At 51.2% G+C, this 133194-nt stretch overlaps 9 protein-coding genes across 13 annotated transcripts; 2 read left to right on the plus strand and 7 right to left on the minus strand.

The window, feature by feature from the left end:
* Positions 1 to 2081: 2081 nt before the first annotated feature.
* FFAR3 (free fatty acid receptor 3) lies at positions 2082 to 4931 on the minus strand. The gene is given in 5 exon segments (XM_089902368.1): positions 2082 to 3620; positions 3623 to 3772; positions 3849 to 4185; positions 4187 to 4377; positions 4644 to 4931. Coding segments are annotated over 5 exon segments (1233 nt in total). The 5' UTR covers positions 4756 to 4931; the 3' UTR covers positions 2082 to 3177.
* Positions 4932 to 8273: 3342 nt separating this feature from the next.
* FFAR1 (free fatty acid receptor 1) lies at positions 8274 to 9176 on the minus strand. The gene has a single exon (XM_022586411.2). It carries the CDS (start codon positions 9174 to 9176, stop codon positions 8274 to 8276), a length of 903 nt encoding a protein of 300 aa, XP_022442119.2.
* A 5145-nt stretch (positions 9177 to 14321) lies between these two features.
* On the minus strand, positions 14322 to 26416 carry CD22 (CD22 molecule). 2 transcript variants are annotated; one of them, XM_022586246.3, is made up of 14 exons: positions 25959 to 26416; positions 23807 to 23862; positions 23172 to 23546; positions 22001 to 22294; positions 20610 to 20876; positions 20212 to 20475; positions 18907 to 19164; positions 18442 to 18702; positions 18096 to 18359; positions 16581 to 16677; positions 16351 to 16426; positions 16035 to 16159; positions 15553 to 15637; positions 14322 to 15243 (listed from the first exon to the last, which is right to left on the minus strand). In XM_022586246.3, the coding sequence occupies exons 2-14, from the start codon at positions 23838 to 23840 to the stop codon at positions 15112 to 15114; spliced, it is 2532 nt and encodes an 843-aa protein (XP_022441954.1). In that variant the 5' UTR covers positions 23841 to 23862; positions 25959 to 26416; the 3' UTR covers positions 14322 to 15111. The 2 variants fall into 2 exon arrangements, with proteins under 2 accessions (XP_022441954.1, XP_030617213.1); XM_030761353.2 differs by lacking the exon at positions 25959 to 26416 and having other exon boundaries at positions 23807 to 25915.
* A 12416-nt stretch (positions 26417 to 38832) lies between these two features.
* Positions 38833 to 50861, minus strand: MAG (myelin associated glycoprotein). Its single transcript, XM_022586244.3, has 8 exons — positions 50504 to 50861; positions 48794 to 49090; positions 48450 to 48707; positions 47129 to 47389; positions 42287 to 42574; positions 41838 to 41934; positions 40726 to 40825; positions 38833 to 39720 (listed from the first exon to the last, which is right to left on the minus strand). Exons 1-8 carry the CDS (start codon positions 50841 to 50843, stop codon positions 39556 to 39558), a joined length of 1806 nt encoding a protein of 601 aa, XP_022441952.2. The 5' UTR covers positions 50844 to 50861; the 3' UTR covers positions 38833 to 39555.
* Positions 50862 to 54767: 3906 nt separating this feature from the next.
* HAMP (hepcidin antimicrobial peptide) lies at positions 54768 to 62168 on the minus strand. Its single transcript, XM_022586470.3, has 3 exons — positions 59253 to 62168; positions 58213 to 58272; positions 54768 to 58131 (listed from the first exon to the last, which is right to left on the minus strand). The coding sequence occupies exons 1-3, from the start codon at positions 59334 to 59336 to the stop codon at positions 58030 to 58032; spliced, it is 246 nt and encodes an 81-aa protein (XP_022442178.2). The 5' UTR covers positions 59337 to 62168; the 3' UTR covers positions 54768 to 58029.
* Positions 62169 to 62178: 10 nt separating this feature from the next.
* On the minus strand, positions 62179 to 71390 carry USF2 (upstream transcription factor 2, c-fos interacting). 2 transcript variants are annotated; one of them, XM_089902331.1, is made up of 10 exons: positions 71307 to 71390; positions 70998 to 71044; positions 70769 to 70887; positions 70513 to 70632; positions 69859 to 70009; positions 69647 to 69734; positions 69268 to 69326; positions 62780 to 62874; positions 62495 to 62623; positions 62179 to 62398 (listed from the first exon to the last, which is right to left on the minus strand). In XM_089902331.1, the coding sequence occupies exons 1-10, from the start codon at positions 71369 to 71371 to the stop codon at positions 62309 to 62311; spliced, it is 963 nt and encodes a 320-aa protein (XP_089758457.1). In that variant the 5' UTR covers positions 71372 to 71390; the 3' UTR covers positions 62179 to 62308. The 2 variants fall into 2 exon arrangements, with proteins under 2 accessions (XP_089758457.1, XP_022442102.1); XM_022586394.3 differs by having other exon boundaries at positions 70432 to 70632; positions 71307 to 71387.
* A 1141-nt stretch (positions 71391 to 72531) lies between these two features.
* Positions 72532 to 87078, minus strand: LSR (lipolysis stimulated lipoprotein receptor). 3 transcript variants are annotated; one of them, XM_022586299.3, is made up of 10 exons: positions 86668 to 87078; positions 85143 to 85487; positions 79968 to 80087; positions 78016 to 78072; positions 77315 to 77461; positions 74072 to 74224; positions 73876 to 73935; positions 73644 to 73775; positions 72759 to 73387; positions 72532 to 72664 (listed from the first exon to the last, which is right to left on the minus strand). In XM_022586299.3, the coding sequence occupies exons 1-10, from the start codon at positions 86777 to 86779 to the stop codon at positions 72629 to 72631; spliced, it is 1791 nt and encodes a 596-aa protein (XP_022442007.1). In that variant the 5' UTR covers positions 86780 to 87078; the 3' UTR covers positions 72532 to 72628. The 3 variants fall into 3 exon arrangements, with proteins under 3 accessions (XP_022442007.1, XP_022442009.1, XP_022442010.1); XM_022586301.3 differs by lacking the exon at positions 78016 to 78072 and having other exon boundaries at positions 86668 to 86884; XM_022586302.3 differs by lacking the exons at positions 77315 to 77461; positions 78016 to 78072 and having other exon boundaries at positions 86668 to 86884.
* Positions 85356 to 110510, plus strand: LOC111181184 (protein FAM187B-like). Its single transcript, XM_022586393.2, is given in 5 exon segments — positions 85356 to 87066; positions 103075 to 104133; positions 104136 to 104865; positions 108053 to 108144; positions 108147 to 110510. Coding segments are annotated over 4 exon segments (1143 nt in total). The 5' UTR covers positions 85356 to 87066; positions 103075 to 104096; the 3' UTR covers positions 108431 to 110510.
* Positions 88357 to 103068, plus strand: LOC111180552 (protein FAM187B). Its single transcript, XM_089902360.1, has one exon. The coding sequence runs from the start codon at positions 96684 to 96686 to the stop codon at positions 97302 to 97304; it is 621 nt and encodes a 206-aa protein (XP_089758486.1). The 5' UTR covers positions 88357 to 96683; the 3' UTR covers positions 97305 to 103068.
* Positions 110511 to 133194: the final 22684 nt, after the last annotated feature.

The raw sequence follows: 133194 nt of genomic DNA on the forward strand, positions 1-133194 counted from the left end.
GGACTGCGCACTTTCACTGCCGGGACCTGGGTTCGGTCCCTGGTCAGGGAACTAAGATCCCACAAGCCGTGTGGCGTGGCCAAAATAATAATAATAATAATAAATTTAAAATAAATAAATAAAATAAAATCACAGACTGTCAGCAACGTGGCTATTTGAAATCCCATCAGCGAGCATGGAGCATTCCTCTGCTGCTTGCAGGCTCTGGGCAGGAACCTGTGACACAGAGAAGCAGCCTTGCTTTTCAGCCCCCCAGAGCTTCAGATAAGGAGTTTTCAGGCACGAAATTCTACCTTTATCTTTATTTTGTATTTTCCAAAGAATCGGACCCCGGGTCTGCTTCTCAGCCCAGGCCTGAGATTGACCTCTTTCCACCCAGGCCTGCTGTGCTTTGAGCCTATCAAATACAACTTCATCAAAGCATCACCTCAACGTCACCCTTACCCCAAACCTCTAATAACCCCGTCTCTTCTTTCGTGAGATGCCCCACGCTTCCTCTGGAGTGTGGTCTCCTTTGCTCCAGCAAGAAAATGAACACAGCTTTGTTGGGCTGCAGTTGTGTGAGACAGGCTTCATCACTCTGTAAGTAAGGAGACCTGTTATCTAGCTCATGCGTTCTCAGAACAGGCAGTATTGCTCCCAAAGATGTGAAAATTAGTTCTGGGGTAGCCAAAAAGTCTTACGGTGGTTTGTGGCCTTCCAAAAGGCACACACATAAACAGATACATGGTATGTCTGTTGTATCAAAATTTCATGGGCAGGGAGGGGAAGGTACTGAGTAGGAGGAAAAGATCCTAAAAGGCTCCTTGAGGGAACAATGATACAAAAGTTTGAGCAACAGTGCTTTAGCTGATACTGAATAGCTTTTGGTGTCTGCTGTGAGTCAGGTACCGGGATGCTGGCTCTCTTTGGCAGCTAGAATTGAGTTCTTCTGACCTCGGTCTTGGGAGGCCCAACCTGATTTGACCTCTCCCAGCACCCCAGAACTCCCCCACTCAGCCCTGTTCCTGCGATGCCCTCATCCATGGGAGCCTCATACCTGCTTGCTCTGCCAGATGGGGAGAGTGCCTGGTGCCCCGTCATTCACACATACGCGCCCACACCACCTCTCTGCCCGTCTCCCTCCTCTGCTTAGATGGGCACGGGGCAGCTGCCCCAGAACACGTGCTCTACTCCTTGAGCACCCCTTTCCCTTGACTTCCGAGAGATATGGAGAACACTACAACTCTGCCCTCACCACCACCCAGCCTCTGATGACTTTTCATTCTCCCCACCCGTCAGCCTTCAGTTTACACAGACTGGGGTAAGGGTGGGGTCCTGGGTGACAGCTGGGGGCAGCAAAGCCAGCTGAGCTGCCTCTTCTTCCTCGGTGTAAACTCTGGGGAGGAGTCAGACTCCTGTTCTCCATGGATCTCTCTGGAAGGCGGGGTTTCCAACTCTTCTTTGTCCTCACTCGTGGGTCCTTGCTACCACTCCTGGAGCTGCAAGACTCCACGTCACCACTGTGCCCTTTCTGAACCACGCAGACCCATGTTCACATCAAGGTCTGAGTGCCTTAGGACAGACAGATGAGCCATGGGACAGAGGGACAGCTCATGCCTTCATCTCTGTACAGAGACGATGTCTCTCTCCCTCCACCTGAGACCCAGTCCCCATCCACAGCCAGTCCTCATTCCCCAGCGACCTTAACCTCAGGGAGAAAACAGATGCTAAAGACGTTAGTATTGAAATCCCGAAAGTTCTGAGCGCAGCCATCTGCACACAGTAAGTGCACCATAAATGTTTTCGAACTAAAGCTGACCGGGACTTCCCTGGCGGTCCAGTGGTTAAAACTCCGAGCTTCCACTGCGGGGGGGCGCGGGTTTGATCCCTGGTCAGGGAACTAAGATCCCACATGCTGTGCCGTGCGGCCAAAATAAAAAAATAAAGTAAGAGACTTCTTGGTTTGTCATTAAAAGAAAAAAAAAAAAAAGCAAACTAAAAGAAGAAATAATAAAGCTGACAGTGCGAGCAGGTGCCAGCATTTCTCTGGTTGCTTTCCCAGGGGAGGAGGCCCAGACCGACGCTTTCTAATGCACCACCCCGCAGTGGAAAATGAAAAATTACTAAGTGATCACAGTTTGATAAAAATAGCTCTTAAGAACACACATTTGTCTTTGTAGTAACCCGAAGTCAACTGGGCTAACTAATTCTCTTCATTTATTTTTTTTCCGAGAGGGTTTCTTTACTGGGAGGAGGATGTATCTACACAAATAGTCGATCTGCTTTGCATCTAGTTATGCTTTTCATTGTGGCCTGTTTACATTTGTCCTGGTCAGACTGCCTCAGCCGACTCTGGAAGTTTGACTGGGCCCAGTCACGGCAGATGACACACAGCTGGTGGCAGAGTGGCTCAGGGACCTGAGATTCAGAGTCAACTAATTTCAGCTTCCAGTCCTGCTTCCACCACTTATTGGCTATGGGATCTCAGGTGAGAGACTTCACCTCGCCGGGCCCATTCCCTCACCTGTAGAATGGGAATAGTCATAGTACCTGCCTCACGGCTACTGAGAAGATTAAAGGCGATGTCAGGCTAAGCCCTTAAGATAGGTTAGCTATTACTTTTATTCTTCCGATCCAAATCCTCTCCCAGCAACTAGGCATCTTATAGTTTAACACTTCTCCTTCAGAGTCTTCGTGTTTTATCCTTCCATCCATCAACACCACCTAAGGTACGCTCACATACACCGCCCACACACACCATAAAAACAAAAAAAGATTAAGAAAAAACCATTCTCTTTTGCTTGCTACCAAGTTTATTTAGGTAATTTTTCTTCTGTCATTTTTCATGAATGTCCCTGAAAGTCTGAATTTATTGAACAGTGGAAACCTGCTGGAAGAGCGCATGTCACAGCAGGGTGCTCCCTCATTCCTGGAGTCCTGTGTCCCCATTCCTGCCCAGCTGAGTCGGTAGTTCTGAAGGACAGATTCTTCCTCTCTCCTGTCCCAAGTCACTGGGCAGCTGCCTCAGACCCTGGACGCTGCTGTCAGCTCCTCCTTCACCTTCAGCAAAGCACAGGAGCTCGCCTGCTGCCCCGGGGAGCTCCTTATTCTCCAGAGTTCTCTCTCACCGTGACCGCTCCCTGAGCGTGTTGGGGCACGAGAAGGGAGGGCAGTGTGGCAAGATCAAGAGCTGGGCTAAGGCTGGATACCTGCTCTGACCCAAACAGTGCCCGTCCCCAGCCTGCCTCTCCGAGGTGCTGCCTGACTTGAGCTTGGAACTGCCCCAGGGATGATCTGCTTTGCAGGCCAGTCCACCTGGCCACCCGCTCCAGAGCCCCCCTGTATGTTAGACAGCTCCTGTGGCGGCCCCTCTCCTTCACTCTTCAGTGTCACGCTGCCTTCCTGCCACCAAGGGCCACAGGCTCCAGTCAGCCTCCCCAGCAGCCCCTGGAAGTCAGCTTGGAACCCAGATGATGAGAAATAGTAAAGGGTGTCGACACAGGAGTTCAGGGTGTTGAGGGGCAGCACGGAACTTCTCCACTTCGGGCTTTCACCCTGGATGTAGCCCACAGCATGGGACACGTTGTAGGGCCCAAAGCAGACGAGAAAGTTGAGCAGCATGGCTGCTGCGAGCCCACCACCAACTTCCGCTGGCGCTGGCTGGCTCCCTTACCGAGTATGCACACCGGGTGGCTATAGCAGTAGCTGGTGATGAGCAGGGGCACCCCAAAAAGGACCGCAGCCATCTCCAGCTGGACAGGCAGAAGAAAGGCCAGCTGATCCTTCCGGATTTCCAGGTAGCGTGTCCCACCAGCTGATCCTTCCAGAGTTCCAGGTAGCAGGTCCCGCCAGCTGATCCTTCCAGAATTCCAGGTAGCAGGTCCCGTTGATACCCTGGGTGGGGGAGGAGCGCCCCGAGAATTCAGTGACATAGACCACACTGCAGTGAGCGGTGGCCAGGAGCCAGCAGGCCCCGCTGACCAGGCCAGCCTGTCCCGGCCTTGGCCGGGTCTGGTACCAAACTGGGTAGGCCACGCTCAGGAAGCGCTCATCGCTCACAGCTGCCAGGAAGAGGGACGGGAGATAGATGGTGGTGAAGAAGAGGAATCTGGAGAAGGGGCAGAAGATGAAGGGCAGGGGCCAGCGCGTGCCGCTCGCTGCCTTCAGCACGTGGAATGGCAGGAAGAGCACCGGGGTGCGGGGCCGATAGGGTCAGGTTCAGCAAGAGCACGCGCACGGCCGCCGGACAGCGCTGCAGCTTGTCCACGAGGATCACCAGGGCCTCCAGCTTCAGGGGAAGCCCCGTGAGGAAGGTGAAGAGGTACATGGAGCAGTGGAGCCCGTGATTGCCGAGGAAGAAGGACCGGTCTGAGCTGGTGTTCGTGGTCATGGCCACTAGCAAGAGAGGGACAGAGATGACAGTCTGGGTGGGCATCTTGCACCATCCGCTTCTCAGCTATCAGAAGGGAACGTCATCGCCAGCCTCACTCCCTCATGCCCCCAGTGCTTTCCCCAGTGGGGTCAGCCTGCCTGTCTTCCTGGTCATAGCCTGGCTCCTATCCCTTTCCTGTCCCTCTCTTCCTGGTCACACCCTGTCTGCTGTTTCCTTTCTCTAAGCACCAAGGTGCCGTCCACAGAGCCCCTCAGGGTCCCGTGCTTACCTGCTGCTTTGAGAACCCAAGTTCTCTGCCACTCAGCAACTCGCTGGCTCCTCCAGAACAAGTCCGGTGAGCTATTATCTGGCAGAACTGATAAAAACCTGGCAGTGCCCATGACGTCACTCACTGCCGAGCAATGGCACAAAAGATGCCGTTAGCTCTGTGAGCAGTGCCGGCCCAGTACACAAAATGAGGGGCAAATTCCACGACTGCCTGCGCGCCTCGCTCCCCAGCAGCCTCAGATGGGATGAGCAGACTTCGTCTTCTTCTCTCTGATCCTCTACTTGAATTTTATCTGCTCCTCTAGAATGGCACTCATCCAGTTTGCCTTGTTGTAAGGGTAGGAAGTGTGATACAGTGATGTAGAGCTTGGGCTCTGGAGCCGGGGCTTGGGTTCAATGCTGGTCCTATCACTTACTAACTCTGTGATTTGGGGCAAGTGACTTAAGCCCTCTGTATCTCTGCTTTCTCATCTATAAAACAGGGATAATCATAACCAATCTCATAGGCTTGTGTACATTAAAGCGTTAATATGTGTCAAAGGCTAAGTTAAGTGGTAAGCATGGCGAGCCCTTGACAGATGCCGTCTGCCAGCCACTCGAGTGGGCTTGTCTTTGGGCCAATAGTAATAATATTAACATTGGTGGCAATGATGACGACAGCTACCTTTCAGTGGGCACATAATCCATAGCAGACCCACTGCTTCTCAGGGCACCACCTTATGTCTTGAAATCCTCACAGTGGGGAAGTGATTCACTCCAGGTAATACAGCTTGTTAAGTATCACCACCAGGATTCAAACTTCTGTCCAGCTTCAGAGAGTATTTACTTATTCATTCAAATATCTATGGAGTGCAATGAGATACCATTTCATATACCCACTAGAATGGCTATAAGCAAAAAAAAAAAAAAAAAAATCGGATAATACCAAGTGTTGGTGAGGATGTGGAGAAATGGGAATCCTCATACATTGCTGGTGAGCATGTAAAATGATGGAGTCACTTTGAAAGGCATCATAAATCTACCACGTAACCCGATTCTGCTATAGGTATCTACTTAAGAGAAATGAAAACATATGTCCACGCAGAGACTGGCTCATAAATGTTCATAATAGCATTCGTCATAATAACCAAAAAGTGGAAACATCACCTGGTGGTCTATCAGCCAATGAATGGATAAACCATGTGGCATAGCCATACAATGGAATACTATTTGGCAATGAAAAGGAATGAAATACCCATGTATACCATAACACAGATAAACCTAAAAACATTGTGCTAGGTGAAACAAGCCAGACATAGAAGACCATGTATGTTTCCATTTTTATGAAATGTCTGGAATAGGCAAATGTGTAGAGACAGAAGATAGATTACTGGTGGCCTGGGGACTGAGAGTGGAAATGGGATGAACTATAAGTGAATATGAGGGATCTTCCTGGGGTGATAAAAATGTCCTAAATTGGATTATAGTGATATAATATAATCCACACCTTGGTAAATTTACTAAAGATCACGGAATTGTACATTTAAAGTGGATGAATTTTATGATATGTAAATTTTATCTCAAATAAGTTGTTAGAAGTACAGCAGTGAACAAAACAAGAAGTACAGCAGTCTCGGGGGGGGGGTCTGAGTGGTGGGAGGATAATAAAGACATCAATAACACAGAGGCTGAGAGCCCCTGGAGCAAACAGCACAAGCAGAGGGAACGGGGGCGGGGGGGGTGCGGTGCACAGGCTTGACCTGCTAGGGGCACTGGTAGAAGGTTCAGGGCCCAAGGAGCGAGGGTCACCAGAGGATGCTGGGGGTGGGTCGTGCGGGGCCCCTGCCCCAGGGAGGAACTGAAATCTCCCCTAAGTGGAGGAGGCACAAGTCACTGGAAGACGTGGCCCGGCACCAGCAGGTGCTCCGGTGCTGTGGAAGGGAGAGTGGTTCTCGTGTTACAGGAGGAGCTGCCTGGGCTGGAGTTCGGCCTTCGGCTGAAATCCTCTGATGTCACCACTGCGCAGAGAACAGACTTGTTTCTGGCTTCGGCAGAGCCTCAGGCAAGTGACTGAACTTCTCTGGCCCATTTCCATATTTTAACAACAGGGATAATAAGACTTCTTTTGGAGGGCTGTTATGAGCATTCACTCATTCAGCAAATATTAACTGCAAGCCTACCGTGTGCTCAGCTCTCTGCTAGTTGCTGGGGATATATCAGCAAATGAAACAAAAATCCTTGCCCTTGTAGACAGTTTTTTTTTTTTTTCTTTTTGGCCATACCACGCGGCACGCGGGATCTTAGTTCCCCGACCAGGGATCGAACCAGTGTCCCCTATAGTGGAAGTGCAGGGTCTTAACCGCTGGCCCTCCAGGGGAGTCCCCCCTTGTAGACATTTAGTCACGAAAAGAGATAACTTGTGTAAACCAGTTCCGGCTCGTCAGGCACGTAGCTGCCACTTTTTTGCTTCTGTGTGTTCATGTCTTTATCGTCATTAGAGGAACGTCTGTTTCCTACTCCTCGCCTCAGAGCAGACGCCCAGACTTTTGGCTCTCGCGGCCACTGTCCTCTGCCCACTCTCTCTCGGGTTCAGGGTGCTACCATTCACCTTCGCAAAAGGGACCACAAGGACAGGCGTTAACCCTGATACCCCAAGTTTTCCAAATGTCCCCTGATCCTCCTGGAAGGATCACATCCTATGTCCCCCCGCTTCTTTGCTGTAGGGCGTCGGGTAAATTTCTAAACCCCGCAAAATGAAGATGACCACAGCCAACTCATGCAGCACCTTAGTGCAAATTAGGAAAAGGTACACCCTGCAGGTGAGCACAGCCCAGCACCAGGGTGCACTGCTTGAGGAGTGCCTTTGTTCAAATCAGAATAAGTTGCTGCTTCCCCTGGCTGGAAGCAGCCCCATGCTAGGCCCACGGCTTGGTGAGCAAAGCACAGGGTAGAATTTAGTCGGTGTTTGCCCCTCTGCCTGACACCCTCTTGCAGTGAGCGGTCTGCTCATCTGTACAGCAGCCGCATGGCTAAATCAAAGGAACGTGGAAGGATGAAATGAGACAACACTTGTAACGCACTTGGCATGGTGACTGTCACGTATATTTCTGGTGTTGCTGGTGTTTTCCCTTCCCCCGGCATCTTTTCCTACCAGCGTCCTGTTCACAGTTCTAATGCTGCCCCCTTGTGGGTGTCACATGGTATAACAATGTCATTACCTTGCCTCCGGCCTCTTATTCAGAAATTCAAAATGGTCTTTCCTAGGAGATGATTTTGGAGTAACATCTCCCAAAGTATACCATCAGAGTGGCGGCGGTTCCTCTGGCTTAGGAGCAGACCTCCCTCCCCCCTTCCCCACAGGGCACACTGGCAGTCAGGCCAGTCAGGACGCAGAAGAGAAACGGACAGAGGTGGGAAATCGCGCAGATGTGTGCCGAGGCAGCTTACCTTCCTCCTGTGACCCAGCTCCAGGCCTCCATTCTTTCTCCACCTGGGATGCCATCTTCTGCCAGGCTCAGTTCTTCCCATAAGTGGCTCCGGGGATGCCCCCCAGGCAAAACCGCCCTGCAGTTCCTTTGGAGCAGCCCTCGCCAGGCGCCTGGAGAAGCAGTCTGGCTCTCCTGCTCCCTGCCCCTCCCCCCTGCAGTGATGACTACTTCTGGGACGGCCCCCCTTTTGTTTTTGCCCCACGTGTTGTCCCCCGGCCAGTGCCCCCTCCCAAGTAGCCGGTCACCAGTGGGTTGAGCACCACGCTCCACGCACCTGTAATGAGCCCCAGCTTCCGCCAGCAGCCTCCGATGCTGGGGTGCAGGAAGCCAGCCACGTTGGAGGCATTGTAGGGTCCCAAGCAGAGCAGCAGTGTGAGCAGAGCCCCACCGGCCACCCAGGCCGCCTTTAGCTTCCGTCTGTGGCTCAGGCCTGAGCGGGCCAGTGCCCGGAGGCAGCCCACGTAGCAGAAGGCCGTGATGACCAGGGGCAGAAAGAAGAGCAGCAGAGAGAGGCTGAGGCGTGCAGGGCCCGCCGAGGCCGGGTCCCAGGCCTCCAGGCAGACTGGAGAGCCGTTCACTGGCGTGCTGATACCCAGGGAGCTGGTGGTATTGTCCAGCCAGCCTCCTGGAGCCTCCAACCCAAAGACCAGCCCCAGGTGACAGAGGACAAGGGCCCATATGGCCACACACACGCCCCAGGAATAGCGCGGCCTCCGGCCAGCTTGGTAGCCCAAGGGGAAGGCTGCTCCCAGGTAGCGGCCGACGCTCAGGGCGGCCAGGAAGCCCGCGCCCGCGTAGAGCGGAGCGAAGTGGACCAGGGCGAAGGCAGGACAGAGTGAGGCCGGCAGGGGCCAGGCTCCCCCAGCCAGGGCCTCCGCCGCCTTCAGGGGCAGAGACGTCGCCAGCAGGAGGTCGGAGCAGCCCAGGTGGAGGGCATAGACCAGGCTGGGGGTGAGGCGCAGCCGGGCGTGGGACACGGCGCCTGCGATGGCCAGGGCGTTGAGCGGGAAGCCCAGCGCGAAGGCGGCCATATAGAGGGCGAAGGAGAGCTGCGGGGGCAGGTGCATGGGGCCCCTCGTGCGCACCACTGGCTCCCTGCCCCCAGATCTCAGGGCCCGGAAAGGGGGCTCCCAGAGTCACAGACTGGTTTCAGCACCTGCTCAGGGTGCGAGAAGCCATCTAGTGGGATAGCTGGGGAGACAGACGCTGGTAGGGGGAGGTGGCCTGGATTAGAAGCGAGGACCACTAGCCGTCAGTCCTCTGTTTTCTCTCCACCATGTGCCCCCTTAAAATGAAGCGAGCGATCGTGGTGTAACGGGAGGAGATGGAGCACAGGCGTGCAGGTCCCAGAAGAGGGAAGGCCTCTTGATTTCTGAGACTCTGGGGAGACAAGCGGTGGAGAGAATTCAGGGCAGAGTTGAGGGACTTCCCCGGCAGCCCAGTGGTTAAGACTTCGCCTTCCAATGCAGGGGCTGCGGGTTCGATCCCCGGTTGGGGCAGCTAAGATCCCACATGCCTCGTGGCCAAAAAACCAAAACATAAAACTGAAGCAATATTGTAACAAATTCAATAAAGACTTTAAAAATGGTCCACATCAAAAAAATCTTTAAAGAAAAGAAGAAGAAAAAAATGAACAGAGTTGAGCCCGACAGTATGTATTTTTCTCAGGAAAGGAAGCTAGATTCCTGTGTTTGCACCCCTTCCCCAGTTCCCTGGAAAGAGAAGGAGCTGTTCCCCTACAGCAGGCAGTGCCGGGCTGGTGGCAATGCCTAGCCGAGGGGAAGTCGGGGTGTAGGTTGTAGCAAAGGGCAGGAGAAGGAGGTCCCCCGGGGAGAGTCCAGGGGTAAGCCAGGTCCCACTGGTGTCACAGGGAATGACTTTAGCCAGCTTCAGGGGTTCCCCCTAAGCGGAGGCTTCTGGGGATCTGGGGAAAAATTGTTGTGGGGAGAGAAGCCACAGAAAGAGGGACTCACCTCTTGGTGCTGCCAGGTGTCTCTGAGGCTCAGGAGTCCCCTGAGGGAGGGTGGCCAGGATGCGCAGTGAGCCGGAAGGGAGAGAAGGGCGGGGAGGCAGGGCCATTAGCCTGAGGCACTCACAGCCTGGATGAGCAGCTAATGGGGCATCTCAGAAGGAGGTGAGGGTCCAAGGTGATGCAAACACAGGAAGGGGAGAGGTTAGAAATGTGGGCTTTTCCTGGGGGGAGTGAAGAGTGCGTAGCCAGCACCTTTTTTTTTTTTTAAATTTTTATTGAATATAGTTGCTTTACAATGTTGCGTTAGTTTCTGCTGTACGGCAAAGTGAATCAGCTATACATATACATATATCCCCTCCTTTTTGGATTTCCTTCCCATTTAGGTCACCACAGAGCATTGAGTAGCGTTCCCTGTGCTATACAGTAGGTTCTCATTAGTTACCTATTTTATACATAGCAGTGTATATACGTCAATCCCAATCTCCCAGTTCATCCCGCCACCCCTTTCTCCCCTTGGTGTCCATACATGTGTTCTCTACGTCTGTGTCTCTATTTCTGCTTTGCAAATAGGTTCATCTGTACCATTTTTCTAGATTCCACATATATGTGTTAATATTCGATATTTGTTTTTTTCTGTCTGCCTTACTTCACTCTGTATGACAGTCTCTAGGTCCATCCACGTCTCTGCAAATGGAACAATTTCGTTCCTTCTTATGGCTGAGTAATATTCCATGGTGTATATGTACCCACATCTTCTTTATTCATTCCTCTGTTGATGGACATTTAGGTTGCTTCCATGTCCTGGCTATTGTAAATAGAGCTGCAATGAACATTGGGGTGCGTGTATCTTTTGGAATTATCAGCACCTCTAAAGAGCAGGGTTGGTGGTACAACCAGAACACACCTTTATTCCATCCCCACCCCCGCCAGCCCGTTCAAACCGGCTCTGGGGGCTTAGTCTGCTCTACTCCTGGACGAGCTTGTGGGCAGGCCCAGGCTCACTCCCAGATAATAAGTCCCTCTGGTCACCCATACCATCTCCACTTGGCATTTACTTTGTGGGATAATGAGATCATCATTCCCAGTTAGAGCTTCTACTCTCCCCCCACCTGCACAGGCCTTGGGCTCCTCCATCCTCCCTCTCCTTTCCCCTCTGACCTGATGACAGTGGTTTATGACCCTCCTTGTGTTGGCAGGAGGGAGAGAAGGAGAGACCTGGAACAAGCAAAGTCGAGTTCAGTGGCACTGAAGTACCCGGGCTGTGGTCTCCACCCTGCCTCTCTCTGGGCTGCACGGATGTCAAAAGGGGCTCCTCCCTGGGGCACCTGTAGGGACGTTGGGTGGCGCGTGCCTCCAGCTGGTCGCTTAACATTCCTCTCAGGCCCTGAGAACTTGGTCGTTCACCTCCCTGTTGGGGTCATCCTGCCCTTCTAAGGAGACCTCCTGAGATTTAAAGCGGCCCTAAGCTGTCTCTGTGATTCTCTTTCTGTCTCTGACTGTGCACGTGTCTCTCTATCTGTCTGTCTCTCTCCTGCCTCAGGCTGACAGTATGGTCTCTCTGGACTTCAGCTTTCTTGGGTGTGTGTGTCAGTCACCAGGCCCCTATGTCCTCCCCAAAATCCAAGTCACCCAGAATAAGCTTCTCTGAGTGGTTCCCTGGAAGTGCTTCCCACCAGGCTTCCAGAGCAGGCAGCCTGAGATTCTCAGCATATCCACGGCTCCCTCCAAAGAAATGATCTCATTTCCTTTTCATACCTCAGGAACCAAACTGATTCTTGGTCACCCCCCTTCTAAGTCCTACATGTGTCATCCAGCACCTCCCTGGGAATGTAGAAGAACTTGCAACCTGTTGTTTAGTATTTTGTCTTTGGGAAACACTGAGAAACTGACAGAACTGAGGAAAAGTCAACAGGAGTGCCATTTCACCTCTTGTGACAAGCATTTGGTAGATGAGCAAAGGTGGGTGCAAAGGGAGACAGCAGGGGGCATCCCTGGTGGTGCAGTGGTTAAGACTCTGCCTGCCAGTGCAGGGGACACGGGTTCGAGCCCTGGTCTTGGAAGATCCCACATGCCGCAGAGCAACTAAGCCCGTGTGCCACAACTACTGAAGCCTGCGCGCCTAAAGCCCGTGCTCCACAACTAGAGAAGCCACCGCAATGAGAAGCCTGTGCACCGCAATGAAGAGTGGCCCCAACTAGAGAAAGCCTGCGCGCAGCAACAAAGACCCAACGCAGCCAAAAATAAATAAATAAATTTATAAAGGGAGACAGCGCGTCTTCAAGCTCTTCTCTGTTTGGCCCTCCCACCTGGCAATGCAGGTGTCACCCTCCTCAGAGGGCCTCCCTTGATCCCTGCATCCAAACGGGCCCCTCCCCTGCTCCAGCCCCTCTGCTTTCATCTTGCGTTGTGGTTTCTTCCAAGCACCCAGGACTCTGCAACGTCAGATTTGCTGGCTCCTCCACTAGAATGTTGGTCAGTGAAGGCAACACTTTCTGTGTGCCTTGTCCGCTGCTTGTTGCATACCTAGCAGGGACTCAGTGAGTCAGACGAATGGTCAATTGTCTAGGCTCCAAGAGGACGGTGAGGTGCGGGGCTGGGTCGGGGGCTGCCTGTGTTCTAGCCCCAGCGCTGCCCAGTCACCTGCTGTGCACACCTCAGCAGGGCCTGATGACAGCCACATCTCTCGGGCAATTGGTCATGAAGTAGGTTGATGTCAGCAGTCAGGCTCAGGTCCAGGATGGGAAGTCATCCGCTGGTTGCCAGGGAGCCCGCGCCAGGCCTCATCAGGCTGGTGGCTGCCTTTAGGTCTTTCAGTTCCTAAAACCCTCTGGACACCTAGACTAGAGACCCCCAAGATTAGGACCATGTTGTATCTTTTTTGTACCCCCACAACTGGCTCTGTGGTGGATGCAGTGGGAGGTGTTCAGTAGGTGTTTGCTGGATAAATGGTTGAATGATACTGGTCCCCAGACCCTTGCCCTCTCATTTCAACAGTTCTCGAAGCCTTCCCTTTCTCCACAAAAGTGGAAGGTGCTCACAACAATTCAAACCAGGGAGTTCCCTGGCGGTCCAGTGGTTAGGACTTGGCACTTTCACTGTCGGAGCCCGGGTGGGGGCCCTGGTCAGGGCACTAAGATCCTGCAAGTCACGTGGCGCGGCCAGAAAAAAAAAAAAAAAAAAGACGTCAAACCAGGGACAAAGTAGGTTGATGGGGAAATCAGTGCCCCACTCCTTGGGCATCCCAAGGACAACCTCTCAGAGAGCATCTGGATCGAGCAGACGGGAAAGTAGGGCAGCCAAGGAAGGCGGTGCCTTCAGAGCGCCCACCACAGGCCAGGAATTTGACTGTCTTTTTTTTTTTTTTTTTTTTTTTTTTGCGGTACCCGGGCCTCTCACTGCTGCGGCCTCTCCCGTTGCGGAGCACAGGCTCCGGACGCGCAGGCTCAGTGGTCATGGCTCACGGGCCCAGCCGCTCCGCAGCACGTGGGATCTTCCCGGACCGGGGCACGAATCCGTGTCCCCTGCACCGGCAGGTGGACTCTCAACCACTGCGCCACCAGGGAAGCCCTGACTGTCATCTTGATGAATGATTAACCACAGGTTCCTGCCCTGAAGGAGAATGGGCCTTGGCCCCTTGGGAGAAGCAGGAGACCAGGTGGAGAGAGAACAGACGGAGAAGCCGGAAGGGCCTCCCTGGCAAGTCGGCCAGGGAACATACTAAAGAGCTAGTGGGGGTCACGGGGAGAGGTAGAAAAGCTGAGAGGTTCCCCAAGGTAGCTGGCCTTCGAGAAGGCAGGCAGCTGTGTGTTGTGAAACGACGCAGCAGGGTCACTTTTGAGAATTGCTGTAATGCGTCGGCTTCCCCTTTTTATGGTCTTCAAGAGATGCAAATCAGATGGGAATGTGGTTTTTAGGGACTTTTGGCTATTGCGTTAATCTTCTTATAACATGACATAAGGTTATATACCTCACTTCCTATCTCGAACCGCCTGCGTCTCCATGTTACAGACGAAGAGACTGAGGCTCAGAGAAGCTGGTGAACTTTGCCCCAGATCATTCGGCAGGTTAAGCAGAAGAATCGAGACTCAGACTCTGTCTGTGACGCCAGCGGACTCTTGGCAACAAGACGGTGGACCCTCCGATCTGGTGATTTGCTCGTGAAGTCACCTTTCCCCTCTCCCCAAGCCCCAGGTTGCCTGCCCCATCTCCCTGTCCCTACTCAGACTCTGCAGACTGGAAATCATTCACTGGCTCTTTGACGTGGCATCTGAGCCATGTTTATTGTGTAGCTCTGTGTCTGTTACACGTTTGTCCACATCAGTGTATGTCTCAGACCATGAGACCCTTGAGGAAAGGAGGCGCAGCAGCATAATCCTCCCCGTGGAAGGCCTCTTAGAGAGGAAACCAGCCCAGGGCAGGGCCTCTACCTCATTTTTGTTCCTCTTTCCCTGGGCTTTGCCCTGGAGTCAAAAAGTACGCATAAGATTAGTGAGTGGAGTTATCAGAGCAGGGGTGAGGTGTCAAAGGGATGGGGAGAGAGAACAATAAAAATAATGACCAGCTGATCCCCACAGGGACACAGCCAGCTGGGGAGTGGGGTTTGGGAGTGGATAGGTGGTGGCAGACGGCTGGGAAGGGGCAGGGGGATTTGTACAGCTCAGGATAGGTATTTAGATGAATTTCTGGGTGAGAAGGGGAGTGGGAAAGGACCAGGGACAGACCCTTTGGAGGGTCGGGGTTACCAGTGCTAAGAAGGAAGACTGTCTCTGGACCATGTACAAAGTTCTCTGCACCAACTGGGGTTGCAGTAACTGTGACCGTGTGTGCGTGCTCGTGTGTGTGTGTGCGTGTGTGCGTGCATGCATGTGTGTGCGTGTGTGCATGCTCGTGTGTGCATGCGTGCGTGCGTGTGCATGTGTGTGTGTGTGTGTGTGTGTGATTTCGCAGCTGAACAGCAGAGGCTGAGAAAGTTCCAGGACCACCCTGGCCCCTGCGGCCCCTGGCACCTCCACCTCAGCTGGTTTGGCCCATCATTGCTTGAGGGTCACGTATTCCACTCCTTCCTGGGCCAGCGGCCGCTCCCCAAACCCAAAATGGACCACCTCCGAGTAATGTATCCCCTCGTCTTCTAGGACCTCTGGAGTCACGTTCTCATAGTCGCCCTGCGAAAGCCACATGGTGGTGAGCGTGGCCTCACGCTCACCAGCCTCCCACAGCCCGCTTTCCCTGTCCCTTCTCTCCTCAGCTCCGCCTGGGGGTCCAAGAGCGCGAGCAGGAGTCCTCTTGTCTGGAAACTGGCTGCAGCCGGCCTCAGACTGCGAGGTGCCTGCCCTGGGTCTGACCTCACCAGGGTCTGGGCAGCCCTCCCCACTGCCCAGCCTCTGCCAGCACCGAGCCCACCCAGGCTCTGGGACTCACAGCCGAGGCCAGGTCCCGTCACTTCCCCACCTTCCATAGCCCTGCCCTCTTACCACGTGACGCTTCTGCACCACAGAGTAAGTGACCGTGTCGTCCCTGTTTGGGGAAAGTCCCCGCATCTCTGAGGGCCCTGCATCTCTGAGAGGGAAGGCAGAGAGATGACCACAAATGAAGGCTTTTGCACGAAATCTGCTCCTTCTTCCAACTGCCCTAGACCCTAAGAGCACCCCCAGCCTCTCAGCCCCTTGTATCATGCCTAGTGCACACAGCAGGGGCTGATGTGTCAAATGAGTGAATGTATGTATGTATGTATCTCAAAGTCCCAACCTTGGTGATAGAGACCGACTCTGGCTGTGCATGCTCCTGGTTTGTAGGAACAGATCCAATTCCCGAGACCGTTACCAGGGGGCTTGTTACAGAGCAGGAATGAGGAGAAGAAGCACGGGCCTGGCACAAACAGGGCAGGCGAGACACGAGCTCTGCCCCCCACATCCATCCCAGGGTGCAGGTGTCACCCCCCTGGTGCCCTCAGTACCCAGGTCTCGGTGCATCAGTCTCGCCAAGAGGAAAGCGCAAGGCAGCGTAGCTGACGGCATCTTCCATCACTGGATTGTAGCGCCCCAGGGAGTGGGGGCCTTCAGCTTGGGGGATCCTTCGAGCCTGAGAGGAGGACAAGGTTTCGGCCCTTACCACTCCTCTCTCCACCCTAGCTCCCCTGCCTCTCTACTCTTTATCACTCCTCTCCACTTTGTTTCTTTTTTTTTTTTAAATTTGACACATAGTTGATTTTCCACTTTGTTTCTTTCTTGACTCGAAGCTCTGCCCTGCATTTCATGTTTCTCCCATCCTACCTTTACATTCCTCACAAAGAAGCTCTGTCCACTGGAACTTTCCTGAAGCCCCTGCTGTCTCTGAATCCTCTTCCAGCTGAGAAATAAAGACCTGCTCAGGGAGGATGAAGGGCCTGGGAAGAGGACCCTGTGGACTCGGCATGCCGGGGGCTGCAGGACTGAGTAACCGGGGTCGTTCCCTGGGCTGGGCGGAGGGGGAGCAAAGGTGGTGGGCAGTGGGAGGAACTCACCTCCGCTGAAGCTTGACTCCCCAGATTGCCAGGAGGAAGATGGCCAGGCAGAACCCCAGTCCCAAGGCCACTCGCCTGATGATGGTGGCTGAGCTATCTGATAGAGAAAGGCGGTACGTCAGTTGATGACATTGCCTCAGTCGGCTAGCAGGCCAGCTCTGCCCTGTGATCTTTGCCTGGGAGGCATCCTTGGCTTCCCTCTGCACAGCCACGGTCCTTCTGGCCTGTGCGACATCTCCTCCTTGCCCAGGGGGTGTGGTGCAGAGAAAGAGGGAGAAGCCAGCCCTGCCCTCTGGACGTCTCATTAGGAGGGAAGGGCAGCTCTTTTTCAAGAGGAGCTCCTGCTGTGTGACAGACTCGGGCACACACAGAGCACGTAACCCTCATAAATGGTGCCGCCTCTTCAGAGGGCAGCTTGGCCGTGCTTAAAATCACTTGTCCTTTGAGCCAGCCAGTTGACGTAGGAACCTAGCCTACAATTCTCTTCGCAGGTGTGCCCAGAGCAGGAGACTGCACCCAGCCTTGAGGAGGGCCGTGGGTACACAGTTATTCGACATCCGTACATGGGACCGCAGTGCCCCCTCAGCAAAAGAGTCAGGTCCCCAGGGTGCCTGCAGAGGGGAGACCCAGGGGACTCCCTGGGGACATATACAATGTGTATATTGTATATACAGTATACAATATACATATACAATGTGTATATTGTATATACAATATACACATTGTATATGTTTTTATACAATGTGTAACTTTTCCAAATGACACCCTCAGGCTGGCTCCCTTTAGCACCAGCTTTGCCAGTGACAATCCTCTAAATTTAAAGCCATGGCTCCAATCATTAACCTGAAAAAAGCACAATAAATAAATTAAATATTTTCCCCTGTGTTTTTCCAGACTCTTCAGACACCCTGTATATGCACAGATAGAGAACAATCTCCAAGTGCTGTTATTACATGGAAGAAAGGGAAGTTCAGGGCAACGTGTGAGCTCTCCCACCGTCTGAGTAACAAAGAAGGGTGTATGGACATAAATCTCTATAGGCCTATGGTGCACGTATAGAAAAATCTCCGTGAGGGGCCATATCCAGCTGCCAACAGTGAAAGCCTCCAGGGAGGGAGGGGGTAGAGTTCTTGGGGAGCAAGAAAGGAGACGTATCTGTCCTTCCACTATTTACCCTTTCATGCTGTTTTTACCATGTACTTGTATTGTCTTTTAAAAAAAACCCAAAACCACTACAATCTCAAAAGGTAGAAACAAGCAGCCTATCAAGGGTGAGACAGAGAGAGAGAGGCAGAGAGAGGGAGCCAGGAGGAGCTCAGGATGTCTGGAAGGTAGGGGCAGCCTGAATCCCCCTGGGGTGGCGAGAGACTGATCGGGGAGGAGGGAAGACAGGGGAGCTGTGTGTGGAGAAGGGGCGCCTCTGAGCGCACAGGCTGCCCACTCCCCACCCTCCGTGCAGGAGCGGGGAGGAGGTGCGGGACGCAGGAGTGGCCAGGGCCGGAGAAGGGCCCTTACAGTAGACAGTGAGGGTGGTGGGCGGCGACTGGCCCCGGCCCAGCCTGTTGGTCCCCTGGCACCAATAGGCGCCTGAGTGCTGCAGCGTCACAGGGTCCAATCTCAGCGTCTGATCATAATGGCGGAGGTCTTGGTTATTCCAGTCAAACCATGCGTAGTGGGAGGTGGGAGGGTTGGCATCGCTCTCGCACGTCAGGACTGCTTTCTTCCCCTCCACCACGCTGTCTTTCGGGCTGATGGACACATGAAGGCTCCTGGGTGCATCTGTAAGTAGAAGCAAAGTCAGGATCCGGGGAGCCAGTCACCTGCCCGTCTCTGCTCCCAGCCTCCGGCTCCAGCCACTCACACAGCACTTGGAGAGCCCAGGCCTTAGACGAGGTCTGTCCTATGGAATTGTTGACCAAGCAGTGGTAAATTCCAGCATCTTCTGGAGAGATGGCGTCAAAGCTCAGTTTCTTTCCTTCCTCCAGAAAGATTCCATTTTTCTTCCAGAAGAAGCGGACATCCGTGGGGCGGCTACTTAAGAAGTCACATTGGAGGAGGACCGGGTGCCCAGAGCGAATCTCATTGTGGGGAGTGACCTGGACACTGACATCTTTGGGGGCATCTGGAGAGCAAGGACCTCAGGCTGATCTCTTGGGTCTCTTCCCCTCTTCCTGTTCCCGAGAATTCCTCTCCCCTTGGCCCTGAGGCCTGACTCTCATCCCTCAATTCTCTGTGAGGACTGTGGTTCAGGCTTCGGTCTCCTCACCCTTAGAGCCCCGCACCCCAGCTGGGCCACCCGCCAGCTCCCCCGGCCCAGGGCACTCACACTGGACATCCAGGTTGACAGGGGGAGACCACAAACACCACCGGTTGCAGGCTGCGCATTTGACTGGCCCTGTGTCCCAGGCAACTTTTCGAATCGTCAGCACAGCGGGTGATAGCTGGTCCTGGAAGCCTAGGTGATCCCATTTATATCCGGTAACTCTGGGATTACTGGAATTGTAGGTACAGGACAGGATCACACTGTCTCCTTCTCGAATCGGTGTGGGGTTTTGAATCACTGTGATTACCTCCTTGGGGGGATCTGGAAGAAAACCAGAGAGGTGGGTCAAGAAAAGTCAGATGCCCATAAGACCTGTTCCTTCCTGCTTCCTCTTCCCCCTTCCTGTGCCCTGCATTCACGCAGTTCCTCTATTAGCTGAGGGAGGGCTTGTGCTTCCCTCTTGCCTCTGAGAACAGAAACCCTGCCCTGGCCATTTGGCCTGGTTGTCGTTTGAGACAGGATGGTGCAGTGGTTAAGAGCACAGCTCTGGGCGGAGTACGTGTGGTGCCGTGCAAGGCAGGGGCCACTCTTTGTGGGTCTCTGCACGGGTCTGAGGCACGGAGCCGGGTCACTACAGTAAGGGCGTTAACTTAAAAAAGAAAAAGAAAAGCATAGCTCTGGATCCAGAGTGCCGGATCCTGCCCCTTGGAGGTGTGTGACCATGGGCTGCAGGCCTCAGTTGACTCATCTGTCAAATGGGGTCCTGTGAGTAGCTAACCTCGTGGAATCACTGGAGGATGGAGTGAGAGGATGCTGTTAGAGCCCTGTGGCGTGTGGTAAACACGCAACACATGCTGCTTCTGCTGCTGCTGTTACCACATATCCGGTGTCCAGATTTCAGGATTTGGGCATCCACATCAGAGTATCTGGCCCCGACTATGACATCCCAGTGTCCAAGGATCCAACCTAGGGATTCTCTTTGTCCTGGGCTCCCCTCAGTGCCAAGACTCACTGTGTTAAACAGGGTCTGACAACCAAGAGGTAATGAAGCATTTTGCCCCAGTTCTCCTCGAAAATTTCAAGACCCCTTCAGGGACTCAGCCACTGCCGAGTGACGCCAAGTCTCCGCGTCCCTCGTGGGACCCTGGCATCTTGCCATTCATTCAAGTCAACAAACATCTACTGGGCACCTCCCACGAGCCAGGCCCTGTCTGGTGCTAAGGACACAACTGTGAACACAACACTTGCCCCAAGAAGCTTATCTGCCGGGAGCCCCTGGTTTCTGCTTGCTGTCCCTTCGCGGGCACGTCTACCCTCCTCCTGCCCCCAGAGCCACCTCCTCCCTCCAGTAGCTCTGCGGCTACTCACACTGGACTTCCAAGTCAGCTTCCTGGCCAACTTGTCCAGGACCAAGATCATTTTCCGCCAAGCAGGAGTACTCCCCAGCATGACTGAGGAGGACCTCTGGGATCTGGAAGGTCCTGTCCGTCTTTCCAGGCATTTCTAGCCCATTGTAGTACCAGGTGTAATTCGTTGGAGGAGGATTGGCCAGTGATATACAAGTCAGCTCTACTTTATTTCCTTCCTTCGTTGGCGAGGAGAAGATCTGAACCCTGGAAGGTTCTGGAGCATCTGGAAGAAGAGGCCGAGGCCGGGGGGCTGGGGGTGGTGGTGAGCAGAGGCCTCTGGGGCTCCCCTCCCATGGGCCTGGAAGGCGCCCCTGCTGACCCCCGGCCTGGCCCTTCCCCAACTCCCAGGAGGCTCACAGTGCACTTGGAGGTCCACTGCTTCCGACTTTTCGGAGCCCACATCGTTGTGGGCCTTGCACTGGTACTGCCCGCTCATCTTCCTGGTCACCTCGGGCAGAGTGAGCATGGGCGTCTCCTCCCCCACAAGCAGGGCCCCGTCCCTGAGCCAGGACACATTCTGGTGCCGTGGGTTGCTGCTGACAATCTGGCACGTCATGGTCACAGACTCTCCCTCTGTCACAGTGGCTTCTCTGGGACTGACCTGGATCTTCAACTTCGGCGCGTCTGGAGAAGCGGAGGGAACAGTGAGGGAGGGGATGGGGATTCTCAGAGGGTGTGAAGTGCTGACAAGTTGCAGGCCTTTTATTCTGATAAATCAGCGGCCTAGACAGAGCGGGCAAGGGTGTGTAGCCACTCACTGTCACCCTTGTTAACAAGGGTGGGCTGGTCCAAGCGCCAGGTGACTGACCGTCACAGCCTCCCAACTCGGTTCTCTGCTCCCCACACCCCAGACCCCGAAGGTCTGGTCTCCACCAGCAGCCAGCAGCATTCCCAGGACTGTCCATCAGACCTTACGACTCTCCTGCTTGAAACCGTTCAGTGGATTCCACGCTTAGAGAAAAATCCCAAAACCCTCGCTGCAGCCCACGAGATCTAGTGTCCCGGTCCCTCTCGGCCTTCCTTTCCTACCACTGGGCCCCTTGGACGCAGTGCCAAGCTTGCTGGCTCCTTGCTCTGAGGCAGACACACCAAGTTCCTACCTTAAGGCCTTGGACTTGCTCTTTCCTCTCCCTGGAACGCTCTTCTCACAGAGATATGCCTGCCTCAGGCCCTCCCTTCACCCAAGTCTCAGCTCAAGTTCAGCCTCCATCCCTCACTCCCTCTGTCCTAGCCCTGCTTTATTTTTTTGTGATACACTTAGCACCACCTACACATATGTTCTCTATTTCCCTTTTCACCTATCTACTCTTCGTCTCCCTGACTTCAAGGCTAGTTCCACGTGGGCAAGAACTTTGCTCACTGCTCTATCCCCAGCAGCCATAGTAAAGCCTAGTAGGTTCACAACAAATATTTATTGAATGAATGAATGAATGAGGCACAAAAAAATGATGTGAAAAAATTCTTCATCCCACCCCTCAGGGGAACAAAAAAACCTTAACCAGGTGATCCCCAAATCAGGTCATGGTTTGAGGATAGATTATTTTATTCTGAATCAGGTGTCCCCTGAAACACCAGAGCTGACGATGGGAATGGTGGAGGAGGGGCCGCGGCTCTGCCTGGACCATTCCCAACAGCGGGTGCCCACAGACCCATCACGCTTCCGTCTGTGTGGGCTCCTGTTACCCTCTGCGGGGGTGAAGGGATGACAGTACCCTCGGCCCTCCCACAGACGCAATGGGGAGACTCACGCTTCACATCCAGCCACACCGTTTCCTCAGAGAGTAACTGCTGTTCCGTGGGGTCCCAGAGCTGGCAGGTCAGGTTCTTGCCGTGGTGAGTCCACTGCGGCTGGAACGTGAGAGTGCTCTGGGTGGAGACAGTCTCGGTGGACAGGGAGGTGGAGGTGACCGCAGGCTCCTCCAGGGACCACTGCAGATGAACCTGGTACTCAAAGCAGGCGAAATTCAGCGAGCAGGTGACAGTGACGTCGCGGAGCTCCCGGATGTCTGGAGGGAGCTCAATGTGGGGTGGAGGAGCCGTCTCTGCAAAAGAGCAGGGGCCACGCTGGAGGCCTGGGAGCCTGGACCAGCTTTAGATGCCCTGCCGCAAAGAACCCATCAGGAATCCCCGGCCGGTCCTGTCCACCCCCCTCCGGGCCTGCCTTTCTCTGCTCGGCCCAAACACCCTCTGAAAGGTCTTGTGAAAGCTGATCCTCCTTAGAAACTGTGTTTTATGTTTTATAGTTACTTCGTTCACACCCCCTGGTGTTTGCTTTCTAAATATTTTCCAGACCACTCCCCCGGCACTCCTCAGCTGATTTTACGCGTTTAGTTCAACACGCTTAGCTTGGAGGACAAACCTGGCTCAAAGGCCTCAGTATCGGAGACCTCCCACACAGCACTCCTGGAGGGGATTCCTTTAGCGGAGAGGCCTGTGTGCAGCCAGTCCCTGCTCTCCCCGAGGCTGGGCCGCCCTCAGATTGCAACGTCTGAAGCTGCATCTCTCACCCCAAACACAGGGCTGCTTAGAACCACCCACCGAATAAACAGGCCGTGGAATGGAGCGAGCACACTCCCTCGGGTGGAGGCCCCAGACCTGTGTTTGGTTCACACCCTATCTGTGTGTCATGTAGCCACGAAGGCCTAATTAGAATGAATCCCCCCACATTAATACTTTGGGAGATTTCACTTGAAAATTCAGATTTCCGTCTCTGGAAAAGCCAGGGGAGATGCTCAAGGAGGGATGAGTGCCCATATGCTCCAGTCTGCCACGGGCGCCACTGTCCTGTGGCACCCCGGTCGCTCACTGGCATCCCCGTCTGGCCTCTGCAGGCGACCTGGTTTGTGAGCTGTCCCAGGAGTCAGAAGCTTCCCACCTTCCTCATTGCCGAGACAAAGGAGCCCATCCTCTGGGCCTTACCAGAGATGTTGAGGCCTATGGGCTCCATCCATTTGCTCTCCCTAGACGTCATCCTCAGCCCCAGCTGACCGCTGTCATTGGCTTTCACAGGATTGATGAGGAGCGTGCAGTTGTATCTGCTGTTTCCCAGGAATTGTACCCTCCCCGGACGAGGAGGAACATCCCTGATTTTTAGGTTCTTATAGAGGATGGTCCCTTGGTAGCTCTTGGTGGAGCTGTTGTACTTATAATTGTGGTACACGGTCAGGTTATCTAGCAAGTGCGTGTTTAGGATACGGTAGCGGCAGGGAATCCAGACGCAGGCTCCGTCCCAGGCGTAGAGGATCTTGGGATGTTCAAACGTCCACTGGGCTGAGTCAGAGAAAGCCAAGTATTCTGGAACCCACCAGAGCGAACAGAAAGCATTACTGAAGGACAATGAGAGCATTCTAAAGAATTTCCTCTGAAGAGGCGGGGGGGGGGGGGTGGGGGGAGGCAGATACACAAAGAGAGAAGTATACACACGCACACACATATACACTGACTGTCCCCACCCTGCCCCACATTTACTCTTCTCTGCCCCCATCTTTCCTCCTCCTCCTCCAGCTCCCACAGTCATCCCAGACCTAAGTATCTGCCTAGGCCACCATCCTTACCGAGAAGCAGAAGCAAGGGACCGAGGAGACGCATGGTGCTGTGTCTAGGCGGGAGTCTGGGCCAGGAAGAGTTTGTCTTTAAGCCATCTGGTCACTTACATCTTCCAGACAGCTTTTCTTGCTCACCCACTGAGCTCCAATCCCTTCTCCCTGATTCTGAGAAGACCGTGTCTGGTTGCATGGCAGGATATGGAATTCTGGAAACTCACAGGGTCTTTTTCTGGATATGCTGTGCCTCTCCCATCAGCCTGAGAACCATGTAAGGCTAGCCTCTCTCTTCCCAGCACTCCTTCCTTTCTTCCATCCATCCATCCAAAATTGTATAAACTTGCTGCCCAGCTCTCAGGCTTTGAGTGGCACCAAACTATTGAGCACCTCAAATGCCAGGCCCTAGGTGACCTGGAGCTTACCTTGGGTCAACTAGTGAAGGGTTTCACATAGGGGAGAGACATGGCCAAAACTTGATTTTAAAGACCAGGAAAAAAATAACTCTGAAACCAATCATTAAGTATGATGCCAGGAGAGCATTTAGAAGGGTCTGAAAGGACTTAGGAGAATGTGGTCCAAGGGCCCCACTCAGATGCCCCCATGGGCTGGTTAGGAAACAAATCAACCAGGTGGGGACACGTCTTGAGTAAAGGCTATGACTATCTCAATTCCAGTCAAGTGGGAACATGGGCTCAGCACTGCCTGATCTTCTACTCTTTTAAAAGAAGCAAGAAGCCAGAGTTTCATGTGAAATGATCTTCTTTGAAAAAAACAAACACGGTGCTGGTCAAACAAAACCTGTCTGTGGGCTAGAGGTAGTCCAAGGGCTGCCGATGTGCAACCACTGCCCATCTCTATGCGTGGGTGCACGTGCGGTGAGCTGGGCCGCCACCTCACTGGACTTTTACATAGAGTTACATTTACATAGAGTTAAATTTAAGTCCCAATTTACATGGTCGTGCCCTGAATGTGTGTCCCTGGGGAGTCAGCAGGACGTGCCAACAGAGTGTGTCTCCTGTCTCAGCACAGACCTGCGTCTGTCCCGCCTGCCCAGCCAACAGTTCCCACACATCGGCGTCCCCTCCCCAAGCCCCTCCGGCTGGCTGTTCATCTCCTCTGGCTGCGCGGCTTATGCTAAAGGACCGTTGGGTGTCCAGGACCGGTGTGGGGAAAGCTAGGCCGCTGGCTGAAAGTAGGAAGGGGGTCTGTCCCCAGGCATGGCAGCCGTGCTGGTCTGGCCTGGGCATGGATTAGGGCAGACTCTCCACACAGAGCTCATATAGCCCTGCAGGTGCTAATAGTGTTACAGAGAAAAAAGTCCTCAAGGTCACATCTGTTTGAGAGAAGCTGGATTTTAAAAAGTGAAATAGGAGTCTTTAGTGCAGGCCTTTTCAAACCCTTTAACCAGCTCTATGTGCATCATGCATCTCCCAGCATGGGGGCTAGAGTAGAGCACACGACGCATACTTCTTTAGCCACGGGAACAATTTTACGTTTTCCATGAGAAACTTGGCAGGGCTGCAGGGTCAGTGTTCTGAGGGATGCACTTTGGGCTCCCTCTGGGTCTCCACAAGGGCTATGGCCAGGGCCAGATTCCATTCCCCGTGGCAAAGACTAGCCTCCAGTAGCTGGGCCAGGGTACCCCCTCTGCCAGCAGCCACCAGTCACACCCTCATTGGGGACCAGCTGGAGAATGCCAAGACCAGTGGAAGAGGGGTGCTTCTCAGAGCAGGGCTGCATGCCTACCCCACGGAGCTCCACGTAGTCTCTGGAGCACAAGAAGTGGGCCCCAGGCCTGCGCTTGGAAGGCGGCTGAGGCAGGATGGGGCATGGAACGCTGGGAACAGTCGGCATTGGGCACAAAGGCTCTGGACCCGTGGTCTGCTCAACACGAGCCTGTTTAGAGCCTTGCAGAACCTCAGAGCCGGCCTCCTTGAGTCCATTCTTCCCTCCTGGGCACCCAGTGATGCCTCCTGCTCTCAGAAGAATTGCCAGGCCTGGCAAGGGAGATGCTCAAAGACTGGGGATTACTACCTGTTGTCACACAGGCAAGAGAAAGGGAGGGGAGTCCCACTGTGCTCCCAGCCCCTAGAATTGTGCCTGGCACATGGCAGCGGCTCCCTACTTGCTTGTCGAATGCAAAAGAGAACAAAATAGTTTTTACCTGTTTCCTCATGTGTCTTCTGTCTTCAGGGACCCTGGCAGCATCTAAGAGTGAAAGGGGAAGCACAGCAAAGTCGCCAGTGACTGATTTTCACTCTTCTTGGCCACACCCCCCACCTCTCTTTGGCAGCAAAGCCACTGCTGGGTATTTATCTGAAGGAAATAAAACGCTAACTGGAAAAGATATCTGCACCCCAGTGTTCCCTGCAAACATGCAAGCAACCTAAGTGTTCATTGATGGATGACTGGATAAAGAAAATGTATACAAAAGAATATTACTTAATAACCAAGAGATCACTGAAGAAATCAAAGAGGAAATTAAAAAATACCTAGAAATAAATGACAATGAAAACACGACGACCCAAAACCTATGGGATGCAGAAAAAGCAGTTCTAAGAGGGAAGTTTGTAGCAATACAATCCTACCTTAAGAAACAAGAAACATCTCAAATAAACAACCTAACCTTACACCTAAAGCAATTAGAGAAAGAAGAACACAAAACCCCAAAGTTAGCACAAGGAAAGAAATCATAAAGATCAGGTCAGAAATAAATGAAAAAGAAAAGAAGGAAACAATAGCAAAGATCAATAAAACTAAAAGCTGGTTCTTTGAGAAGATAAACAAAATTGATAAACCATTAGCCAGACGCATCAAGAAAAAAAGGGAGAAGACTCAAATCAACAGAATTACAAATGAAAAAGGAGAAGTGACAAATGACACTGCAGAAATACAAAGGATCATGAGAGATTACTACAAGCAACTATATGCCACTAAAATGGACAACCCTGGAAGAAACAGACAAATTCTTAGAAAAGCACAACCCTCCACGACTGAACCAGGGAGAAATAGAAAATATGAACAGATCAATCACCAGCACTGAAATTGAAACTGTGATTAAAAATCTTCCAACAAACAAAAGCCCAGCACCAGATGGCTTCACAGGCAAATTCCATCAAACATTTAGACAAGAGCTAACACCTATCCTTCTCAAACTCTTCCAAAATGTAGCAGAGGGAGGAACACTCCCAAACTCATTCTACAAAGCCACCATCACCCTTATACCAAAACCAGGCAAGGATGTCACAAAGAAAGAAAACTACAGGCCAATATCACTGATGAACATAGATGCAAAAATCCTCAACAAAATACTAGCAACAGAATCCAACAGCACATTAAAAGGATCATACACCATGATCAAGTGGGGTTTATCCCAGGAATGCAAGGATTCTTCAATATATGCAAATCAATCAATGAGATACACCATATTAACAAATTAAAGAATAAAAACCATATGATCATCTCAATAGATGCAGAAAAAGCTTTTGACAAAATTCAACACCTATTTATGAGAAAAACCCTCCAGAAAGTAGGCATAGAGGGAACTTATCTCAACATAATAAAGGTCATATATGACAAACCCACAGCCAACATTGTCCTCAATGCTGAAAAACTGAAACCATTTCCACTAAGATCAGGAACAAGACAAGGTTGCCCACTCTCACCACTATTATTCAACATTGTTTTGGAAGTTTTAGCCGCAGCAATCAGAGAAGAAAAAGAAATAAAAGGAATCCAAATCAGAAAAGAAGAAGTAAATCTGTCACTGTTTGCAGATGACATGATACTATACATAGAGAATCCTAAAGATGCTACCAGAAAACTATTAGAGCTAATCAATGAATTTGGTAAAGTAGCAGGATACAAAATTAATCCACAGAAATCTCTTGCATTCCTATATACCAATGATGAAAAATCTGAAAGAGAAATTAAGGAATCACTCCCATTTACCATTGCAACAAAAAGAATAAAATACCTAGGAATAAACCTACCTAAGGAAACAAAAGACCTGTATGCAGAAAACTATAAGATACTGATGAAAGAAATTAAAGATGATACAAACAGATGGAGAGATATACCATGTTCTTGGATTGGAAGAATCAACATTGTGAAAATGACTATACTACCCAAAGCAATCTACAGATTCAATGCAATCCCTATCAAACTACCACTGGCATTTTTCACAGAAATAGAACAAAAACTTTCACAATTTGTATGGAAACACAAAAGACCCCGAATAGCCAAAGCAATCTTGAGAAAGAAAAACGGAGCTGGAGCAATCAGGCTCCCTGAGTTCAGACTATACTACAAAGCTACAGTAATCAAGACAGTATGGTAGGCAGGGGCTCCGGTACCGCCGGACCTCGGATGCCGCCGACGCCACCTTGAGGATGAACTGTTTACATTTTTATTTTCATCAAAGTGATATGTGGGGAGAAGGGGAAGATGGCGGAAGAGTAAGACGTGGAGATCACCTTCCTCCACACAGATACATCAAAAATACATTTACACGTGGAACTACTCCTACAGAACACCTACTTAACGCTGGCAGAAGACCTCAGACCTCCCAAAAGGAGAGGGGATTAAGAGTGCTGCTTAAAGGAGCTCCAGAGACGGGTGCGAGCCGCAGCTAACAGCGCGGACCCCAGAGACGGGCATGAGATGCTAAGGCTGCTGCTGCCGCCACCAAGAAGCCTGTGTGCGAGCACAGGTCATTCTCCACAGCTCCCTTCCGGGGAGGCTGTGCAGCCCGCCACTGCCAGGGTCCCAGGATCCAGGGACAACTTCCCCGGGAGAACACACGGCGCGCCTCAGGCTGGTGCAACGTCACGCTGGCCTCTGCCGCCGCAGGCTCGCCCCGCACTCCGTACCCCTCCCTCCCCCCGGCCTGAGTGAGTCGGAGCACCCGAATCAGTGGCTCCTTTAACCCTGCCCTGTCTGAGAGAAGAACAGACGCCCTCCGGCGACCTACACGCAGAGGTGGGGCCAAATCCAAAGCTGAACCCCGGGAGCTGTGAGAACAAAGAAGAGAAAGGGAAATCTCTCCCAGCAGCCTCAGGAGCAGCGGATTAAATCTCCACAATCAACTTGATGTACCCCGCATCTGTGGAATACCTGAATAGACAACGAATCATCCCAAATTGAGGAGGTGGACTTTGAGAGCAAGATTTATTATTTTTTCCCCTTTTCCTCTTTTTTGTGAGTGTGTATGTGTATGCTTCTGTGTGAGATTTTGTCTGTATAGCTTTGCTTTCACCATTTGTCCTAGGGTTCTATCTGTCGGTTTTTTTTTTTTTTACTTAAAAAAATTTTTTTAATAATTATTTTTTTATTTTAATAACTTATTTTATTTTACCTTACTTTATTTTATTTTCTTTTATCCTCTTTCTTTCTTTCTTTCTTTCTTTCTTTCTACTTTTTCTCCCTTTTATTCTGAGCCATGTGGATGAAAGGCTCTTGCTGCTGCAGCCAGGAGTCAGTGCTGTGCCTCTGAGGTGGGAGAGCCAACTTCAGGACACTGGTCCACAAGGGACCTCCCAGCTCCACGTAATATCAAACGGCGAAAATCTCCCAGAGATCTCCATCTCAACACCAACACCCAGCTTCACTCAACCACCGGCAAGCTACAGTGCTGGACATCCTATGCCAAACAACTAGCAAGACAGGAACACAACCCCACCCATTAGCAGAGAGGCTGCCTAAAATCACAATAAGTCCACAGACACCCCAAAACACATCACCAGATGTGGACCTGCCCACCAGAAAGACAAGATCCAGCCTCACCCACCAGAACACAGGCACTAGTCCCCTCCACCAGGAAGCCTACACAACCCACTGAACCAACTTTAGCCACTGGGGAAAGACACCAAAAACAACAGGAACTACGAACCTGCAGCCTGCAAAAAGGAGACCCCAAACACAGTAAGATAAGCAAAATGAGAAGACAGAAAAACACACAGCAGATGAAGGAGCAAGATAAAAACCCACCAGACCTAACAAATGAAGAGGAAATTGGCAGTCTACCTGAAAAAGAATTCAGGATAATGATAGTAAAGATGATCCAAAATCTTGGAAATAGAATAGAGAAAATGCAAGAAACATTTAACAAGGACCTAGAAGAACTAAAGATGAAACAAGCAACGATGAACAACACAATAAATGAAATTAAAAATACTCTAGAGGGCTTCCCTGGTGGCGCAGTGGTTGAGAGTCCGCCTGCCGATGCAGGGGACACGGGTTCGTGCCCCGGTCTGGGAAGATCCCACATGCCACGGAGCGGCTGGGCCCGTGAGCCATGGCCGCTGAGCCTGCGCGTCCGGAGCCTGTGCTCCGCAAAGGGAGAGGCCGCAACAGTGAGAGGCCCGCTTACCGCAAAACAAACAAACAAACAAACAAAAAATATTAGCAGATAGAATTCAGCAACATACAAAAAGAATTATACAACTATAACCAAGTGGGGATTATTCCAGGTGTGCAAGTCTGGTTCAATATTTGAAAATCAATCAATGTAATCTCACATTAATGGGACAAAGAAGAAAAATCACATGACCATATAACTTGTTGCAGAAAAAGCATTTGACAAAATTCACCACCCTTTTATGATAAAAACTCTCTGAAAACTAAGAATAGAAACTTCTGAACTTGATTACCTACAACTGACCTACAAAAAATACAGCTAACATATTTAACACTTAACAGTGTTAATACTTTCTCCTCTAAGCTTGGGAACAAGGCAAGGATGTCCACTCTCAATCACTCCTATTCAATATAATACTGGAAGTTCTAGACAGCATAATAAGACAAAGAAAGGCAATAAAAAGCATATAGATCTGAAAGAAAGAAATAAAACCTATTTACAGATAACATAATGGTCTATGTAGAAAATCCCAAGGAACCTACAAAAAAAATTCTAAAACTAATTAGTGAATTCAGCAAGGTTGCAGAATACAAGATGAACACAAAAATTAGTCACATTTCTTTATATTAATAATGCATACGTGGAAGCTGTAATTTAAAATACAATTCTATTTCCAATGGCTTAAAAAAAGAAACACTTAGGTGTCATAAATCTAACAAAACATATGTAAGACTTGTATCCTGAAACTACAAAACACTGCTGAAAAAAATCAAAGAAGACTTCTTCAATAATACCATGTTCACGAATTAGAAGACTAAACATAGTAAAGATGTCAATTTTCTCCAAACTGATATACAGATTTAATGCAATTACTATCAAAATCCCAGCAAGATTTTTTGTATATATAGACAAGATTATTCTAAAGTTCATTGTGTACTTTTTTTTTTTTTTTGCGGTACGCGGGCCTCTCACTGTTGTGGCCTCTCCCATTGCGGAGCACAGGCTCCGGACGCGCAGGCTCAGCGGCCATGGCTCACGGGCCCAGCCGCTCCGCGGCACGCGGGATCCTCCCGGACCGGGGCACGAACCCGTGTCCCCTGCATCGGCAGGCAGACTCTCAACCACTGCGCCACCAGGGAAGCCCTATTCTAAAGTTTATACAGAAAGAAAAATGAACTAGAATAGAAAACATTTCTGAAAAAGAAGAATAAAGGGAGAGGAATCACTCTACCTGATTTAAGGTTTATTATAAAGGAATATACAATAATCAAAACTGTGTGGTATTGGTGGGGGGATAAACACGTCGATCAGTTGGACAGATTAGAGAACCCAGGAAGAGCCCTACACAAGAACAACCAACGGATATTGGATAAAAGAGCAAAAAATGATTCAATGGAGGAAATATAGTCTTTTCAACAAAGGGTGGTAGAACAATTGGATAGCCATAGGCAAAACATGAACCTCAACCTAAATCTCATAACTTCATACAAAAATTAACTCAAAGTGGATCATAGACTCGCATGTGAAACATTAAACTGTAAAACTTTTAGAAGGTAACACAGGAGAAAATTTGGGGTACATAGGGGATGATGAAGAGTTCTTAGACATGAGACCAAAAGCATGACCCCTAAAACTCAATAAACTGGACTCCAAAATTAATTTTTTTTTTTGGCTCTGGGAAAGAGTTTTCTAAGAGAATGAAAGGACAAACATAAACTGGGAGAAAATATTTGCAAGCCACTTATCTGACAAAGAATTCATATCTAGAATGAATATGTAGGGATTTCTCAGTGGCGCAGTGGCTAAGAATCTGCCTGCCAATGCAGGGGACACGGGAAGATCCCACATGCCGCGGAGCAACTAAACCCGTGGGCCACAACTAGTGAGCCTGTGCTCTAGAGCCTGCGAGCCACAACTACTGAAGCCGGCACACCTACAGCCCGTGCTCCGCGACAAGAGAAGCCATCACAATGAGAAGCCCGCGCACCACAACGGAGAGTAGCCCCTGCTCGCCGCAACTAGAGAAAGCCCGCGCGCAACAACAAAGACCCAGGGCGGCCTAATTAATTGATTAATTTTAAAAAAGAAAAAAATAGGGCTTCCCTGGTGGCGCAGTGGTTGAGAGTCCGCCTGCCGATGCAGGGGACACGGGTTTGTGCCCCGGTCCGGGAGGATCCTACATGCCGCTGAGCGGCTGGGCCCGTGAGCCATGGCCGCTGAGCCTGCGCGTCCGCAGCCTGTGCGCCGCAACGGGAGAGCCCACAGCAGTGAGAGGCCCGCTTACAGCAAAAAAAAAAAAAAAAAAGATGGGCAAAATAAAAAAGAGGTGGGCAAAAAGCATGAAGAGACATTTCACTGGAGACGCTATATGGATAGAAAATAATCACATAGGGACTTCCCTGGTGGTCCAGTGGGTAAGACACTGTGCTCCCAATGCAGGGGGTCCGGGTTTGATCCCTGGTCTGTGAAGTAGATGCCACATGCATGCCGCAAGTAAGAAATCTGCGTGCCTCAACAAAGATCCCGAGTGCCGCAACTAAGACCTGGCACAGCCAAAATAAATAATAAATAAATAAATAAATACAATTTTAAAAGTAATCCAATAAAAAGATGTTCAATGTCATTAACCTTTAGAGAAATGCCAGTTAAGATCACAATGAGCTATCATTCCTACACACCTATTAGACAGCTAAAATAGTGGCAATAGCAAATGCTGGAAAGGATGTGTAGTAATGGAATCTTTTATACATCGCTAGTGGGAATGTAATATTTTCCAGCCACTTTGAAAAACAGGCTCAAGACAGTTTCTCAAAAGGTTAAACATAGAATTCCCATCTACCTCTGTGATTCCACTCCTAGGGTATATACCCAAGAGAAATGAAAACACACCCACCCAGAAATTTGAACACAAATGTTCATAGCACATTATTTATAAAAGCCAAAAATGGGAACAACTGAGATGTCTATCAAGTGATGAACGAATAAAGAAGATATGGCGTATCCATACAATGAAATATTATTTGGCAATAAAAAGAAATGAAGTACTGTAGAGATCCCGCAAATTGATGAACTTGAAAACATTAAGTGAAAGAAGCCAATCACGAAAAGTCACAAATTGTATGATTCCATTTCTATGAAATGTCCAGGAAAAGAAAATCTGTAGAGACAGAAAGTAGATTTAATTGTTGCCTAGGGCTGGGATAGCGGTGTCGAGAGGAAACCAGGAGTGACCGCTAATGGACTCGGGTTTCTCTTTGGGGTGATGAGATGTTCTAAAATTGACTGTGGTGATGGTGATGCAACGCTGTGAATATACTTAAAACCATTAAAGGGTACACTTCAAGTAGGTGGATTGTATGGCCAATTCGAAAATGGGCAAAAGACAAGAAAAGACATTTCACCGAAGAGTATACACAGATGGCGAATAAGCCTGTGAACAGATGTTCAGCACCATTAACCATTAGTGAAAATGCAAATCAAGACCATGCAAATCACTGCATACCAACGAAACAGCTAAAATAAAAAATAATAGCAATATCAAATGCTGGTGAGGATGCAGTGAAACTGGATCATTCACGCATGGCTGGTGGGGATGTAAAATGGTACAGCCCCTCTGGAAAATAGTTTGTCATTTTCTTGAAAGACTAATGAAATATTCCTACCGAATGACTCAGCAATTGCACCTCCAGGCATTGATGCCCAAGAAATGAAAATTTATGTCCACACCAAAGCCTGTACATGGTTGTTCATAGCAGCTTTATTTGTAATAGCCCCAAACTGGAAACAACCTACACTGTGCCTCCGTAGTTAAATGTTTCAACAATTGTGATACATCCATTCCGTGGAGTACTGTGTAGCAATGGAATGAGATATTGAACAGGCAGCAACTTGGAAAATTCTGAAGGGCATTTTACTGAGTTAAAAAAAAACCAGTGCTAAAGGGTCATGTACCATATGATTCCTTTTATGTAATATTCTTGAAATGACAAAATGGTAGAGATGGAGAACAGATTACTGGTTGCCAGGGGTTAGAGACAATAGAGGAAAGGGAAGTGGATGTGACTACAAGGGTGATCTTTGTGGTAATGGAATAATTCTGTATCTTCACTGCAGGGTTACATACATCTAGATGAGAGATAAAAGGACTTAGAACTACACACAGGTTGTACTAAACATAATTATGTAACGAGTAACCATGGGAGGAAGCTCAACACAGCGCACGCCAGACTCCTCTCTTCTATCTTTGTCACTTCCTGTAAGTCTATAGTTATTTCAAAAGAAAAAGTTAAAAAAAACCCCAAACCCCAGTGATCTCAATGGGGGACTCCCAGGCCAAGGGACAAGATCCCAAAAGTCTTCTGGGACCCACTGGGGACCCACAGTCCTGCTCATCACCTAGAAGGAGCGTCTGAGGCCTCTGCTGGCACAGCTCCAGGCATTGCTGATGGTCCTGCTACAGGAGGAAACTGGGCAGGGGGTTCATGGGCGTGCCGTGATTTCTGGAGGCCAAGGGCTGCATGGAGGAGGAAAGGGTGGGGAAACAGGACTCCTGAGAATGTAGCTCTGGTGCCTTCACATCTTTCCCTCCAAAGAGGTAGATGGTTTCTGTTTTGGGTCACTTGGCTTGGCTGTCCCCACCCTGCCCTGGAAGCAGTGGAGCACCACCGTGAGGCCTGGGCTGCCTTCCGCACCTAGCTGTGTGCCCCCTCTGAGCCCACTGTCCAGGCTGAAGATGGGGATGACAGTGCCTTTCTCACAGGGTTAGTGAGGTCACACACGTGCTGCACTCGGCTGCATATGAGTGACAAGCACATGGTAAACACACCTGGGCTCAAATCCCTGTCCTGCCATCTGTCAGCTGTGACCTCCCTCAGTTTCCCGTCTAAGGATGATGCAGACATTGGCGGTTCTGACTCCCTGAGTGTGCCGTGTGCAACCGCGGGCATGTGAAACGCTTTGCAGCGTGGCCGTCGTGAAATGAGCACTCTGTAAAAGTGAGCTGTCGTTATTACCAACAGTCCCTTGCTCTGTTTGACCCGTACTCCATGGTGACATGACGTCACATACTTTTGGCTGCTCGATTCCAGGCTGAGTTTGACAGAGAGGCCCTTTGAGACAAAACAGTGGTTCCCCTCCTGCTCTCCAGCGAAGATGTTCCGGGCAGACCAAGCTCTGGGGATGGGAGGGGTGGGGGGAAGGGTCTTCTCTTCGGCCGCTGCCCTGCCCATGAGCTGAGGTTGTCACCTCCCCTCCAGGGAGCAGACGGGAACTGGGAGTGAGGAAGGTGGGGAAAGGAGGACGCTTGGATCCTCCTGGGCAGAGTTGTGAGTCCCCCCAGACCCCTCCCCAGAGGAGGAGACTTGGAGTAGCCAGCATGGCCTGGAGCCCTTTCATTGATGGTGATAATGGAGCTGCCCACCCCAGGCACTGGTCCTCAGGACAGCGTGGGGGGCGACCAGGGATGGCTCTTCTCAGCCAGGAGCGACCCAGGATGTTGGCGGGAGGCGAGGGACAAAGTGGTCCATGTTGTCATGCCTGGTGCCTGGCCATCCTCCCTCCTGCATCGGGTGGCCCATCCCTCCCGACAGCTGCAACTGTGAGACCTGCTCGCCTCTATTCCAGCGTAGCCAGACCTCTTCTCCTGCACGTGTCCCCATCCCTCTGAGTCACTCTGACTCGTCCTCAGCTTGAAATATCCCCAGGGAGGGGTCCCGTCAGCCTTGCCTGTCCTTGAACGTGCTGAGCAGAGCATGCTGTGTTCCCCACCAAGCTAGTTCCTTTTGGCCTCTCCAGCATCCAAGGAAGTGGCCTTAGATCTAAGCATCTAAGTGTCTCGGACTCCTCTCTTCCTTCCCCTCCATACCAGCCAGTCCCATAAGTTCCCCCTCTAGAGTAGGTCCTGATGCTCTTTCCTCTCACATGTCCACTTCTCCTCTCTCTTGTACAAGAGCCGTGGCCTCCTGAGCCCCTTGCCTGCATCCGCTGATCCCCTGCATTCACTGTCCACACAGCTGCCAGCAGGGTCTCTGAAACCTCCGGCCCCTCCATAACGTTCCTCTGCATATAACTCTCCAGCAGCTCCCCAGGTCACTCAGAGTAAAACCCTGAGTCCTGACTGTGACCTAAAGCCCCTCTGTGATCGGGCTCCCTTGGGCAACCGCTCTGGCTCCTACATCCCACTCCACGCACACTGGTTTCCTTCTCATTCCATGAACATAGCAAGTACGTTCCCACTCTAGGCATTTGCACCTGATCTTGGCTTTCCCTGGACCCACATGCCTCAGAAATCGACAGAGCTCCCTCCCTCTCTTCCTTCTGGTCTCTACTCAGATGACCGCTTTCTAAATCGGCCGCCTTGCAAGCACACTCTGTCCTTCTATCTCTCTTAGCACACTCACCACCTGACCATGTGTTTATCTGGTCTTTGTCTATCTCTTCCACAGGATGTCAGCTCCACCAGGTCAGAGTGTGGTTCTTTTGGTCAGTGCGGCCTCCCTAGAGCCCAGCACTGGCTTGGCATGGAGTAGGTGCTCAGTAACCATGTGTGGACAGAGTGGATGAATTCTGGAGAGTCCAGGCGCTGGGTGGAGTGTGATAGCTGAATTGTGGGTCATCACTGGACGTTAGTCCCTCCTAAGAGATGGTCTTTGTGTCAGATCACATCACTGCTTTCCAAACTTTAAAGGTTTGCCTGTGACCTTCAGGACTTTGATCCTGTCTGTGAACCGCCTGAAACATTTTTATTTCATACATTTCTTTAAATCAATACACTTGATTGGTTTTTTAACTCAGCCTCATCCTGAGCTTTCATCAAAAAACGAAAAATCATGTTTGGCTGCTTTCCTTTTGCTCTGACACAGACTAAATAAAGCGTGACTATTCACGTAAAAGTCGCTCCACAACCCTCCTGGGGACACCCAGCTCACCCGGGCGGCGCTCAGGCTGCACCGCGAGCAGCACAGGGTCACTCTGACTGTACGTCCCTGGTTATTGACACTCCTCTGTCTCTCAGGGTGAAGTCCTTAGGGTCATTCCTCCCAGGCCAGACCTGCTGGAGCCAGGGCCTGTGGTCGGGGGACAGGTGTGTCAGGGCGGGGCCCCTGCACGTGCGCAGGAGCTCTGGCGGAAATGTCTAGTGTGGCTGCTATGAAGCCCCTGCTGTTCTCTACCACCCCCTCTCACCACTCCAGCCTTGTTTCAGCTCCTGGAACTTTGCCAAACACATTCCCACTTGGGGCCTTCACACAGGGCGTCCCCGAGTGAATTTCCTTCCATACGGATGCCTCCCCAACCCCGAGACCCTAAGTCACACTTCCATTCTAGGCTCTACCAACCTTCCCTGTGCTTCTCCTTGGGAGCAGGGGTCCCACTTTGCAGCCAGGCGTTCTGCCTGAGGTCATTTATTTAATGTCCTTCTCCCTGCATGACTGCCAGCTCGGTGAGGAAAGGGCAGGCCTCAGGGTGGGGTTCCGCCCCACTGCCCACAGCCCTGTTACCACGCGCCTCTCTTCCTTTCTCATGCACGTGGACATCCCACTCCAGCCGAAGCGGCCTCGTCACCTTCCTTTCCAACACAGTTTGGTTATTTCTGCCTCTACACCTTGACTTTGGCCTCTGTTGTATCCTCCGCCCTCTTCAAAAACCAGGGCAGGACCACCTTCCTCAGGAACCTCGCTGGCATCGCCCTCAGCCCTGCGGCTCTATTCTTACCACCCCCTCGGCATCTTCAGACCCATGAGCTTCCTCTGCTTCTCACTGAAACGGCAGTGACGTACAGTGGTCAGCGCGTGGGCTCCAGAGCCAGGCCCCGGGGGCTCAAGTCGGGGCTGCAGCTGGGGGACCTCGAGGAAGTGATGCAGCCTCTATGCCTCGCCTCCTCCAGATTCTCAACGTCAGTGCATCAGAGTCACCAGGAGGATTCGACAAAACACAGACTGCTGGGCCCCAGCCCAGAGGTTTTGATTCCTGCAGTCTGGGTGGGGCCTGAGAATCTGCCTTTCTGACAAGTGCCCAGGTGAGACTGCTACCGCTGGTGCAGGGACCCCACTTGGAGAACCACTGTCGTAGTCGTTAGGGAAAGCAAATGGAGATGAATTCATATAAACCGGGTAGAACCACATGGCACGTAGTAAGCGCTCAACAAAAACGTTAGCTGTTGATACCAGTTCATGCCAGTGAGTCTGGCCTTCTTTAAATTCAAGGAGACCTGAGTCCAGGGTCTGGCCACACCGTTTCCTGGCCTTGGGACCCTGGGAAAATCACCTGGCTTCCCTGAGCCCCAGCGTCCTCATCTTCACAGGACTGTCCTGGAGGTCCCTTCCCAGGATAGCCTGAGCTTCCTAAAGGGCTTCAATACACAGCTGATGCCTGATGGATATTTCTTGAACCAAGTGAAGTTTGAAAGATTGGGAATTCCCTGGTGGTCCAGTGGTTAGGACTCCGCGCTTCCACTTGCAGGAGGCACGGGTTCAATCCCTGGTCAGGGAACTAAGATCCCACATGCCGCACAGCATGGTCAAAATTAATTAATTAATTAATTTTTTTTTTTTTAAAAAGGAAAGGAAAAAAGATTGAAGCTGCAGAGTGCAGCATGAATATGAGGCACGGCGGTCAAACCGACACAGGCTCATGACACACTGAGATCTGAGGCCCCCGCCGCGACCCGCAGGGTACAGGGGGGGATGTCAGTGAGTGAAGCCAGCCAGGTGTGGGACAACAGGAAATGGTGAGCAGTGCGGCAAGTCAGGAGCCAGGCCCCTTCAGAAGAAGCAGCCACCATCTCTTTCAGTGAGATGTGGCAGTGTGTAACCGCAAGCCCAGGGCTGTCAGTCGCTCCACCTGTGGCAGGAGCAGGAATGAGGGTTGTGATGTGAAATCACCCAGCAGTCAAACATGACCTACTGTGGACCAGCTGCCAGCTCGGAGTGGAAGCAACTTAAGGGCGGCTGGCCTGGGCTCAGGGCTAGGATCCCTGAGGACCCAGGGAAGGGCAAGGAGGCGGGGGGCAGGGCCCCCAAGGACGGGTCTGAAATCATCAGGATCTAGACGGGTGTTTGGCTTCAGGGCATTTATTCCATGTTCCTCCGTACAGGCCCTGGGGCCAGGTATGGGGACAAGAGACCAGGCAGGGGTAGCAATAAATAACACAGACAGACGGGCTCCCCTCCAGACAGATGAGGTTAAAGGAGGTTACAGGGGAGCCACAATGCGGAGCTGGGGCGCTGGCAGGGCGGGGACAGCTGGGAGGGAGGGGGAGGCCAGGCCCCCAGGACCTCACTGTCACCTGCCCCGTCCCTTTCCTGCCCCAACCCCCGCTACTTTGGGGAGGAAGGAAGCCCACAGCCAGTGGGGGCCAGTGAGGGTCCTGAAGGGGTGGTGGCCATCCGGGCTACCCCCGGCTCCCTCACTTGACGCGGATTTCAGCATACTCGGCTAGCTCCTCCGTCAGGGTGTAGCTGTCCTTGGTGGGTCGTTTTCCCAGGTCCGAGTGAGAATAGCTCAGGTCCAGCTCTGGGGGCTCCCCCCGAAGGCCCAGCAGCCTCCTCTCAGATCCCAGGCGCCTCTCACTCTATGAAGGGAACCAACTCATTAGAAGGTCCTGTTCCACCCTTGACAGATGCAAAGGCTGGAGTCGCTTGCACCTCCCAGAGCTGAGTCCTGTGTGAGCCTCCTTCCTTAAGGACCGCCAGCTCAGCCAGCCCCACGGTCCCCAGTCCCCCTCTGGAGCTCTTGCCTGTGCCGATCCCCGCTACGCAAAACAACCTCCTCGCTGCCAAGCCTGAAAGTCGCCCACAAATTCAACGTTTCCAGGAAGCCTTCTTCAACATAGGAATTTTGGGGGGGGGGCACTCAATTCAGTCCATAACATGCTCTTAGATTAAAGCCACCTGGTCGGGTGCCCACCTTCCCCGATTTTTGTAAATGCCTGACTCAGTATGTTTGGGTCTGGTGTGGTCCCCCTCCTCAACCTGGGAGATCCTGCAGGTGCAACTTTGGCTTCCCTGTCACGCTTTCCATCCCTACCCCCCACCTTTGGACACACACACACACACACACACACACACACACACACACACAGGACAGTGGCCACAGACATACAGAGGGGAGCAGCAATGGGACAGAATAGACAAGGCCAGGAGTGCTGGGCAGAGCCAGACTGAAGTGGGGACCAACCTGGACGCCTGACGGGGACGCACACACATGCACGCCAACCCCAGGGCCCAACAAGGGCCCAGAGGTGGGCACACTGAGGCCCCCGGAACCTACCTCCTGGGGTGCTCATTCCAGGGTAGAGAGCTCTCTGGACTATTGGAGAAGGAAATGCAGTCATAGACGCAGGTGGGGTGGATGAGGGCTTCTCTTGGGCCCTGAGCTCCACAGCCCCCCGCCAGGCCTCAGCCTGAGCACCCCTTCCCAGCCCAGGGCCAAGCCAGCCCTCCGCACGACCCCTCCCTCCCTTCTGCGGGGCCAGCTCCCCCTCTGCCCCTGGGTCTCCCGGGCCCCCTCCAGGCCCTCGGGGTCCCTGGCACACAGGATCTCCAGCTAGCCTGGCCCCACAGGGTTCTGGCCTCACCTCATATTTCTCCGGCACCCCAGAGATGCGGAAGTCACTGCTGAACAGGACGGGGGGGTCGTCCCCCGCTGGGAAGCTGGCGCTCTCTGTCACGTTCTTTCTGCAGGGCAAGACATGTCAGCTCCAGTGGGACCCCCAGGTCCCCCCACTCCTCTCTCTATCTGCAACCCCATCTACCTAAGGAGTATGGCCCAAGGGGCCCCAGAGCTGCTCCCACCCGCCTCTCTAAGATGGGCAGCCAGCCCCTTTGGTGAGCAGCCTCTTCCTGTCCACCACTGCCCACCCCTCCTCTGCTTCACAACTGAGGATGAGCCACCTGGGCCCTGGTCTCTGCCACTTTCAGGACCCCAGCCTGGCTGCTCTGGGTTCTCCTCATTCGCTCTGCGGCTATCCGCACCCCCTTGCCGCCAGGATGCGGAGCGGGAGATTAATTCCTTGTCAGGAGAGCTGATGTGTGCGCACCACAAGGAAGAAAATTAACAGCAGCGCACCTGTGGCAGGTGGATGTGGCTTGGGACTGCGGAGCGTTTTGTTTTGTCTTGTTTTGTTCTGTTTTTTTAAGATTTCTTTGATGTGGACCATTTTTAAAGTCTTTTCATTGAATTTGTTATAATATTGCTTCTGTTCTACGTCTTGGTTTTTTGGCCACGAGGCATGTGGGATCCAGCTCCCCGACCGGGGATCGAACCCGCACCCCCTGCCCTGGAAGGTGAAGTCCCAACCACTGGACCACCAGGGGAGTCCCTGAGGAGCGTTTTTGATACCACAGATATGTGTAATCGCTGGGGCTTCGGGAACCAACTGTGACTGATGTTCTGGTTGCAAGCCAGGGGTACCGGCTCTCCCCATCACACCGGAGTGGCAGGAGGCCACAGTACAGGATGCGGGGCACAGGTATCGACTGGTGAGAAGTGCTCGGCCCAGGCACTGGCATGCGTGACCCGACCACGGCGGCCCATGTTAGCCGGGGCCCTCTCTCCTCCATCCAGCTGAACATCCTCAGAGCAGAATCCTCCCTCCCTTGCCCACCCCCAGCCTCCAACTGCTCTGCCCCTGCCCTGCCCTTGGAGGCCACCCCGCCCCGCCCCAGCCCAGCCCGGAAGGCTACGCACTTTCTGCGCGTCTGGGTGATGTAGCAGACGACGGCAATTAGGATGGCAAAAGCAACCACCGCTCCCACGGGCCCGATCTTGGCCCACATCAGGCGATCTGAGGGAAGAGAAGACCCAGGCGCCCTCAGGGCTGCCGGTGGGAGTGAGGATACCTGGGTTCTTAGGAGACAGGCTGGGGCAGGGGTGAGAGGGAAAATATTTACACCGCTGGCATATCCTTGCACTGACTGGCTAGCCCGAAGGCCTTTGTTGCTGGAGGGGCCAGTAAAGTACAGGCAAGCTCGGGGCAGCCTCTCCTAACTGGCTGGAAAGGGCATCTTTACCACCCGATCAACTGCGCAGCCTGACCCACGCGCAGCGGCTGGTGATCAGCCTTGGGGAGGGGAGCTTGGATCCAAGAGGGGTCCTTGTCTGTCCCTTGACTCCCAGCCCCAGGCCACACCACTCACGGGCTCCCTGGAAGGGCAGCTCCAGGCTCTTGGTGCCATAGAGGTTGTGGGAGGAGCAGATGACCCGGGGCGGGGCCTGGGCCTGGCCCCGCAGCGTGAGGATGCTGGTCAGCAGGAGGCCGCTGCGCTCCGAGTACACGAACTCGCGCTCCGTCTCGTTCACGGTCACGTTACGCGAGGGCAGCTCGAAGGCCACGGACGGCTCTGGGTTGGCTTTTACCACGCACAGGCACTGCACCGTGTCACGGGCCGCCGCACAGTGGGACTCCAGGAGGATCACGGGGGCAACTGCAGGGGCAAGACCAAGACCCCGCGGGCTAGAGACAGGGCCTCGGGGGCTCCTTGGCTGTCGCAGAGATGAGCTGCCTGTTCCCCTCTGCACTCTCTTTTACGTCCTCTCTAACTCTGCTCACCTTGTGAAACATAAATCAGATCACGGTGCTGCCTGCTGAAAGCCCCCCCCCCCGCAAATTGCTCCCCGTGTCACTTAGAATAAAACCCCAATTCTTTGCCTTCGCCTGCAAGGCCCTGCAGGACTTAGCCACGCTCTAATCTCCTGCTGTCACCCTGGCTCATTCCCTTCCAGCCACACCAGCCTCCTTGCTTGTTTCTCATACTTGTGGAGCTTTTTCCAACAGCCGGGGTGGGGGTGGGGGGTCTTGCGTTTCTCCCTCCGCTAGGAACACTTCCCTGACACCTGCCAAACTCACGCCCTCACTCCAGGCAGCTTCTGCGCAGACCATGTCTATTTCTCTGACCACCCCATGTAAGTTGCACCTCGCTTCAATAACCATTCACTCGAGTTTTCTCCCCAGCACTTATCCCTACCCGGGTTATACACTGATGTGGCTGGTCTTGTATTTGCATCGAGACAGGCTCTTACTCAGTCTCCACTCTGTCCCCCACACTTAGAACATGACTTTCTTTTTTTTTTTTTTTTTTTTGCCATACCACACGACATGCAGGATCTTAGTTCCCTGACCAGGGATCAAACCCAAATCCCCTGCAGTGGAAGCGCAGATTCTCAACCACTGGACCTCCAGGGAAGTCCCTAGAACATCCCTTTCACCCGGCAGGAGCTCTGGGAAGACTTACTGGATGAACTAGTGCGTTCAGCCAGCTCCCCTTCCAGGCCATCCTACAGATGCCCCTACTGACTCCCTGGAGCCCCCTGCATCCTGACCCTCCCTCCCTCGCAGGATTCCCCGTGGTACCAGGTACCACCCTCCACCCAATATCATTTTGTTGGGCTTTGCTTTGCTGCCATTTAAATTACAAAAACGATACTGGTATTTTTTTTCCTTTCATTTTCCAAAATATAAAATTAGAATAGAACATTGAATGTTGCTTTTTAAACTATGTTCTCTTTCCCTCATGGAGAGTCTGGCACTCCCCTCTGCTTGCTCTAGACTGACCTCTGGTTCTCAGCCCTGAGCAAAACCCACTTCCACACGGGCAAAAGATCCTTGGCCCACCTACCCCACTTATTTTCAATTTCCAGTAAAAAAAGAATATGCAGGTAACAGCGACGGAGCAGGGAGTCACATGAGCCGTGTACTGGCAATAGGGATCATTCCATTTGGAACCTCAATGTGTACATATCTCTACGTCTAGTAAATTAACAGTTAAATATTCCAAATTCTGTTGAGGCAGACGTGCACTATGCTTGCTGTAGTATTGACAAATTAACGCACCACAGAGTAAATTAGTAATGACAAACCTGAACGGACAGTGATTAATTTTTTAAAAATCCTTTCATTCAATACTGCACCACTGGTACTGTTGTGACAGCGTTGCGGGAACGCTGACACCCTGTTGCATGTGCTCAGCATCTTTGCAGCATTGCCAGCAGCCTCGCGACCTATGAAACCCTGATTGACACTAGATAAGCCCCAGGTCCCACAAAGGATGGGGAGTTTGGGGTGAGACAGCTTTGGCTTGAATCTCAGCTCTGCCATCTACTGGCTGGTGGCCCCAATCAGGCCACTCAGCTTCCTGGGCCTCTGAGTTGGACTTCTCATGTGTGCAAAGAGGGGTAATGGTCCTTGACTTGCCAGGGGCTACGGGACTCTGTTCTGAAGTGGGCACATGAGTTTGTTGAGAAGAAAGCTTAGGGACTTCTCTGGTGGTGCAGTGGTTAAGAATCTGCCTTCCAATGCAGGGGACCTGGGATCGATCCCTGGTCTGGGAAGATCCCACGTGCCACGGAGCAACTAAGCCCGTGCGCCACAACTATTGAGCCTGCACTCTAGAGCCCACGAGCCACAACTACTGAAGTCCGTGTGCCTAGAGCCCTCGCTCTGCAACAAGAGAAGCCACCGCAATGAGAAGCCTGCACACCGCAACAAAGAGTAGCCCTTGCTCACCGCAACTAAAGAAAGCCCACGCAGCAACGAAGACCCCATGCAGCGGGAAAAAAAAAAAAAGAAAGAAAAAAGAAAAGAAAAAGAAAGCTTAATATCCCACGCAGGGATCGAACCACTCCAGCAGAGGAAGCAAGTGAGCAAAGCCTTGGCAGCAGGAAGGCAGGCGGATACCCAGCCAGGAGTTCAAAGGAGAGATGAGTGGGGAGCTAAGAGGATGCCTAAGACTTACGGGGCACATGGGACATGTCGGGCACTATGGGCGCTCACCATAATTTCCTTCTACTGTCATACCCGTTTTTCAGAGAAGAGAATCGGGGCTCAGCAAAGGTGAATTCACTCGTCTGGGATCACACAGCACATCTCCATCACAAGATGGAGATAGAGCTGGGATTCGGACCCAGGTCGATTCAGCTCTGTCGGGTGCTGGGCACCAGTAACATTTCCGTTTCCTCCTATTAAACGGGTGAAGGGCAGTCCCTGCCCCCAATCGCGTTGTTGTGAGAATGAAATAGGTCAATATGCACAAAGGGCTGAAACCAGTCTTCTAGTCATCACAAGGTCTCAGTGAGGTGAGTGCCCTGCAGGTCCCACGCTGTGCTGGGACCCAACCCCCACCTCCACCCCCGCCCCGCTCAGGAGCACCCACCATCGTCAGCGAGCACGGAAGCCCCGCTACTAGGGGACGCAGACTTTGGGGACAGAGAGGGGCCTGAAGCCGGACACCCAGAGGGTAAGCACAGCGACACAGGCCTTGGAGCCCAGTGACCGGCTCAGCAGGGGTGGGGTGGGAGGCACAGCTGCTCCTCCCCTCCGGCAGACTGAAGGCCTTGAGTACCTTGGGTACCAAGGACTGCAGGGGAGATGAAGCAGCCAAAGGTTTAAGAACTGGGTCGACAGGAGTCCAGAAGAATCCTGGCACTGGCCAGCCTTCCAGCTGCATAGCCTTGGGGAATTCTGACCTTCAGTTTCTCCTCAAAGGGGATGACGATAATACGTAGCTGCTTCAAGGGGCGACCAGAAGGGCTCAGCAAAATAACACGTGCAGGGGATGCAATCCTGGCCCATAGTAGGCCCTTAATGATCGTTTGCTGCCACCACTCTTATTATACAGGAGGGTCTGTGACTGAAAACGTTCGTGAGCTGGAGGTGTGTGTATGATCAGAGGTTTCCATCAGATTCTCAGGGGGTTCTCTGACTCTACACCTAAGAACCCCTGGCTTGGGATATAGGTTTAACAGGGAAAAGCGTGAGGCAGAAGGGTGGGCATGTATGGAGAAGGCGGGGTACCCGCACAACCCATATGCATGATCACGTTGGATGCTGCGAGCGAGCAGAGACTGGGAAGGAAGGTGCCCAAAGAGGAAGGGTTAGCAGGGCAGTGGTGGCCATCACCTTGCCCTGGAAGATGGCACTCCAGGAATAATCTGTCTCTACTGACTACAGCCACATGCCATATTGAATATACGGACTGTGCCCAAAACCTTCTGGCAAGCTTGTGTGGTAGGGACCATTGTAGGTGGAATAATTTGGAGACAAGTGCCAGAGGCCAGGCTGGAGCTGGGGAGGAAGCAGGGGGAATGGAACTACGAAGGTGACATTCCAGAGGGAGTTGCTGGAGGAGGGGGAGTGGAAACTGCGACTTGCGAGCTATGACCCGAGTGACGGCCGGGGTGGGGGTGGGGTGTTGGCGGTGATGTCCATAGAAGGTTGGGAAGGGCTCTGGTTGGCAGTGGAACAATGGGCTTCATTCCCAAGACAGTTAGCTTTTTATATGCATCCGTCTCATCTCTCTGGCTGTACTATTATCTGTTAATACGCTTGGTGTCCTCTTGGTCCTACCCCCCACCTCCCACTGAGCCACACAGCCCGTGCATGTAACAACGGCTTGATCAATGTATTCTGATGTCATAACATAGGATGAGGTCAATGGGCAGTACAGAAGAGTGGAACCAGACCACTGTATTTGAATCTCAGTTCTGCCGTTTTCTGGCTGTGTGACTTTGGGCAAGTGACATAACCTCTCAGGACCTCAGTTTCCTTCTCTGGAAACTGGAGACAGTAAGAGAACCTCCCTCATTGGATGTAACAAAAACGAAAGAGTGGGTCCCTGTACAGAGCTTCCAACATTGCTTGGTGCCTAGCGACGCTCCATAAGGGTCAGAGGTCGTGGTTATTCTTTTAGTTAATGCAAAGGGGCTGTGGCCACAGGATTCAGAAATCTCCTTGGTCACAAGCCCACACCAGGATGTGGGGGTACCGTATTCTCAGGTGGGGCTTTTATTTTCTTGCTGTGGGTTCCGCTTTCCTCCCTTCCTCGTCCTTATCTGCTGGAGCGAGGCTGACCCCTGGCTGGGATGCGGGGGTACCTCCCGGTAACCTGGGTGTCCCCCATTGAGCCATCCACCACAGGGGTGGGTGGGCAGGAATCAAGCCCGGCTGCCCTCAGCAGGGGCAGCGGATGCAGGGGAGTACTCACACTCCACGGATAGGTTGAAGGCGGTGGCCCTCTGACCGTACCGGTTCTCGGCCACGCACCAGTACTCTCCATCATCCTCAGGCATGATGGCAGGCAGCTCCAGCTGCAGCTCGCTCTCATAGATGACGGTGGCCAGAATCTGCTTCTCCTTGAAGATGGTAAGAATAGGATCCGGGTTGCTCTGTGTGGAGCACAAGATGGAGACTGTCTCCCCCTCCACGGCCACCACTGTCCCGTTCACCGTCGGCTTCCAGGGTGCATCTGGGGGGCAGGACAGGGGGCCGATGGTCAGAAGCTCCCACCCCCAAATGTGACCCCCGACACCCCAATCAGGGCACACCAGCTCAGGATGGCTCAGGTAACCCCAGGCCTGGGTGTCTCGTTTACAAAGACAGGGGCTCTGCAGCTACAGTGCTTGTGTTTGAATCCCGGCTCTACCCCTTCCCAGCTGTGTGTGGACCCATGTCTAAACCCCTCTGGGCCCCATTTTTCTTATCTGGAAAATGGGCTTTAATAATATTCCCAACCTCATAGGGGTCACTGAGAACCAACTGTGACAAGCACTGTTTTAGCCTGAACAAGGTAGATGAAGATCCCTGCCCATGTGGACAGATGCTATATAAGGAAATCAAACATCTAGTTGGCAAGATGGGGATAAGTGCTTTGCAGAAAAATAAAGGTGGGATGGGAAATCGGGGTAGTTGACAGTCTTAACTAGGATGGCGAGGGAGGGCTGCTGTGAGCCTAGAAGGAGGTGAGTAGGAGCCAGCCGTGGGGAGGCCCCAGCGGAAGAGTATTTCTGGAAGGCACTCAGAAACTGCTGAGTAAATGTTGGCCGGTGCTGTCATTTTTATTATCCCCAGCCCTGGGCACTTTGCCTCAATAAATATTTGTGAATGAATGAATGAATGAATGACCTCTCTTTGGCTCCTAGTTAAGAATCCTGTCTGACGGGCCCCCTCTCCCTGGGGCCCCATAATGTTCGGGGGCTGGGAGAGGCCTGGGTTCTCCTCAGCCCTCCCATCAGAACTGCAATGGGGCTCATTTTAAAATGCAGATTCCCGGAGCCAGGCCCAGCTCTACCCGCAGGAAACTGAATTTAACAGGCTTTCCTGGGTGGCAGGGATTGCCTCTGCCTCTTCCCATCTTGTCCTAGCGAGGAGAGTGGTGCAGAGTAGGTGTTCACCAGATACTCGTGGGGGAAATGAAGGAACTCCTTAACCTGCAACTTCCTCTCCATCTCCACCTCAACCACGGGCATGGTCCCGACCGCGCCCCCACTGGGCCCCCAGCTCCGCCCCGGGCGGGGGCGGCGACTCACACATGACGCTGAGCCCCACGGTGCGGTTGTCCTGGCCATAAGCGTTTTCGGCCAGGCAGGCGTAGACGCCGTCCTCCGCGGGCGTCACCTCGTCCAGCTCCAGGGACAGGCTCTCGGTCACCGCCTCCCGGAGCACCGTGCCGTCCCGCATCCAGGTCAGCAGCGGCGGCGGGTTGCTGTCGGCCCCACAGAGCAGGCTGACGTGGGAGCCCTCGATGGCCTCCACCGAGGAGTTCATCTCCACAATCACCGGGGGGTCTGCGGCGCCGGAGACACAGGACGTCAGCGGGCACGTGCCGCAGACCCCGCCCCCGGCCCGCACCCCGGCCCGCACCCAAGCTCACACTTGACGTCCAGGCTGGCGTAGCCCTCGAACTGCAGGGTGGTGTTGGGGAAGGAGGCCTGGCAGCCCAGCCGGTAGCCGTTGGCCTCCCTGGTGGGCACGAAGTGCAGCAGCGACACCTGCACCCAGGTGCCCTCGTCCTCGCGGAGCCGCCCCAGCACAGCCGGCTCCCCGAGCCCCTCGTGGCCCAGCCAGCTCAGCTCCGGGTGCATCTCGGGGCAGTTGTCAGGCACCATGCAGCTGACCTCCACTTCTGTGCCTGCCACAACCTCTGGGGGGACCATGATGTTGGGGGTGTCTAAGTGAGACGGGGAGATGGAGGGTGAAGGAAGCAGCATCGGACCCCCACATTGCCCGACTCCAGTCCTGGTACCCGGTCCCCTCCCCATCCTTGGATGCAGAATTCCCTACAACCTTCTCTCCTCCTGGGTACCCTTCACCCAGGAGCCCTCCGCAGATCCAACCGCAGATGTAATAATAACGGAAACAGCAATATAGTGGTCTGAGTACTTTACTGTGTGTAACTTGCCCGTCCTTCCAGCCATGCCGAACGTAGAAAGTGGGTAATGTTATTTTGCCCATTTTGCGGATGAGGAAACTGAGGCCACAGCGCGCATGAGGTAAAACTGAGCTTCAATCCCTGTCACTCTGGCTTCATCGTCTGTGCTCTGGACACTACATTATATTCCTCAAGAAACCTCTCTCCTTCCCATGTTTGCTTTGGTTTACCTTCCACGTGCGCGCGCGCGTGCGTGCGTGCGTGCGTGTGTGTGTGTGTGTGTGTGTGGTGTGTCCTGGAGCTGTCTGGCTGTGCCTGGCGGCGGAAGCGGGGTCTCTGTGCATCAGGGCTGTAACCTGGCTCCTCATATAGACTCAGAGCTGATGGCAAACCTGAGTCTAAGGGTTCCATGCCTCTCGGGGCCTCTCAGAAATGAGGCAGCAGACCCTACTCTAATTGCCCAAACTGGCCCAGAGCTGCATTTTATTTGACCTAAATTTAGGGTATTTTTTAAAAAAAGTATCTGAATCAGCAGCTGATGTTGAAAAAACATAGAAAAATACACAGTTCCCCTTGAAAATTCGGGAATTCCCTGTGTTTCAGTGGTTAGGACCCTGCGCTTCCACTGCAGGGGGCAACGGGTTCGGTCCCTAGGATCCCGCATGCCGTGTAGCAGAGCCAAAAACAAAACAAAACAAACAAACAGACAAATGGAAAACTCAGAATGCTTGAGAGCAATGACCCTGCCTTCTCACCCAGCACCACTTAGACGGAGCTGGGCGTCATGTACCAGACGCTGCTTTGCCCACTTGACAACTATTCCCTCGTTGAACTTTGAGTGCTGTTCTTAACCCCATTTTACAGAAGAGGAAAACAAGGCCCAGAGAAGTTAAGTAACTTGCCCTCGGTAGCCCCGCTAACATAGGAATCCAGAGGCCTGGCCCCAACCCCTGGGCCCGCTGCCTTTACCCCAGGTGTTTCTGGAAGAGTAAGACCACTGCTTTCCTCTGAGAGCCCTGCTTTGCCTGTTTCAGTCATCTGCCTGGGCCGTGTGGGCAGGGGGGTTTGCACCCCTCCCCCCAGCCAAACCAACAAGTCCCTGGTCCTGCCAGCTAGACCTTCCTGGAAAGGTGCCAGGAGGACTTCCTACTCCCCCTGCGCCCCCTGCATGGCCCCAGCCCCACGGCATCTGCACAGCCCCTGGGAACTCACTGATGATGTCCAGGACGCTGTGCTCGGAGAAGGTGTACTGGTTGTAGCCCCCCAGGTCCCCGCGGAAGTAGTACTTGCCGCCCAGCTCGGGGCTGAGGTTGCTGAGCAAGAGGGTGCAGTTGCGCAGGCCCAGGGCCCCCAGGAGGCGGCTGCGGCCCTGGAAGCTCTCGTGGACAACTTGGGTGCGTGACTTGAAGACCACTGGCGGGTAGTTTTTCGGGTAGGGGCTATTGAAGTACCAGACACCGTGCACAACGGCCGGCCGTAGCTCGTCGGGGAAGTCGAAGCGGCAGGGGATGGAGACACACGTGCCCTCGAAGGCCGAGATGGATGAGGGCATCCAGGCCCCCCAGTGACCCCCGCGAGAGGCTGTGGGCAAGTAAGACCGCTGAGGCTGAGGGACATGTCCTGCCCGGATGCTCCCAATCCCCACGCTCCCATCACCTTCCACAGCCCTGCGGGGCGGGGGCGGGGTCCAGGGACCCACAGAATCAACCCCAGCCTGCTCAGGGGCCAAGACCCCAGGAGCCCCAGACCCCCAGGCATTACCTGAAATCATGATCCAAAACAGAGGCAGCGCCGTGAGGAATATCATTTTGTACAGCAAGTGAGCAACAGCTGGATAGGGGAGAAGAGAGGAGAGGGTTAAAGGCCAGGGGAAGTGAAAAGGGTGCTTCTAGGAAGGCTTTAGGAAGCAGCCTGTTCAGATGTTAGCCACTGCTGCTATTATTATTTATAATCACAAAGACATCTATGGGCATCAACCATGAACCACCCCCAGTACTTTACTACACAGATTCATTTGATCTCTCTGAGGTAGGTGCAATTATTATCCCCACTTTGTAGCTGAGGTCCAGAGAGGTTGAGTAACTTGCCCGAGGCCACACAGCAGGTAAGTGGCAGAGCTAGGATTCAAGCCCTGTCTGCCTGTCCAGGTGTGCAGATTTCACCACCAAACTGTCCTGACTCTATGTGGTAGTGACGTGCTAACAATCATCTTCATCACCATCCTGCCCTTGGGGGTCTCCAAAGAGTAAGGATAGAGCCAAGTCTGGACCAGCATCAGGAAGCAGGGGAAGCCAGGAGGAAGGGGAATTTGGAACCCTCCCCCTCACCTCCGTCTCCCTGAGTTGGGAATGTCTTCTGGTCCCACTTGAGGCTGTCAGCCGGCCAACCTGGAACAAGAGTCAGACAGGTGCAAGGAGGTGGGGGCCTGAGGGTCCCCTGCCCCTCCCCGTCCCGCTTTCAGGATCTACTGTGAGTAGATCCTGTAGGCTGCCCACATGGTCTCTGTTGCCCATGGTTGCTTGGGACCCTCCCACACAGCCTGAAAGCTACTCTGTGGTCACCTTCCGAGGCAAACTGCGATGGAGGAGGACTCTCGGGAAGAAAAGGGAAGCAGCAGAGCTCTGGGGGTGGGGGGAGGCGGGGGGAGTGAACGCGGTGAGAGAGCACACGTCCCACGGCTGAGGCCTGGGGCTGGGAGGCAGGGACCCAGCCCCATCAATGACTGGGTTTCACATCATCAACATTCCCAACATGCCACGTGAATTCCTGCCGCCCCCTCCCACCCTACAGATGGCCCCTGGCGTCCCCCCCCTCCAGAGGCGCGAGCCCGGCACAAAAGAGCCCTGTTCCCTCAGGGTGAGGGTGCCTCGTCCTGGGGGGCTTCTGGGGTAGATGGGGGTGAGGCAAGAGCTGGGCGAGCCTGGCTGGGCTCTGAGTGGAGCCAGGAAGGACCAGGGATTGGGGTTAGTGACTCCCTGGCACCCAGCTCCTCTGTGGGTCGCCTCAGGGTTGGACCCAGTGTTTCCAAGTGGCTTCTCTTCCTGGCCTTTGACACTCTCTTCCCACGGACAGACGCATGCGGTCAGACACATGCAAATACTGCCATGAAATGTGACAGATCTGGACGCAGCCAGAAGGAGCAGGCTCGCACCGTAACACCAGTCAGGTCTCTGCACACGCCGACAGGCACCGAGACCCCCGTGTGGCAGACACACACACACCTGCGTCCTCCTGCCCACCACACACCGGGACGGGCATAGGCATGGCAATCGGGCATACACACGGACCTGCCTGCGTGCCATGCTCGCAAAGACACTCGGACCGGCTATGGACAGACCCACTCAGACACATGCTGATGGACACGCAGCAGATGCCACCTTTGCACCTGCGACGGGAAGGTACGGGAGGTAGACACAGGTGAGGGCCACAGGGCCTGGGCAGACGTGTGAAACAAGTGTGTAGACCATGCCTTCTGAATGGGGGTGAAAATTGGTTCTTGGGGTGGGGTTCAGAAAAATCTTAGTTATTACAGTGGTTTGTGGCTCTCTAAAGGACCACGGTACATAAACATATACAGTCTATCCATAATATTAAGATCTCATGGGGGGAGCTGGATTAGGAAAAACAGGTCTAAAAGCTTTCCTTAGCGGGGTGTAAATAAAGGTGGAGAAACACTGATGTGGATTAAGACTCACTAAGAGGGGTGCATGAGCACGCGCGCCCCCGTCGTGTGCTCAGGGGCTGGAACTTGCTCGCTCACAGCACCCTCCCAGATGGCAGGATGCAGACGTCTGATCACCTGGGCATCCTTCCACTCTTCACCCGTCCCTGGATGACTTCCACCCCATCTGCCACAAACTTAGGAGCCCCAGGGCAGAACGTCCACCAGAGGGGGGCTGAGGAGGGCTCTTCATTCTTTCTCTCTGTGGTTTCTTCCCAAGGCCCTGTCACTACCCCTGCCACGGTCCCAGCCCATGCCCGCAGCACCCTCCCCCACCCTAAATTAGTGGCAGCTCCCAGCCACCATCCACGGCCCAGACCGCTTCGCATTGCACATGCCCTGGGCGACCCTGCCCCGTGCTCTCAGCCCCGGTCCTCTGTTCTCCTCCCCGTCCCACGGCCCTCTCGGCTGCAGTACTCACCTGATGCTCTTGCTTCTGCACCCTCTGCTCCGCAGGCCCCGCTCGCAGTCCCCTGGCCTCCCAGGGTCTAGGGCCCCACTTACCAGCCCCTCCCCTCCCCCGGGTGCCAGGGGCCGCCTGCCTCCAAGGCCCAGCTCCTCCCTGCCCCCGGGGGAGGGGGGCACAAAGGGCCCTTGTCACCACTGCTTGAACTGGGCAGCCTGATGCCTGGGTTCTACGAGCTCCTTCCTGGAGGGGCTGGGGGCGGCTGCCTCACTCATTCCCCCCTCCATCACTGTGTACCCTGGTTCTGGGTCCCTGGGAGGATGCTCTAAGATCTCTGGAGTCTCAGGCTGAGAAGCAGAAGGCACTGTCCTCAGCGTCTAGGGGACCTTGGTGGCAGTGTTAGGGACAACCCCAGGCCTGAGAGGCCACAGAGGCCGGTGTGGCCAGGAGGAGGAGGCAGGACATCTCACTCTGGGCTCCAGTCACGTCCACGCTCTCTAGAGGGTGTCGCGTTTGGTACCCACATCCTGGTCTATTGTCTTCCAGCCACTTCTTGCCATTGGAAACAACCTTATGTGTTGACTGTCTCCTCCCGTGATAACATGACCTCCTCCAGGAGGACAGGGCTTGGGCTGCTTACGCCCAATCTAGCCTGCTGGGAGGCTGGCTCCTGGCAGAGTTAAGATTCGTAAACGCAGAGTGGGTGCATGGGTGTGATCCTCAAATACCCTGAGCGGAGGCCTTGGCGCCTCTTCCTTCCTCCTAGAAAGCTCCCCTGCCCCGTCCCACTCCCCGCTCCGCTGCTGGCCGTAGCCTGTGCGGCCTGTTGGCTCCCAGCTTGGACGCTGCTTCCTCTGGAAGCCTGCCCGGCCCCTCTCACCAAGCCAAGTTCCTCTGTTTAAATGCTGCTCGGTCCCTCTATGGCCCTCAGCACGCCATTTGCCAACCTGCACCCTCAGTGAGCTGCTTCCCCACTGGCATCTGAGCTCAGGTCTCCGCCTGCCTGTTTGTCTGTCTGCCTGTCTTGTTCACCACTGTATCCCCTAGAACAGTGCCTGGTGCACAGAGGGTGCTCAGCCAGGGCTGTGCTGACTCTCTGAGCTGGGTAGGGACCCTCTGTGTGCAGAGTCCACGGTGGTCCTCCTGCCACCCCAGCCCCTCCCATTGGTCATGACCTTTGCATGGTGATGGCGGTGTGACGAAGTGGAGCAGTGGTTTGACCATGAGCTGTTCAGTCACACTGGGGCATCTTCTGCCCTCCTTCAGGCCAGGGCAGTAGGGAGGGAGGCGGGGAGGGTCCTTTCTCCCAAGGGAGAGCCCAGCCCCGGGGGTGGGGGGGGCGGGGGGAGAGATGCAGAGGGTGATGGGTGGGGAAATCCCTCAGACTGGGGAGTGAGGAGTCAGAGAAGGCTGGATGGAGGGGGATGGGGAGTCCCACCCCCACCTCGGGCTTCATGATGTCAGACTCTGCCCGTGCCTTTCCCAGTCAGGGACAAAGGCCCACTGAGAGTGGGGTGGGGCTTGAACGCCAGGGTTCCAGACAAGAGAGTGGCCTGGTGCTTGGGCTTTGGGAGAGGACACGGAGATCCTAGGGGACTCATGTCACAGCCTTCAGCATCAACACCAGCCACCTTGGGGTCTTGTGCCCGAGCAGTTTAGGGGGGGTGGGTCTATCGTCTCTCCGGGTGTGAACTGAATGATGGCTGTCCCTGGGGGCGGGATGTACACGTGAGTGAGTCCCACAGAGGGCTCTATCGCTGAGATCTGCACTCGGGTCTCCAGCCCAAGGGAGGACTGGGGGACCGGAGAGCATGTGCCAACAGAAAGGAGAGGTGCTACTCAGATCCAGCTACCAGTGCTACCTGATCATCGGATCCTTCCAGGCAAGGCAGGTGTGTTAGTTTGCTAGAACTACTGTGACAAAGTCTTACAAACTGGGTGGCTGAAGAAACAGTTTATTGTCTCACAGCGCTGGAGGATAGAAGTCTCCATGTCCACATGGCGTTTTCCCTATATGCGGGTCTCTGTGTCCAAATTTCCACTTTTTATAAGCATACCAGTCCTATTGTATTAGGACCCAGCATAATGACCTCCTTTTAATGTGATTATCTCTGTAAAGACCCTAGCACCAAATGCCACACAATCGCACTGGGGATTAAGACTTCAACATATAGATCATTCTATTCTATTCTATTCTATTCTATTTTGCCATGCGGCTTGTGGGATCTTAGTTCCCCGACCAGGAATTGAACTCAGGCCACCACAGTGAAAGCATCTAGTCCTAAACACTGGACCACCGGGGAATTCCCAACGTATACATTTTAGAGGGACATAGTTCAGCCCATAACAGCAGGAGTTCAGATTTTTACGTGAAATACCTCTATCTTTAGACATTAGCCCAATTTTTGTCTAAAACATTGTGCAGACCAAGCAAAATTGATCTCAGGGCAGAATCAAGCCTTCCCAGGCCCACTCGTTGCACGTGCTCTTGAGGGGTAGCGGGTGGTTGGTCCAACCCAGAGGTGCTCTCTGCCCTCAGCCAGAGTTGGCAGCTTCAGCAGCAGGAGTCTTCAAACTGTGGCCCCCAGGCCAGCAGCAGCAGTATCAGCTGGGAGCTTGTTAGAAATGCAGATTCTAAGGCCCCACCCCAGACCTGCCAAATCTGCATTTTACCAGGCCCTCCAGGAGAGTCGGGTGCATGCTAATGTTTGGGTGCCTCCGCCTCACATCACTAGGACCACCTGAAGGACCGGCTAAGGTGAGAGAAGAGCACTGATGTCATCAAGTGCAATTAGCAGTTTTGGGTTTCCCGCCTCCCGGGGCTTATTTATCAGGAGGGTCTGAGAGGCCTCCACCTCCTCTGTCAATACGAATCCTTTGCATTGATGAGGTATTTGACAGTTTCCACTCACACTCAACCCTCTCTGAGCATCTCAACAGCCCGATGATCTGAGGACTGTAGAGGCTTCTGTCCTTTTACAGATGAGGAAGTGGGGTTTCAGAGCAAGAGGAGGATGCCTGTGAGATCCCGCAGCTAAAAGGACGCCAAGCTCCCCAAGTCCTCCTCTCCCCATCCTTCGGTCTCTGTTCAGGAAAACCTCTCCCAGAGGACCAACCTCTCGTGGCTTCCGAGGCAGAAGTCGGTAGTGTACGGGACTGATCTGGCTCCCAGCTGGGTTTGGTTTGGCTCCTAGGGTGTTGATTTTTAAAAAATCAGATTCCTTTCATCAGTTGTCAATATTTTAAAGATCGGGAAATTTCACATAAAATAAGGATTGCCACCTTCTCTTTTTTTTTTTTTGCCGGTACGCGGGCCTCTCACTGTTGTGGCCTCTCCCGTTGCGGAGCACAGGCTCCGGACGCGCAGGCTCAGCGGCCATGGCTCACGGGCCCAGCTGCTCCGCGGCGTGTGGGATCCTCCCGGACCGGGGCACGAACCCGCGTTCCCTGCATCGGCAGGCAGACTCTCAACCACTGCGCCACCAGGGAAGCCCGCCACCTTCTCTTGAAAAGGCGCTCTAGCCATGTGTCGCCTGCCTGTGGGCATGGCAGCTATGCCTGGCAGCCCTCTTTAGATGGGGCCCCAGGCCTCCCCACTCCCTATCTTTACGCAACATTGAAGCCAAATGGCCGAGGCCCTTTATCATCACGCTAGCGCTGATGTGTTCTCATGGGCTAAGGTGATAGTGAAATGCATCTTGCATTTCTTCTATCAAAAGTGGGGAAATCAGATAAATTGACAGGGATACAGTTTTCAAGAAGCAAGGGAGGGAATTCAACCCCTTATGGAGATGAACAGTATTGTCCTATGTATCTCCTATGCAAAGTATGTTGTTATTGAGAGAATATAAGTGAAGATGCTCCTGTGAAACAAATCCATCACATCTCACTCATTTACGTCACCTAGTGGTCCCTGAAGGCCAGTGGTTCTCAAGTGTTTTGGTCTCAGGACCCCTTTATACTCTGAAAACTTATTGAGAACTTCAAAAACCTTGTGTTCTAGTGAGTTATATCTATAGGTGCTTAATCTATTAGAAATTGAAACTGAGAAATTTTTAAAGCACAAGATACACAAGCACACAATCTACCAGACGTCAGAAGGATGACGTCCTCACACGTCATGGGGCCTCGCTGTCCACTCACGAGGGAATGAGAGTGAGAAAGACGGGAAACATCTTAGTAGTTTCCACCTTGTGGAGCCCTGGAGTAGTCCCCAGACCTTACTCTGAGAACCCTTGCTAGGCATGTGAATTTACCCCTGTAAATTGCAGAAGATTGCAAGGAGGAAACTTTAACTTTCATTCCCTGCTGTTGCAACATAAATTCGAGGTTTTCTGAAGCAGGGAAAGATGGGAAGAACAGAAACCAAATACCCTTCAACAAGCTTCCTTGCAAGCACACCAACCCCACACACCCCACCGAGCACTGGCCCTCCCAAGACAGGGGCCACAACGAGCCTCTGGCATAGGCCTTTGGCAGGGAGAAAAGACAATGGACTCTGGCTTGGAAAATAAGAGCTAGAACCGGCCATTTTATTCCAAGACCGTTCACTGAGGGTTGGAGGGTAGCAGGAATAAATAAGGGGCCGGGGGCAGGGCGGCAGGGGCTGCTCTAGGTTCTGCAGCATAACCCGCACGTTGCTTTGTAGCAGCAGCCACAGCAGAACGTGCAGATGGGGAAGTGGGTGTCTCGTCTCAGCCTCTGGAGCGCGGGCTGTGGGAAAGAAGGGCAGTGAGCGGGGCGTAGGCATGGGAAGGCGTGGGAGGCTCTGAAGGGAGTGCCAGGGAACCTCACCGTCAAGCCAGCTGCGGCTTCTGCTGTGTCCTGGGTCTGGAGGTCTGCGAGCCGTCTTGTCTGTGAAAGCAAAAGGGGAATTGAGGACGGCAGGGCCCCGGCAGAGCTCTCAGTCTCGCTCCCACCGACCAGCTCCTCCCCAGGGGTTGGCGTCCGCTGGTTCAGCTGGAATCCTAGGAGTGGCCTTACTTTGTGGCCTTTCCGCACCTTCCCACGGGTGGTTCTCCTGCCTACAAACATCCCAGATCCGTCTTCTCTCTCCGCAGCTGCTCACTCTTCCGTAGCACTCTCCGTGGCCTGGAGGCCAGTCCCTGCCTGTATCTTGTCCCTTACAACCCGTTCCCCATGGGTTATCCGTCAGATCTCGGCTTAAAAGCCTGCAGGGCTTCCCCTGTGCTTGGAGGAAGATCAGCGTTTGCACAGTTGCCCACAAGACGTGGCATGGCCAGCCCTCGGTCTCATCTCGAAGCACCATCTCCTTCCCTTACCAAGCCCTCTAGTCCTCAGGTACACCATGCTTGCCCCACCTTGGTCTTGGCTGGCTGCCCCCTTCTCTTCTCCTCCCTGTCATAGGTCAAATAACATTTTCTCACAAAAGAGCCAGCCCTTGATGCCATCTAAAGAAGCCAACCCACATCATCACTCTCCCACCATCTTTTATGTTATTCACGAATAGCATTTACTAAACACAAGTGTTCACTTGTTTTAAGTTCACTGACTAATTTCCCTGACCAGGATGTAAGCTCCACGAGAATACTCTCTCATCTACCTTGTTCACTGCTTGGTCACCACTGTCTAGAAGAGGACTTAACACAGAGTAGGCCCTCAATAAATAGCTGTGGAATTAGATCAGGGCCCCCAGTCCCTGCCACTCAGTACCCCATCTCTGCACTTCGAGCAGCTGCCTGTCCCCCTTTGCTTGCCCTGAGCTCTGGCCCGTGCTGGGGTCTCCTGCTGCCCTCCGCTGTCCCCTCCCAGGGACCTGGCTCTCCGTTGCGATTCTGGCTGCCCTCCTGGGCCCAGACCCTGTGGGCTCTCACCTGGGGTGGGAGAACGAAGCCACTGGTCAGGGTGACCAGGAGAAGCAGGAGGCAGGTGGCCCGGATCTGCATGTTCAGTGCCATTGTGCCGTCCGTCTGGCTGTCCTTCTATTACGTCTAGGACTTGCTCTGGTGTCTGGAAGCCCAGTTACAGTTGCTTTTATGGGGCCTCCTAGGGGAGGGGGGGCGGGGATGCTAAGCCCCCTCCCCTTTGGCCCAACTCATTTCCAAGAAGGTGGTGGCGCCGAAAAGGCGGGAGAGATAAGCGGGAACAGAGTGACAGGGAACAGGGTTGTGTCACCCTCAGCCAGCAGAGGTGTGTCCAGGAGGTGGGACAGACGCGACCACAGACACACGCCTCTTGCCAGCCACCTGGGAAACACTTTCCCCAACATGACATCACCCTGTTGATTTCAGAAAAAATTCCACCTTTTGCCCCAGCAGCTGAACTGGTCGATGAGCAGGAGTGAGGCGCCCTCCTTCCCCACCCTTCCCCGGCCTCCTCATTCACATGCCATATGGCTGTCACTTGCCGGGGAGGGAACACCGTGACGGCCACGTGCAGGAGTCTGTGTCGACAGGAGCTCCCAGAACACGTATGGGGTCTTTTTTTTTTTTTTCTTTGATGTGGACCACTTTTAAAGTCTTTATTGAATTTGTTACAATATTGCTTCTGTTTTGGTTTTTTGGCCATGAGGCCTGTGGGATCTTAGCTCCCCGACCAGAGATGGAACCCACACCCACTGCATTGGAAGGCAAAGTCTTAACCACTGGACCTCCAGGGAAGCCCCACCTGTAGGGTTTTTCAAGTGTCAGAAACTTAAGATGTGGCCCGGGTATCTGGGAAATATTCCTGCGAACTTTTGGCCAAAAAAGACAGTGGTGACGGTAATAGCTAACATCTGACTGCACCTTATGAGCCGGCAGGTGTATTGACTCACTTTTGGGTTAACTCAGCCTGTGCCACCTATCCTCTGAGCAGCTCCTACCTGACCCATCCTGGGCTCTGCTCTGTATTCAGGGTGCTAGCTGCCTTCTCAGCCACTGACCCCAGGGGCCAGGCTTCCTAGATCCTGCTCCTGAGAGAGGAGCCCACCATGCCCACCTGAGACTTAACTTTCTTCACTTTTCAGGAGAGGAGCTGAAGGCAAAGGTGAGGGCGCTGCCCAAGCTCGGCCAGCCAGAGGCAGTCGGGACTTCAGCCCGGGCAGCCTGACTGGGGCCTGTGCCCTCATCACCAGGCTTTCCTGCCTCCCAGAAAACACAGGAGGGCACGGTGGGTCTGCTGGACCTGGCTCATATGGCTCAATGAGCAGCTTGTGCACGTCCCATCCCAACTCCAAAGTTAGGGGCATCGTGTTGGCACCTTGAAACCCACTGATGTGGGAGTCCTTACACCACAGACGTTGGCAAACACTAACAACCCAGGCTTTCCTTCAGAGGGCCGGCTCCCTGCCCACCATGGGAAGGGGAGCTGAGCCGAGGCTGCCTGACTGCAGCAACCTCATTGCTACCCATGACCTGAACCATCTTAGAGCGCACACGGCCCAGGACAACAGCAAACCTTGACTCCAGAGATGGCCCCTTGGCCATTTTCCCTCCCCGGCTCACTCTAGGGCCATCCAGTGTTAACCCTACGAACCTGGGGATGGTGCTGTCAAGGAATGAACTCTTCTTCCTGGCCCCAAACTGTTGCCAGGGCCCACTCAAAGAGCACAAAAGTGGGGGCCCCTGGGAAGTAATGCTGTTCCCTGCCATCTGCCTCCCCACTCACTCTGTCAGGCCCCTCCGGCTGCACACAACCTCACTCTCAGACAGAGGAGGGAAGGAGACGGGGCTCTTGGAAGGAAGAAACCAGCTGGGGGCATCTGGGATGGGCGCAGCGTGGCGAGCTCAGTCAGGTGACCAGGCCTAGATGCTGGGAGTGGCTGGAGTTGCACGGGGAGACACAGCAGCATCCCCCAGCACTGCCAGGCATCACTGCATCTCAACTCAGGCCAGGTTTCATCATCAACCAGGGGCAGGGGTCACAGCACAGGCGCCAGAGTTGCAGTGCAAGGCGACAGGCTGACGGGCCAAGCCTGGCTTCCTGGCCATCTGCCCTCCCTGGGGGTGGGGGTGCTCAAGGCCAGGCCCCACCATTGGCTGACGCAGAGGGGAGGGCGTCAGCTCAGAAGAGCAGGGCCAGGAGCCAGTCCTGTTTCGGAACTGGTGACACAGAAGACCCCAGCCTCTCCTCCAAACACATGGGACATGTCCTTGACCCTGGCTCCCCCTGTCCCCCACACCACATATGCAACACCTTGGGCCTCCGCGAGGCTATTCATTCCTTAATTCCTTCATCCACACAACCAACAGACTGGGTACCAGGCGGTACTGGATGGCAGGGACCAGCACACAGCCACGAACACAAGAGGGAGGCCCTGCCCTCAGGAGCCCTGCACAGACCCCAGACTCCCTCCCCACACCTGAGATGGACAGATACACAGACAGACAAGGCGGGGCCACATGGGGCCAGTTTATTGCAGTTAAATACCTCTCTCTCTCTCTCTATTTTTTTTTGTCCATTTTTTTCCATAAAGAAAATTAGAACACACTCACACACCCAAAGGGGAGCAGGGTTCCAGAAACAAGAGGTGGGGTGGGACATGGCCTCCCTGCTTAGGTCCAGGCCCCAGGGCTGGTCCCCCAAAGGCTCCCCTCCTTCCCATAAGCACCCTGTCTCAGTACCTCTAGAGTCCAAGGAGGCAGTGGGGTATGGCAGGGGCTCTGTCCTCCTTCCTCTTGCCTCCAGGTGAGACCACTAGAAGTGCCAGGGCTGAGTAGGGGCCGGGAGAAGGGAGACAGACAGACGGGCAGGGAGGATATTGTTTCCAAGTTGAGGAGAGCAGTGGGTGCTTATCCACAGAAATTCATTATTTCTCCCCGTTTTTTGTTAAAAATCTACTATAAAAAACGCAGCTGGGGGAGGGGCGTCTGTCCCTCTCTGTGCTAAGGGCTGGGGAAAGGGACGGCAGGGGCCCGGAGGCGGCCCGCGCCGCACGCTGCGGACGGCGTCACTGCCGGGCGCTCTCGCCCACCATCTCCAGGTTGTGCTGCTGCAGCTGGGCGCGGAGCACGGCGTTCTCGTTCTTCAGCTCCTCGATCTGCCAGACACGACGGGGCACAGGCAGCCGGGGCTGGCTCCCCGCGTCCTGGGGTTCCTGGGCGCGCCTCGCCACCCGCCCAGGCCTGCCGCTCACCTGCTGCCTCAGGAGCTCACTGTCCATCTGCAGCCGCTCGGCCTCCTTGAAGGCCTCCTGCATGCGCTGGTTGGTCTGGCGCAGCTCCCGGATGTAGTCGCAGGCCTTCGACAGGATCCCTCCTTTACTCTGGGGGGTGGGCATGAGCATCAGCACTGCCCGCTGGCCGCCGCCCGCCGCCCACCGGCTCGGCCCCGGGCGGCTCCCACCTCTGGCGGCCAGGCAGACTCTCCGCAAGGGGCCGGGGCCGGGCCGCCACAGCACTGAGGGCCGGAGGGCACTCACCGCTCCTGTCTTGCTATTATCTGCATTACAATCCGGAATGATTTTTGAAAGCTGGACGATCCAGTTGTTGATCTTGTCCCTCCGCCTCCGCTCCACTGCAGCAAGAACAGCAGGAACGAGGCTATGTTCACAGCACCCCCTCTGTGCCCGGGCGATTCACCTCCTAAGGCAGGTGCCACGAGAGCCGAGGCCACCCAAGGCCACACCGCCAGCAAGTGCGGGGCTCCGATCTGAACCCAGGCAGCTGGCTCCAGCCCCCTCCACATCGCTCCTCAAGAGGAACCCTCAAGTGCCACACGTACCCCAAGGCAGAATCGACAGCTGGGGGGCTGCAGGGTTCGCTTTACCCGCCCAGCGTGTTTTCAAAAATCTGATTCGACATTTAAAAATTAGGAAACTTCACCTAACAATTGGCCTCTTTTGAAAACTGGAGCTGTGGCCACAGTGGGCACGTGTTCTTGGCAGGCAAGAATGGGCCAGAGCCCTTTACACAGGACCGGGGCACCCTTCTCCAGTCCCCACGGCCCCTGCATTTGATTCTCCACGGTGCTCAGGTCTCCCCACAGCCCTGGGCCCCACGATCCTATTTCTCTTTTCATCTTTAAAATCACGGTCTGACCACGTCTCACCTCCACTGGAAGTCCTTTTCCAGGGTCCCCGCAGCAAGTCTCAGCTTCCCCGGCTGGCACTGCGGCTCTCAGGGGCCTGGCCCATCAGGGCACTGGGTCACCCAGAAAGAAACGCTACGGACCCTCTCTTGAAGGCCAGGTTTGACAAGCTACTGGCATATTTCACTTGAAAAGTCCAGATTTGTGATTTATTTCATAAAACACCACAATCTCACTCTGTCTGCTGAGTTGCGGGGAAGCTGCCCCCTTCAGGCAGGACTCGTATGTGTCTTTGCCCTGTCTTCTCATCTGGCCTGTCATGACCTATGACGGCGGCCTGGGGTCTGCCTGCACGGCAGCCTGAGACCCCTGGTTTGGGGCTCACTGAACAAAGCTATCCCAGCCCTTCGTACTAGGCAATTGCTGGGGACACACAAGAAAGCCCAGCTGCCCCTGTGACTCTCACCCACACACTCTCATCCCCCTGCCAGGGCAGCCCATGGACAAATGCAGGTGGTGTCTATAGAGGAGCGGGGACCGTAGGTGGGACTTGGCAAGGAGGGCCAAGGGGTATTTTCTCAGGGTTGGGAGACTGGGGGAGGGGTCGGGTGAGCATGAGAAAGATGGGGTGGGCCAGAAGCTTGCCCCTGACTCCTCTCCTCCTCTGAGGCCAGCCCCACCCCCCGACCCGACTGCTCCCTCAAGGGATGGGCCTGGCCACTAACAGGCACATCCAACTGTCTTCTCCGGGCACTTGCTTTTGCCCACTCGCTGCTGACCGGTCCTTCCAAGAGCCCCCCACTTCGGCCTCGGTGACGACACCCTCCCACGTGGACTCGCTTCCTCCCTCCCTCTCCTCTCTTTCCGCCGAAACCTCCCCCTACCACGGTAAGATGACGCCCGGTATTGAGCTTCACCTGACCCTGGCCCTGGGGTCAGCGAGTGCACAGACCTGGGCCCCATCACTACCGTGGTGAGTGAACTTTCCCAGCGAGGACGACCCTGTCTTACGGTCTTTGGGGACTCTGTGGTCCAAAACAGCAGCGGAGCTAAGGGTCTGCCCAGGTCTGGCAGCACTGGCCACCACGTCCCTCAGCAGCGCGCTCCACTCTAGGGGTTCAGCTGAGGAGCTCTAGAGCAGATGGCTGCCCAGTTCCTTCCCCTACCCTCCCGCAGCCCGACATTCCCGAGCCTGGGCTCCGCGCGCTGCAGCCGCATCCCACACACACTCCTCACTTCAAACCACCGGGGGCAGGGGTGGGGGCGGGGACAGCAGTTCGCATTTGCTTCTTCGAAACTTACCGCCTGCCCTACTGTGCGCGGGGCACTCCGCGAGGCTGAAGTCCATGGTGGACTCAACCTCTGTCCTGCTGGCACTCACGGCACCAGCGTGACGTGCACGTGAACAGGAGACGCTGACGCCACAGGGCTGCGTGCTAGGCACGCACGGCACCAGCGTGACGTGCACGTGAACAGGAGACGCTGACGCCACAGGGCTGCGTGCTAGGCACTCACGGCACCAGCGTGACGTGCACGTGAACAGGAGACGCTGACGCCACAGGGCTGCGTGCTAGGCACTCACGGCACCAGCGTGACGCGCACGTGAACAGGAGACGCTGACGCCACAGGGCTGTGTGCTATAACTGAAGACTGTACCGAGCGCCTGGGGAACACCAGGGTGGAACGACGCATTCTGCACGGAGTGAGGTGGGGTATATCTTCAGAGAAGGATTTAGAAAGGAAACATTTGGGCTGGTTTCTGAGAGGAAGGACATCAGGCCGACAGGCATCGAGAAACCCAGAAACGGTGATATGGAAACACCTTGGAGGGTGCAGGGGGTGGCGCAGGGTGGCAGGAATAGATTGTAGAAACAGACTGAGAACCCCTGAATGCCCTGCTAGCAGGTCTGGACCTTGTCTTCTCTTCCCCTAGGGGTCTAGGCCCTCGAGTCTAGGGCCTTTCTTGGCAATGTGGTCAGGCCTGTGGCTTGGGAAGACCACTTCGGCACAACCGAAACGGAGGAAGGCCAGTTAAAACCAAGGCCATGTCCGTGTCTCAGAAGGCTTAAGTCACACCCATACAACATTTAAAACACAATTTAGAAGCAAAATCTGCCAGGACTAATGGGAGAAATGGGCAAATCCACAAATGTAAGACATCAACAGTCCTCAGCGATTGACAGGACAAGTAGATAAAAAAAATGAGGATAGAAAACCTGAACACCGTCAGTCAACCTGACCTATACCACCGACGGAGCACGCCACACACAGCAGCAGACACACTGTCTTTTCAAACACACGCAGAAACTTTCACCAAAACAGACCGTATTTGGGGCCGTAAAAGTAAGTCTCAACGGATTTCAAATAACTGAAATTATATACATAGAGTACGTTCTCTGACCACAACAAAACTCACTTAAAAATCAGTAACAAAAAGATAGCCAGAAAATCCATAAACATTTGTAGCTAAACAACACACTTCCAAATAAGCCATGGCTCAAAGAAATCATAAGGAAAACTAGAAATATCTTTAATTGAATGACAAGAGAGCACAACCTATCCCAATGGGATAGAGCTAAAGCAGCATTGGACTGGAATTCGCAACTGTAAAGCCTTAAATTGAGAATAAAGAAAGGCTTAAAAATCATCTTAAGAGGCTGGGGGGGAAACCCCCAGCAAATTAAACCCATATTAAGCAGAAGAAATAAATTAGTAACAGTACGAGTGGAAACCGACGCAACAGAAAAAGCAACTCAAAAATCAGACTTCATAAAAGACCTGGATTTCTGGCTTCTCAGAGGTTCTGGCAGTAGTGGGCCCAAATTCTGACACGGCAGCGATGGCTGGCACCATGCAGTCACCCTTCAGGCAGGACAGACACACAGACCCCAGTTCTCCACAGGGATCACCACTCCCCTTTCTGCCACACTAAGTATCCTGACTCCCTCAGGCCCCTGAAGCATCTGCGACCCAGAGATGGGCCCCTGTGGTACCAAGAAATGTGGGAAAGAGGGAAAAAGGAGACAGAGCTGATTTGAGGTCCACTTCGGCACGGCGTCTCAGGGCTTGTGGATGTGAGGGAAACGGGCAGAGCTGAAGTGGCCTGGCTCTCAAGTCTGGCTGCGGTAATCATGACAGGGGTGCCTTTTGCTGCTCTGGAAAAGGGAGGCTTTGGGAAGGAGGGACAGAAGGTTCTGTCTTGGACAAGTTGAGTGTGAGGTGTTTCAAGGACAACCAGAAATGGAGATTCTGAACGGGCACTTCAAAATATGGGTGCAGAGGAGATCCAGAGAGATGGAGCAGAAAGACAGCTTTGTGCAGTGCGGGGGGCGGGGGAAGCCCTGGGAGAACATCAGGGGGCAGTCTCTCCTTTTTGGAATCACATACTTTTCTGGATAAAGCTCGCAGACGCACTCCCGGGAGAAACGACAAACACCGACAACCGGGGATAGGGTCTCGGGGATACTGACCATCCCTGGGCCTGATGTTTCACTCTCCTGAGACCGCTAGAAGAAGGGGCTGGACCTCAAGAAACGCTAACAGCCAAAGCACTTTCCAAACCTCGCCCATCGTGAAGAGTCACCTGGGGAACTTGTTGAAACACGGACTCCCAAGCTCCCCCTCCGACCTACCCATTCAGCACCCCGTGAGGACAGCCGTGACTGTGAAGCCCTGCCCTCAGGAGCAGGCTGGAAAGGAGAATCAGAGCAGGTAGAGCAGAAAGGAACATTCCCGAAAGGAGGGGAACGGGCAGGGTCAGATGCTTGGAGCGCAGACAGGAAAGGAAGCCAGTGGATTTGGCAATGAGGTCATCACGAGTGACCTTAAATAGAGCCGTTTTGATAGAGAGATGAGCCAGACTGCCAAGGGTACGGGGAGGCCAGGCAGAGGATGGGTCAAACCCTCTGCAGGTTAGGAGAGAGTGGGCAGGCCACAGCTGGAGGGCAAGGGCAAGGTCACAGCGAGACTGATTTTTACAGGATGAGGAGAAGTCAAGACTTTGGAGCTGGATTAATCCAGTGAGAGGCAGAGTGCGAGGAGGGTGGAGGGTGGCTGGCTGGTCTCCCGAGAATCGTTAGCTGTGGTCTTACCAGGCGGCATACCACCCTGCTGGGGGCTCACGACTCAACGTGCTGCACCCTCACGACGAGCCTCTGGGGTAGTCAGTCGTGTTAACGCATTCTTAAGAGGACTAAACAGGCGCGGGGGTTAAGAACCAGCCTAAGGTCATACGACCAGTACGCAGTAGAGCCAGGACTGCCCAAGGTAGACAGCTGGAGACCCCTGAAACCCATCACACCCAAAACCAAGCTCACACTCAACCCTTCCCTTTAAATGAACCTGACCCCGTCATGAAAGCCTGATTCACGAAATCCTGATTCTGCAGCCTTGTGCTCTTCCGCCCCACAGCTCGGGCCCCCGCAAGCCCCGTTCAGGCCCCGCCCTGTCTGAGGCCCCCAGCTACAGTCAACTCTTGTTTCCCTAACCTCTGGTGCCCCATCACCCTCACCATCCAGCCTCCACACGCAATCCCTCTGCTTACTTCCCCTCGAAGCAGAATAAAAATCTAGGAATGGGGACCCCGGGAAGGCCTCTGACAAGGCCCCACGTGATCTGGCCCTGGCCAGGCCACCCACGACCCCACCAACTTCCTCTTATCTTTCCTGAAACCTGCTCTTCTTCAGACACACCAAGTCTGTTCCAGCCCAGGCCTGGGTGTTTGCACTTGCTTGTCCCTCGCTGCCTGGGACTCTTCCCATTCAGGCCCCTGCTCAGCCATCACTTCTAGAGAGGCCTACAGAGCACACTGCCGCCATAACCCTCCATCTCCTTACCCGGGCTTATCTTCCTTCACGTGACACATGACTTATGTTCCCTGACGTCTTATTGTAGCTTTCTGTAGTTTCTGTCTCTCCCACCAGAATGAACACCCTGTGAGAGCCAGGATGTCTGTTCCATTATCTGCTGCTGTATCTGAGGCCTAGAACAGGGGCTGGCACACAGTACGTACGTGCTGAGTGAATGCCTGAACTCACTGAGCAGCTTAGATCACAGCCGCATAAGCCCACCTCCCAATCAAACACCTTTAGGACTCTCAGGTCCTCACCCTGAAGTTCAAGGCCTTCCTTGACCCTCCCAGCTCTCTCCTCCCAAGCACTCCACATAGAACCTCTGCTTTAACCAAACCAGCACCCACGAAGCAACCTCACTCTACCCTGCCTTCCTGTGCTTCCCTCTGCTGGACAGGCACTCCCAAAGGCCACTTCCCTGGGGGAAACGTCACCTGATCCCCCAGTCAGTGTTCAATCAAACAGCCTGAACTACTCTGAGCTTCCTGGACACTCCAACTAGTGGCACGGGGCACGTACTGCCCAGCCTAGTATCCACCTTCAGGAAATATCTGCTGAATGATGGCTATTTGGGTGGAAGTGTCCCCTGGACATGCTCTGGCCTCAGCCAGAGACATGGACTTCTCGCAGTTTCATCTTCAGATGTACTCTCTCTCAGACCAGAGCTACTCCTGGAAGCTAGGCTGGCAGAGGCGTGGGGGGCTTGAGCAAAACAGCTGCTTCGTGGGAAGGCAGGTCCAGGTGAGCCAGACCAACCCAACTTTCCAAGAGGAGCAGGAAATCCATACATGAATGTGAAACTTGCCATTTAAAATATTAGTAATTAATTCAAAGTCACTAGCCGAGATGTTAAACACACTGCAGCTCACACCTCCTGCCTATTTGCTCGCGACAGCGAACCTCCACATTTCTGCTTTTCCAGCATTCGACAAGCACCTCTCACGTACTTGTCGCATGCCTGCTGATCTGTGACTCCAAGCACCGGGCCAGGCTGTGCCCATGAGGCCCAGCAGCTCTACCCTGACCTTACCTTCATTATGTTGAGCTCTCCTTCTCTCATCCCGTGGTGTCCTGGTTCCGTCGATTTTCCTAGAAAAGAAAAAAAAAATAGGTGCATGTTACCTCCAGCCCATTGGTCCAAACGTTTATTAAGGAGTCAGACTTAAAAATGATCTTTGCAACACATATCCATACGCAGAGAGAGAAAGAGAAAGAAAGAGAGAGAGGAAAGAATATGGCATTTTCTTTACTTAAATTAAAGAAACAAAAACCGACCAAAAAATACACCAACTGCCTGCCGTGTACTCAACTGCCTGGCTCCGATTTCAGAAACACATTCCCTTCCTTGGGCCCCCACACCAGGCCCTCCCAGTGTCCCCTACTCCTGGGACCAGGTCTGCTGCACATACGGGGAGTAGGGGTGTGTCCGGGGTGCAATTGTCCTCTGCGTTCCTGTCTGAAGCACATCCTGGGGCGTCATCATGACATAGAACTGGCCTGCAGGGAAAGCAGGGGTTAGTGCTAAAACTGGGGACAGAGTCAGAACTGGCCGGGGGAGCTTCCCTCCCTGCTAGGCCTGTTGCCTCCCCTGCCTTCCGCCCTGGCCCCTTCCTTCCTTTACCTCCAGCCTGCAAGCTCTGGTCTGTGGTCTGTACGGACACAGCCGTGGTATCTCCCACACTGGACGCTGGGAAATAGGCAAATCGTGCCTCCCCACTGACAGCCTCAGCTGCCGGGCTGCCACCATTGCTGAAGGGATTTTGGATTACAGCCTAGGGAGTAGGAGGACAGAGGCCACCCTTAGCCATCTTTGTTCCCCAATCCATCCCCCTAGTTGCCATATTTGATGTTTACTGCATTCTCTAGGGAGAGTGGGGAACCCCTCTGTGTGTGCCACTCTGCCCTGTGTCTCACAGCCCTGGAACTCGACAGATACTCAGCAATCACTTAGTGAACTGACCCACTTTTAACTTTTAAGAGACTGTCCTGTTACTGTGATTCCCCTTTCACAAAAAAAAAAAAAAAAAAAAAAAAGTTCCAAAGATCTTGCCCCAGGTTTCACTGTGCAGAACAGAGATTTCACCTGAGGGCCTGAAGGCAGCATCTTGGTCCCACGTGCCCCACCCCCTGGGGCTCCCCCAAGAACAGAGGCAGTGTCCCTTCTCCATCCCCCCAGGGGTTGCTGGGCACCTACCAGTGGGAAGGGCGCTGCGGGACCTGGGGGCACAGAGGCAGCAGCGGGGCCGGGGCGCTGGGTGGCCCCATCCACACCCACCTGCGTCACAGCCTGCTGCCCCCCCGCGAAGGCAGCCGTAGACACGACGCTGACGGCGCCTGCTGTGTCGCCCTGGCCGTCCAGCTGACCATCAGTCACCTGGACTACGCGGTATGTCACCTGCAGGGGGCGGCAGAGAAGGAAGACCCGCGCTGGGGCCCGGGTAGGGGCCAGGTCCGAGCCCCTCCCAGCCCGCCCACTCTACCCGGGGCTCAACCCTCCACTTGCCCGCCGGTCTCCGGGCCCGCAGGCTCACCTGTCCTCCATTATTCTCTGTGCGGAATTGGTACTGGATGTTGTGGTCGCCGAACGCCGCCTGCTGGACGCTGGCGATGGCCACCGCCGTCTGCTCCTCCGCCCCAGGGCCGTCCCCGCCTGCGGTCGGAGGAGGGTAGGGGGGATGGTCAGAGGTGGCGCGGGCCAGGGCGCTCCCAGTGCCCTCCCGGGCGCAGGTCGCGGCCCCGGTGGGCCCCGCGAGCACTCACCTTCCTGCAGCTCGACGCCCTCCTCTGCCTCGGGTCCCTTGTCGTGACTGCGGGGAGGACGGGAAGAAGAGGGGGTCAAGGTTGCCCGCGCCCCCGCCCCTTCGCCCAGGTGCAGGGCCCCCATCCCGCCCGCCCCAGTCTGGGGCTGCGGCACCGCCAGGTCCGGGGGCCAGGGATATTCGCGCGGGTCCTCCCTCCCTCGCGGCCTCCATTTTGAGCTGGGCCCGGCGGCCGCTCGGGATCATGGCGGCCAGGACGAAGGGCCGGGGCCAGGGCGCGCGGGGGCGCGGATCGGCCGGGCTCCCTTACCTGGCGGCGGCAGCAGCAGCGGTAGCCGAGGCAGCAGGATCCAGACCCGGGTCCAGCATGTCCATGGGGGGGGTGGGGGCGGGGGGGGCGCCGGGCCCGGGGGGGAGGGGAGGGGAGGGGAGGGAGGGAGGGGAGGGGGCGGGCGGCCGGGGGGGCCCCGAGCCCGGCGCTCACGCCGCGCGGCAGGAGGGGACGGAGGAGACACGGGAGCCGCTCGCGCTGATCACGGGGACAAACAGTGGGGTCATGTGAGGAGGAGATGCCGCCGCCGCCGCCGCCGCCGCCGCCGCCGCTGCTCCTGCAGCCGCCTCCGCCCTCTCGCCCGCCGGCCGGCTCCCGGCGGCTCTAGGCTCCGGGACGCAGCGCAGCCGCCCCCCGCCCGCTCTTCGCGGCCCTCGGGCCTCCTTCCCTGAGTTGCCGCCGCCGCCGCGACTTTTTTTAACCCGGCCCGCCCTGGATGGCCGCAGCCTCTCCCCTGGGTCGCCGGCTCGCGCGTCCGCCGCCCGGCCTGGCCCAGCGCGGCGGCGGATCGCTGCTGCAGCCGCCGCCGCCGCTTTCTATTTTTTCCCCCTTTTTTTTCCTCCTTTACTTGAGCTGCGCGCGCGCGGCGGCGGCGGCGCGGGCCCGGGGCCGACGCGCGCGGGGGGAGGGCAGCCCCCGGGGAGCGCGCGCGCTGTCTGTCTCCGATGGAGGGCGGGTGCGCGGGCCCGGGTGTCGGCGGGGCGCGAGGTCGCCGTCGCCGCCGCCGCCAGCGCGGCCGCCGCCCCGGCACCCGCCGGCGGGCCGCCCGAGTGGAACGCGGGCCCGGATGGAACGCCGGGGAACCCGGAGGAGGGGCTCTGGTCGCCGGGAACGAGGCAGGCGGCGGGGTTTGGAGACAGAAAAGTAGGTCGGTGTGGGGGGGAAGAGTAGATGGGGTGGAAGGGGAGAGGAGCGCGCACGCGCGCCCCCGGCGGCCGCGCTGTGGTGCGCGAAGGCGGGGGCCCGAGGCGCATGCGCACGTCTGGGCGGGTCCGGGGGCGCGCACGCAGGGCGGGGCGGAGCCAGCGTGGGGCACGTATTCCTGGCCGCCGAGGGACGGAGAAGGCAGAGCTGGTCCTTTCCTCCTGGGTCGGGACGCAAGTCCCAAGACAGAACTGGACATGCGGCCTTTTGCAGACACACACAGCAGCTGTTCGGGCTCCCCACCTCGCGCAGCAAAACAAACGCTTCCCTCCAGACTTAGGACTTGTGATCATAAGTTTTATTAGTCTTAGGAAGAGATCATCGATAATTCCTCAAATTTAAAAAAAAGTACAAAAGTTACATACAAAACGTTGAGATCAGACGACTAAACTTTCCCGACTCAGGCCCAAGTTCTGCAAGGGAAAAAGAAAGAAGGATGTGAGCTGGGGAGGACTGGAGAAGAGGGTCCAGGAAGGCTCTTAGAGCCAGGTAGGGCCGTTCACTCACCTTCTTAAGCCTCCGCTCCCGTGAGGCCTGGGAGTCAGTCTCAGAGTAAGGGGGAGGCGCTGGAGGGTAGTAGCCTTCCTCTTCTTCCTCCCTGTAAGGTCTCCTTCTCTCCGCTGGCCCCTTTTTCCGCAAGGCCTCTTCTAGTAGCTGCCCATCATATTGGGGGTCCCCAGACCTGGAGCCATCATCTGGAGGGTCCCGGGAGGGGTGGTAGCGGGCCCTAGGGTCAGCATGAGGGCGGCCTCTAGACCTGAAGTCATCATAGTAGGGATCCCGGGAGTGTGGGAAGTGCCTTGAGTCGTCTTGGTCTTGGTCGTAGAGGTCATCACGGCTGCGGCTTCGGGGGGGTGCACAGGCCCGGCCTCTCCTCCCACTACTTGGGGGAGACCTCCCTGATTCAGCGGAGCCTGGCCGGGCGAGGTCATCTAGGGCATCCACAGAACGGGCTCGGGGCCGCCCGGCCCCCCAGCCACTCCCTGGCCGGTCCAGGGGGGGCTCTTGTTCCCACCTCCTCGAACTCCGGGGGGAGTGGTGACCCCACTCCTCATCCCGGATCGGGGTGAGGGCAGGGCCCCGGGAAGGCCGGGATCTCCAGTCGTCCTCATGGAGGGAGGTGACTTCACTCATGGCTGTGGGAAGGAAGGTGTCACTGGTGAGAGGAGGTCAGGACCTAATGTCAGGAGCCCTGTGGTCCAGCAATGTCATCCACTTGGCTCATATACTCTCAAGGGGGCCCTAGGCTTTTCATCTATTTAGTGATGATCGTACACTTCACTGTGGCCATGGTAGGGAATGAGGGATCGTGTCCAGGATTTGGAGCAGGTATCAGGGAGCCATGTTTCCCCCAACCCCCGCAAGAACCCCTCAGACCCCAAGGCTCCTCACCTCGCTCTACACGGCCATTTGGGGGACCAGGTCGAGAAGAGTCAAAGTTGGCCAGCTCCTTCTCCATGTAGTACAGGACCCGCATGGAGTCGTCCTGCTGGTTGGCCTGAATCCTATAGCCACTACGGATTTCTGGGGACAGGAGTTGGAGGTGATCAGTTCCGGGAGGTTGGATGCTGACCCAGCCCCCGCCCCTATAGGCATGTCCAACCTCATAAGGATTGGTTCTCACCAGAGGTCACGTTGCTGTCTGTGTCACGAAGCAGGGGTACCTGGGAGCTGTGGCCACCAACTGGGGGAGACTGGCTGTCAGGAGGAAAACCCTGCATTCCCAGCCCCCAAGCCCCCCTTCCAGCCCCAGACCCCTTAATGGCCAAATACCCAGCCTACCCCCTGCCCCAGCTGCTCCTGGCTCCCCCCGACCTCACCTGAGCTATTCCTGTCGAAGTCTCCAGAGTACCCGTTGTACAGAGGGCCCATGGGAATCATGGCTGGGGTCTTGGCAGGGGAGAGGTGGGCATAGGTGCTGGGAGCGTAGATGCTTGGGACACCTGACGTGGCAGCTTTGCCTGCAGCATACACTGGGGAGGACACACATAGCATGAGAAGGCCCCCAGGGGCCACATGCCTTCTTCCCACCCCACCTCCCCCCGCCACCCCACCTCCCGCCACCCCAGGCAGAGGAGCTTCCCTAGGTGCTTGGTTGGTTTCTGCAGGGTCCCTGAGGTTAGGGGACATCAGCTTCATTGAGTCCACACCTCCTGTGCCATTCCTCACAGAAGTTTCAGGATGGGGGGGTGCATATTGGCAGCCGGCGGCCCCGATCTGGTAGGCCAGTATGTTTTAGACAGTTTGATGGTTTGCCAACATCTGACAAGGTTTTACATCAAACTCTCCTGCCAGCTTATCACAAGATGCGGCCACCCTGGACCTGCATTCCTACAGAGCGACAGGGGCAGAGGTGCCCTATAGATAAAGCCCACAAGCCGGTAAACAAGTATTCCCTTTGGCAGCTGAGCCCTTGCTCTAGAAAACTGGATCATCTTGCAGGGGGAATCCCATGCCTACTCCCCTCTCACACCTGCTCTGTCCTCCCCACAGGGTCTTGCAGACCCAAAGGTGATGGGACTCAGTCTGAGGCAGGATCTTGGGAGCCTCAGCGTTCACTTGCCTCAGCCAAGCAGCAAAGCGTCTCCTCTAGTGTTTCCCACTTGGGGGCCGCACCCACCCCGCCCCCCCCCCCTGGTTCTAGGCTTGACAGCTCAAGGGCAAATCCTCCTCCTCTCCCTGCCACCTTCCTCCCCAGGCAAGAGGTTGGGTCCTGGTGGCTGCTTTGAGGCAAAAGTCATGGGCCTGGGCAAGTCACTTCCTCCCCGGGACTCCAACAGGAAGATGGAGTGGGGAGATGGGCTCAGAAAGCTCCCTTCACCTCTGATTCAATTGGGAGGCAGAAGGCTCAGTGCTCAGCCCCACCCCACCCAGCCCTGAAGAAGCCCTTCGCGGCTCAGCTGATGTGCCCTTTTATAATTAACTGTGGGAGATGCTGCTCCAGGACAGCTCAGCAGGACTGTGGCTGTGACAGAAACGACAGGGCCTCCGGCAGGGAGTTAATGGGACCTCGCTTTGGGGTAACAGGGTCTCAGGATGGAGGAAATGGGGCCCTGGGCCTGGCGTTTGCAGTCCTGGTCCCAGCCTTAGTTAGTGGGGTAACTGCGAACTTGTTTGCAGCCCTTGAGGATTCCACGCGACCTGTGAAATGACCAACACCCACTGCCCGAGCAATAAGCAAGAAGCTCTCACTAAAAATGATGAGAGGGAGAGGGGATGGCCAGCACAGGCCTCCAGAGAGCAGTGGATTTCTTTTTTCAGGGCCGCGATGAAGCAGGTTGCCCACCGCTGAGTTCAGTGACTGTAAAGTTAGCCAGCATGGATTGAGATGCGGCCCCGTGCTGGGCCTGCGTACACAGTGCTCCCTTGATGCTCACGATGCCCCCGTGACGGCAGGACCTTGCAGAGAAGGAAACCAGCTGCTCGTCTGAGGTCACGTGGTGTGAGTGGCAGGGCTCTGATTTACCAACGCTGACAGCAGCAATGTCCAACAGCTAGTGGGCGGGGAACACTCTATGTAGGCCAAGCCCCGCAGTTAATGCGGGACACACCAGTTCACCAGATCCCAACTCACCCTGTACAGCGGGCTCTACCATGGCCCCATTTTACAGAGGAGGAAACTGGGGCTGAGAGGGGAGGTCATTCACTGGGCTTCCCAACAGGTAAGGTGTCAAGCCAGGACTCAAACCTCCACCTGCCCAAGCCTGCAACGACTGCCTATGATTTTACCTGGACCATATTACACTGGAGTTATGGCACGTGGAAACCTTAAATATACGGATGCCAACACACAGCCGTCTGAGCTACATGGCTAATTCTTTCCACCACCTTGGCCTAGAAATCAGCAGGTGCCAGGAGAGGGGCAGGTCCGTCCCCCTTTTGGTCTCCCATAGTCTAGGTGCTCCTAACACGTAAAGTTATTTATTTCTATCTACCAACATCATCTGTTCATCAAGTAAAGATACGGTGAACTTGACAATGATGAAGGAAAAGGTGAGGTGTCCTCACTAAGAGCTAGTAGGGGAGTGTGCTTTCATGGCCCACTTTCAATACAAGGAACAAGAGAGCAGATATGTCTGAATATAAGAAAGTAGCCAGTGTAAACTTCCATGTCAGAGGTGATGAAAATAGTCATGCGAACTTCCCAACAACGGAGTGCAGAGGTGCTGGTTCACCCAGACGCTCTCTGGAAGGCAACCGGCAGTGCTGAGGTCCCTGAGGAAGGGGAACGGGGCACCTGGAGGAGGGAGGCTCTCTCTTCCTTTCCACCCCTGTTTTGTTTGCTGCTTCTCCCTCCATCTCTGGTCCCACGTCTAATCCCAGGCCTGCAGGTGCCCACTCTGAGGCCCTGGATGTGTCCTTAAACGGCACCCGTGGGAAATCCGGAGTGCTTGTGTGGATGTGGGTTGTTAAAAGATGCTTGAATTTGCTGGGGCTGTCAACCTTGTTTGGTTTCTCACCTTTTTCACTTAGATTTTGTTTTTTGTTTTTGTTTTTTTTTTTTTTTTTGGCCACCCCGCGTGTCATGTGGGATGTTAGTTCCCCAACCAGGGATCAAACATGTTCCCCCGGCAGTGGAAGCGCGGAGTCTTAACCACTGGACCGCCAGGGAAGTCCCCAAGATTCTGTTTTTAAAGGTAGTTTTACTTTCCGGTGAATAATGTTTTGTACTATTTGAATTTTTTTTTTTTTTTTACCACGTGCATAAATTATACTTTCAAAAGCAAAGACTCAAAATAAATGAAAGGTGAAAAATAAGTGAAGAGCTGAAGTATGTAAATGATAATCTAAAACAGCAGGTCCTCCTTGGCCCACTTTCTCCCAAATTGCTCCCCTTAAAACCTCCAGACCGGGACTTCCCTGGTGGTCCAGTGGTTAAGACTTTGCCTTCCAATGCACGGAGCGCGGGTTGCGGAGCTGAGGACCCACATGCCTCAGGGCCAAAAACCTCCAGACCGGTGAGTGGCACCGTCCCGGGAGGCAGGCAGACGGCCACCTCCTCTCCTTGGACTCAGGAGGGAGGCCAAGCGGGGGCGGACAGGCGAGGGGCGAGGGACACTTACGGGCCTCTGGGCAGCAGCACTTTTCGGGGCAGCAGGGGCACCTGACGTAACAGCAGCAGGTGTGGGGGCAACACTGACACCAGCAGATGCCCAGCAGGAGGAAGACGAGGAAGGCAGCCAGGCAGACCACGACCACGAACAGCCAGTCTGCGGAGACACAAGAGCTGGCCCTGAGCTGGGAGGCCGGGGAGGGGACAGGGATGCGGGCACCGGGGGCAGTGCGGAGTGAGGGTGGGGCAGGGGCCGTCTGCAGAGCTCTCCGGGAAGCTGCAGCCCTCGCTGGAGTCTCCACGCCAGGGGCTGGGGCGCAGCTGCAGAGGGACGCCCGCTCCTCTACAACATGGGCCGGCCCCAAAGTTAGGGAACTCGCCCCAGGCTCATCTGGACGAGGCAGTGAACACAGGGCGACCCGGCCAGAGCAAGATAGGCTGTAGCCTTGCGAGAGGACAGAGAGCCAGGTGCCCAGATCCCGACCCCCAGAAGGGCACTGCAGGCACCAGTCACAGGAGCCCCCTGCCTACACCCCAGGCCCCTCGTCAGCCAGCCCAGCCCACCCCACGGCCCAGAGCCAGGTCACTAGATGCCCCGGAGTTGGAGTCAGGCGGCGTTATTAGTGGGGTCTGAGCGTGCGGCGTTTAGGGCAGGGGAGAGTACTCGGACAGAAGCGGTAAGTGGTGCATGGGGGACTCCACCCGCCCTACCTTCCATGGGCCCCGCCTGAAAACCGGGTAAGAGCTCAGCCACCCCAGAGGTCCTGCCTGGAGGGACAAAAGAGAGACAGATTATGCTGCCCCTGCCCTGAAGCCCGGCTCCGGGGTCATCAGGGTGGAGGTACGCCCTGCAGAAGAGGTGGGGTCGGTGGACTAGCAGGGTCCGAGCATGTGGTTCCTCCCCCATCCCCCCATCCTATGTGGGTGCTGTTTTCCAGAAGATTTCCATCATGTAATTCACTCACTCTCTCCCGCCACGGGGGATTCTATTGCCCAGAAGGGTTCCAGGATGTATCCCATGGGCTCTGAAGGATCGACCTCAGTTTGGGACTCCATCTCTTCCACACACACAGGTCCTATCGCCCCAAAGGGTTCCATCCCAGGTGAGAGGGGCAGTCCCTGTTCCACCAGGCACAAGAGGTATAGTAATGCTAGGGCCCATGGAAATGTTTTATTTTAAAATCTGAAGAAAAAAATACGACAATACTGAATATATAACAATGACTTGTCTTTATAACAACACAATCATAAAATATAATGTTTTTTTTTAATCCAGAGGAAGAGGCCCTTGAAGGCGAAAGTGCCTACAACCCATAAAAGTCACAGTATGGCCCTGGGTTCTCTGCCCACCGGGGTCCCCTACGCAAGTTTCATGGCATGGCTAGTGTCTCCTTTAGGTGCCGCCCGGCACTCCGTGCCCCGCGAGTGCTGTATCTCAGGGGCATCTACACACCTGGCTGTACACCAACAAAGCTCTATCCAGAACTCAGCACCCCATGCCACATGCCCCCAGGAGAAGGTTCTAGCATATAAACCAGCGGTTCTCAAAGTGTGGTCCTGTCTGGGAGGCCAAGCCGCTCTCCTGATAACACTAAGCCATTGTTTGCCCTTCTCACTCTCCTTCACCAGTAGAGGTGCAGGCGGGGGAGCTTTCCACAGGCTCCATCACATGTGATGATGTCATTTGCTCTGATGGTAATCGACTGTGTGCCTGTGTGCCAGATTCAATTTATAATATGTTAAACAACTATAAATATAACCCACAGAAACTTAAACAAAATTTCTTTGAGATCCTCAATCATCTTTCTTTTACGTGGGTCCTGCGACTAAACTTGAGACATGCTGATGTAGGTTGTGCATTTTACCAAAGAACACACAGATTTCTCTGGGTCACTGGTGCATGCACTCTGTCACCCAGACGTGAACTCTGTTGCATGATCTGAGCACCCTGGGGCGTGCTCCCCCATCATGTGCTCGTGCACACATGCGTTACCTTGCATCATGCGTGTGATGATGGCAACGTGCGACCTGGCAACGTCTCACATATAGCACACACCACGCGAGACTGTATGTGTCGGCTGAGAACAGAGCATCTGGCTAACGGCAGCATCCCTTCCACACGTGGCGGGGGGGTGGGCCTCACAGCCGGGCGGAGGCTGCTGGCGGGTACCCCAGCCTGCCCCTGAGCTTGTAGAGGCAGCCGAGCTTAAGGGGAGCAATAACTACACAAGCCACACAGTGCCATCCCAGCAGGGCAGAGGGCCAGCTTCCAGTGCTCTGGCAAGGGACTCCGGGGTGAGAGGTGGCTCTGGGGGTGGGGCAGAAGCCTCCTCTCAATTATACACGCCATCAACCCTCCTCGCTCACTGCCCATCAACTCTAACCGTTTCTGTATTTTTAAAAACGGAGACTGGGAAGAGGTAGAGTCCCCATTTCTCTCCACTCTTAGTTCTGGCTCTGGTTTATTTGAAATGTTGCAGCGGGCGAGGGGTCCCTACCCTGCCTGGGGTGCAGGGTACAAATAAGCCCAAGTGACTGGTGGTGCTGTGAGGGGAGAACAGAGCAGGCGACAGAGCCCAGAAAGTGAGCTGGAGGGCAGAGAGCAGATACAGCAGTGGCAGAAGCAGCCCCCGACCCCGTCCCTCAGGGCCCAGCCCACTCACCGAGGACGATGAGCTCTGCGTAGGCCTCGTTGTTCCCCTGGAGGTCCTGGGCTGAGACCACAGAGCAGTAGTACACACCGCTGTCCCCCCAAGCCGTCTGGTCAAAGGTCAGGTCAGCATCTGCGTCGGGAGGAGATGCGTGAGGGCACCTCGGGGGAGGGGCGCCCGATGCCCGCAGCCCCTGCCATGAGCACATGGGGAAGGGGCTGCAGACAGACAAGTGAAAACTGAATCACTCATACCAGGGGCACTCTACCTTGTAGGCTCGGTTCTAAACACTTAATGCGGGGAATTTCAAGAAGGCTGTCAGATGGCCCTGCTACCTTCCCTGTCTTGTAGAGAAAAGAAAGGGGTCTGGTGAAATTACTGATGAGCTGTACAATTGTGGCAAAAACTGGGGTGGTGGGGCTGGGACGGTCTGACTCCAGAGCCAGCAGTTCAGACTTACGCCTTTCCTCTGTCCCATGTCCCAAAGCAAAAGTCGACTCCCCAAGACACGACCCACCACAGAGCCTAGTGCAGACCCAGGGGCCTGGGGCCTGGATAAGGAGGCAAAGATAAACAGGCCAGATTCCAGGGATCAGGAGTCACCCAGGCATGAGAAGGCGGGGATGTGAGGGAGAGACTTGGACTAGTTCCCTCGACCTCCGGCCACCATCAGCACCCCGCTTCCAGGTCAGGCCCAGGGCTTGAGCACGCTCTGTGAAGCAGCCCCAGGCAAGGAGCCTGTTAATTACACCAGAAAAGGGCTTCTGCACATCCAGTTTCCTCTCTGCTCCTCAGGCCCTAATTAGTTAAATCGCTCCAGCCATTCACCAGGGCGGGACAGTGTGTGAGATGGGGCTGCGGGGCAACTCCACCTTAGGCCCCCAGAGGACAGGAGGTAGGAACAGGCCAGAGACAGCACCCCCAGAGGCCCACAGCCTTTCTCCCCAGCTGCTCTGGCTCTCTGGCTCCCTCGGACCTGCCTACCACCTTGCCCCACGGACCCCTGCCCTTCCCCAGGACAGTTCCGAGGGCAGCCACTGCGTGCACCCCAGTCCACAGCACCTGGGCATCAGTCAACTGCCAAAGGAATGAAAGACCCGGAGCCTCCTTCATTCTTTGGAAGGAAGACCTCACATCCATAGAAAAACCTCCTCTCAACGTCTATCTACACCATTCCAATCGCCTTACCCTGGCTCACAAGGCCCTTGCAGTGACACACGGCCACTGGTCACCACACCAGCCTCATCCCCCCACTCTCCTTCACTCACTAGACTCCAGACACACTGGCCGCCTCACTGTCCCCCCCACGTGCTGGGCTCCCAACTGCCTCAGCCTGCACTCCTGCTGTTCCCTCTGCCTGGCTCTGTGTTCGCAGACCCTCAGAGGGCTGGTTCCATCCTGCTGGCACAGCTCCCCTGCCAGACTGCCTAATTATATCAGCCAGCTTAGGGGCTGACTGGCCATGATCCCATCTCCAGGAGGAAGCGGGCTCCAGGCAAGCAGAACCTGGTCTGTCTTGGTCACTGCTGAGTCCTCCAGGGCCTGGCCAGGAACTGGGAATGAACCCCTCCCCTCCCCATGCTGACCTTCCTTAGCGTTCTGGGCATGTGGCTATATTCGAGTAGGTGCTTGATACAGTCATTATAAACGAGGCACCTGGTGCACAAAAGAACAACAGTTCTCAAAGTGTGATCTGTGGCACCTAGGGTTCCGCCAGACCTTTGCAGGGGATCCCTGAGGTCAAAGTTATTTTCATAATAATCGTAAGATATTTGCCTTTTCCACTTAATCTCATGAGTGTAGTGCGGAGCTTTCCAGAGGCTGCATGTGTGTGCTATCACAATACCCTGAATGCAGAAGCAGCTTTGAGAAGCCAGCTTCTATTCAGCCAGACTTTAAGGAGATGTGCAAAAACATAAAATCAATGCCATACATTTTCATTAAAGTTTTTCATTTGGGAAATACAGTTATTTTTTCATAAAAGTATGTTATTTACACTAATCTATAATTTATTATCATCATTAAAAATTTTTTTTATCTTCTCAGTATATTTTTTCATAAAAGTATGTTATTTATACTAATCTATAGAGTTTATTATCATCATTAAAAATTTTTTATCTTCTCAGTTTTCTAGCTGTAAAAACAAAGCTCTTTGAGGACCTCAGTAATTAAGGGTGTAAGGAGGCCCTAAGACCCACACGTTTGAGAACCACTGCTATAGAGGACAGGTATGAACCCCTGCCCTTATATGGCTCAGATCCTAACTGGGAAAGAGTGACAAATAAAAAATTTAAACATATCGAGGATCAGATGGTGAGAGCAATGATAGAAGGCAGACAGGAAGTGCCTCTGTTGTAGAGGTGGGGACCGTGAGGAGTTTAAGTGACCCGAAAGGTAGGGTGACCCTGGGCGCTGACACTCCTTCGTGGTCACATATCCAGCCCCCAGTTATTGATCTCTTACTATGTGCTGGGTCCCTCTGCATATGTTCTTTCATGGAACCATCCTAAAACTCTAACGTACCTTCTCCCAAATCCTCCAGATTCTCCATAACACCCTCTTGGCCCATCATTTTTTCCACTTGTATCTTTAAATCAGACTCTAAAAATGCCTCTCCAAAACCAGAACCCAAGAGGAGGGCCCCGCCCAAAGCCAGAGCGGGGTGGGAAGGCAGGCCCTAGGCCAGCAAGAGCTCCTAGGCCAGAAGCTAAACTCTGGGCTCCTGCGGGCCGGATCTGGGTCTCAATGCATTTTGTTTGGCCTGCACAATGTTTTCAAAACCCATGAAAAATACCACTTTCCGGCTTCTTTTGATCAGTTCTAAGGCCTGGGCCCACCTCCTTCCTGCAAGGCGCACCCTGTTCCCAGTCTATGTCTGGTCCTGACATCACCTGGGCTGGGCATTGCTCTAATTATTTTAGGTGCAAGGAGAAAATGCCGGGTCTCCACTAGGGAACAGGAGCTGGGCTTTCCTCCACTTCCCTGGGCCTCTGATTCCTCATTGCACACAGCAGAGGCGGCCCTGGTGATCTCGGGGTGGGGGTGGGGGGGGTCCCATGAGCTCTCAGGTCCAGCGCTACTGAGCTGGGGGCACATGGGCCCCAAGCAGCCTGAAGAGGTAGAAACAGGGCCCCAATCCAGGCGCCCACATCACCCAAAGGACGGAAGAACGGAAGGGGAAGCGGGACCCACCCAAGCTGAGGGACACTGCTCTGGTTTTCCCAGGATGACTTTCACTTTTAAAACCTGGGCCGTTGGTGACCCTAGGAATTCCAAAGGGAACTCTGCTTTTCTCCATCCTCAAAGCTGAAATGGAGGAAGCTCCCATGGCTACTGGGCTTCCTGAAAGGACATACACACAATGGATGTTTACAAATCATGGCCTATATCAAACATGGGCCCAGGTCAAGGCAACTTGAAAGACCTGGGCCTGTGGGGCCTCTGGAGCAGGAAGAATCTGCCCCAGATAGAGCCTGAAGGTCACCTGAGTTCTGGACTCAGCAAACAGGGCACAATTCCAGCCAATCTTCAAGGGCACTCTCAGGACTGGAGCTGTCGTGACAGGGCTGTCCGGTCATAACCTGGTCCAGGCTGGAGAAGTCCCTGGATTATGGGGTAGGGGCCTACACAGGTTGAACCCGCAAGAAGCCGTTTATCCACAAGAACAGCAGGATGCTTTGGGCTCGCTGCCCGTGGAAATTCAGAGCCAGCAGGGCCAGTCCCTCCCCAAAACAAGACTGACATGCTGGGTCCCTGCCCATGGTCTAGACAGAGGGTGGGAAGGACTGTGCTCCAAGGTCTGGTCTCTTGGAGTCGGTAAAGGGATGCCCCCTTCCCTCCTCGGCCCCCATGCCCATGATTGAAACTCTAATCCTTGTTGAAGCAGGTGAGCCTTCGTCCCTCACCCACTGCTGCCCATCACCCTCCTCTCTGCCGGCTAGATTCTTTAGGGCACAGTCCCAGTTCCTCTTCAAATCATATTTGCAGCGGTTTTAAGGGGTGAGCCCCGAGTCATTATCACATATCACCCAGGTCTGTTTTTCTTTGTAGCACTTTGCAGGACTCTCTGAAATTCTCTTACTCTTTCTTTATCTGCTTGTTTGTTGCCTGTCCCATCCCACGAGAACATCACCTCCTTGAGGACAGGGATCTTGGCTGACCTGATCACCCCTGTAGCTCCAGCACTGGTTACCATAGCTTCTGGCACTTAGAAGATGTCCCATAAATACCAAATAAATGGATGAATGAATGAACAGCTTCCCCACTGCCCTTTACCTGGTTCCAACAGGCACCTCCTATCAGCAGCTAGCATTATGGTGAAGGACAAGGGTTCTCAGTGCTGCCTGAATTCAAATCCCAGCTCCAGCCTTTTACTGGCTGTGCACCAAGACAAGCTACTTTATCTCTCTGTGCCTCTCAGCTGTCCTGAGTGTAAAATGTGGGCATAAAGCACCTGGCAAGTTGTAGGCTTTCTCCATTAAAATCCCTCACCCCTTCGGTTCACTCCTGTTACCTCCTCAGTGAGTTCTTTGCTGAACTCCCTGGGCAAGCAAAGGGGTTACTAGCTTGAAGACTAGACCCAAAGTGTCTGACTTAGACTCCCACCAGCTGTGTGACCTTGTGCAAGTCACTTGACCTCTCTGGGTCTCTGTAAAATGACAATAACAGAATCTACCCACTCAATTATTGTGGTCTAAATGAGTTAATCCATGTCAAACTGGATTAGAGCCTGGCACACAGGAGGCTCTTTAAGAGTTGTTACTTATATAAATTCTACTTATTACTGCTGATACTACTAGTATTATTATAGAACCCCGCCTCTCTCTCCATTACCCACTTTTCTTTATCTTCAAGCACTTGATAATATGTGTTGCGTTTATCTTATTTGTCTCCCTCACTGGAATTCAAGCTCCAGGAGGGAAGGGATTTGATGATTTTGTTTACTGCTGTATATCCAAGGCCTCAAATGGCGCCTGGTATATGTTAGGTGCTCAATAAACCTTTGCTGTTAAATAAGGGTACGGACGGATGGGTAGAAGAAAGGATCCCTCCCTCTGTCAATCCTTTCAGACACTGGCGCTGACGAACTTCCAGGTGGGGACTCCAGGTTGGACATGAGGAAGCCAGCACCACCACCCAGTCCAGCCCCAGCCCACCCCCTGCCTCCCCCCTCCCCACCCCACGTACTTCCTGTGATGGTGATCCTCCGGCCCTGGTAGTAGTCTCCCAGGGTCACGGCATTGCCCTGTTTGGTGGCCACAACCCTGACGGTGCGCACGCTGTCCTGGCACTCCACGTAGGGGTTGTAGCCCGGGTTACCAGCCGCCAGCTGGGCGTTAAGCTGGTTGTCAACACTGGCTGGGGAGAAGGCGTCAGCAAGGCGGTCCCGGCAGAAAGACTTGTACTTCCAGATCACGATGGGCGCCATGGGGGTCGTGGTCGACTGGTAGGAGCAGGGCAGGGTCACGGGTTGGAATAGGATCACCACGTGGTAGGGGTCTGTCACAGTCACCTGGATGGCGCTGGCAGGGGCTGAGGGCAAGGAGAGTCAGCAGAGGGACCGCTGTGAGCTCAAGGAGGTGCTTCAGCAGGAAGGAGCAACATTACTTGTCACCAGCTTGACATTTACAAGTGTACGGTTTTACAAAGCGCCTGGCACACATTGTTTCTTAATCCCCAAGACCGGTAAGATAGCTCCGATAATCATGCCCATTTTACAGACCCAGGGGGCTGAAGCGGCCGGTGCAAGGTCACATTGGCCAGATTTCTTGGAACATCCTGTCCACCCCTCTTCCCAGAGTGTGACCTCGGAACCGCCCTTGCCCCCTCTTCCCTTGCCCATTCTGTCATGGAGAGGGCCTCTCTGTGGCCCGTGCAGGCAAGCCCAAATGGCCCCCCACAAAGCCCACAGTGCTCAAGGCCCCCCTTCAAAAACAACCACCAAGTGTTCCAAGTTACTCCGGGTTCTGTGAATTTGGAGGGGGGGGATCTTGGAGTTGTTTGGACTGCTTTGCATACAATGGTTAAAGCCCCCCTGTAACGTCTCCACCAGCCTCCCACCTCAGCCCACCCAAAACCATCTCAAATGAACACGCCCAAAGTGCCTGCTGAAAAGTAAAGTACCTCTGATACTCCCACCCAAACAAACATCAGATCCAGCAGAAGATGGTTTCCAAACAAGTCCTTGAGTCCCTTCCACCAGACTCTTACGCACAGATACTTCGGACATGGTTGGGTTGGGGGGTGGGGGGTTTCCAATACCGCACCCACCAAATGCCTGGGCGCTGTTTCTTGATCTCTCCCCCTAGGAATCTTCTACTCCAACGCTCAAGTGCCTTCTCCCCGTTACCCCAAGACTTAGAAATCTCGGCGGGCTACCGAGTCCTCATCCCGGCCTTTCCCAGTGATCGGTGGTCCTTCACCCCTACCCCACAAAGGGTCCCATTCTCCTTGCCGCTCCCGGATTCGCTGTCCCGGGAGTTTCACTTCCTGCTATCTCTGAACAAGGGCGGGGGAGCGCTCTCAGACACGAATAGAGAATTCCTCTCTGGCACACAAGGGATCTCCGGAGACTTGGGGATCAGGAGGCCTTAGTCTCTGTGCTCCCCCTCCCCCAGTTCTCCTGCCTCCTGGGCAGTGGAGAACTCCATCCATCGTCCTTCTACAGTGCCCTCCCGCCGTTCCGCGGCACCAGGGACCCCGCTCTCCGTACCTGTGCACAAGGTGCTGAGAAAGAGCCACACGAAGACGACAGTGCCCCAGCCCGGGGTGGCCGGGCAGGAACCCAGCCGCCCCCAGAAAAGCCGGCTGGCCAAAGGCGCCATCTCGGCGGTCTGGGCGAGTCGGGCCCGAGCGTCCCCTCCCAGGTACCCGGAGGGTAGGGGGCGCGGCGCGCACCAAGACTGGGAGGGGTGCCTGCTCCTCCCCTTCCTCCTTCCGTTCCTTGTTCCTATTCCAAACCCACCCTGTTCTAGGATTTTAACTAGAGGACATATCGTGGACGAAGAGCACGCTTCCAGCTTTCGGGGAGAAACTTGCTTGACCCACTGTGGATCTCCGAGCCACTCCACCCCCCGTGGCTCTGGGGAATGGATCGGCCCAGGTACACAGGGTGAGAACACAGGGCAGGGCTAGGGGGTGGGCGGCGGGGAGGGGCTCCTCCACCTCCCTCCCCGGAAGTGGGCTGACCCAGGTGCGTTCCGGCCCCGAGGGTCGGAACCAAGTGACCAGCCTGCCGGGAGGGCGCCTGCAGACTAGGGATCCCGTCCGGCCCCCTTCTGCTCAGGCCATGCCGAACGGGGTGTGAATCACCGAGAATCGAGACTCAACTGGGGTGATTCACCTGTTGAGGGAGGCGGGCGCCGCCGCGCACTTGTTCCCTCTCTGCCCACACCCCTCTCCCCACCTGGCGATGGACCCGCCTAGGTACACTCTGCGGGGAGGGGCGAGTCTAAGCGTGCCTTGGGCTGGAAGAGGCGGCTTGCTTTTAGCGCCTGATTTTTCCGCTAGACCTTGGGGTCCTCGCGTTCGGCTGGACTGAGGCGATGCGGTCCTCGCGCGCTTTACACTTAGGCGATATAAAGAACCAAGCGAAATTTTCGGAAAGGAAGTGTGCCTCCTGAGGGATGCCCGAGGGGAGTGGGGCCCAGGAAAAGTTGTAATTCTACTTTGGAAGTTTTCTCCGCCTCCCCGCCCCCCACAATTCCTAACTTTTGGTTTGGCCCCCGGGCGTTCATCGCCCCAGGTCTGGCCTCCGGAAACTATGGCTCTTAAAGGGGCCGAGCGGAGGCGCGGGACTAGGGACGGTTTCCGCCTAAGGATTCGTAGGGACCGGGGCCACCTGCGTCGAGGGCAGGGTGGGGCGAGGCCAGGCACCCGGAACGCGAGGCGCTCTACGCGGCTCTGCTGTCCTCCGATGGCGGCTAGGGGAAGTGCATCCTGGGGAACTCTGGGAGCTTCTGAGGAGTCTCCCCGGAGGTCGCAAACCGGTTACCGGCTGGCGGGTTACGTACCCAGGGATGTTTTGTTCGACCGCATCCTGTTAAAACCCAAGTTGGATCATGCCCCTCTGCTCAAAACCTTCCCGTGTCTCCCCCTCCCAGCAGAAATCAAAATACTGGGAAGTGGCCTGAGCCCTCTCTGACGTCACCACTGTCCCCCTGGCTTACTCAACTGGCCAACTCAGCGTTTGGGAATGTGCCTCTCACCCTCTCACTTCAGGCCTCTTGCCCTCACTACTTCCTCTGCGGGAACACCCGTCCCTCAGATGGCCACCTGATCCTCCCCTTCTTTAGGGCTTTACTTAAAGGTCATCTTTGCAGTGACGCCTTCCCTGACCACTTTTTATAAAATTTCAACCAGGTCACATCCCCCCCCGCCCCTCCCCCCCCCCCCCCCCGCACACACACTTTTTTTGTTGTGGTAAAGTATACATACCATAATAGTAATCATTTTAACCATTTGCAAGTATACGATTCAGCGGCAGTAATTACATTCACATGGTTGTGTACCCATCACCACTATCTACTCTTTTTCATCATTCCCAGTATAGACTCTACTTATTAAACAATAATGCCCCGTTCCCACCCGCCCCCAGCACCTGGTAACCTCTTTTCTACCTTCTTTCTCTATCAAATTGCCTATTCTAGGTACCTCATTTAAGTGGAATCATATGACATTTGTCTTCTGTGCCTGGCTTATTTCACTACACATGTTTTCAAGGTCCATCCACATTGTAGCATATATAGCAATCAAAATTTCTGTCCTTTTTATGGCTGAAATAGGATTTCATTTTATGTATATACCACATTATGTGTATCCATTTATCTGTTAGATCCTTGAGTTGTTTCCACCTTTTAGTTATTGTAAATAACGCTGCTGTGAACATTGGTGTACAGATACTTGTTTTCAATCCTTTTGGATATATACCTAGGAGAGGAATCACTAGGTCATATTGTAGTTCTAGTTTTAAACTTGAGGAATTGCCAAATTGTTTTCCATATCGATGCACCTTTTGTATTCCCACCAGCAATGCACAAGGGTTCACACCTCACCAACACTTGTTTTTTTCTGTTTTCTTGATTATAGCCATCCTAGTTGGTGTGAAGTGGCATCTCATCAGGGTTTTGATTTGCATTTCCCTAATGACTAATGATATTGAGCATCTTTTCATCTACTTCTTGGCCATTTGTGTATCTTCTTTGGAGAAATGTCTATTCAAACGTTTGCCCATTTTTGAATTGCGTTGTTTTGTTCTCTGCTGTTGAATTGTAGTTCTTTTTATATTCTGAATATTAATCCCTCGTCAGATATATAATTTGCAAATATTTTTTCCTGTCCTGTCGATTGTCTTTTCACTTTCTTGATAGTGTCCTTTGATTCACAAAAGTTCTTAATTTGATGAAGCTTAGTTTATCTATTTCTTCTTTTGTTGCCTGTGCTTTTGGTGTCATATCTATGAAAATGTTGCCGTATCCAGGGTCATAAAGATTTTCTCCAGTGCTTTCTTCTAAGACCTTAATAGTTTTAGCTCTTAAGTTAGGTCTTTGATCAATTTTGAGTTATTTTTTGTATATGGTATAAGGTAAGGGTCCAACTTAATTCTTTTGTATGTGGTTATCCAGTTTTTCCATCACCATCTGTTGAAAAGACTGTCCTTTACCCACTAATTGATCTTGACACCCTTGTCAAAAATCAATTGACTGTATATGTAAGGGTTTATTTCTGGGTTTTCTATTCTATTACATTGGTCTATATGTCTACCCCATGCCAGTACCATACTGTTTTAATTACTGTAGCTTTGTAGTAAATTTGAAGTTGGGAAGTGTGAGTCCTTCAACTTTATTCTTCTTTTTCAAGATTGTTTTGGCTGTGCAGGGCCCAGTGCAATTCTATATGAAAGATTTGCTTCCGTTTCTTTGAAAAAGGCTGTTGGAAGTTTGGTAGGCACTGTGTTGAATCTGCAGATTGCTTGGGTGGTATTGACATCATAACAATTTTAAGTCTTTCTATTCATGAACACAGAATGTCTTTCCATTTATTTAGATATTCTTTAATTTTTGTTAGCAATCTTTTGTAGCTTCAGCATACAAGTCTTTCACCTACTTGGTTAGATTTCTTCCTAAGTATTTAATTCTTTTGGATGTGATTGTAAAATGAAATTGTTCTCTTAATTTCCTCTTGGTATTGTTCAATGTTGGTGTATAGCAACACAATGGATTTTTCAGTGTTAATCTTGTACCCTGCAACTTTGCAAAGTTTGCTTATTAGTGGATTCTTTTTGATTTCCTATATGTAGGATCATGTCATCTGAGATTAGGCATAGTTTTACCCCTTCCTTTCCAATTTGGGTGCCTTTTACTTCTTTTTCTTGTTTGATTGCTGTGGGTAGGACTTCCAGTACAAAGTTGAATAGCAGTGGTGAAAGTAGACATCTTTGTCTTTTTCATGGAGGAGGAGAGCATTCAATCTTTAACCATTGAGAATGATGTTAGAAGTGGGGTTTGTTTTGTTTTGTTTTTTTATAATACCCTTTATCATGTTGAGGAATTTCCCCTCTATTCTTAGTTTCCAGGAGTTTTTGTCATGAAAGAGTGTTGGATTTTGTCAAATGCCTTTTCTGTATCAGTTGAGATGATCACATGATTTTCCCCCTTCATTCTATCAACATGATGTATTACATTGGTTGATTTCCTTATGTTGAATCACCATTCATGCATAAATCTCCCTTGGTCATGACTTCTGCCATTTTGCTATTTGTTTTCTATATGCCTTATAGCTTTTTTGCCCCTCATTTTCCCCATTACTCCCTTGTTTTGTTTAGTTAATGTTTTTGTAGTGAAATATTTTGATTCCCTTCTCATTTCCTATTGTGTATATTTTATGGCTATTTCCTTTGTGGTTACCGTGGGGATTACATGAAGCTATAACACTTCAATATGAATTTATACCTGGTTAACATAATTTTAAAAATTATTTATTTATTTTTGGCTGCGTTGGGTCTTCGTTGCTGCTGCAGGCTTTCTGTAGTTGCGGTGAGTGGGGACCACTCTTCGTTGCGGTGCGCAGGCTTCTCATTTCAGTGGCTTCTCTTGTCGCCAAGCACGGGCTCTAGATGCGTGGACTTCAGTAGTTGTGGCACACAGACTCAGTAGTTGTGGCTTGTGGGCTCTAGAATGCAGGCTCAGTAGTTGTGGTGCATCGGCTTAGTTGCTCCATGGCATGTGGGATCTTCCCGGACCAGGGCTCAAACCTGTGTCACCTGCATTGACAGGCGGATTCTTAACCACTGTGCCACCAGGGAAGCCCTATACCTGATTAACTTTAATAGCATGTAAAAACGATGCTCCTATACCTCTCCATCGCCTCCTTTTTATTATTGAGGTCACAAATTACACCTTTATACATTGTTTTCCCAGTAACAAAGGTTAATAATTATTTTTATGTCTTTTCTTTTAAGTCATGTAGAAAATTAAAATTGAATTTTAGTACAATAATACTAGCTTTTATAATTGCCCATGTATTTATCTTTACTGGAGATTTTTATTTCTTCATACAGTTTCAAGTTACTGTGCAGCATCCTTTCATTTCAACCTAAAGGACTCTCTTTTGCATTTCTTGCAGGGTAGTCTAATGGTAACAAACTCCCTAAGATTTTGCTTATTTGGATGTGTTTTCATTTCTCCCTCATTGTTGAAGGGCAATTTTGCCAGTTATGGAATTCCTGGTTGAAAATTTTTTTCTTTTAGCACTTTGAATAATTCAACCCATTGCCTTCTGGATTCCAAGTTTTCTGATGAGAAATCAGCTGATACTCTTAATGAGGATCCCTTTATGTGACAGGTCGCCTCTATCTTGCTGCTTTCAGAATTGTCTTTTTTTCTTCCTTGCGGTACGCGGGCCTCTCACTGTTGTGGCCTCTCCCGTTGCGGAGCACAGGTTCCGGATGCGCAGGCTCAGCAGCCATGGCTCACGGGCCTAGCCGCTCCGTGGTATGTGGGATCTTCCCGGACTGGAGCACGAACCTGCGTCCCCTGCATCGGCAGGCGGACTCTCAACCACTGCGCCACCAGGGAAGCCCCAAGATTGTCTTTTTGTCTTTGGCTTTCAGCAGTTTCATTATAATGTGTCTTGGTGTGGATCTTTTTGTGTTTATCCTATTAAAGTTTGGTAAGCTTCTTGGATTTGTAGATTTGTGTCTTTCATCAAATTTGGGAGGTTTTCAGCCATTATTTCTTCAAATGTAGTTCTTTCTGTGGCTTTCTCTCTCTCATCTCCCTCTGGGACTCTCACAATATGTATGTGGTTCCACTTTATGGTGTTCCACAGGTCCCTTAGGTTCTGCTCACTTTTTCTGAACCTTTTTTTCTTTCTGCTCCTCAGACTCAGTAATTTCAATTGTCCTACGTTCACGTTCATTGATTGTGTTTTCTGCCTGTTCACATCTGCTTTTGAACTCCTGTAGTGAATTTTTTCATTTTAGTAATTGTATTTTTCAGCTCCAGAATATCTTGTTGGTTTCTTTTTATATTTTTTACCTCTTTATTGATATTCTTATTTTGTTCATACATCATTTTGCTGTATTTTTCCATGTCTTTGTTAGCTTTTTGAGCATTTTATGACAGTTTACATCTTTGTCTAGTGTGTCGGCCGCCTGGGCTTCCTCAGGGATGTTTGTTTGTTTTCCTTTGACTGGGTTACTTTCCTGTTTCTTTATGCCTTGTGATTTTCTGTTGAAAATGGACATTTAAATCTTAGAAGTGGTAACTCTAGAAATCATATTTTCCCCCTTCTCAGGGTGTGTTGGGGGTTGTTATTGTTGTAGACTATGTCTGTGCTGGGGATCAGCTTGAGGTGAAAGCTTAAGGTCATCTCAGATCTTTTCTGAGCTCACATCCTTCTCTGGGTTTGTGCAATGACTTTCTAAATCCCCTCATATTGTGTGTGTATCAGTTGTTTTTGAAAGTCCTAATCCCTAAATGTCTGGCTCCCAATACGGGGGAAAGGGGAGAAAACCCAACTGTCCCTTTAAATCTCTGGGAAGCCACTTTAGCCAGTGGGGGTTGAAAAAATGATGACCTGCCTCTGTGTCTGTACATCTGTGATCAGAAGCCGTAATCTGCAATCAGAACACAGAGCCCTGATATTTGGAGGACAAGGTCCTTATTGCCCATCCCTCAATAATAACACCACCTGAGCACTTTATATACAGCATCTCAACAAATCCTCATAAGAGCGCTGTGCAGCCAGTACCATTGAAATCCCTATTTTGAAAATGAGGAAACTGAGGTTCACAGAGAGAAAGCTGTTAGACCAGACCTTCAATTCAGGAAGAGGCTTCATTGCAGTTCCATAAAATATGTGAGAAAGAAAAACAACCCTTGGTATCTGGGAGCCGACCTGACACAAATAACGGGGTATTGGTATTTCTAGGAGCCAGCCTAGAGTTCACAGCTAGGTCACTGAACATAAACAATTTCATAGAACGCCAACATCACACAAAGTCTCTCTGTGACTGTGATGAACCAAGACAAAAACAAGACCTCTCCATAATCACGTCTGAACACAGACAAACAGAAACACTGTCCAAGCCACAAAAGACTAAACATCTCCCTCTCCCATTCTTCTCACCTACCAGATAAGATAGAATTACTCTCACTTCCTGACAGCACCCCATTCAGAGAAAATCTCCACTTCCTTGAACTCATCCCCAAATCACATAAGACAAGCCCAAATTCTGTAAATCTGTTCTCACACTTTCTTACTGAAATGTTGTACCATTCTTATGGTGTGCACCTTCCCTCACTGCAGTTAGTCAACAAATCCAACTTTCTTGAACCACAAGTGTGTTCCTAGTCTTTGGCTGAAGTGCACTGGCACCTGCCAAATGTGTACCCACCTCAAGGCCTTTGCATGTGCTGTGTGCTTAGTCCAGACTTTGCTTCCTCTGGCTCATCTTATGTAGTCTGCTCAAATGTCACTTTTTTTAGACAGCCCTTCTCTCTCCATCCCATTTAAAATAGTCACTGTATTAGTTTGCTAGGGCTGCCATAATAAATGCAGCCATAACAAATGACTGGATGACTTAAACAACGGAAATTTGTTTCTTCACAGTTCTGGAGGCTGGAAGTCCAAGATCAAGGTGTTGGCAGGGTTAATGGCCTGCAAACAAAAGTAATGTAGATCCCTCCCAGGTCAAAGCATTTGACTATCCTTCCTTATTCCATAGCAGCTAATGATGCTGCAGGTGGTGCAGCCTCCACTGGCCACGGTATTTGAAGGGACTGTGTAGAGCAGAGCTCTCCACCAACCCACAGTAGACATGGAAGATGAGAAAAAAAAATGTGTTAAGACACTGAGATCCCAGAATTCTTTTGTTACACAGCATAACCTAACTTATCCCAATTAATACATCCCCCTCTAGAGTGGAAGCTCCAAGGGGCAGGGACTTAGCCTGGATCCTTAGTGCCTGTTGAAAGATGAGTAAACAATACTTATTTATGGGATAATTGGATATGCCAGGCACAAGGTGAAGTTGCTGGGCATGGATTATTCTAATAAAAGGTGGATCTAGAAATGAAACTGATCCCAGAACCTGGGACTGAAGCCACTTGGCCACATTCCCACTAACTAACCACTGTGTTAATCCAAACCTGGACCGTTCCAAGAATTTGACATCAGTAATCTCTTGAAAGCTTAATAACACCATAGTTTGTGATGGAAAGTTCTAATATCCCATTTTACAGATGGGGAAGTGAGGTTTAACAAGTCTCAGCAACTTGCCTAAAGGTCGTGTAGCTCACATAGTGCTTACCACAGTCCTGGTACAACTGATATTTCCTAACCATGGATGCTGTGACAAATATGGTTGGTTATACCAAATAAGCATTCTCTTCTACATCTCTCCTGCATACAAAGCCCTGATTTTTTTTGGAGTCTTCAATGACTTCTATGGTCAGAGAAGGTTATACTTCCCCAGTTCTGGAGAACAAATTCTGATTGGCTTAAGCCAATCATGGAAATTTTCTTTACTTTCAGAGATTGATTTTGATCTGAACATGGGACCTAATTCTGGCCAATGGAACTTTAGGAGAGATCTGATGGGAGGATTTGGGGAATGGTTTTAACTTTATGATATAAAAGAACACTGCTTGTAGTAGACATTAATTACTGTAGTAGGCAGTAATTATTACTGACTGCCATTTTCTAAATGTTTCCTGGACATATTAGAACTCCATTTCCTTTGTTGGGTTGGTGAATTGCTAGTGCCATGTAACCATTTCTGGCCAATGGTTTGTGAGCAAATGACATGTGTCATTTAAGGCCAGAGCATTTAATTACAGACATGAAATCCTATAGAGCTTTCCTCCTCCTTAGGCATAAAACTGGAAATGTTTGGGATGGCAGTTGCTCAGTCATCCTGTATCCCTGAGTGATTGTAATGCCAACCCACAAGGGACATGGAGTATGAATGGGAAGTAAACTTGTGTTATTGTAAGTCATTGAGATTTGGATGAAGTTTATTATAATAGCAAATAGCCTACCTTGAGTGATACAGAAATTAGTATCAGGAGTGGGGTGCTGCTGTAATAAAAAAAAACAACACATGGCATTGGCTTAGATACAGAGCAAAGGGAACAAGAAAATTATTTGAAGCCAGAAGGATGGAGATTATTGCCTGAAATACTTTGGGAGGCAGATAACATACTTAACGAACTTGCAGCTTTAGGGGAAGCAGTTGGAACACAGGACACTAGGAGTGAATATTGGCCAAAGATGGCCCCAAATCAGGAAGACCTTTGAGAGTCAAAGTCCAGTTAGAACTCAGATTTTGTCAAGGATAAAATCAAGGATTAGCACCAATCAAATCATTATTAACCATTGTTAAGATCTCTGAATAAATTAAGGTACTCCCAGGAAACACTTAAGATAGTCTGAGGTAGACAAAATGGCTTAGAATATGGCTTTCCATGGATGCCTGATAGAGTCTAAGGTACCTGCAATGAGAGAGAGGGAGAGCAACAGGGAGAGAGAAATGAGGAACATCTTGAACAGAACTGTGGATGTGGGGGGTTTGTACATGGAGTTAACTGGAGACTTATAAGAATCCTTAGGTCCCACACTTTAGGAGACAGAAAGCAGGCTGAGAAAACTGCTCATGTGCCAAGGAGGGCACATCTTCCAATGTCACCTGAGATGTAGCCAAGGAAGATAATGGAAAAGGGGGTAAGTCCCTGGAGGGTGAAGACATAAGCTACAGCGAGCAAAGATTTGGGAAGCTCCCCACCCTTAAGGAGTTGATTTGGTACTAATTAAGGAACCCTCCCCATCTATAAGATAGGAAGTCCTTACAGTATCTTTTCACTAGATTTTAGAAATGATACAGACCAGTGATTTCTGCGTGTCTTCCCTTATTCCCCTTTCCAATTGGGCATTTTGACCCATTCCATCATTGTATATTGGGTATGTGGAGGGCAAATAATTTGACTTTTTAGTTCACTCGTTCTGACATAGGTTCACTCATTGTGTTTCCTGCCCATCTCTTGCGGACATTTGAGTCTTTGACTCTACAGCCTACACTAAGCTATTTGATGACATGAACTGAATTGGACTCCCGGAAGTGCAGTGGATCAAGGTCCATTCCACTGCCCAGGGCTGATGCCGAGTTCTGTGGGTGACTTCACGATGCCCCGATGGTTCCCAGCCTCCTTCTGTAGTCTGTAGGTGGCCATGTTGGCCACCTTGTGGCTGCTTAGCCTTTCTCTCCCCACTTCGTGGGCCCAGATATTAGTCAGCTGGGCCTACAAGAGTCTCTGCCAGCAGGCCCTACTCTCAGGCAATGATGTTGTCCTGCAGTGTGACCATCTCAAGGCACGCTGGTACTTCTCTTCCATTCTGGGGGAGGATGTCTTGTTGCTCTCCTCAGTGCCTAACATAAAGAAACTGCCTGGGGGCAGCCTCCAATTGACCAACCCTCAGCCCTCCCAGACAGGCCTCTATCACTGTGAGGACAATGACAGTGCCCTCGTGGTAGAGTATGAGATTGATTTCCAAGATGTCACTACCCTACATATTACGCACAAAGGCCTGGGCCAAAAGCCCCTGCAGAATGAGACCCTGAGTCTGGGTGGCAAGGAGCTCATCTTCACCCACTGGGATCCCTGGCAGGACTGTAACTGCTGTGGGGAGCCAGGTGAGCACAAACGCCTGGGGTACTGCTACATCGAGGAGCCCCTGGAAAAACCCATGCCCTGTTGGCTCTATCTGCAAGAAGAGAAGGTGCAGTACAGACGCATGTGGCCTGAGATGCAGGTGGAAGCCTGCCTTATACCCTGCGACCACATCAAGTAAATCAAACAGCCGTATTCCACCTTTGACATTTCCCAGTTGGGCAAGTTGACCAACAACATGTGGCTCACCTGCCCCTTGGCCTCCATCTACAGGTGACTGGACCAGGGCATCAGCCCTGCCTTTAACCCTCACCCAGGCTCTGTTTCCTGTGCCTACCTGGGCCAGGGGGTTACCTTCCAATAGAAAAGCAGGGTCTGTCTCCCAGCCCATAAGCTTTCAAGGTCAATCTGTGCAGAAAGGGGTCTCTTCATGGGCTTGTTCGGATGTTCATTCAGCGAGAATTCCTGGCTGCCCCTTCTGGGCCAGGCCCCGGGTAGGAGATGTTGGGGACACAGTGGTGACCAACAAAGACCTAGTCCCTGCCCTTCTAGACTCCTGATATTCAGGGTAGGCCAAATGTAAAACCTAGAGACCAAGACATTCCGGCCCATGCTCATGCCAACATAGACTTCAGTGTGATTTCTGTCTCCTCACTGGACTCTGACTGATACAATTTATCTATCCATCCTTGTACCAATGCTACAGTGTCTTAATTATTATACCTTTACAATAAGTCATGATATCGGTAGTATAGATTTTTCAACTTTGTTCTTCAAGATTGTCTTGGTTATTCTTGACCCTTTGTAAAAAAAGGAAAAAAAATTGAAATCAGCTTGTAGTTCCCATCCAAAAAAATACTGTTTTTTTTAAAAAAAAATTGGGGCATCATTGAATCTAAAGATAAATTTGGGTAGAATCAAAAGTACAATATTTAGTCTTCCAATCCATGAACATTGTAAACACTTTCATTATTTAGTCTTTCTTTAATTTCTCCCAGTAACGTGCAGTTATTAATGTAGAGGTTTTACATACATTTTATTATATTTGTTCCTAAGTATTTGATATTTTCATGCAAGTTGTGTCTTTTTTTTCCCAAATCTTGTTGTATATAAAAATATATTTGGTATTTATATATGACCTTGTAACTAATTATTTTGCTAAATTCACTTACCTCCAGTAAAATGCTGAATGGAGAAGTTGATGGCAGACATGCTTATGTTATTCTTAACATTTCACTATTAAATATAATTCTGCCTTAGGTTTTTAATAGAACCTTAATAGAAGATTAAGAAAATTCTTTTTAATTCCTATTTTGCCAAGAGTTTTGAGCCATGAATGAGTGTTGAATTTTATCAAAAGATTTTTCTGCATCTACTGAAATGATAATATGGTTTTTCTCCTTCATTCTGTTAGTGTGGTGAATTACATTGATGTTCAGATGTAAAGCCAACCTTGCCTTCCTGGGATAAACCCAATTTGGTCATGATGTTTATCCTTTTTATTTATCATTGGAGGCAACTTGCTAATATTTTGCTTAGGATATTGTGTTCACGTTCATGAAAAAACGGCCTGATATTTTCCTTTGTTGTAATGTCCTTATAAGTTTTTGGTATCAAGGTGATTCAGACCTCATCAAAGTTTGGAAGTGTTCCATCCTTTTTTATTTCTGGAAAGATTTTGAAAGATTTATGCCATTTCTTAATTGTTAAAAAATATCTGGAAGAATACACTGGTAAATCTCCCTGGGATTGGAGGGGGCTTGTGCATAAGTTTTAAATTACAGACTCAATGCCTGTAATAGTAAATATAGAATGGTTCAGTTTATCCTTGTGCCAGCATTGTTGAGGTATTCAATGAATTTACCCATTTAATCTAAATTTTCAGCAGTTTTGACCAAAAGTTTTTTGCAATATCCTCTTATTATCTTTTTATGCCAGTAATTTCTGTAGTAATGTCTCCTTTTTTTGTTACTGTTATTAGTTATTTAGGGCTTCTTTCTGGTTTTTTTCCCCTTTATCAGTCTTGCTAGGGCTTCATCAATCTCATTCATCTTTTTAAAGAACCAACTTTTGGCTTGTTGATTTTCTTTATTGCACTTTTGTTTTCTATCAGTAGATTTCTGGTATTTGAGATGCTTGCTTTGATCTCCAAGTTTTATCCTTTTTTCTCCAGAGTATGTATTTAGGCTGTAAATTTCCCCCTAAGCACAACTTACCTGCATCCTGCAAGTTTTTATAAGTTATACTTTCATCTTCGGTCAGTTAAAAATACTTTCTGGGCTTCCCTTGTGGCTCAGTGGTTGAGAGTCCGCCTAACGATGCAGGGGACACGGGTTCATGCCCCGGTCTGGGAAGATCCCACATGTCGCGGAGCGGCAGGGCCCGTGAGCCCTGGCTGCTGAGCCTGCACATCCGGAGCCTGTGCTCCGCAACGGGAGAGGCCACATCAGTGACAGGCCCACGTACTGCAAAAAAAAATAAAAAAATAAAATAAAAAAAATTTCTGTTTTCAATTGTGATTTCTCTTTTGATCTATTAGTTATTTAGACATTTCATTGTATAGTTTTCAGATATCTGGGGACGTTCTTTGTTGTCTTTTTGTCACTTGTGTCTAGCTTAATTCCACTGACCAAAAAATGTGATTCTATTCCTTTAACGTTTATTGAGACTTGTTTTATGGCCTAGAATATGGTCAATTTTGGAAAATATTTCATATGAATGTGAAAAGAATGTATGTTCTGAAGTTAAGTGCAGAGTTCCATATATATGAATTAGGTCAAGTTTATATCATATGGTTCAAACCTTCTATATCTCTCCTAAATTTTTGTTTGCATGTTTAATTGTGGATTTGTCTATCTCAACATTTAGTACTCTCAGGTTTTGCTTTATATACTTTTAGGTTCATACAAACTTAGGATGTCACTGTATCTTCCAGTTGGATTGACATTTTATAAAATGTCTCTTGCAAGTCTCTATTAATACTTTGACCCTTATATCTACTTTTGTTATTGGTATAACTACTACACCACTTTTCTTTTAGCTAATGTTTGCATGATATTTTCCCATGTTTTTACTTTCAACTTTTCTATATTCTTTTGTTTAAGGTAAGTCTCTTTTAAGCAATATATATTTAGATTTTTGTTTTGCTATTAAGTCTGAAATTCTTTGTCTTTTAATTGGAGTATTTAGTTCATTTACTTTTAATGTAATTACTGATTTAGTTGGGTTTAAATCTACCATCTTCCTATTTGTTTTCTACTTGTTCTGCCTCTTCTTTAGTTATTTTGCCTTCTCTTGCTTTTGAATTCACCAAGTACTTTTTTAAATTGTCATTCCATTTTCTCCTCTATTAACTTATTAGATATGCATTCTTTTTTCATTTACTCTAGAGCTTACATTAATTCTCACTTACTACAATCTAATATAAATTTGTACTTGTACCATTTCCTAGACAATGCAGAGACCTTACGACCTTTTAGCTCCATTTACTCCCCTTCCATTTGTTGTACTCTTATTATCAGGTATTTTTATTTTACATTTATTTTAAACCCCACAAGCCATTATTTTAAAACACTCTGAATATTAATTTAGTTTTAACCACATATTTATTCTTCTGGTGCTTTTCATTCCTGTATTACCTTGCTTCCATTTGGGATCACTTTCCTGCTGCCTGGAGAATTCTCCTTAGTATTACCTTCAATGTGCTCTGCTGTGGTGAATTCTCTCAGCTTTCATCTGAAAGTATCTTTATTTTTTACCTCCATCTTTGAAGAATATTTTCATTGTGGTATATAGAATTCTATACGTAGAATTCCAGATGGCAGTCATTTTCTTTTAGTGTTTTGAAGATGTCATTCCATTGTCTTTCTAACTTTCATTATGTCTGTTTAAAAGTCAATGTAGAGTGTTATGATTGTTGCTTTGAAAGTAGTGTATCTTTTTCTCCTCTGGCCATTTTTTAAATTTCCTCTTTTGTTTTCTGCAGTGTTTTCCTATAAATTGCCTAGGTGTGGTATTTTTTTTGTCTTGTTTTGCTTTTGATATCTATTTATTTATCTATCCTGTGTGGAGTTTGAAGACCTTCTTGAATTTGTGCCTTGATGTCTTTCATCAGTTTTGGAATATTTTCATTCAGTATCCCTTCAAGTATTGCTTATGTTCCTGTCTCTCCTTTTCTTCTGAATCTCCATTTACATAAATGTTAGACTTTTTCACCATGTCCCATGTCTCTTACACTCTTTTGTGTATTTTCCTATTGTTTTCCTTAGCATGCTTCAGTATAGATATTCTCTATGAACCCATATTTCATTTCCTCTCTTCTATTGTGTCCAAAAGATTTTTACCCCACCTAGTGAATCCTTAATTTCACAAATTTTATTTTTTTTATTCTAGTGTTTCCATTTGATTCTCCTATATAGATTCAAAATCCTCATCTTGTCATCTCTTAGACATACTAATCTAAGTGTAGACTTTATCTTAAAGTCTACACTTGTTATTAGCAAGAGGGCAGTCTGATATAAGCTACTCAAATGTAGCAGTGAGCAGGAATCTCACGCATATTATTTAAAGAACAGCAGGGAATTTGGAGTCTCATGTGAAATGTCTTGGATTTTACATGTTGGTCACAGATTTAAATATTCTAAAAACACCTTAGGGAGGCCAATTAAAACATTTCCTCAGGCTGGCTCCAGCTAGTTTGACTTCTCACCTAGATAAAGTGAAAGTTGGAAGTGAGCTTTCTCACAGTGTCCCCATAGCCCTGTTTACTTGTTTAGAAAAGATTTCCTGGGCTGAGGAGAGAGACAGAGAGGGAGAGAGATGGGGGGAAGCAATAGGGGTATAAATGTTAATATGTCTCAGACAGAGGGTCTTTATAAAGTTCTGGGAAGCAGAAAAAAACTCTAGGTGGTTTTGTAGACCTGAGAGCAGAAGGGATGTGTGACCCACTCTCGGGGTGAGGGTGGCAGCAAGATAACATAAGCGTACAGCTTATGCCAAACATAGCCTGTAAAATCCCCACATGGGGTAGGGGCATGACCAAGAGAGCCCCCAGCCATTAGAAGCGAAGTAGAGGAAGGCAGGATATCTTAGCAAAGACCTAGATGAACCTCTGACCTCACCCACTCGGCACTCTCCCCCTCGTCCTTTCCTCCTTAGTCACTCTGGCCTCCATACTCCTTACATATACTAATCAGGCAGCCATGTCAGGGTCCAGCCCTCTCCTGAAAATATCCTTCCTTCAAATACCCACATGGCTCTTTATCTCACCTGACTCAGGTGTTTGTGAAACTTCCCCTCCTCAGAGAGTGCTCAGACAGGCCCGCTCATCCCCTCTCAAATAGTCCATCCCCACATACCAACATTTTACTTTCCATCCTCATTTCCCTGCTCTATTTTTCTCTTTAACAGTTATTACAGTTGATCCTCATTATTCAAGGATTCCACACTTGTGAATTCACCTACACACTAAAATTTACTTGTAACCCCCAAGCCAATACCCTCAGTGCTCTCATAGTCATTTGCAGACATGCACAGTGTGGTGAGAAAATTGAGCCACCTAACAATGAGCATTCCCAGCTGAGGCCAAACAAGATGACCCTCCGCCTTCTTGTTTTAGCTCCCATACGGTGTTAGCAAGTATCCTTTTCATGGTCTATTTAGTGCCATGTTTTTTGCATTTGTGTGCTATTGGTGATTTTGCTGTTTAAAATGGCTCCCAAGCATGGTGCTAAAATGTTCCTAAGTGCCTTATGAAGTAAATGCATGTGTTAGATTAGCTTTGTTCAGGCATGAGTTACAGAGCTGTTGGCTACAACTTCAATGTTAATGAATCAACAGCATATATTGTGTCTTTAAACAAAAACATACATAAAACAAGGTTATGTGTTGATCAGCTGACAAAAATACTGTGACCAAAGGCTTATAGGACCCTAACTTTGTATTTCTCCTAGGACCACTGTTTCATTATCTTGTAATTCAGCGACTTTATAGAACATACTTCCGTGAATAATGAGAATCTACTGTATCTGACATTATGTTTATTATCTGTCTCTTCCACTAGAAGGTAAGCTCAAGGAGGGCAGTTGTCTAAACTGTTCACTGCTTTGATTAGAATACCAACCAGCACATAGTAGGCATTCAGTAAACATTTGTGAAATGAGTGAACAATGGCAGGTCAAGCCTGCACAATAATTATTTTTTAATATTTATTTATTTATTTGGTTGCACTGGGTCTTAGTTGAAGCAGTGGGGCTCCTTAGTTGCGGTTCGCCAGCTCCTTAGTTGCGGCCTGTGGGCTCCTTAGTTGCAGCATGCGGGCTCCTTAGTTGTGGCATGCATGTGGGATCTACTTCCCTGACCAGGGATCGAACCCGGGCCCCCTGCATTGGGAGCATGGAGTCTTATCCACTGTGCCACCAGGGAAGTCCCATAATTATTTTTAATTTGAGAACTGAGAAAAAGTTTAGGAAAGGGTTTGGGAAATGGGCAACTGAGAAAAATATTTGTTTGTTTAAAATGAATCGAGTCATGCAGATATCTGTGGGAGGACCAGCATGTGCAAAGGTCCCGAGGCAGGAGCTCTTTACTTGCCTGATATGTTCAGGGGACTGCAGGGAGGCCAGTATGGCTGGAGCAGTTGGGTGGGGAAGGATAGGATGTCAGAAGGGAACCAGAGAGGATTTATTGACCTCTCCATCCCCAGTACTAAGAAGTGTGCTCAGAACATAGTAGGTGTTCAGAAAAAATGTGTTGAATGTTCACGTGACACTTTAACACCAAAGTTGGGGGATGGTAGAGAAAACCTTGAATAGACAAATTAAGTGTCCTGCTGACCAAGCAGAGTGGAAGGCTTATCACAGAAATGAAATAAGATTGTTAACTTGTCACAGAACAAATGTGGGAACTGTGACCTCACATCCCATGGGGGTGGACTACAGTTCATCCTGCTGCCCAGGGCTGAGACTTGAGTTTCATGGATGACCTCACAAAGTCCAGGGTGGTGCCCAGCCCGCTCCACAGCCCCAGTCCACCATGTTGACCACCCTGTGGCTGCTGCTCAGCTTTGCTGTCTCGGTGCTGAGGTCACACTTTTCCATCAGCTGTCCTAATTGGCATTGCCAACTGGCCCTACTCTCAAACAATGATATCTTCCTGCACTGCAGTGCCTCTGGGGCACAGTGGCAATTCTTCTTCCTGTCAGTCAAGACCACCTGGACCAACAACCCCTTCACTAACTCCAACGTGGAAACAATGCCCGATGGCAGCCTTCTCATTAGAAATCCATTGCCCTTGCAGACAGGCTTCTACAACTGCCAGGACAAGGATGGCAAGAAAGTGGTACAGTACGAAATTGACTTCCAGGATATTGAAACCATACATATCACACACAAAGGCCTGGGCCGAGAGCCCCTGCAGAATGAGACCCTGAGTCTGGGTGGCAAGGAGCTCATCTTCACCCACTGGGAGCCCTGGCAGGACTGTAACCGCTGTGGGGAGCCAGGTGAGCGCAAACGCCTGGGGTACTGCTACATCGAGGAGCCCCTGGAAACGCCCATGCCCTGCTGGCTCTATCTGGGAGATGTGAATCTGTGGTCCAGTCGCACGCGGCCTGAGATGCAGGTGGAAGCCTGCCACGTCCAGTGCACGTCCTCAAACGTGGACTACGTCACTTTTGACAACTTCAAGCTCAGTGAGAAGTTGGGATCTGCGTGGCTCACCTGCCCCTTAGGATCCATCTACAGGTGATGGAAGTGAGTTCCAGCCCTGCCCTTGGCCCCTTGCCAGACTCTCCCCATCTGGGAGCCTTTGTGGGTTAATCTGTGCAGAGAGGGAGGGGTTCTACGTGGGTCAGCCCCACAGCCTCTCTCCACTGGCTTCTTTAGATATTCCTTTGGCAAGAATCTCCTGGTGCCCACTGAGTCACACACAGGTAGAACAAGGACAGCTAACACAGAGGGAGCGCTCAGCTGACTCCGTGTCCAGCCCTGTGCTGGGTGGTGCTATGGACACGGCAGTCATCAGGCAGCTGCAGGCCTGGCCCTTAGGAAGCCCCCAGCCCAGGGGGGAAACGGCCCAGGGTGGTCAGGGCTGGGATGGGAGAAGCCCAGGCAAATGATGGGGCTGTGCTGGGGGTAGCCCGGGAAGCTGTGAGACTCTGAGGCCTCAGACTCATCTGGGAAGGTCAGCAAGCCCGGGAGGAGAGGACGGTGCCCCAGGGATGCCCATCAAGACCTGTGCCCCGGCGCTCCCATTCATGTTCTTGTCTTCCTGCCTGGAGCCCCTGGGAAATCTCCCCGCCCTCTCATTTTCCCCAGCCCACCTGCCCCTACCCCAGTAATAAGAACTACAACCACTCACAATGCTGCACTTTCCCCATGGGCTGGTTCCTGGGCAAATCTCTTAATAAACTCCAAGGAGGCCCATTGATAGATGGGGAAACTGCAGCTCGGAAGGGTGCAGTCCTTGCCTGGGGGAATCCGTGGTGGGAGGTGGCAGCGCAGACCCCACAGCTCACATACTTGGCCACGGGGACCCTCTTGCCCTCCTTCCCCGCTTGCCAGTGGCAGCCTCTTCCTTGCAAGCGGGGAGCCGGAGCAACCTCTTGGGGCCTCTGCAGCCACAGGTTCTGTGGAATCTGGCCTCACCGCCTCCATCTGGTTTTCTTTCCCTTGCTCATCCCAGCTGTCACTTCTATTCTTCTCTTTTTCTCTCTATATCTTTTCGTCTCCCTTTCTCCTTTCTTCCTCCTCCTCAAAGTATAAAAGCAACACCTGCTTCCTTAAAAAAGCCCGCAATTCAGAAATGCGGGAATGTGCACGTGACCCCTCCTCCCAACTGGACCGGGACACCTACTCTGTGTCTTTGCCAGATAAGGAGAACCCAAGTGCCCATCACAGGGAACTTAAGAAGAGAGGCCAGTGAGGCTTCAAGAATTGCCAGGTCTCTAGGGAGCCGAGGGGAGTAGAATTTCATGTGAGGTTTCTCTCTGGATTCAGCCAGGCCTGGGTTCCAGTCCTAGCCCTGGTACTTTCCTGCTGTGTGACTTTGAGCCTGTGGCTTCTCTCTGGGCCTCAGCTTCCCCATCTGTAGAAGAAGGGTTGTATTAGTTTCCTACGGCCGCCGTAACGAAGTACCACAAACCACGTGGCTTAAACCAACAGAAATTTCTTCTCTTACGGCTCTGCAGCCTAGAAGTCTGATCAAAGTGTCCGCAGGGCCCTGTACCCTCTGAGATGCTAAGTAGGATCCTTCCTTGCCTCTTCCTAGTTTCTGGTGGTGGCCGGCAATACTTGGTCTGCTTTGACTTGTAACTGCATCACTCCAGCCTCTGCCTCTGTCACCACCTGGCGTTCTCCCCATGTGTCTATGTCTCTGTGTCTCTTCTCCTTTTCTTATATGGATACAGATCATATTGGATTTAGGGCCCACCTGACTCCAGTGTGGCCTCATCTGAACTAATTACATCTGCAACAACCCTATTTCCAAATAAGGTCACCTTCTGAGGTTCTGGTTAGGACATGAATTTGGGGAGTACAGAGGTCTTCCTGGCCCTGGCCTCTTGGGGTCATTGTGATCTCTAAGGGGGCAAATGCCTGTAAAGACACTTACGACAGTGTCTGACACGGGGTTCCACACTCTAATAGGTGTTACTATTGCTTTTATGGTCACTGGCCTTGTCAGTATTGTCTGTTGACAGTCCCCTCTTTTTCCCAGCCACAATGGGTGTGTTATATACCTGATTCACGTATTCACTTATCACATTTTTCCCTGAGCATTTACAAGCCAAGCACTGTTCTAGGTACTGGAGATGCAATGAAGAACAAAACTGAAAAAGATACCTGCTCGCAGAAACTAACACACCATTGTAAAACAATTATACTCCAATAAGGACGTTAAAAAAAAAAAAAAAGATACCTGCTCTCATGGAGCGATAAACCAATAACACAGTTATTATATTATATTATATTTTTGGTAGAAAAAAATACTTTATTGTAATAATCATTTATCACCATCATATAAGTATCTGTACTAAAAATATGTCAAGTATAAACTTCTTTATAATTTGCCACAAGAAAATTATAAACCAATTTCACTTATGAACATTGTTGGAAAAACTCAATAAAATTTAGCAAATGAAATACAGCTCAAAAGAATGGCTGCTGGTGGTCTGGAGGGGTTGACAGCATCCTCAACTGACAACCAGCAAGGAAACGGAGACCTGTATCCTACAACCCTACAACCGCAAGGAACTAAATTCTGCCGGCAACCTGAACAAAGTTGGAAGGAAACACACAGTATTTTAGATGGTGATAAAGGAGGGGGAATGGGAGTGAGGGAGGTGAAAGTTTTAAATAAGGAGGTCAGGGAAAGTGTCTCTGAGAAGGTGCCATCAGCCAAGACTGAGAGAAGGTGAGAGAGCCCTGTGCGCCGAGGGAGTGCGTTTCAGGCGGAGGGAACGGCCAGGGCAAAGGCCCTGAGGCAGGACTGTGTCCAGCATGTCAGAGGAACCTCTAGGAGGTGTGGCTGGGGCAGAGTGAATGAGGGAGAGCAGAGGAAATGGGGCCAGTCAGGTAAAGGGGGACACGCATCAACTAGGGAGTGTCCTTGCTAATTCCTCCAAATAACCCTCTGAGGTTGTGGCAGTCATGACACCCCCAGGTTTCTTTGAGACTTCAAATGGAGGCTCAAAGAGCTATAGAGGCATTTGGCCAAGTGGCCGGGGCAGTAAGGGGCAGGGCTGTGAGAGCTCCCAGCCTTCCAGCCCCCATCCTCCCCTTACTCACTGCTGGGTCTCTCTCCTTGGAGGGGGTGCTCTGTTTGCTGTTCCCAGGGAGAAGGGAGAAGGGTGCTGCCGTCTCCACCTCTTTTCAGACATTGGTCCCCCCTTCCTGTCTGGGGCGCTGCAGCTGACCTTGTCCTCCTTTGCAGGCCCATCATCTGGGAAGCCGACAACCTCCCCCTGACCTGGAAGGACCAGCTCTCGGGCCAGGCTGTCAGCACCGTCCTGGACACCTCCAACGGCTGCAGGTCTTCCAGCCAGCCACTTACAAATGCTTCGTGCAGCAGGAGCTCTCGGCTCAATTCAACCCCAAGTCCCATCTGGATATACCGGCGTCTCTGAGCACAGAAGACTCTGGACAACAGCCGGAGGTAGAGGAGGCCCAGAAGGGAAAGGCTGACCCCATCCTCAAGGGGCTGAGGCTGCTGCTGCTAGCGGGCACAGTCCTGGGCCTGCTTGGGGCGCTGCTCAAACTCTTCCACCCTTCCCGGGGCAGGAGGAGAAACCAGGTGTTGCTGGTGAAATAAAGCGAGCCCTCGGGGCCCAGGAGACCTGGCCCCCTGCGCCTTCATCGCCTCACCTGTCCTCCCGTAGCTCCCGCCCTGGGCCCACCCACACCTCCCACTCTGAACGTGTGTGGACCAAAACAGACCCGGGGCCACAGCCAAGGGTGGCTGACCTCTCCCTGGTCTGGGTCCTGCTCGGTTAGCTCATTCGCAATCTCCGTGCCACAGACGAGGAAACTGAGGCTAGACTACCTGTCTAGTCGTTGGATGGGGGGCGGGGAGCCAGTTCAAACCCAGGTTGCCTGGCTCAAGCCTCGTGCTCTTCACTGGGAGGAAGGGAGGGGTGCGATGAGGCCATTTTGGGGACGAGTCTCTGGGTGTGTAGATTGTAGCCACTTCACTCACTGCTCTCCCAAGGCCGAGGGCGGGGACGGGGGATGGGAGCGGGTCACACTCAGACGCCCCAGATCTTCACTGGGCTGCTGCCTTTCCTTGCCTGTCCGTTGCTCCCACCTTGCCTCAGTGGTGCCTAGGGCCTCCAGGCCTCGCCATAGCTCCCCAGGTTAGAGGTGCCACCAGAGTGGTGGCCCAGGCAGCAGACACGCATCACCCTTCCTGGCTCTTGCAGCGGAGAGAGCTCCCTCGGACACCCCAGAAAGGGAGACAGGCCCCTCCACTGGGACAAGGCATCAGGCCTGGCCCAGCTGACCTGTGGGTATCACCAGTCCCAGCTGTTCCCAAAAATGTTATACACTGTTTAGCAGGGTGCAAGTGTCAGACGTAAAATACTAATGCCTTGTAAAATTCATGGCCCTGCTATTCCATTGCGAAGCAACAACAAGGCAGATCTGAAACTTCCAGAACTTCTGCCCCCGAGGAGAGGGAAACGCTCACCCCTCACATCCCAGACACCAGTGCCAAAACACCTAAGGCTTCATGTGGTGCCCAGAGATGCAAAGATTCCTGCAGAAAGGGGAAATGTTCATGGAGAACTAAAGGGGGTCCATTGGGAAGCAGAAGCAGAGAATAATGACAATAATAGCAAACATTTGGGGATCTCCTAACATGGTCAGACGTTTGCAAACGTTATGTCCTCACAGCCACCCATGAGGCTGGGGTTACTATGAACTTCTTTTTGTACCTGAGAACACTAAGGCACAGAGGGCTCAGGCAAGCTGCCTGAGGTCACATAGCGAAGTTGGGAAGGGGCCAGCAATGGAAGAGTGAAAGGAGACCTCTGGGAGGCCCCCAGCCCTGCTCCCAGGAAACCCCCAGGGCCCTGTAACCACAGCAGCCCATTGGGTAGCAGCAGGAAGTGGATCCAATGCCCAGGCCTGTCTGCACAGCACTGAAGGCCGCCCAACCCACACCAAGGCTGTCAGTGCCCTACTGTGCAGGGCAGACCCTAAGGTGACCCCAGTGATTCCCAGCTCCTGGTGTCCATGCCTCTGTGTGACTACCCACGCCTTCAGTGTAGATGGCACCTGTGACTTGCTTCTAACCACTGGAATATTATGAAGGTGTTGGGTGTTGCTCCTTCTGTTAGGTTACATTACCTAAGACTCTGTCTCAGCCAGCTAGAGCAGGAGAGGCTTGCTGGCCTGATGAAGTAGGCAGCTGTGTCGAGGAAACCCGCTTGGCAGGGAGCTGTGGGCAGCCTCCGGGAGATGCAAGTGTTCACCCTTTGAGGGTGACAGCCTCTATCACACAGTCGCAAGGGAATGAATTCTGCCGACAACTCGAATGAGTTTGGAAGCAGATTCTTCTCCAGTTGAGCCTCCGGATGAGAACATGGCCTGACCAACACCTGGACTGCAGCCTTGTAAACCCTGGGTAGAGGACTCAGCCAAGCCACGTCCGGACTCCTGACCCACAGAAACTAGGGGATCGTAAATGGGTGCTCTTTAAGCTACTAAATGTATGGCAATTTTTTATGCAGTGATAGGCAACTGGTAACACCCAGCCATACGCCCCAGTCCACCATGAAGTCCCTCACACGGATGGCTTCTGGAGGCACCAGTGACTTCCTAACTCCCCTGAGAAGCCTGCTGAGCCAGGTGTGGGGCAGGCTGATAGCCAGGCCGTCAGGACTCCCAGGAGAAATCCATATTCATCAAGGGTGGGAGTGGGAGGGTAGACATCCAGCTTCCCCAGCCCTTGACGGTACAACTCAGAGGCACATATCCACACCCTCTCTAGGAGGGTCCCCAGTGATCCCAGTGTGCACAGCTACAACCAGCTCATTAGGGCACCTTTTATCAGCTTAACCCCTGCCCCGCCTCACTGTCTCTTACCTCTGCTTCCCGAGAAAATATTCTTCAAATATTTTTTCAGCCCCACATTCCCTCCCCTCTCCTGGGACTCCAAAGACATGAATTTAGAGCTGCTGTTGTCTCACAGGTCCCTGAGACTTGGTTAATTTTCCTCCAATGTTTTCTGCTGTTCAGGCTGGAGAATATTTACTGATCTGTCTTCAAGTTCACAGACTTCTTCCTCTGTCATAGCCATTCTGCTGTTCAGTCCATCCAGCAAGCCTTTTACTTTGGTTATTGTATATTTTAGTCCTAACATTTCCATCTGGTTGTTCTTTATAGGATCTTCTATTTCCTCATTGATATGTTCTGTTTTCATATTTGCTTTGTAGGGAATCCTTAACTGAGACACCAACGTTGCTAACTCAGTGGCCCCCATGAGCCACGCAGGAAACATAAGTCAGGGAAAAGGCCTTGGGAGGCTGCTGCGATGTAGGGGTTCTTACCCCAGATTGACGGGCCTGGTACTTCTGAAAGTTCCATGTGATTCTAGAGATTGAGATGTTTGAGTGAAACTATCCAATTTATGAATGTTGGCTCAAAAATGTTTTCAAACACAGTGCCAGCCAAATGAGACATACCTGCAGGCTGAATTCAGCCCATGGCTGTTAGTTTGTGAGGTCTTGCTTCAACCTTGATTGGGATCAAGTGTATATTTCCATTTTTGATTATTCATTCAACAAATATTTGCTAGCTGGAGTGGCCAAGGACAGCTTCTCTGAAGAGATGACATTTCAGATGAGCCCGAATAACAAAAAACTGGGCAAGTAGGGATCTGGAGGAAGGGTGTATTAGTGTCCTATAGCTGCTGTAATGAATTACCACAGACTTAATGGCTTAAAACAACACACATTTATAATCTTACAGTTCTGAAGGTCAGAAGTCCAAAATGGGTCTTATTTGGCTAAAATCAAGGTGTCAGCAACTGGATTCCTCCAGAGGCTTGAAGCGGAGAATCCTTTTGCTTAAAGCCAGCAACACTGTCTTTTCAGATGTCTCTCTCTCTCTCTCTCTCTCTCTGACTCTCCTGCTTCCCTCTTGGAAGGACCCTTGTGATTATATTGGGCCCACCCAAAAATCCAAATTAATCTCCCCATCTCGAGATCCTTACCTTAGTCACACCTGCAAAGTCCCTCCCACCATGTCAGGCAACACATTCACAGGTTCTGGGGATCAGGAGTGACCCTCTTTGGGGGGCCACTATTTAGCCTACCATAAGCAATTCCAGGCAGAGGTAGCATTTATAAGGGCTCTAGGTGGGTGTCTGCAGTGGATGGAGGACTACCAAGGAGGTAGCCAGGGGCCAGGTTGTGTAGGGCCCTGTGAGCCAAGGTGAGGGCTTTGGACTTTATTTGAAGTGAGATGGGAGCCATGGGAGGCTTTTGAGCAGTGGAGGGACATGATCTGACATTCATGAAAAAGGTAATTCTGACAAGGTAGAGCTCCTTGCAGGTAGGGTTGGGGGCAGCCCACAGGTTGGAGCAGGGAGTAGCAGCCACTCTCCATGTAGCCAACTGGACAATGAGAAGCTTTCATCACCTAGCAGGAGAAATGCCACCTCTTCCCCACACCTCCAAGTGCAGTGTAAGACACAACATGCCCCATATTCCATCTGTAGCCATCTTCTTCTACCTTTTCCTTTCCATATTATAATTTTGAAAAGACAATTTTTAGAGCAGTTTTAGGTTCACAGCAAAACTGAGGGGAAAGTACAGAGATTTCCCATATACCCCTGCCCCACACATGCATGGCCTCCCCCATTATCAGCATCTTCCACCAGAGGGGTCCATCTGTTACAAATGATGAACCTACGTTGACACATCATAATCACCCAAAATCCATAGTTTACACAATGGTTCAATGTTCTGGATTTTGGCCATTTTAATAGGCGTGTCATGGTAGCTCTGTTTTTCACGGGAGGAAACCAAGGGCCAGAGAGGTGAATTCACTTGCCCACGGATACAAAGTTCGTGTATCAGTTACAGCTGCAAAACAAAACATACCCCAAATCAGAGACTGAAAATAGTAAGCATTCATTATTGCTTACAAGTCTACAAACTAACTGAGTAGTACTTGTCTCAGATGGGATCGATCGTTCGTGCTTCTCTGATCATCAGTGGGCTGGGGTTGGCTCTGCTGATCTTGGCTGAGCTTTCTCACATGTTTGGGGGGTGGCTGTCTGTAGGCTGGACCAGGTGCCATTAGCTGGGGAAACTGGGCTGTCCTCCACGTGGTCTCTCATTCTCCAGCCGGCCAACCCAGGCTTGTCTACAAGGTGGTGGCAGGGGTCCAAGAAAGTGAATAGAAGCCACAGGGCCTCTTGAGGTCCAGGCTCAGAACAAGCACATGACCAGGGACTGGGACAGGGTGGCCTTGGCTTGCCATGTGACCTGAAGGTCAGGTTTGGGGGAGGCCCCTGGGCAAGATATCAGTTATCTACTGCTACATAAGAAACCACCCAAAACTCAGTAGGTTAATACAGCAATTATTTATTTCTCTCTTCAGTCTGTAGGTTGGTAGTATAGGCTGGGCTCAGCTGGGTAGTTCTTCGGGTCTTGGCTGGACTCATTCGTGCATCTGTGGTCAGCTCTGGGTGGGTAGATGGCTCTGCTTCAGGGGGGATAAATGGCATTTGGTTGGGGAACCTCCAGTCTCTTATCTTCCAGCAGGTTAGCCCGGACATGTTCATAAGGTCATGGCAAGAGTCCAAGAGAGCAAGCAGGAGCTGGAAGGCTTTTTGAAGCCTAACCTTAGAACTAGCACAGCATTACTTTCACCATGTTCTATTGGCCAAAACAAGTTACAAGGTCAGCCCAGATTCAAGGGGTGGGAGAATAGACTACATCTCCTGATGGGAAGCGTGACAAAGTCACATTGTAAGTATGTATATATAAAGGAGTGAAGTATTACAACCATTATGTAATCACTTTACCAAGGGCAGTAAGTAACACAGCTGGGATTCTAACCCAGGATGACTGCTTCCACATAGCCTTCTCTTCTCAAGATGTATCACTTCTGTCCTTTCTTTAGCTTCTCCACCTCCTCTAATATCTTCCCTATCTGTTATTTGAGCCCTTCAATAGCTTTCTGTATTAGAACACATTTAACTGCAAGTAAAAGAAATCCAAGCAAAGTGGTTTAAGCTAAGAAGGAACTTATTGGTTCTTGGAATAAGAAGTCTAGCAGGTAGGTCCTGCTTCAGGCACAGTTAGATCCAGGTGCTCCAAAGACATACTCCAATATTGTCTTCCTTCATCTCTCTATTCCACCTTTTTCTGTGCTGCCTTAATCCTCAAGCAATGCTTCCGAAGAATAGATGAGGGCCACTCCAGATCACATCACAGCAGCTTAGCAACCTCGATGGAAAGAGAGCAGACCTCCTGTAACAATAGCAGCAGTGGAGCACTTGCTGTGTGCCAGGTGCTGTTCTAAGCACTTAGCAAGTATTAACTTATCACTCCTCACAACACCCTATCATCATCCCCATTTTACTGATGAAGGAACTGAGGCACAGAGAGGTTAAGATCCATGTCTAAGGATACATAGGTAATAAGTGGTGGGGCTGGGAGCTGAACCCAACCAGGTTGGCTCCAGAGTTTTTGCTCTTAACTACTTACCTAGTCTGGTGGGAAAGTAGTAATAACAGCAAACGCTATTCACAGCAGACACTCTGACACTGTCTGGAACATCAGAATATAATAATAATAATAATAATATCCATGTAATCCTTCCAGCAACCGTATGGGGTAGGCACTGTTATTATTTCCATTTTACAGATGGGGAAATTGAGGCACTAAAAAGATAGAGGACCCTAAGGTCACATGTGGGGCAACTGAAACTTGAATCCAGAGAATAGGGTCCAGAATCTGTAACTGCTGCCTTTAGGGTCCCACTCCTGAGCCAGGGGTGAGGTCAGCCTCTGAGAACTTGATGTAGTGAGATGGAGGGAGGCCCCAGGACAGCCCAGCGCTCACCAGCTGGGTCTGCCCCTCCCTCCTCTCCCCTCCACCCGCCGCCTGGCACAGCCTTCCCAGAACCCACGTGTGAACAGACTGACCTAATGCAGGCTGGGCCAGAGGACTGAGTCCGGACAAACAGGCGGTGGCCAAGAGAGGCCATGTGAGGCAGTCCCGAGGTGGGCGTGGGGTGGGAGGGACAACACCTGGTGTCACGGGGCAGCTGGGGGTCGGAGCCCATGACTTTGACACCCGTTAGACCTCTGCAAAACAACCCTTGCCCACCGACTGCCCTGACATGGAGGCTGGCCAAGATGCCAAGTCATATTGAATGCATTTATGAGAAACTATTTATAGCCTTTTGATTTTGCCGACTGAGAGCTGGGTAAGTGTAGTAACATCCCAGGAGCAGAATCCAGGTGAGGCCACCCATCCCTTAGCAAAGACAGCGAGGGCACTTCGCCACGCAGGCGCTCATATTCTCGTGACCACCTGTGGTCCTGGGGAAACCGAGCCTCTCTCATCCTTCATAGGTGGGACGTGGCAGGGCTGGGAATGGAATCTAGAAGGACTCAACCCACCCAGAAAACCGCCTTGGCTGCCTGGTCGGGACCCTGCCAACAAGTCCTCTGAGGACAAAACTCTTTCCTCAGTTGTCCCTGGGAATCTTTGAAACACTGTAGCACCTCACACTTGTTTCTTTCCTCACCCACCCCTTCCTCCCCACACTCTCCCTTCCTCTTCGAGATTAAAATGTTTTCCTTTCTTCTTTATGTCCTTTTATCAAGGCAATCATCATAACACAGTAGGTAGCATTAGAGAGAGAGATCAGGTGTGCCCTCAGCCCTCCACGGACAGAAACTCACCAGCCTCAGCCGACTCTCTAATAAATGCTATTTGTAGCCCCATTTCACAGATCAGGTGAGTAATCCACCCACATCAGCTAGAATGCCAAGTGGCTCCCCCAGGCTGCGTCTCCTGGTGCATTTAGGATTTGCCACCCTCCTGCCACTGACGCTCTCAGCACTTGCCCCAGCCGATGATCCCGTCACTGTGGCTGATATTCAAGAGACGGCACCAGAAATGAATCAAGAAAGTGTCCAGTTTTTTTTTTTTTTTTTTGCGTTACACGGGCCTCTCACTGCTGTGACCTCTCCCGTTGCGGAGCACAGGCTCCGGACGCGCAGGCTCAGCGGGCATGGCTCACGGGCCCAGCCGCTCCAGGGCATAGTGGGATCTTCCCGGACCGGGACACGAACCCGTGTCCCCTGCATCGGCAGGAGGACTCTCAACCACTGCGCCACCAGGGAAGCCCAAGTGTCCAGCTTTGAATGAAGCTGACGTTTGGTTTGTTCTTACTCTGCAGTGATCATTTGTGGCCCCCAGTGTGGTGGCTCTTCAGCGGGTGCGGGGAAGTGCTGCTCCGTGCCTCAGTTTCCCCCCATCCTTATTGTTGGAAGGATCAAAGGCACTGTTATGTGTATGGTGCTTAGAACAGTGCCTGGCCCAACACGCGCTTCGTCAGTGTTTGCTGTGGTAGCTGACGCCATTGTTATTCAACCCTGGCTTTGGAGAGCTTGGGCAGGACACCGGACGAAGCCCTGGGGGTTTGCCCACGTGGACTACTCCTGGCCACATGCTTCCAGGCTGGGCCTTCCCTGCTGTCAGGCTGTCCAGCCTCCAATGCGGACCTCCAAAACTCCATCATCAGCTCTCGTTTTGTCACCCCCTCTTCCCGGATACCATCAGTGGCGTGTGGACGCTCACACGAATGAGAGGTGCAGACACTTGGGATCGCATGAGCGGAGGCTGCCGGATTCTGAGAATCATAGGTTCCGGGCCTCATTTCCCGACGGCCTCTGTGGCAGTGCCCTGTCCCCTCACCCTACCCCGCCCCCACCCCGGGGCTTCCCCCTCCACCGCTTCCTCCCTCCAGAGGCGAGCGAGCGAGCGGTAGTCACGGCTTCTGCTGTTCCTCCTCTGTCACAGTTTCCACGTCTCTTAACAAGATGTTTACGCCTCTGGCTTTTGATTCATCAGTGTTACCCACAAAGCCATTCTCTGTCGACTTCCTGCCCTGGAAGATGAGGATTAGATTCCTACCACCCTCTTCTGATGTAATGATACCACTCAACCTCCCGGGGCTTCAGTTTCCACATCCGTAGATGAGAATAATAACTGTACCTCGTAAGTTTGCTTGAGGAGCGAATGAAGTCATTCACGTGACGTCCTTAGAACATCTTCGTCATTTTTGGTTTCTCTATTAGTTAGCTTTCTCTCAGTAACAAAGATCTCCGTTTCTTCTTACCTTTTCTCCCCCTTGACCTGGAATGTGGGCATGGCAGTCCTTAGCCGTTGAGGACAGCATCCGTGGGTGACACTGCAGCAGGACAAAAGGGCCAACTGGGCCGTCACCAAGAAAGATCCAGAATTCGGCCTGATTTGAGCCGCCGTTACTTTAGGTATCTGCCACAGCAGTGGAACTAATTGTCTAGGCTTTTACTTTTTCCCCAACATTTAATTATGAGAACTTTCAAAAAAAAGTTTGGAAAAGTTAAATGCATTTTACCATAACACGCATATGCGCCTCATCTAGATTCTACAATTGTTAACATTTCTCCGTATTTGCCTTATCGTATGCCTGTCTTTCCCTCTATTGATTCATCAATCCATATGGTTTCTTTGATGGATTTTTAAATGTTATAATGAAGTATTTGAAAGCAGATACCAGTACTCTTTTTTTTGGCCCACCATGCATGTGGGATCTTAGTTCCCCCACCAGAGATGGAACCTGTGCCCCCTGCAGTGGAACACTGAACCACCAGGGAAGTCCCCGGACATCAGTACTCTTAACCCTTAAACACTTTAGCATTCATGTCACTAACTAGAGTTCAATGTTTACAGTTCAAAAATGAGGTAAAATTTGCACACAGTGAAATGCACACATTTTAAACATGTTTGCAGAGTTTTGACTAGTTCATATACTGTGCAGTACACACCCCAATTAAGATAAAGAACGCTTCCATCATCCCATAAAGTTCCCTTTTAAAGTTCCCATAAAGTTTCCAGCCCCCAAAGCAATCATGGTTCTAATATTTCTATACATTTACCATTAAATTCTCAAGGTGGATACATGTATGTTCTGGGAGTGATCTTAATTCAATTTTGTGGGTTAGTAGCTAGAGCTGAAAAAAATTCACTGTTCCCTTCTACAGAATATGGGACCATAGTCAACTCCATGATGCCAGCAGTGCCCGGGACTGGAGAGGATGAGGGTCTCTCAGTGTTGACAGCCAGGACCATTCTGCTGAAGGCGGTGGTCTGAGCGCTGAATGAGCTATACTGTTTAAGTTCCTGTGCCATCTCGTGTGCATCACTTATCCTGGATGTTCTGCATCCGATGTTATTGGCTGACGTAAGGGAAGAACAAATTCCAAACACCTTAAAAATAAAAGCCTTTATTATTTGACAAAACAACTAGTTCCACCAAGGTAGGGAGGCTCTACAGAGGTCAGTGCCTCAGTTGAATGGTATCCTCATGGACTAAGATTCCCTGGCATGTTGGCAGTGTCGTCCCTCAAGGTGGCAACATGGCTGCCACTGTTCCAGCCTTCATTTCCTAAAGATACAAAACATTACAACTTTACACTTCTTTTTGCTAAAATCCTACTCCACCCACTTTCCCCCCATATTTTCAGCATTTAGCCTCTCTGATTTTGCTCTTGGTACCAACCACTGGAATTCTTGACCTTGGCTTTGAGGCTGTTGGCTCTTCTAAGTGCCAGTGAAAAAAAATTACAGAAAGATAAGTGGAAAAAGGATCTTTCTTTGCAGCTTCAGAAAATCAGACACGCCTCAGCATCATTAAACCCCTCATACAAATATTCTTTGTAGGCCATAGGGGCTTCAGAGGTGATTAGAACATCCCATGAAAGAAAATTTTAACTTTCCAAAATCTGTAATTCTGATTTCTTGTCCTACTTAATAATTTATTGTCCTGGGAATAATACTTAAATTGGCATGTAGATTCTGAAAAAGAAATATTTATGAGCTTTTTCTTCGTTAAACCAGAAGAATGTTATTACCACCCACTCTTCTCTCACATGGGTGGAGGGGAAAACGAAACATAGACTCTCTTATGATTTTGCTTTAGACTAAGAGTCTAAAAGAATCAAATTCCAAGGCAATTAATGCCTCCTCACATTGCCCCACTTTCTGTGCGAGGCAGAAGACGGAAGTTTCTTTCCCGTGCACTACTTTTTAAAGAAAAATGTTTACCCCAGAAACCTCCCGCTACCCACTCCCCAACTGACTTCCCCTCACATTGTCTTGGCCAATAGTGTGTCACAGCCCCTTTCAGAACTAATCACTAACAGAAAGGCTGGAGAGCTGTGACCGGCTTAGACCGCTTTTTCTGAACACATGGACAGGGCTAATAAACAAGCAAATAAAATCAGGGTTCTCTCTACAAAGAAGAAGGAAGGGACTGCCCTGGTGGCACAGTGGTTAAGAATCTGCCTGCCAACGCAGGGGACATGGGGTCGAGCACTGGTCCGGGAAGATCCCACATGCCACGGAGCAACTAAGCCCATGCATCACAACTACTGAAGCCTGCGCTCTAGAGCCCGCGAGCCACAACTACTGAAGCCCGCGTGCCTAGAGCCTGTGCTCCGCAACAAGAGAAGCCACTGCAATGAGAAGCCCGCGCACCGCAACGAAGAGTAGCCCCCGCTTGCTGCAACTACAGAAAGCCCGCGCGCAGCAACAAAGACTCAGTACAGCCAAAAATAAATAATTTTTTTTAAAAAAGAAGGAAGACAATGGATTTGCTTATTAGTAATGAAGATTCCTAGTTCCTGCTGCTGGTTTCATGCTTGCTTCTAGAGTCACCCCACCTCTGGCCTGCCACTTTGATTCTTCTTTTCTCTCTCAGGTTGAACGAACCTCAAACACTCAAGCCTCATAAAATAGGAGCTTCTAAAGAGGGAGTGGCTTAAGAGTGAAGGAAGCACCTGCCCACATCCCTCAAGGAGAAAGTACCTAAGCTAGCCTGTCTGCATATCTTTGAGGCTTTATTATCAACCAGACTTTCTATTGCAGGTGACTGAAATCCAAACGAGATTAAGCACAAAGAGAACGTATTGATTCTTAGAATGGAGAACTCCAGGAGGAATTGGATTTCAGGTATGGCTGAATCCAGGTGCTCACACTCAGGACTGTGCCTCTCTCACCTCCGCTTTCTTCAATATTGATTTCATTTTCAAGCAGGTCCTTTCCTCCCCCAGCACCTGCAGCCTTACAGCCTACCAGATAAGTAACCATGGCAGAACATAAACTCAGTTTTCTGAGCACTTCTGGCAAAAGCCCTGCAGCTGTCTCTCATTGGCTTAACTTGGATGATGTGCTCATTCCTGAAGCTGGGGAACAGTGATGGCCCCAACCAGATCACACAAAGAGAAGGAAAGGATGGTTCCCAAAAGAAAATGAGGAGGGGAAATTAATGCCCACGAGGCTAATATATCTCTTATGTAGAGAGAGCCAGCCCTTGGGGGTACCAACCCATCCTATTTTGTCATGAAGAGCAGTAAAGTTGCCAACAGGCCAATAAGGGGCTAAATTAGCTGGAGGTAGTCAGGGATGGCATGTTGGAAAAGGCGATGTTGGAAGCAGAACCCTGAGGGATAAAAGACAGTGTTCCAGGGGAAGAGACCTAAAAGGGCAAAAGACCTGAGGCAAATCAACGTTTGGTGGATAAGTACATGAATTAATGGATGGATGGATGGATGGATGCCTACAGATGGGGACTATATATGAAAGCACAGCTTCCTGCTCAGAAGGAACCCATGGGCCCTCGTAATAATGAGGGAGCTGGGGTTGGACCGGGATAGACCTTGAGGGGAAGTGGAGTGTGCAGACGTTGCCTGAGAGGAGGAGGCGAAGGGGTGTTTAGACACCCCAGGAGCCAAGAGGAGGGATGGACAGGGGACCCTACCTTGGAGATGACGTCCCACATCCCTCTCTCCACTCCCGAGGCTCCTGGGGCTACCCTGAAACCCTCTCCCAGTGCAAAGCTTCCCCTCTCCTCCCTCTCTCCCTCTCCCACAGCATCCTCACTTCCTCTTTTTTGTTCCTCAAACAGACCAAGTTTGCTCCCACCTCCAGTCCTTTGTGCTTGCTGTCCCACTGCCTGGAACACCCTTCCCCAAGAGCTTTGGGAGGCTATCTCCTTCTTAGACCTCAGGTCTCAGCCAAGTGTGCCCTCCTAAGAGCCGCCCATCTGGACCACCCCAACTGAATCACCACTCCCCCCCCCCCGCCCCCAGCAGCCCCTTCCCAATCACACCACCCTGCTTTACCTCCTTTCTTGGAAACTTTTGTGAGCCTGTCGCAGTCCCAGCTGTCACGCCAGTGCCCAGCACAAACCCTGGTACAGAGTAGGTGCTCAAAGGGCTCAGGATCCAGCAGCTCAGAGCCCCTCAGTGCCGGGGACAAACACCCCTGTGCTCCTGCCTGTTCTTCCCAGTGTGCTAGTGCCTTCTCTGTACCTCAGTTTCCTCCTCTGTAAAATGGGCATAGCAATAGACACGACCTCTGACAACCTATCTAAGGCGCACAGAGCACATGCAGCCTGGCACATAGTAGGTGCCCCATAAGGTCAGCCTCAGCAATATTATTATTACCAGCCCAGGCTTGTTGTGAAGTCTTTGGGAGGGAGTCGGGCACACATTCCAGCCATGACTGGAGCTTCCTGGCCGTGTGACCCTGTTCAAGTGACCTCCTCACACTGGGACCATATCTTTTTTTTTTTCTTTTAAACTTTCGGCTGCACCACGCGACATACAGGATCTTAGTTCCCTCACCAGGGATCGAACCCGCACCCCCTGCAGTGGAAGCGCGGAGTCCTAACTTCTGAACCACCAGGGAAGTCCCACTGGAACCATTTCTCTCATTGTAAAAGTGGAGCTCACTGCAGCATCACCACGCTCCTCCACTCCCCACCCCCCCCCCCCCACACACACACACACGGCTGTGCAGGTTAATGAGCTCATGCAGATAAAAGTTAGTGCAGCGTTTCAGGCAGTAAATGGGAAGTGATGGATGATGTAATTTGTTCAGCCACCTATAATCTGGAGAAAGGTTTCTTGGCGGGACATGTGACTTCAGCAATGGCCTGCACCTCCAACCCTCCTCCCCTTTCAGCTTTCAAGGGCCAGCTAGGGGCTGTCCCCTGCATGTAGGGAGGATGGGGGCAGCAAGTATCAGCCCCTGCCCTGCCCATGCTGTCAGCAGGTGAGGGCCGCTGAATTGAAAAGGCTCTCGCTCACCGCCAGGGGGAGTAGGGGTGAGGTGGGGGAGCGGAACAGGAAGTTCCATGGCCTCCAAGACATTCTCTCTCTCTCTCTCTCTGTCTCTCAGGGCTTAGTGGTCTTAACCCTTAGGTCCCTGGGGGATGGGAGACAAGTACTTGGGAAGGCCAGGTTTGTTTTTTTTTTAAGACGTTGGTGGTTTGTTTGTTTGTTTTTTCACAAACTGTTAACGCATGCAACAAAAATGTGAAGTCTGATATAGTGTCCTTACTTTTGAAAAAAAATTTACAAGTAAAGACATGGAAAACAAACAAAACTACCAAACGAAAATGCATTTTTATCTGATTTTGAAATGGGCGAAAGACCTGAACAGACACCTCACCAAAGAAGATATACAGACAGCAAGTAAGCATATGAAAAGATGCTCCATATCACATGTCATTAAGGAAATGCAAATTAAAACAACAGTGAGATACTACACACCTCTCAGAATGGCCAAAATCCAAAACACTGACATCACCATATACAGGTGAGGATGTGGAGCCACAGGAACTCTCATTCATTGCTGGTGGGAATGCAAAATGGAACAGCCATTTTTTAAGACAGCTTTGGCAATATCTTATAAAACTAAACATACTCTACCATACAATCCAGCAACTGCACTCCCTGGTATTTACCCAAAGAAGCTGAAAACTTATGTCCACACAAAATCCTGTACACAGATGTTTATAGCAGCTTTATTCATAACTGCCAAAACTTGGAAGCAACCCAGATGACCTTCAGTAGATGAATGGATTAACAAACCGTGGGACATGCAGACAATGGAATATTATTCAGCACTGAAAGGAAATGAGCTGTCAAGCCATGAAACGGCAAGGAAGAAACTTAAATGCATATTTCTAAGTGAAAGAAGCCAATCTGAAAAGGTTACATACTGTATGATCCCAACCCTACGACATTTGGAAAAGGTACACTACAGAGACAGTAAAAAGATCAGTCAGGGGTGAGGACTGAGGGAGGGATGAATAGACACAGCATAGAGGATTTTTAGGGCAGTGAAACTATTTTGAATGATACTACAATAATGGATACACGTCATTATACATTTGCCCAAACCCACAAAGTGTACAACACCAAGGGTGAACCGTAGTGTGAACCATGGACTTTGGGTGATTATGATATGTCAGTGTAGATTCATCGATTGTTAACAAAAAGACCCCTCTGGTGGGAGATGCTGATAATGAATGGGGAGGTTGTACCTGTGTGGGGAGATGGAGTATATGAGAACTTCCTGTACTTTCTATTCAATTTTGCTGTGAACCTAAACATTGCTCTAAAAAACAAAGTTATTAATTTAAAAAATTGCTGTCAACCACAGTGACTTTCAAACTTTCTTGACTCTAAGAAACTCACTTTACCTCATAACTCAGGAGGAACACAGGATTACAACAAAAAGCTTCCCAAAACAACACTTCCTGACAGCCTGAGACAAACACTGATACTTTAAAATTTCTCTTCTCTTCTCCTTGATTTCATTTTTAAAAAAATGCTTGTCATGACCTTCTAAATGGATCTTGTGAGCCACTATTAAGTCACTACCCACAGTTTGCAAAGCTCTAGTACACGCAAGAAAGGATGATTTAACACCAGGAAAAAGTGGGAGGGCTGGACCCAAAGAATATTCCGTTATACTGAATATATTTTTTGTATTTTATTTTATTTTTTATTGAAATATAGTTGATTTACAATGTTGTGTTAGTTTCAGGTGTACAGCAAAGTGATTCAGCTACACATACATATATATCTATTTTTTTGATTCTTACAGGTTATTACAAAATATTGGGTAGAGTTCCCTGTGCTATAGAGTAGGTCCTTGTTGGTTATCTATCTTATATATAGTAGTGTATATATGTTAGTCCCAAGCTCCTAATTTATCCATCTCCACCTTTCCCCTTTGGTAACCATAAGTTTGTTTTCTATGCCTGTCGGTCTGTTTCTATTTTGTATATAAGTTCATTTTATGCTGAATACATTGTACTTGATGAAAACACCATAGTTTGCTTTTTAAAAAATCACACTGATGGAGAGCGTGCATGGATAGGCACAGATAGGGGAAGCTAATTCTGTGGGACTGATTTCATTAATTCATTTACTCATTCAATAAATCTGTGCTGGGTCCTGGGGTGTCGACTGCAGTGGTGTGCTGGAGCCCGCTCCTACCAGGTGGCAAGAGCCTATTGTTAAATTTTTCAGGAATTTTGGTCGAAATCACATTGGTGGCTTGAAATTGTCCATGGTGGGAGATTTACACCATGGAAATCAGCAAATGCTATCAATCAGTACTCACAACCCCTTCGCTGCCACCCCACCTTGCCCCACCTTGCCCCAGAGGCTGTTGTTAAACATTCATGAGCACATTGGTGGTCAGCAGTGACCAAGACCTGGTCCCTGCCTGGACAGAGCTTATGTTCTAAGGAGGGTGGGGTGAGGAGCATAGTTTACGGAAATAACCACAAAAATAAAATAAACTTGATAAATGCTATGGATGCTATAGGAATCCACGAGAGCATATAATATAAAAGGGGGCTCCAAGAAAGCTTCCCTGGAGACATGAAATTTGATCAGAGGCTTGAAGGATGGCAGGATTTAACTAGACAAAGAATGCAAGGGAAAGTATTTCAGGGAGCAGGAATAGCATGTGTGAAAGTCCTGTGTCAAGAGACAGAATGGTGACTCTGAGCAATCTGGCTGGAGCAGAGAGCACGTGGGACAGTGAGAGATATGGGGAGATGGGTCTGGAGGTGTGGGCAGCCAAGCCAAGCTGGGCTGGTGGCAGGGTAGGGCATTTGGTATTTATCCCAAGAGGAAATCACACAAGGTTACTCCCATGTTGCATGGAAGATGTTCTTGTAAATGCCCTGTTTTATACCTTCTTCCATCAGATTCTGTGAACTAGATTTATGGTGCGGATTGCACACTGCTTCAGGGCAGGGAAGACGTTTCCAGGTCTTCCTGATGCGCCTTTTGTTAATGAGGATGACTTGCATTTTAAAATAAACCTCTGGAAGGTCAGATGTGACCATCATGAGCAAAAAGCAGCCCTGGAGAGCTCAACACTTTGCTGGCACAATGGAGAAAGGCTGAAACTGAGTTTACTTAAGAGTAATGAAGTGAGGAGCTTTTATGGTTTTTCTTTTAGCCTAAGGTGAGCTTTGAGGTGATGTCGGGAGGTGATTAAGTGTGGTAGCTCATCAGCCCACACCTGCAATATCCGTTGAGGGCAGCCAGAATAGCAGTGAAGAAATCGGGGGTTGATGATGGAGAGGAAACTACTTCCGGCATCAGCCGGTCTTGGTGTGGGAGACTTGGAGCCAACTTACCTGTGACCATAGAGGGCAGAATGAGGACTGCCAGATGGCAATTATAAGGGGGCAGCTTTTCACCCAAAATGTAAAAGGTCTTCCTTGACCAGCCAGAGGCAGGACTCCTTCAGTTCTGCCTTGCAAGACATTGTTCTTGGCTAACCTGTACCGGGGGAATCAGGGGATGTGATCTTTCCCTATTTCCACACCTGAGGAGTCCTCTCAGTCGCTGTTGTCAAGACGTTGTTGGCATCCCTTTCCCTCTGTTGCTTCTTACTTACTATGTAACCTTGAGGTGGCTGCCTAAGTTCTCTGTGCCACATCTGAAACATGCGGGCCATCTTGGTAGCCACCTCATAGGGCTGTTCTCGGATTTTAAGAGATAATATATGTAGTATTTAAAGGGCACCTGGCACATAATAAGTGCTCAATAAAGTTAGCTGCCATTGTTGGTGGTACCTCCAGCCTCCCTACTTTTCCCTCAAATCAAACATCTTATATATGAGGCATATACACACAAGTTCTTTTACTGAGGGGTCAATTTATTAGTTTGGACTCTACTACAAACATCAGAACCCTACTTTCAAACAGAGTTAAGCAAAAGAAAAACAACAACAACAAGGGAGATGGAACTTATTGGTACACTAAAAAGTCCAGATGTGTTTGACTTCAGGCATAGTTGGATCCAGGCGCTCAGGGGACCACATTAGAAGTGTGTCTCTGTCCCTTTTACCTGCTCAATCTGCCTCTATGTTGACCGATCAGATCCTATCAGCTGAGGAACCAAGACAAAATAACAGCAAAGGTTCCAGAATTGTCTCATTGGCCCAGCTTAACAATGCACCCATCGCAGAAACAATGACAGTGGCCAGGAGTACAATTTATTAGGCACGGTGCATATGCCCATTCCTGGATCTAGGAAAGGGGGTCACACCCCAAACTCTAGGAGCTGAACATGTGGGCAAGTGTTCCCCAAAGGAAAATATGGGTTCTCTTACCCAAAGAGGAGAGAATGGTTACTGGGCAGGGGGAAGCAAAAGATATCCCCTACAGTCAAATAGATATCTGCTTGGAGGGCTCAAGGGTGTGAATTTATCCACCTTTCTTGCTTCCTTGAACCATATAAGGAAAGTGAGCCACCCAGGCTTGCCTCTTGGAAAGGAAGGTGTCGGGAGTGAAAGATTCTCTTTCTTACTCCCTCATTTCTCAATCTTCCTCCTACAGTCCCCTCTTTCCAGACTTTGAATCTGGTATTCCTCCTCTCTTCCCTGTGAGACTTGAACCTCCTTTTTTTTTTTTTTTTTTTTCCTTTTGGATCAAGGCTTCCGTCAGATGCTAATAGAAGCTCTCCTCTGGCCAGCTCTCCTACTCCCAATGGGTCATGCCCACGTTCCAGGTTCTGGTTCTGAAATAATAAGAATTTGGTGAGTATATCAGGATTCTATCAGAGAAGCAGAACCACTAGGATATATCTATAGATAGGTAAATAGCTATGAAGGGACTTGTACCTGGATTTGATCTTATGTAATCTGGGGAGCTGGTGAAACAGTCTCTGTCAGGGTGCTGTCTCTGAGTCTGATGCTCTAACTTGAAGTCCACAGGGCAGGCAGTCAGGAAGGGAAGATGGATGTAAGATCGTTGAGAGTTAAGAGTAAACTGGAACACAGAGCCCAAGCTGGACTCCATGAGGCTGGACTGAACCCCTTGTCAGTTCTTGTTGCCTCTGATGACCTTGGTGGCGTGGGTGTCCTGCAGGAGCCAGGGCTCTTCACCATGGGGCTAAACACACCTGGCCCAGGAAGTGGAGAAGCTGAAGAAGGATTGATGTGTGGTGGGTGGGGGGAGGTGGAGCAATGGCAGGACTAATGAAGTGAGCCAGCAGAAAAGAGAAATCATTATGAGCTCCTAAATGGCTGCTACTTCCCCCATCCCTGAATCTCTCCTGGTTAAGAATCCGCCTGCCAATGCAGGGCACACGGGTTGGAGCCCTGGTCTGGGAAGATCCCACATGCCGCGGAGCAACTAAGCCCATGCGCCACAACTACTGAAGCCCGTGCTCCGCAACAAGAGAAGCCACCGCAATGAGAAGCCCGCGCACCACAACCAAGAGTAGCCCCCGCTCGCCACAACTAGAGAAAGCCCGCATGCAGCAACGAAGACCCAACGCAGCCGAAAATAAATTAATTTTAAAAAGAAAAAGAAGAATCTCTCCTGTAGCTCAACATAATTGGAAGCATCCCGAAAAGGGAATTCGGGGAAATGTAGTTCAATCTAAGTGGGTATAAAGCCACCATTACAAAGCCACCGCAGTACTCCCCTTGTCAACTTGCACATACACATCTCCTTAAACCATACTTAATCTCCAAATAGAGCAACAAAGTCATGCTTTTACCTAAAATTAACCGCAATTTACCATCCCAGACTTCCCCTGGTAGTTGTGAGCCAGAGTTCCAAATTAGTTCCATCAGACAGATCATGCCAGTACAATGTTGTCTAGACGGGGAGACAGACATTCCTGCTGTTTCGTACTCCATCATCTTCCAAGAGTGCTCCTGAAGTTTCTTTTGGGGGTGATGAAAGTGTTCTAAAATTGAGTGTGGTGGTGGTTGTACATACCTGTGAATACACTAAAAATTATTATTTTGTTGTTTTTTTAAAAAGTTTATTGAAGTATAGTTGATTTCCAATGTCGTGTTAGTTTCAGGTGTACAACACAGTGATTCAGATATATATATATATGTATTTATGTATTTATTTATTTATGTACATATATATATATACACACACACATATATATATATATATATATACATATTCTTTTTCAGATTCTTTTCCCTTATAGGTTATTATTAAATATTGAGTATAGTTCCCTGTGCTATCCAGTAGGTCCTTGTTGGTTATCTATTTTATATATAGTAGTGTTATACTAAAAATTCTTGACTTGTATACTTTAAAGATGTGAATTGTATGACAAGTGAATTATATTACAATAAACCTGTTACCAAAAAAAAAAAAAAAAAACAACGGACAAAGTGTTGCTCTTTCCATGAAGGAAGGAGTTCAATGTAATCAATCAGCCATGGTCCACCTGGTTGATCCTCTTGAGGAATGAGTGGTGCCATAGCACGGATCCAGTGTTGGTCTCCACTGCTGGCACATGGGGCACGTATCAGTGGCAGGAGCCAGATCAGCCTCGGCGAGTGGAAGCTCTTGTTGCTGAGCCTGTGTACAACCTCCATCGCTGCCACCTTGGCCACACTGTTTATGAACTTATTGGGCAAATACAGGGGTCACTGGAGAAAGTGGCTGACTGGTGTCCACAGAGTGGCTTACCCTAAAGTAACCCACAGGGTGGGTTATTCCTAAAATTTTATTTTCTGAGGTCACTCTTTGTTGAGCATTCACACGGGACACATCTTCCCACTCTGTAGAGATCTATCCACATACCTCTTCCCCAGACTCTGTAGCAGTCTCTGACCATCTAGCCGAGAACCATTAGTCCCAACATGTGAATTGATGTAGAGCCATGTTTCTGGACATCTCTCCTTCCAATCAAAGTGGACAACCAGATGCACTGCTCAAATTTCTGTCCACTGGGAAAATTTCCCTTTACCCCAGTCCTTCGGGGATGTCCCAGAATGGGGCTATAGTGATATGGCTGTCCAGTTGTGGGTGGTGCCTGCGTGTCCTGCAGAACTATATGTAAACCAGGTCTGAGCTTTTTCTTCCTCAATCAGCTGGTCAGAGGGAACTCCCCATGAGCCATCGGTCTTGTCTGAGAGACAGAAGACAATGAATCACGAATGAGGGATCTGGACATCCGAGCAACTTCCTCAGGCAAACTACGTGTGCTTCAGGACCTGCTAGAGCCCAGTCTTGCATAAACCACTTCCAAGGAGTTCTGCTGTGCGTGCCCAATGTTATGGCTTGTTGGGTCAGACAACACACAGTTAATGATGGGTAGCTCAGATTGCATGGTATCTTGGTGCCCGTGGTCAAGTGTTCAGTCTCTACTAAAGCCCAGTAGAAAGCCAAAAACTATTTCTCAAAAGTAGAGTAATTATTTTCAAAGAATGACATAACTTTCTTCCAAATCCTGGAGGTCTACACAGTGATTCCCCAGCTGGGAGCTGCCATAGTCTCCAACAGCATCCCTATCTACCACTGACACATCAAGCACCATCATATCAGCCTGAATCTGTGGCAGAACTTTCTCTTGTTCTGGATCCCACTCAAAACTGGCAGCTTTTCAGGTCGCTCAGTAAATGAATCACAGCACACGAGGTACGTGTTGTTTCCAAAATCCAAAGGGGCTCCCCAGGTCTGTGCCTCTCTCTGAATGTTAGGAGGGGTTGGGTGCAGCAACTCTTCCTTCCCCATCAACATGCCTCAAATCGCTGGACCCCAAGAACTTTCAGTGAGGTGACAGGCCCCTGAATTTTTGTGGGTGGGATTGGCTTCCCATCCTCTGGCATGCGAGTGTCTTACAAATGTGTCTAAAGGGGTTGCTACTTCTCGCTCATCAGATCCAATCATCATAATATCATCAACGTAAAGGAGCAGCATGAGGTCCTGTGGAAAAGGAAGGTAAGGTTAATCCAGACCATATTGTGACACAGGGCTGAAGCACTGATATACCTCTGAGGGGGGACAGGGAAGGTGTATTGCTGGCTTTGCCAGCTGAAAAGAAACTTCTTCTGATGTCCTTTACTAACAGATATAGATTTAAAAGCATTTTCCAGATCGATAACTACATTCCAGGTCCCAGGAGATGTGTTGATGGCTCCAGCAACAAAACCCCTTTTGGAACAGCAGCTGCAATTGGAGTCACCACCTGATTAAGTTTATGATGAGTCACTGTCATTCTTCAACGACCCATTTATCTTCTTCACTGGCCAAATAGGCAATTTGAACGGGGTTGCAGTAGGAATCACTACCCCTGCATCTTTCAAGTCCTTAATGGTGACACCAGTCTCTGCAATCCCTCCAACAATGTGGCATTGAGAGTTCTAGTGGCTCCTACTTGGCTTTTCCTATGATAAAATCCCTCATCCATGGGTCAGGGAACCAATGTTGGGATTCTTCTAGTTGCTCAAGATGTCTATTTCAATGATGCATTTCAGCATTGAAGAAATATCCAGGGGCTTCCCTGGTGGCGCAGTGGTTGAGAGTCCGCCTGCCGATGCAGGGGACACGGGTTCGTGCCCCGGTCCGGGAGGATCCCACATGCCGCGGAGCGGCTGGGCCCGTGAGCCGTGGCCGCTGAGCCTGCGCGTCCGGAGCCTGTGCTCCGCAATGGGAGAGGCCGCAGCAGTGAGAGGCCCGCGTACCACAAAAAAGAAAAGAAAAGAAAAGAAATATCCAGAAGGTGTATTCAGGGACCGATTAGGCCTTTTGTGAGACAGAACTTCCCCAAAACTCCATTGATCACCTGACCTCCATAGCCCTACTCTGACTAGTGAACCTCAGCGATGTTTTGGAATTCCAGGAATTAGAGTCAGTTCAGATGCTGTGTCCAGTAATCGTTGGAAAGTCTGACCATTTCCCTCTCCCTTTTGCACAGTCACGGGGTGAATGGCCACAAGTCTCTTTGGAGAAGTCTGGGAGGAAGATTAACAGCATACTTTTTTGGCAGTGTAACAGGGTCCTTCCTCAAGGAACCTGGCCTCTCCTTTAATCAAGGGCTCAAGCATGGGAAGTGATTGAGGGTCCATGACTCTCTGTTTTGAGCATTCTGGTCAGGCTTGCATTCGCCAGACCCAGAGCTCATTCACTTATTCAGTTCAAGCAAGACTTCAATAGGCTTCCCATCTACTGCCATGATAAACTAGTGAATGCTAAAGATCTGTGAGTCACGCTATGCTCGTTACTGTTTTGGCTTCACTATTCACTATGGTAACCACGCCCATCTTATCTTTGGCATATGAGTGCCACCAGGATCCCTGCCACCTCTGGGTTCCTGCATGCCTATTGCATTTAGAGATTCCAATTAATCGTAGCTATTTCCACTACAATTTCTGACCTACAAAGAAGCACCATCACAGAGCTCTTCCAGGATGCTCAGACTCTCCCTCGTCAATTTATTTCTGATAGCTACAGTGAAAATTGCATCCCCCTGACCCTCCTGGTGAAGGAGGGGTCAGCAAACTGCAGCCCAGCAGCCAAATCTAGCCCTCAGGGCTGTTTTGGTATGACCCACAGGCTAAAAAGGGTTTGTACATTTTTAATGGAAATTGAAATCAAAAGAAGAATATTCTGTGCCACTTAAAAAAATGATATGAACTGCAAATTTCAGCGTTCATAAATAAACTTGTATTGGAACACAGCCACGCTCATCCATTTACAGATGGTCTTTGGCTGCCTTCCGGCTATGACGGGAGAATTGAATAGTCACAACTGACACTGGCCTGTGAAACCTAAAATGTACTATCTGGACTTTTACAGAAAAGGTTTGCTGACTCATGCTCCGCAGGTTACCAAGGAAGTTCTGACATTTCCACCCAGGATAGGCCACCTTTGGGAACATACAGCAGTCAAATAACCAAGTAAAGTGTCGGAGCCATTCCTTAGCCCCTCTACCTCAACCACTGAATCCAGAATCTCTGTTTAGTGGACCAATGTCAATAAATTTGACCTGACCCACTTTGTATTCTTCCACCTTGATTCATCACTCTTAAGACCCATTTCCATACATATGCCCCAGTTTTCTCTTGATATAAATTGGCAAACAGAAATTGGCAATTGTTTTGGTATTACATCACACCTCCTCATGGGTCATTTTTTTTTTTTTTTTTTTTTTTTTTTTGCAGTACGCGGGCCTCTCACTGTTGTGGCCTCTCCCGCTGCGGAGCACAGGCTCCGGACGCGCAGGCTCAGCGGCCATGGCTCATGGGCCCAGCCGCTCCGCGGCATGTGGGATCTTCCCGGACCGGGGCATGAACCCGTGTCCCCTGCATCGGCAGGCGGACTCTCAACCCCTGCGCCACCAGGGAAGCCCATGGGTCATGTTTTGTACCTCAGCCTTTGGTTTCTGTTGAGACTTGAGTCTAGTTAGAGGTGTTGGAAGCGAGAAAAGGGAGTAGGTTCTGACGAGGAACAGCAGTGCCTTGCAGGGAAACTGAGGCCACTATAGCAGGGGTGCAGGCTGCTGCTTTGGGCAAAGAAGATGGCAGAATTTAGGGGTTTGAGGTCCCCAGCCTTATTAGAATCTCATCATACATCCTAATCCCAGTTTTCAGGATCCTAGTCCTTCCCAATCGATGCCCTAAACTTTAACAAAAAAGATCCCATGAGGCTGAAAATTCAGTTTGTGTTGTAATTCAGCCACTCACAGGATCGGACTTTGAGCTTGGTCTTCAGAACTCTTGGCCCGGTGACCATGAGAAATAAGTTTCTTTCAGTGTAGTCACAGAAGCTTTCGAGTCTCTTATACAGGTCTTGACTGGGAATTTGAAGCTCTGAGCTCATCATTTTCTTTCCCCCATGTTTTCCAGCACAGTTAGAAACAATCAACCAACCCAGCACACTCCTTCGTTTTACTGAAATGTTTCATGGAAGTAAATGCTGCGTCACCCAGAAGCTTCCCTCCTATAGAACGGATTCAGTAAGCTACAGGTAATGATCTGAATAACTGTTCTGCCACTTCATGCTATGGATTATCAGTGCCCCCTTTACCTCTGGAAACAGGGTCATTAATGACTTCAAATCTGATTAGATCAGAGAGCCAATTCCAGAAAAAACCAAAACTCATCCTTAAGAGTCTGTTCTTCTAAGAGTCTGCCCACTCTTAGACCCAATTCTATATCAGCGAAGCAGAACCACTGATACACACACACACACACACACACA

Source organism: Delphinapterus leucas, chromosome 20 (assembly GCF_059928025.1).
Source record: "Delphinapterus leucas isolate spDelLeu-1000000601 "Yukka" chromosome 20, BTC_Dleu_Yukka2, whole genome shotgun sequence".
NCBI classification, from domain to species: Eukaryota; Metazoa; Chordata; class Mammalia; order Artiodactyla; family Monodontidae; genus Delphinapterus; species Delphinapterus leucas.

Excerpts from the sequence above, each read along its gene's own strand:
- CD22 (XM_022586246.3), bottom strand. The coding sequence starts at position 23,840 with ATGCGTCTCCTCGGTCCCTTGCTTCTGCTTCTCG. Across the intron at positions 16,160-16,350 it reads TCTTTGTGAGGAATGTAAAG|GCTCGAAGGATCCCCCAAGC; the intron begins GTAGGATGGGAG and ends TCCTCCTCTCAG. Across the intron at positions 15,638-16,034 it reads ACTGATGCACCGAGACCTGG|AGATGCAGGGCCCTCAGAGA; the intron begins GTACTGAGGGCA and ends CTTCCCTCTCAG.
- FFAR1 (XM_022586411.2), bottom strand. The coding sequence starts at position 9,176 with ATGCACCTGCCCCCGCAGCTCTCCTTCGCCCTCTATATGGCCGCCTTC.
- HAMP (XM_022586470.3), bottom strand. The coding sequence starts at position 59,336 with ATGGCACTGAACATGCAGATCCGGGCCACCTGCCTCCTGCTTCTCCTG. Across the intron at positions 58,273-59,252 it reads GCTTCGTTCTCCCACCCCAG|ACAAGACGGCTCGCAGACCT; the intron begins GTGAGAGCCCAC and ends TTGCTTTCACAG. Across the intron at positions 58,132-58,212 it reads AAGCCGCAGCTGGCTTGACG|CCCGCGCTCCAGAGGCTGAG; the intron begins GTGAGGTTCCCT and ends TCTTTCCCACAG.
- LSR (XM_022586299.3), bottom strand. The coding sequence starts at position 86,779 with ATGGCGCCTTTGGCCAGCCGGCTTTTCTGGGGGCGGCTGGGTTCCTGC. Across the intron at positions 77,462-78,015 it reads TCAGGCGGGGCCCATGGAAG|ACTGGCTGTTCGTGGTCGTG; the intron begins GTAGGGCGGGTG and ends GTGTCTCCGCAG. Across the intron at positions 73,388-73,643 it reads AAATGGCCGTGTAGAGCGAG|CCATGAGTGAAGTCACCTCC; the intron begins GTGAGGAGCCTT and ends TCCTTCCCACAG.
- MAG (XM_022586244.3), bottom strand. The coding sequence starts at position 50,843 with ATGCCCTCATCCATCTCGGCCTTCGAGGGCACGTGTGTCTCCATCCCC. Across the intron at positions 49,091-50,503 it reads CAGCGTCCTGGACATCATCA|ACACCCCCAACATCATGGTC; the intron begins GTGAGTTCCCAG and ends CGTCTCACTTAG. Across the intron at positions 41,935-42,286 it reads GCTGCCCTTCCAGGGAGCCC|ATCGCCTGATGTGGGCCAAG; the intron begins GTGAGTGGTGTG and ends CTCTTCCCTCAG.
- USF2 (XM_022586394.3), bottom strand. The coding sequence starts at position 71,371 with ATGGACATGCTGGACCCGGGTCTGGATCCTGCTGCCTCGGCTACCGCT. Across the intron at positions 70,888-70,997 it reads GGGCGTCGAGCTGCAGGAAG|GCGGGGACGGCCCTGGGGCG; the intron begins GTGAGTGCTCGC and ends CTCCGACCGCAG. Across the intron at positions 62,624-62,779 it reads ATAATAGCAAGACAGGAGCG|AGTAAAGGAGGGATCCTGTC; the intron begins GTGAGTGCCCTC and ends CCCACCCCCCAG.
- LOC111180552 (XM_089902360.1), top strand. The coding sequence starts at position 96,684 with ATGTTGGCCACCTTGTGGCTGCTTAGCCTTTCTCTCCCCACTTCGTGG.